The sequence below is a fragment of the Podarcis vaucheri genome, assembly GCF_965113315.1.
Source record: "Podarcis vaucheri genome assembly, chromosome: 13".
Taxonomy (NCBI): domain Eukaryota; kingdom Metazoa; phylum Chordata; class Lepidosauria; order Squamata; family Lacertidae; genus Podarcis; species Podarcis vaucheri.
In genome coordinates this window covers 2615005-2756705 of record NC_138751.1, presented here as the reverse complement: position 1 = coordinate 2756705, position 141701 = coordinate 2615005, and the positions used below count along the sequence as shown (strand labels likewise).

The 141701-nt window shown below is 48.5% G+C and overlaps 6 protein-coding genes across 12 annotated transcripts in view; 3 read left to right on the top strand and 3 right to left on the bottom strand.

The window, feature by feature from the left end:
* The window catches only part of TFR2 (transferrin receptor 2), a 51287-nt gene extending 36983 nt beyond the window's left edge, over window positions 1–14304 (bottom strand). For 2 of the 6 annotated variants that reach the window (XM_082197590.1, XM_082197588.1), the window contains exons 1-4: window positions 14170–14304; window positions 13181–13322; window positions 11225–11290; window positions 2345–2420 (exon numbers count right to left, since the gene is read on the bottom strand). Coding sequence is in view for 2 of the 6 variants with exons in the window: in XM_082197585.1 (XP_082053711.1) it covers window positions 11225–11395 (171 nt within the window). In the remaining 4 variants the exon portion in view is untranslated. Of the gene's footprint in view, window positions 1–2344; window positions 2494–11224; window positions 11460–13180; window positions 13323–14169 lie in introns of those variants that run through there. The other 4 variants (XM_082197587.1, XM_082197589.1, XM_082197585.1 and 1 more) reach the window with 4 other exon arrangements.
* On the top strand, window positions 14094–22999 carry EPO (erythropoietin). The gene is given in 5 exon segments (XM_082197928.1): window positions 14094–14160; window positions 14163–14311; window positions 16130–16219; window positions 16969–17136; window positions 22215–22999. Coding segments are annotated over 5 exon segments (588 nt in total). The 5' UTR covers window positions 14094–14108; the 3' UTR covers window positions 22344–22999.
* Window positions 23000–34596: 11597 nt separating this feature from the next.
* On the bottom strand, window positions 34597–38610 carry POP7 (POP7 homolog, ribonuclease P/MRP subunit). The gene is made up of 2 exons (XM_082197963.1): window positions 38528–38610; window positions 34597–35606 (listed from the first exon to the last, which is right to left on the bottom strand). The coding sequence occupies exon 2, from the start codon at window positions 35598–35600 to the stop codon at window positions 35214–35216; it is 387 nt and encodes a 128-aa protein (XP_082054089.1). The 5' UTR covers window positions 35601–35606; window positions 38528–38610; the 3' UTR covers window positions 34597–35213.
* Window positions 38611–61103: 22493 nt separating this feature from the next.
* Window positions 61104–63902, top strand: LOC309516640 (inositol 1,4,5-trisphosphate receptor-interacting protein-like 1). The gene is made up of 2 exons (XM_082195400.1): window positions 61104–61254; window positions 61961–63902. The coding sequence occupies exon 2, from the start codon at window positions 61978–61980 to the stop codon at window positions 63544–63546; it is 1569 nt and encodes a 522-aa protein (XP_082051526.1). The 5' UTR covers window positions 61104–61254; window positions 61961–61977; the 3' UTR covers window positions 63547–63902.
* A 6229-nt stretch (window positions 63903–70131) lies between these two features.
* Window positions 70132–108679, top strand: LOC309517933 (chloride channel protein ClC-Kb-like). 2 transcript variants are annotated; one of them, XM_082197597.1, is made up of 21 exons: window positions 70132–71321; window positions 73311–73439; window positions 75084–75212; window positions 78254–78393; window positions 79072–79149; window positions 81864–81942; window positions 84138–84263; window positions 86176–86260; window positions 86485–86586; window positions 89405–89489; window positions 91452–91634; window positions 93828–93897; window positions 95388–95498; window positions 95601–95814; window positions 98641–98774; window positions 99607–99741; window positions 101007–101098; window positions 102155–102226; window positions 104154–104258; window positions 106229–106315; window positions 108055–108679. In XM_082197597.1, exons 1-21 carry the CDS (start codon window positions 71141–71143, stop codon window positions 108193–108195), a joined length of 2478 nt encoding a protein of 825 aa, XP_082053723.1. In that variant the 5' UTR covers window positions 70132–71140; the 3' UTR covers window positions 108196–108679. The 2 variants fall into 2 exon arrangements, with proteins under 2 accessions (XP_082053723.1, XP_082053724.1); XM_082197598.1 differs by lacking the exon at window positions 79072–79149.
* Window positions 108680–109084: 405 nt separating this feature from the next.
* Window positions 109085–141025, bottom strand: ACTL6B (actin like 6B). The gene is made up of 14 exons (XM_082197774.1): window positions 140804–141025; window positions 136346–136422; window positions 135940–136105; window positions 134611–134711; window positions 134325–134422; window positions 132497–132591; window positions 131408–131514; window positions 128224–128313; window positions 127867–127928; window positions 122822–122936; window positions 114740–114820; window positions 113104–113199; window positions 110759–110845; window positions 109085–109418 (listed from the first exon to the last, which is right to left on the bottom strand). The coding sequence occupies exons 1-14, from the start codon at window positions 140826–140828 to the stop codon at window positions 109338–109340; spliced, it is 1281 nt and encodes a 426-aa protein (XP_082053900.1). The 5' UTR covers window positions 140829–141025; the 3' UTR covers window positions 109085–109337.
* Between the last annotated feature and the right edge of the window lie 676 nt (window positions 141026–141701).

Genomic DNA, 141701 nt, shown 5'->3' with positions numbered 1-141701 from the left:
GACTCTGGGGTTGTGGCACTCATCTCGCTTTACTGGCCAAGGGAGCCAGCGTACAGCTTCTGGGTCACGTGGCCAGCAGGACTAAGCCGCTTCTGGCGAACCAGAGCAGCGCACGGAAATGCCGTTTACCTTCCCGCCAGAGTGGTACCTATTTATCTACTTGCACTTTGACGTGCTTTCAAACTGCTAGGTGGGCAGGAGCAGGGACCGAGCGACGGGAGCTCACCCTGTCACGGGGATTCGAACCGCCAACCTTCTGATTGGCAAGTCCTAGGCTCTGTGGTTTAACCCACAGTGCCACCCGCGTCCCTTAAGTTTGGTAATAAGTTGCAATTCAGCAACTTCTCTTTCCAGTCTATTTCTGAAATTCTTTTGTAGTAAGACAGCTACTTTGAGATCTTGTATAGGACGTCCTGGGAGACTGAAGTGTTCTCCTACTGGTTTCTCTGTCTTGTGGTTCCTGATATGGAGGCAGTGGTGGCCACCAAGCTTTCAAGATAGGACAAACTACTGGAGAAGAGGGCCTTCAATGGTGAATATCCATCATGGCTCAGGCAGCGAGGCCTCCAGATGTTAGTTGCTGGAAACCGCAGAGGGGGAGAAGGCTCTTGTTCAACGCTGGAAACAGCGCTGTCAGATTTGCTACGCAGTTGCTGGAGCTGATGCAAGACCTGGCTGGTTTCCGAGAGCAAGCAGCGTGCCAGGCAGGATCCCAGAATAGGCTGGCAAACGCGGCGCGCCCCCTAGCGCTGCCCCGATGAGGGCACTGGGGTCACAGAAGCTGTTTGCATTGCACAAGAAGCAGGAAGAGATAAGGAACTACCAGGGCTAAGCTGTCAGACTTTGCGGCATCCAGGAAGGCGTGGCCAAAGAAGGGCACGCCCCCTTGGGTTGGTAAGCCCAACCCTCTTTTAACTCTTCACTCCCTCCCACTCCATCTCTGGGTATATATTTACAGCCTATTATATCACTTGTTATATCTCCCAAGTCTGGAGAGGGAGATGCTCAGAGCCCATAAAGTCGTTGTTTAAAAGAGGTTAATTTGAAACTAGGTTTATCGCAGGCAAAATTATCCCTGTTTATTTCATCGAGCCGAGTTAGGCTGGTGTATGCCAGCCTTTGAGCTCCACAGAACTCTTCATCCAGGGGCAATGTTGACAAAGAGTTCTGTGAAAGTCAAAAGACTGCAGGGTGCTTTACTGATCTAAGCCAGCCCAAGGTGTGTTTTCTTAAGATAAGGGGAGGATTTAAGGAAGGGAATTTCAAAGACAGAGCTGAAGCCAGGTCTGAAGCATTCTGGTCAGTGAGGAGGGAAATGGCCGCTGGACTGAATGCCTGGCTTTCATAGGATTGTAGAGTTCGAAGGGACCACCAAGGGTCATCTAATCCAACCCCCTGCGGTGCAGAGATCACAGCTAAATCATAGCTTTGAGCCATTTAATTCTGTCTTCCCCAACCAGGTGCCCTCCATATGTTTTAGACTACAACTCCTACAAGCTCCAAGCCAGCATAGCCATATTATTCCACAACTGGGGGCAACTGCTGAGAAGGCCCTGTTTTCGTACAGCCACTGCCTGTTAGATTTTATTTATTTTACGTAGGCCATCTTTTAGCGTGAGGCCCTCCCAGGGCAGCTCAGATCTAAGGAGTAATTTCAACAGAATGCAGTCAATATCACTGCATTTCAAAAGTCGGCACTATAACTCAAATAGGATTAGTTTAGAGACCAAAAAATACCTAGATGTTTGTAGGTGGGCAGTGGTTAGTCAGCTCCGATTCCTGCATTGCAGAAAGTTGGGACTGGCTGGACCTCAGAGTCCTCCAGAATTCTGTTATTCTACTGGTAAGAGAAAGGAACTCTGTGCATGCTTAGAAACCCTTGGCTGTTGCTGCAGCTAGCCCAGAGAGGTCCTCTGAGCACCAGCAAGGCCTGCTTTAGGTGGAGGCAGGGACTTCCCACCAGGCCTGGCTGCTCCAGAATTCTGTGTGCCATTTCCCAGATCCATCTCCTTGCAACACCCCTGCCGGGATCTATTTGTGTGTTATCCCTGACACATGATAACCCACCTTCCCATTTTCCTAGATTTCCAGGAGGTTTTCTCAGAAGTCACGTGACTGACAATGTCTCAGGGCTTGCTGGCGTAAGCCGCATTTCTGGGTCCTGAATGCGGAGCAGGACGTACAGGCTGGAATTCCTGCTGTGCAATTTATTTTTCAATTTCTTTTACACCCTGGGCTGCGACCCCAGCACTGTGAGAGCCACAGTGTGGTGCAGTGGTTAGAGTATCGGTCAGGAAGCTCACTGGACGGCCCTAGGCCAGTCACTGCCTCTCTCTGGGCTGACCTCACAGGGCTGTTGTGGGAATTAAATGCGCCAGTCCTCTTCTGAAGCCATCTAAGTCGGTTGCCATCACAGACTCCTGTGGGAGGGAGTTCCATAGTTTAGCTCTGCGCTGCACGAAGAAGGACTTCCTTTTCAGCGGCCTGAATCTTCTATACACACACAGAATATCAAAGTTAAACTAAGCTACGCCACCCCCCCGGAGGTTGTGAGCTCCTGCGTGAACATTTTGCAACCCTCAGCTCCCTGAGAACGCATATGCAATGCGTTGTGTTCAACAGTTCTTCTCATAATCATTAAGAACAAGATGCTGTATAGTACATGGGTAGGCAAATTAAGGCCCGGGGGCCAGATCCGGCCCAATTGCCTTCTCAATCCGGCCCGCGGACGGTCAAGGAAACAGCATGTTTTTACATGAGTAGAATGTGTGCTTTTATTTAAAATGCATCTCTGGGTTATTTGTGGGGCATAGGAATTTATTCATCCCCCCCAAAAAAAATATAGTCCGGCCCCCCACAAGGTCTGAGGGACAATGGACCGGCCCCCTGCTGACAAAGTTTGCTGACCCCTGGTATAGTGCTTTAGCGTATACTGTGCTTACAGTTTATTTTGTTCCCACAACAGCCTTGTAATGTTGGCGTTGTGACTATCCCCATGTAGCAGGTGGAAGAGCTGAAGAGAGGAGTCGTGCGCCTCTCCTTCAGTGTTACCCAACCCCATTCATTCAGGGAGCTTGTCCAGGAGAAGCAATAATGGTGGAATCATAGAGTTGCAAGGGACCCAAAGAGATCATCCAGCCCAACCCCCTGAAACGTAGGAATCACAGCTCAGAAAACCCTCAGTGGACAGTGGACGCCCGCGCTGCCGCCAAAGGGAGAGATGCCTGCAATTTAGGATGGGCTGAGCATTTTATTTGTAGTACAGTGGTACCTCGGGTTACATACGCTTCAGGTTACAGACTCAGAAACAGTGCTTCAGGTTAAGAACTTTGCTTCAGGATGATAGCAGAAATTGTGCTCCAGCAGTGCGGCAGCAGCAGGAGGCCCCGTTAGCTAAAGTGGTGCTTCAGGTTAAGAACAGTTTCAGGTTAAGTACGGACCTCCGGAACGAATTAAGTACTTAACCCGAGGTACCACTGTAATTCCATCTCTCATGGGGTGTGAGGCCTAACAGCGACCCCCACTCCTTACCCGCATCACAGGACCATAGCAAATGTCCTTTCAAAACCTCCTTCCAAACTGAGAAAAGCAAGACTGAAAATCAAGCTGGATAAACATGGGTTTTCCTTCATCACGAGCGCCTGCTTCTTAGGGCTTTAGACCTGGGTTTTGTTTTTGCTTTTTTATCCAATTGCCTTGAGACAGGAGGCAATTAATAAACTGATAATAGTAATAAAAAGCCATAAGTCGGGAGGAAGAAGGCGGGAGTTGGCAACAGAGGGAGGCCAAAGACTCTGGCAGGAAGAGGCTCCCCACACCTGCCGTGACCACTGGTCCCCGCTCCCATTCTCTGGAGGCTCCTCTGGGAAGGCCGATGGCCAAAGGTCAGAGGTCTCCCTTCCCGCCTGGACTGGTTGATCTGTCACCGTCGCTGGCGCCGCCAGGCCTCATCCCCTGTTTGGAGACGCGGCCAGGATCGATGGAGCCGCCCGCCTGGGTCGGCGGATCAAGGCTTCCTCGGCGTGTGCAGGCCGGCACGTATGAGGAGCCGGGAGCCACTGGGAGCTCTGGCCGGGGGCCCAGCAGCGCCACACACAGGGTGGGGAGGGCAGCGGAGGAGCAAGTGGGGGGATGGGGGTGGCCAGGACTCCTGGGTCCCATTCAGAGCCTGGAAGAGAGGGGAGGGAGGGGCCCGGACACCTGGGTCCTCCTGGGCACCTACTGCAAGGAAAAGAAACCGAATGTGGGGTGGGGGAGATCAGGGATAGCTGCTCTGCAGGCAGGAATTCAACCAATGCAGCTTTTTCCCCTAGAGAGGAAGGAAGCTGTACCTCTTTGATTTCTGCCTGTTCTGCAGCTGTTTAAAAGTCTGGAGGGGGGAGCTGGGGGAGCGGCAAACCAAACTTGGGCAGAATGGATGTGAGGTAGGACTCCTGGGTTCTCTGGGGAGAGAGGGGCTTCCTGCTAGCAGTCAGGACACCTGGGTCCCCTGAGGCAGGAAGTTCGTTCTGGCTTCAGAGCAGTGACAGGGCGGATCCAGAATTCCTGATTTCTTCCCCTTGTCTGCTGGCAAATGGATGTATCTGAAGAAGCGTGCATGCACATGAAAGCTCATACCTATAACAAACTTAGCCGGTCTCTAAGGTGCTACTGGAAGGATTTTTTTTTATTTTATTTTGTGAGAGCTAGTGGTTTGGCCCAGCCTTGAATATGGGAGCAGAGGAGGGCTCTGAGTTCAAAAGCTCCTCTGACAGATATGGCCAGACCTGCACTGGCTGGGCAGACTTTGCCAGCAAACACTCGGCACCAGTTCTCCACCTGCAATGTTGCCCGTGAACATTCGGCCTCAGTTTGCTATCTGTGAAATGGGCCCAACCAAGACGTAATTGAAACCGTAACACTATTTCCTCCGTGAGGGCTACGTGAAGCCTTAACGGCAGGAAGCATGTGAGAGGGACAGTCTCTTGGCTTCTCTAGAAAACTAGTAAATGGTATAACAGAACGGGAGGCGGACAGGGTAAGAGGCTCCAGCTCTGGGCAATTTGAGTTCAGTCAAGAGGAGCCTGGGAAAAAATGGGAGCCAGGACTCCTGGGTTGTCAAAGTGGGAGAGAGTGGGAAGGGAGTTAGACAGGGATATGGGGCTGGGAGCCAGGACTTCCGAGTCCCCCTTGGTTCACGGCTCTGCCCCACCTCCCCTGCAACCAGCCCCCCTTCCTCGGTGGCGTGTGTGATGTGAAGCGACCCCACGGAGCGTTGGACTCGTTGCACGTACGCACACCAGGCAAGGTGGCCCAGGCACGGACCGTCGCATCTGCAGCCGTCAGAAAGTGGTCCCTGGGGGCCCCATAAATCGGCACGGCGGCATCTTGTCGCCAAGTAAATGAAAGCGGCTTTCCCACCACTTCTTAGTGGGAGGAAGCCTCATAACAATGGGGATGTGCGATCAGACAGTCTGGCTGGCTGTGGCCTGTTTCTCTTGGTGTGTGTATGAAAGAGAATTTTTTTTAACCACATCACATGCGCCTGTGACCCGCTTTCGGAAAAGCAGAGGCTATTTACCTTAGAGTCGGAATGGATCACAGCTCAAGAATCCCTTTTCCTAGTTGTGGAGGGGAGTCTTGTTTCACTCACCAGATAGAAGTGGTTTTGCATATAGAGAAGGCCAGGGAAGGGCTTCACAGCCTCTCCTCACAAACACACATTCGTCGCTTTCTCGCTGTATAACACCAGTGGAACTCACTGCTTCATGATTACGAGATGGCCACTAGCAGTGGCTGGTGGCTACGATTAGGGAATGGTGGTGGTGGGGTGTTTGATTTTGTTTGCGTCTTAATAAGAAACTAAATACTTTGCGTTTTCTGAAGCAGAACCACAACTATCCTTTGAAAGCCATGCTTCTCTGAATTTTGCGATGGTGTTCGCCAACCAAACAGTGTGTGTGAACATGCATATGCTGGGGAAACGTATAGAGTCCTGAAAATAACGTACAAAAATGCATTGTGGCAGGGGACAGGCATCTGTTGCTCAAAACAGCATACAAGAATGTGTATTCTAGGAGAAATTGGCACCAAAATGCTGATGAATCTATATGAGGATTTAGAAAAGTTAATAAACCATCATTTGCTACCGAAACACACAGAGAACCGGATCTAGGATTGGGAAGATGAGAAACTGAAACCGACCTAGTCATAGATTCCCTAGTCCTGACACCTGAAATCTGAAGGCTGCGTGTCTCGGGGGAGTGCCCTGTGCGGATCCTGCAACCGTGCTGTGCAAACACAGAGCTGGGCAGAACGTCCTGTCCTGAGGACCTCAGGATTCTCTCTCGCTACCTTCCGAAATGCAAGGCTTCGCATCAGCAGTGCTGAGAGACCATGTTTGGAAGATCCAGGACAGGCAAAATGAAGCCCTTCTGTCCCAGGAGGCTGGGACAAACAGAGGACTGGACAGATTCACCGGCGGTCAGGCTAGCCAGGGCTGCTAGCTACAATGGCTCTGCAGAGGCGGCTTGAGAGTAGTGTGACCATTTCGGCCGCCCTGGCCCCTGGGAGACGAGGTGGGCCCCCTTTGGCCTGATCCAGAACGCTCTTCTTACGCCCTTTGGTTCCAAAGTACTGGGCAAGGCAGACCAGCAGCCTGGCCCCTCTGTAGCTCTCTGCCTGCATCCCGTGCTCTGCATCCCATGACTCAGCAGAGAGAGAAAGCGTCTCGCTCCTCTGCTCTGCTCAGGAATGTGAACTTCCCCCTGGAGGAAAGGAGCCGCTGGTTACCCATAAGGGCAGCTGGATTGCTGTAGTCAGTGGCGTAGCGTGGGGGGTGCAGGGGGGCCCGGCCACACTGGGCGCAACATCTGGGGGTTAGGGTTAGGGGGCGCAAATCCATGGGTTAGGGGGCGCAAATTACTTGCCTTGCCCCGGGTGCTGACAACCCACGCTACGCCACTGACTACAACTCATGTCAGCTGTGCTGCCTGGGGCTGAGGGCAATTTTAGGCCCAAACATGGGGGAGGCTGAACCAGAGGACGACCCTTCTCCTCCCCCCCCTGACGCCCCTTTGCCCCCTTTCTGCTTAAGAGCTCAGTCAGTAGAGCACAAGACTCTTACTCTCAGGGTAGTGCTTGCTAAGAATTGGAAAACGCAAGAAGTTCCAACAGTGGAAGATTGGCAGGTGAAGCTGATGGGCTTTTCGGAGCTAGCTGACCTGACTGGAAGAATCCGCGGCCGGAAAGAAGAGGAGTTTCAAGAGGACTGGAGGAAATTTAAGGACTGTTTGAATAAATATTGTAATATAAAAAAATTAGAAATTACTTGAAAGAAAAAAATAGGCCTAGGATTAAACGAAGTTATAATTAAATAAATGGGATTTAGAATATTAAGAAATGTGAATAAGATGGACTATAATTGGAGATTGTTTTAGTTTAATAATGATATTAGAAAGCTGTTACTTTCAACTACAAGGAAACTCAGAAGGGAGGGACTAGGGGAAGTCAACCCAAGATGTTTAAAAGGTTGGATTTGTAAAGAATTAAGTTTGTTGTTATTGTTTATCTGTTTATTGTTCCTTTTTTCTTCTTTTATTCATTGCTGTATTTTTCTTTGTTTTTGTGTGTCATTCTGCTTTGTGGTTTTTGTTATTATTGTGGAAAATCTAATACATTTTTATTAAAATAAAAATAATAAATCTCAGGGTTGTGGGTTGAAGCCCCACATTGGGCAAAAGGTTCTTGCCTTCCAGGGGGTTGGACTAGATGACTCTCGTGGGTCCCTTCCAACTCTACAATTCTATGATTCTACGTGGGTTGGGGGTTCCAGAAAAAGGGATGCCAGGCCGCTCTTGGCAGCTTTGGGGTTTGCTCAGTGATAGCAGGGAACACGGAGCGCCTGCAGCTGAGCCGAGGGCGAGAGGCTTGGCCGACATTTCGGCTTAGATAGCGCCAGGCGTCATCCAGGGGTGAGCCAAAAGCAGCTGCGCGCTGCCCATGCCAAGATGGAAGGGGGCTTCTTCTGGGGCAGAGGTGAGGCGGCTAGGAGAGGAGGCAGGATTCAGCCCCAGAGACCTATGTCCAGAGCATTGGCTCCAGTGCCACAAGGGCACACCTGGGATTCTTTAGCTGCAGTTCCTGCGTTGCAGGAGGGGGTGGGCTAGATGACCCCCTGGTCCCCTTCCAGCTCCACAATTCCATGTCCCATCAGTAGCAAGAAGCCACATCTGGGGAAGGGACGCTGTTGCACCTGATTGGCATGCAGAATGTCCCAGGTTAAATCCCCAGCAGCATCTAGTATAAGGTTCCTGCCTGAGACCCTGGAGAGCCACTGCTGCCAGCCAGTGCAAGCAATATGGGGCTGGATGGGCCAAGGGTGTGACTCTGTGCAAGGCAGCTCCCCACACGTCTGTGATTGGAGGGCAGGGATTCCAAACATGGAAGTGGAAGCAAGAGAGGAAGATGCCATACAGCGAGTCAGGCCTTTGGTCTATTGTATTGTCTACACTGACTGGCAGCAGCTCTTCAAGGTTGTAGCCCGTTCTGTTGAAAGATACCATTGGAGGCTGAACCGGGACTCTTCCGCAGAGCAGCAGTCCTTGTTCACAGGGACAGGATCCTGCGCCCTTAACAGCTGCAATCAGGTGAAGCAGAACGGGACAGAACAGACAACTCTTTAATAAGAATGTTGGATCTGATGGGGGAGAGGTGTCTGTGCTTGCTCTGCAGCTCTACTGCCTCTGCTTATGGAGATTCCATTGGGATGCGGGTGGCGCTGTGGGTTAAACCACAGAGCCTAGGGCTTGCCGATCAAAAGGTCGGCAGTTCGAATCCCCGCCACAGGGTGAGCTCCCGTTGCTCGGTCCCTGCTCCTGCTACCTAGCAGTTCGAAAGCACGTCAAAGTGCAAGTAGATAAATAGGTACCGCTCCAGCGGGAAGGTAAACGGCGTTTCCATGCGCTGCTCTGGTTCGCCAGAAGCGGCATAGTCATGCTGGCCACATGACCCGGAAGCTGTACGCCGGCTCCCTCGGCCAATAAAGTGAGATGAGTGCCGCAACCCCAGAGTCGGCCACGACTGGACCTAATGGTCAGGGGTCCCTTTACCTTTAATAGCCACTGACAGACAACCCACCCCCTCCTCAATGGATTTGTCTAATCCTCTTGTAAAGCCATTCAAGTTGGCAGCCATCGCTTCCTCCTGTGGGAGTGAGTTCCACAGGTTAACAGAGCACACCACATGACAAAGTCCTTCCTTTTCCCCCTGTCCTGAATCTTCCAACATTCAGCTTCACTAGAAGCCCCTCCCCTGAATGGTTTTGGACGCCCTTTTCTGAACCTTTCCCAGCTCTGAAGAGGCAACCAGAAACTGTACTCAGTACAGTATTTCAATCCTGAGCATGGAATGTGCCCTTATCACATAACACCCTCCTCCCGCAAATAAAACGTTGGTATCTGAAGCTCCCGCAATAATGAACGTTCTAACAATAATATAGCATGGAAAGCTAATGCAGCCTGATTTTTTTTAAAAAAAGAGAACGAGAGAACAATATTGGGGGCAAGCTTTACCTGTTGCATTACTGCCTGCCATGCAGGTCTTTTTTGGCGGGCGCAGGAGAACTGGTGGCAAGCCTTAAGCTGCAAGGTGGATGTGGGGGCTTTGGAGCCAGGAGAAAATACCCAGAACTCAGCTATGGGGCATTTGGGGTCTGATATTCGTTCTGGCGGTCAAATCCTGCTTGGGGCTTTCCCATAATAGGCATCTGGCCCCTGTGAGGACAGGACGTGCTGGACTAGTTGCTCTAGGGTCTCTGCCTAAAAGGCTTTTGGGGGCCTGAGGGGGAGCTGTTTCTAAAGAGCCAGATTTGAAGCATCCGAGTTCCAAGAGGTTAAGTGGGACAATGCGCTAACTCTGCATAAAGTGCATCTTTTATAGGAACAGAGTTGGCTCGATTGAAAGCAGTGAATTGTGTAAGCAAGGACGCCTGGGCTGTTTGCACCCTCGTGGGCAAAGGGTTATTATGCCTATAAGTTCAGGCCCGAAGCTTGGAGTCTCTAGGAGAGGGAGCTAGGTCTCTTTAGCTTGGAGAAGAGAAGACTTGAGACGCGATAAGATAGTCAGCTTCACACATCTGAAGGCTTCTCACATAGAAGAATTTTTAAGGCTCCGGAGGGCAGGACGAGAACCAACGAATTCAAACCACAAGAAAGGAGGTTCTGTCTAAACATCGGGAAGAACTTTCTGGCGGCAAGAGGCGTTCGACAGAGAAACGGACTCCCTTGGAAGGTGGTGGGCTCTCTCCTTCCTTGGAGGTTTCTAAACAGAGGTCATACCTGCCAGCTGTGATTCCTGCCTTGCAGGGGGTTGGGATAGATGGCCCTTGGGGGTCCCAGGCAACTCTATGATTTTAGGGGAGGGGGCAGCTGAAAGTCAGGTGCCAGGGTGCCTTGGAGCAGGAGGAGAGCCACGGATGCTGGGATCCAGCAGGACACCCGGGTGCATCATCGGTGGAGGAGAAGGCGTCACCAGCCGAGGAGCGTCACTCTGGCCAGACGTGAGTCGGGGGTGCTCCTCCTCACGCCTTTTTTTTGGCACACCAAGGCTCCCTGGATGGCGGCCTGCCAAGGCAGTGACCTTATCCACCTTGACGCCTTAACCTGTGTCTGGCCTGCGGCCAGGGGCAGACGTGTCTGGTCCTGCATGGGCCTTCCTCCTTGAAGGGAAAAAAGCCCCCTTTGGCTTCCGGCCGGCAGAGGGAAATTGTCCATCTCCCTCCTGGCCTGTCCAGTGACATTCTTGCACTCAGGGAAGGAAGGGAGCGTGGTGGAGGTCGGGGTGGGGGGGAGAGACAGAGCGGGAGAAAAGCCACATCGGGCAGAGAGCAGAGGGATCAGGCGGATGAAACATTAACTGCGCCTCGTGCGTCCGGTGGCACAGCTTTCGCGAGATCTGGGGTCTGCAGAGGAAGGGGAAAGGGGGTCGCTTTCCCCCACTCCTCCGAGCAAACATCAGTGGGGAATTTGTGTGTGTGTGTGCAAAAATGCAAGCCGGTGACCGGCGCTGCTAGGAGCAGATCCTCCAAAAAGAGAAGAAATCAGGTTCTTCAGGTGGCAATTGGGATCCAGAGAGAGAAAGAGAGCAGGGCACTGGAGCAGCCGACCACATTCTTGAGACGTTAGGCTTCTCGGTCAAAAGGTGAAGAGGGCGCCACCGTTTCGGACGAGGTCCTTTGCAAACTCACCTTGCCGTGTGCGGATTGTGACCTCTTCCTCTTCGCCGGGCCAAACCAGCCGGACTTTTGCGTGATCTGGAGAGAGAAAGGAGGGAAATATAAGCTGCTGGACGTCCCTCGCGTGGAGCTGCCACGGTCGACCTGCTCAGCCGCCGCCCCCACCCCGGAATGACGGTCCATGGCTAGCCATGGGGCAGAAGGGGTCCGCTAGTCTCTAGGACCATGAAGTTTTGGCTATGGGGATACCTGGTGAGTAGCGTCCGTCCGCTCCGGCGGTTGCCAAGGGGGAGGTCAGGGGGACGGTGCCAGCTGCGGCAATCGATTGAGTTGGGCCCCTGCCAAAGGGAATTGGCTGAGCACAGCAAGGTGGCTAGAGGAAGCTGCTGGAGGCCAGGCCATTTGCCTCTCACAGCCCAGCCCTGACTGGCAGCAGCGACAGCAGCAGTAGCTGCCCTCCCTCTGGAGTAGTCTCAGGTAGAGAGAGGGGCTCCTTTCCTCCATGGCCTGCTCCTTGATGCTGGGGTGCCTGGGAGGACTGAAGCAGGGACCTTCTGCACACCAAGCTTGCTGCTGGGTGACTTTACACCCAGTGGCGTAGCGTGGGGGGTGCAGGGGGGCCGGTCGCACCGGGCGCAACACCTGGGGGTTAGGGTTAGGGGGCGCAAATCCACGGGTTAGGGGGCACAAATTACTTGCCTTGCCCCGGGTGCTGGCAACCCACGCTACGCCACTGTTTACACCCACCCTCTCCCTTGACTCTCTCAAAGTTTGGGAAACGGAGGTTGTAAAATTAGTCAAGGCAGGGGTCCGCTGAGGTTATGAAATCCTCCTCCGGCAGGCTGTTAGATAATAGGCAGGAGGTGGCAGCAGGCAGGTGCCTTGCGGGGGTGGAGTGGGGGCTCTGGAAACCCAAATGCCCTAGGCTAGGTAGCCCTGGGCCTCTTTATTGTCAAGAAGGGCAATTTGGAAGCCACTCAGCTGTGTTCTTATGGGGGCATAGGCGACTTGATGCCTGATAAGGAGGGGATACTGGGATTGCAGCCCTAAGGTTTCGTTCTATTTGGTCGGTTGCAAATGGAGTCTCTAGGATTTGTGCAGCAGCCTTGAGAGACACCTGGATTCTCTGGAAGAGAGGAGCCCAAGGGGAAGGGGACTTCTCAGCAGTGGGGAAACCAGAGCATTTTCTCAGGCCAAAGGTCACCCCAGGCAGGCCAGTCTTTGCATCCCCTTTTGGCACTGGGGAGCTTAGGGGGCAGGTGAGGCTTGTCAAAAGCCAATGAATCAGTTTGCGGCAGAGAACTGAGAGTTTTGAACTGAGGGTCCACCCACGCAGTGCACTCTGAGCTGTTTGGCCGCACCAGGTAGAAGATCGGGGCTATGTGGGTTTCCTTCTGAACAGCCACATTTCTGGGGACTCGGAGGTCTCTGGGAATTTCTCTCTGTTTTGTGTGTCAGGAGAATGTAGGGGAAATCTCATGCATATTCCCAGGCTGGACTGTGGTGTGTGTGTGTGTGTGTGTGTGTGTGTGTGTGTGCGAGAGAGAGAAACTGTATGAGTTGAAGCACGGAGAAGTGGAAGGTGCTGATAAGGGCTCTGTCGACGCCACGAGCTGATAAAAGGGAGCTTGAAGTGGAATCTGCAGTGCCGAATTTGGAGTTTCGAATTGCAACATTGCAAACATCACTAAGCAACTTGCCTAAAATGCAAAACGCTGATGGAAGGAAACCGTGCGCGCACCCCCAGCCCGGATCGATGGTCTTGAAAACTATACTGTGGACACGAGGAGGCAGCTGGGGAGGAATGAGAGAGGAGGGGGCATTTCATATTCCTGCCTGCCCGGCGGTTATTGAAGGACAGGAACCCTGACAGAAGGGGGTGGGGAAGATGGGGACCCAAAGAATGTCTCTTCCCTCCCTGAGATTTACAGCTGGATTTGGAGCTGGTTAAACCTCTAAAAGCCATACCTGAAATTTCCTGCATTCCATCCTGCTTGTAGGATTCCGGAGGCAGGCAAGATTAAATGTCTGGCGCTTGTGGTTTCTGCAGTGGAGAGGGTTGGGCTGGATGACCCCCTGGGGTCTCTTCCAACTCTGCAATTCTATGATTCTGTGTAAGGAAGGTTGTGATAAGTCACTTTGGGTTGCATTGGCTTAAAAAAAAAAGCCACTAATAAAATAATAATAATAATAATAATAATAATAATAATAATAATAATAATAATGGATTACATTCATATCTTTTGGAACTGATGTAAATATTTTGGAAATCAGGATAATATTTCTGATAAGTTAGGATATCATATACTCTTAGAACCTAAAATATTTCTGCCTGGTTATCTGAAGGATGTTATCAGTCAGATGGGCAGCATATAAATTATAAATTATTATTATTATCATCCCAGAAAAGTGATCGAGAATTAAATGTTCAATCTTATAACTGCTGCTAAGTTTATGGGGAGAAGATACATCTCCTACTGTACATGAACGGATTGGAAAAAACCAAAAGATTAAGTTAATTAATTATACATATAAATCGGCCTAATGGGTTTCTGGGGAAATGGGTATTTTGGAAATAGTTTTGTTTTTGTTTACTTCGTTGAATTTTAATATTTGATATGGTGATGGGGGGGTGGATGGGCTGGTGGACAGACAAAACCACCACTAGGCTACAGTTGTACCTTGGGTCGCGAATGCCCTAGAACTCGTACGTTTTGGCTCTCAAACGTTCTTTTGAACGTCTGACGGGGCTTCTGCAGCTTCTGATTGGCGACAGGAGCTTCTTGCAGCCAACCTGAAACCGCGATTTAGTTTTTGAACGTTTTGGAAGCTAAACGGACTTCTGGAACGGATTCCATTCATCCTTCCAAGGTATGACTGTAGTTGTGATGGGCAGATGGATGACGTGCGCATGACGATGCAAAGCAGCTCTGCCAAAGATCTAAGGGGGACCTCACCTTTTATTCTCCAGGGCTGACTCCTCTCCTGTTAATGTTGGGATTCCTGGCCCCGGTGCTCCTTACGACCCCCGAACCCATGTGCGACCAGCGTGTAATGAACAAGTACATCCAAGATGTCAGCAAGGCTGAGAGTGAAATCGTACGTCTGCTTGCCCTCTTTTCTCGCTCTGCTCCCTTCCCATTCTTTATTTCCTTCCTGTACACACACACACAGGGCATAAGGTTTAGTCATTCGCTTATTCAAATGCATTTTTACCCCCACCTTTTTCTCCAAGGACCTCAAGGTGGCGCGTTCATGGTTTTCTCCACAACAACAACCCTGTGAGGTGAGGCTGAGAGAAGGCAACAACTGGCCCCCCAAAGTCACACCTGGGGAGCTTCATGGCCGCTGAGTGGGGATTCGAACCCTGATCTCTCCCAAGCCCTAGCCCGACACTCTTAAGCACTAGTTAAAACTATGGCATTTGCTCTGACAAGCTGCAGTGGTGGACACCGGCCTGGATGGCTTTCAAAGGGCTTTTGGAAAATAAATGAAGATGTGTCCCTCTCAGAGGAGACCCACTGAAATGAACAGGCCCTAGTCACCATGTCCACGTCTGACATCATGTCCACTCTGCTTGGGTCATCTGTTTGACCACTGTGAGAACAGGATGCTGGACTAGACAGGGCCCCATTGGCCTGGCCCAGCAGGGATCTCATATCATCAGGAAAAGCTTTATGCCAAAAAAAGGGGGGGGGGTTTATTTCAACAAGCATACAGTGCTCTGAAGCATTTTGCTGGTTTTTATCTGGGTAGCACTATTGTTTTGTGTACATTGCTCAGAGGGCTGTTGTTGTTTATAAATATTTTCTTAATAAGCAAGTATATGACAAAATATACGCTGCGTTCGACTCTCCTTCCTTGTAGGTTCTTAGCAGAAATTGGACGGCCACCTGTCATGGGTGCTTTAGCTGAGATTGTGGGGGGTTGGACTAGATGACATTCAGGGTCCCTCCCAACTCTACAATTCTATGAATCTATGATTCTATATCTACCGGGCCAAGCTCAAGGTTTTGCTTTTGGTATGCAAAACCCTTACAACAACCTGGGACCAATTTACCTGTGAGATCACCTTACTCCAATGTGCCTCCTTGACTGCTTAGATCTGCAGAACTGGCACTGCTACAGGTGCCACATTATATAAGGTTGCCATGCGTCTGGAATTTCCCGGACATAGCTGGAATACTGCAGTCGGAATCAGTGTCCAGGTGGAAATTGCTAAAAATGTCCAGGAAACTCCGGATGTACGGTGACCCATGTTGGCAGTGTCGTTTTTGACAATTTTGACAAATATGGCAAATAATACCCATTTTGCATTTGTAAGAACTGGGTATTTTACACGATGGAACTCCCTGCCTATTGATACCAGGTAGTCACCCTCATCCGGCAGGCATCCTGCTAAAAGCATTTTTATTTAGACAAACCCACCCAGATTTTTTAGAAAGCCAGTGCAGATTTTAATCTGTTTTTACTGTTATTTTAACTTTTTGAAAGTCTTAAATGATCGTTGTTCATTCTTCTTATTGATAATTTTATTGCTTTATCCTTTTTGTAAACCACTTTGAGGTGGGTTTTTTGTGCGTTACAATCCAACGGTGTATGAATTTTACGAAGTAAATAAATATCCTATTGGCCTATAACTTCCCTGCAGGAAGGACCCCTCTGGATACCAGTCACTGGGGAAGCAAGCCCCAAAGTGCCAGGCATCTTGTGGGCTTCTTGTTGGCAATTGTTTGAGCTGGGCCAATGTGGGAACAGGATGCAGGATGAGGCAGACCTTTGGTCTGATCCAGCTGCAGGGGCTCACCTAAGGGTCTTAAAACTACAGCTCCCAGAATTCCTTGTGCCAACTAAGCCACATCTCAAAGCAGTTTAGATCTGTAGCATAGATGTGAATGGACTCTGATTTCTTTACAGGTAGAACTTTGTAGAACTTCCTGCAACCTGCCTGAACCTGTCATGGTGCTGGACACCGGAGTCAACATACGTAGCTGGAGAAAAATGAATGTAAGTTTCATCTGGGGTAGGGAAGGGGGTTGCTGAGAGTAGGGTGGGGGACTGATGCAATTCACTGTGGGGCCTGCTCAGCACCGGGGCTGGGGGAGAAATTAAATTCTGTCTGCATTTTAATGAGAAATAAACCAATAGGAGAACTGAAACAAAGGCTTTCTCCTAACATCACACTTCTCTGAATTTTGCAATGCAATTCTCCAACCAATGAGTGTAAAAATAAAAAAAACTTATCTGCTACGGGAAAGCAGGCATAAGAATGCACATATTGGTGAAACCCTCTCACAAAAAATGCATTATTACTATTTATTTGCTACCTGCCCTTTAGCCTCACATTATTATTATTATTATTATTATTATTATTATTATTATTATTATTTTGCGAGCTGTCCAGAGTGGCTGGGGAAACCCAACCAGATGGGTGGGGCAATAATAATAATAATAATAATAATAATAATAATAATAATTTGTTGTTGTTTTGTTGTTCTTGTTGTTGTTACTACTACTACTAAGGCCCCTATTAGGGGAAATTCATTGCAAAAATGTGTCTGTTAGGAAGAAATTTGCCCTTAATTACCGATGAACTTTCACGGGGATTTGTCTTTTAAATGAAAATTGCTGCAGAAACGTAGAGAAGAGAGTTTAAGACGGGGGAAATTGAGAAACTGAGAGTAACTGGAACGGACGTATATGCCCACCCCTGTAACTTCCCTAATGGACTTATTCTCCCCACCCCGCTCTGCTAGAGGACGAGGCAGGCGTCCGAGGTGTGGAGAGGCCAGACCCTCCTTTCGAGGGCCATCCGCCAAGTCCAAAGGCATCATTCGGCCATGCAGCCTTTTGTCCGCCAGCTGGAAGTGATGGAGAGCTGCCTGCGGAGCATCAGAAACATCTTGCGCGGCCACGGAGCCCAGGTGAGAGCGAAGCGCCAGATTTGTGGGGAGGGAGTGCTGGTTGGCGAGGAGGCCGGAGTTCCTTGCTCAGAAGGACAGAATTGGAAAGGGACCCTCAGTGGTCATCTAGTCCAACCCGCTCTATTGCTGGCATCACGGCAAATCACAGCCCTGCTCCTGAACTCCAGGTGGCTTCGAGGATGAGAGAAACGCCTTTGCACACGTGCTCAGCAGCGCTTTGTTGTAACGGAGACGTCTCGGGAGCATGCACATTGGCACTTTGCACGTGCGCAGAGGAAGTCTTCCACTCCTGCTGGCCAGTATGTGCAGAGAGAGAGAGAGAGAAACAGTTTCCTCGGAGCGCATGGACGAAGCGCGGTAGAGGCGGTTCGACTCTTCTTAGTAACAAAGCGGGAGAAGGAAGACAGAATCGCCAAAGCAGCCGTTCTGCAAATTCGGATTTGCCTGCAAAGTTTTCAAAAAAAAAAAAAGCAGAATTTCCCTGATTTGAAATAGCATTAGACTGGAACAGCAGAGAGTTGGTCTCCTCTACAGGAGAGCAAAATACCCAATATTTCTGTTAGCGTGGCGGTGCAAATATTGCTACCTCTTTGCAGGCTGTGTGGAAATAATAATAATAATAATAATAATAATAATAATAATAATAATTTATTTATACCCCGCCCATCTGGCAGGGTTTCCCCAGCCACTCTGGGCGGCTTCCAACAAAACACTAAAATACAATAACCTATTAAACATGAAAAGCTTCCCTAAACTGAATAGGAGAGCGAACCCTGACTCTCCTGGGCCAGTTTCCTTTCCGGCGGCAACCAGAACCAGCTAGTAATTTTGCAGGCCTCCTTTCCCCACCCTTCTGCCTCCTCCTGAGGCAGCTTTTGCAAATCCCAAGGGCTCCCCTCCACACCCTGGGAATATGGCCCGAGTTAAGCCCCTCGGATCGCCCTCACGGAGTGGGAATGCGCAGCAAAGGCCTGGATCACCCGTGGCCTTGTAAAGAGGGAGGGAAAGGTGGAGGGAAGAGAGTTTCATTTGGAAAAAAAAAGGCTAGCCTTAATGGCAGAGCAGGGCGCCGAGAGTTGTGAGGGGAGACCTCCTTATTCCCCTCATGGAGTGCACTTTGAGACCACCGTGAACAGTCATGGCTTCCCCCCAGAGGATTCTGGGAGCTGTGGCTTGTTATGGGTGCTGAGATTTCTGAGGAGACCCGTATTCCCCTTAGAGAAAGGACTATGGTGCCCCTTTGAACAGTCATGGCTTCCCCCCAGAGGATTCTGGGAGCTGTGGCTTGTTATGGGTGCTGAGATTTCTGAGGAGACCCCTTTATTCCCCTCACAGAGAACACTATGGTGCCCCTTTGAACAATCATGGCTTCCCCCAGAGGATTCTGGGAGCTGTGGCTTGTTATGGGTGCTGAGATTTCCGAGTAGACCCCTATTCCCCTTAGAGAAAGGACTATGGTGCCCCTTTGAACAATCATGGCTTCCCCCAGAGGATTCTGGGAGCTGTGGCTTGTTATGGGTGCTGAGATTTCCGAGTAGACCCCTATTCCCCTTAGAGAAAGGACTATGGTGCCCCTTTGAACAATCATGGCTTCCCCCAAAGGATTCTGGGAGCTGTGGCTTGTTATGGGTGCTGAGATTTCCGAGTAGACCCCTATTCCCCTTAGAGAAAGGACTATGGTGCCCCTTTGAACAGTCATGGCTTCCCCCAAAGGATTCTGGGAGCTGTAGCTTGTTATGGGTGCTGAGATTTCTGAGGAGACCCCTTTATTCTCCTCACAGAGAGCACTATGGTGTCCTTTGAACAGTCATGGCTTCCCCCAAAGGATTCTGGGAGCTGTGGCTTGTTATGGGTGCTGAGATTTCTGAGGAGACCCCTATTCCCCTTAGAGAAAGGACTATGGTGCCCCTTTGAACAGTCATAAAGGTAAAGGTAAAGGTACCCCTGCCCGAACGGGCCAGTCTTGACAGACTCTGGGGTTTGTGCGCCCATCTCACATCTATTGGCCGGGGGCCAGCGCTGTCCAGAGACACTTCCGGGTCACGTGGCCAGCGTGACAAAGCTGCATCTGGCGAGCCAGTGCAGCACACGGAACGCCGTTTACCTTCCCGCTGGTAAGCGGTACCTATTTATCTACTTGCACCCGGGGGTGCTTTCGAACTGCTAGGTTGGCAGGCGCTGGGACCGAGCAGCGGGAGCGCACCCCGCCGCGGGGATTCGAACCGCCGACCTTTCGATCGGCAAGCCCTAGGCGCTGAGGCTTTAGCCCACAGCGCCACCCGCGTCCCCTTTTGAACAGTCATGGCTTCCCCCAAAGGATTCTGGGAGCTGTGGCTTCTTATGGGTGCTGAGATTTCTGAGGAGACCCCTTTATTCTCCTCACAGAGAGCACTATGGTGTCCTTTGAACAGTCATGGCTTCCCCCAAAGGATTCTGGGAGCTGTAGCTTGTCAAGAGTTCTGAGATTTCTGAGGAGAGACCCCTATTCGCCTCACAGAAAGCACTACGATACCACCTTGAACCGTCATGGCTTCCCTCAAAGTATTCTGGGAGCTGTGGCTTGTTCAGAGTTCTGAGATTTCTAGGAGAGAGCACTATATAGTGCTGTTTTTCTAGAAAAAAAGAGGCGCTGGAACTCGCCAAGAACACCTCCCTTGTTCTCTCAAGGATGGCAATGGCGCCTACATGAGAGGGGCCAGAACTGATTTCCAGCAAGTTCCGTGTGAAAAAGAAGCCCTGGATATATCTAGGCAGTCACTGCTTCCCCCAAAGGATTCTGGGAGCTGTGGCTTGTTCAGAGCATAGCTGTCAACTTTTCCCTTTTCTTGCAAGGAATCCCATTCAGAATAAGGGAATTTCCCTTAAAAAAAGCAAAACGTTGACAGCTATGTTTCAGAGTGCTGAGATTTCTGAGGAGAGACCCCTTTATTCCCCTCACAGAGAACACTATGGTGCCCCTTTGAACAACCATGGCTTCCCCCAAAGGATTCTGGGAGCTGTGGCTTTTTACAGGCGCTGAGATTTCTGAGGAGACCCCTATTCCCCTCACAGAGAGCACTATGATGCCCCGTTTGAACAGTCATGGCTTCTTCTGAAGGAAGAGACCCCTAGTCCCATCACAGAGCTCACTGTGATACCACTTTCAACGGTCCTGGCGTCCCACAAAGTATTTTGGGAGCTGTACTTTGTTAAAGATGCTGAACGTTGTGAGGAGACCCGCTATTCCCCTCACAAAAGCGTACTACAGTATACCACTTTAAACAGTCATGGCTTCCCCCAAAGGATTCTGGGAGCTGTGACTTGTTCTGATTGCTGAGATTTCTGAGGAGATCCCTATATTCCCCTCACAGAGAGCACTATGATGCTCCTTTGAACAGTCATGGCTTCTTCTGAAGGAAGAGACCCCTAGTCCCATCACAGAGCTCACTGTGATACCACTTTCAATGGTCATGGCGTCCCACAAAGTATTCTGGGAGCTGTACTTTGTTAAAGATGCTGAACGTTGTGAGGAGACCCGCTATTCCCCTCACAAAAGCGTACTACAGTATACCACTTTAAACAGTCATGGCTTCCCCCCAAAGGATTCTGGGAGCTGAAGTTTGTGAAGGGAGCCGAGAGTTGTGAGGAGACCCCCTTCTTCCCCTCACAGAGAACACTATAATACTAGTTTGAACAGTCATGGCTTCCCCCAAAGGATTCTGGGAGCTGAAGTTTGTGAAGGGAGCCGAGAGTTGTGAGGAGACCCCCTTCTTCCCCTCACAGAGAACACTATGGTGCCCCATTGAACAGTCATGGCTTCCCCCAAAGGATTCTGGGAGCTGTGACTTGTTCAGATTGCTGAGATTTCTGAGGAGATCCCTATATTCCCCTCACAGAGAGCACTATGATGCCCGTTTGAACAGTCATGGCTTCTTCTGAAGGAAGAGACCCCTAGTCCCATCACAGAGCTCACTGTGATACCACTTTCAATGGTCATGGCGTCCCCCAAAGGATTCTGGGAGCTGTGGCTTTTTCTTTCAAGGATGGCAATGAGAGGTGCCAGAACTGATTTCCGGCGAGTTCCGTGTGGGGAAAAAAGAGATTTCTGGGAGCTATGGCTTGTTCAGGGTGCTGAGGGTTGTTAGGGCTACAATTCCCAGAGTTCCCTTGCGAAGGGGGGTGATTAAACCGTTCTGTGAATAGTAGCTCTATGAGGGGAATGGAGGGAGCGTTTCAACTCTCAGCACCCCTAACAAACTACAACTCCCAGAATCCTTTGGGGCAAGCCATGGCTGTTTAAAGCAGCATCATAGTTGAAATATATGGTCTGAATGCGGCCTATGGCTGCCATCTGACCCAACTGATGCTAATGGGAGTGGTAGTCCAGGACACCCGGGGAGGCTGACTTGGCCAGAGGCCTTTTTTATGATGCTTATGGCACCCCGGCTGGCTGGGAGTTGTAGTCCAAAACACCCAGTGGGCGCCAGCTCGGGGACACTGTTCCAGTGAAAGATACCCCTTAATACACTTTCCCAAAGAAACCAGAAGCATTTTTGCTAGGGATAACAGGGGATGAATTAAAAAAGAAAGATTACAAACTATTCACGTACGCAACGGCCGCCGCTAGAATCTTAGTGGCTCAGAAATGAAAATCCCAAGAAATCCCAACTTTAATGGAGTGGCAGACAAAAACGTTTGAATACATAGAATTGGCGAAATTTGATTCGGAACCGAAAAGAAGCAAAGTTCGAAAAGGATTGGAGTAAATTTGTTGAATGTATACGGAGCAATTGTAAGAATTTAAAAACTGTAGCAGGATCAATGCAAATCTTGTGATGTGGGTGGAGTGTAAATAAGAAACTGTAAGAAAAGATTTGAGATATGAAAACGGTTGAAGGGATGGAAGGAAGTCCGGGCGCAATAAGGCGCAGGGTAAATAAGAAAACATACAATTTTTTGAATGTAAGAGTATTTATTTGTTGTTGTTACAAAAAAGCAATAAAAAGTATTTGGGGGGAAAATAAAAAATAAAACCTGAAAGGCAAGAAAAGAAAGGAAAAGAAAGATACCCGTTAAGTAAACAGACACCTCTCTTGCAGGAAGCCCCCCAAGATGACGTCTCGACCCGAACCCTGAGCGTCCAGACCATGAAAAAGCTGTTCAGCGTTTACTCGAGTTTCATCCGGGGAAAAGTCAGCCTGTATATTACAGAGGCCTGTGCCAGGTGACGGAGGGAGACCGGCGCCACCAACACATACCACTCCGCATGCTGCTGCCCCCCCCCAACCGCCCACTGCTGGAGGGGGTGGGTGCCCCTGCGTTGCCCGCTGAGTGACAGCTTGATTTGATTGGCAGGTGTCAACCACACGCACACACGCATGTGCACACCCGGGTTCCGTGCGGACTGCCTTTCTCAGCCGGGGGGGGGGACTTTTGACTCGCTTGCCCAGGAGCCGGTGACACTCATCCCTGCACATTCACACACACACACACTGCCCTCTGTGGTTCCTGACCCTGCCCGAAAGAGAATACAAGAGCTGGGTTTATGGAAGGTCTGGTGCGTTGTCTGCAAACGGGTAGCAAGGCCGCTCCCTGGGTTTTCGAAGGAAGCAGTGGTGGTCCACCTTGGAGGAGGATGGTTCTGTCGTCAGGAAAGTGGAGCTTTTTCAGCCATCGACTTTGGAGGAGAAAAGAAAAAGAGAGGGAATGAGAGGAACGGAGGAGAGGAAGTCTGCAAAGCCAAGATGGGAAGGATTTCGAACCCAAGACACTGAGTTTTCCCAAAGGGGCCCGAGCTGAGCGGCGCAAGGCCCACGATCCCTCTGTTGTGGGGCAAAGGAGGTGGGGGGCGGCAGAAAAATCTCAGACAAGGTGGTCTCCGCGGTGCCCCCTCCCAGGGACGGACAGTGTTTGGGCTGTAAAGATGTGCGTTTTTGTGGGGGCTGGTTAGGAGGGGCGAGAGAAATGTCGCACGGAGAAGAGGCAGAGCTTTGATGGGGAAGGAATGGAAAGGAGGTTTGGCGGGCAGCAAAATGAAAGGATTTGGTGGGGAACTGATATCACCTTCAGCAAAGGAAGATCCACGGCCACCAGGAAACCATCAGGAGCGGCCTTATATTGAGCTAGGGCCCAAGGCTAATACTGGTGCCCTTCCAGAGCTGGTTTCTGGGGGCCGGCACATTAGCAAGTCAGAAAGCATGCAAGTTTTGGGGTTCCACTTCCATCATTTTCACAGTCCGGTCTGGGTATTTGCGGGGCTCTCTCTGCTGTGAATGTGGAAAGCGGGAGTCGAAAGTCGTTTCTCGAAAGCCACAGCTTGGGAGTGAAGAACGCCTTGAATTTAGTGGGGTTTACTTCTGAGTAAACATACGTAAGTTAGGGCTGCATGGTTTCAAAGCATCACTTGTAGGGAGCATGTGAGAAGGGAACAGATGCTCCGAAGAGGTGAGGGTGACTGACAGGTGTCCTTCAAAGCATACCTAACTTGGGAAATAAAGAACTGCGAAAATGTTTGTTGCGCCTGGAGGGGAGCGAGATCTATCTACCCTGTACCACTGGAGGCCATAAAGACTTGATTGGCAGGTGTCAATCTTTTCAGGGCCACCTTCAGATGCTGTTTTATTTTTGCAAGTGTCTTCTGTAATCTTGACACAATAGCAGTGCATTAGTAATGGATTTATTCAGCTTTATTAGTTGTTCTGTGCAGTGGCGTAGCGTGGGTTCTCAGCACCCGGGGCAAGGCAAGTAATTTGCGCCCCCTAACCCGTGGATTTTAGCACTCGAGTCTCTTCCACACCCCCCCCCGATGTTGCGCCAGGTGCGGCAGGCCCCCCCTGCACCCCCCACGCTACGCCACTGCTCCCACCACAAGTCTTCAGGACAGCCATCCGAAGGCTGGCGCGGGGAGAAGGTCTCTCTGCCCCACCGCCAGGCTTCGGAGGAGGTCCGAGGACAGTGGGGAAGACGCGCTGCGCTTCCCTGCTGTCCCGGAGATTTCCCTATGGACTTTTGTCTTGCGAAGGGCCGGCCAAACGCGCCCCCCCCCAATGTTGCGCCCGGTGCGGCCGGCACCCCTGGCACCCCCCACGCTACGCCACTGGTTCTGTGATGCTTCCCACATTATTGATTGGGGGTGGCTATGTAGCGCCACCAAAGGCCCTCCCCTCATTTGTGGTATGTAAAACGTTACGGGATTTCAGCAGGAAGGACAGGATATTGAAAGGATTGGGAACGAAAGAGTGTGTCTATCCCAAAACATTTACAGGCACAAAGAATATCGAAGGCAGGGCAGAAATATAATCATGGGCGCAAATCATTGCCAATTCTCAATGAAAAGGGCATTTCTGAAGGGGCTCGTAGTCTTAGAATCACAGACCTGCAAGGAGACCCAGGGGTCATCTAGTCAAACCCCCCTTCTTGTCAAGAAAGAAGCCGATTTATCAAAATGCCTGCTGTTATAACCGTTGAGACAATCTCCATGGATGCGAGTCCCTTCGCTCTCCTCTCCAAAGCGTTAAAAGTTGCTGCTTCCGCTATTTCTGTAAAGCGAAGGTGACGATTTGACGGCTCCAGGTTCGACTCCTTGCAAGGAGAGGGATAAAGGGCTTCGGCGCCACAAAGGATATACACCTATGTAAAGTTTTTGTTCTAAGGGACTTTATGAGAGTTTATATTTGATACTAAGTTAAACATGTACAGTTTTCCTGTATATTTATCTTGTTGACTTCAGAGAGCAGCTGGTTTGTATACTGGGTTTGGGAAAGGAAGATTTCCTGGTGGACCGGAATTTTTTTTTTTTTAAAGTAGTTCTGTTTTATCTTTATTAAAGGTTGTCGTGCTTCCCAGAATATCCAGAGTTTCAATTTCTAAACCAGAGCATTCAGGCTTGCAAGGGCGTCTTGAATAACCTTCCCACCGCATAGTCTCTCAGTTATGTGTGAGAATCAGCTGTGGATCTGCAATGGCAAGGGAAAGGCACTCTGCATATGCCCAGTGGCACACCTTTCTCTGTCACCATTGACTTCAAATTTTCCAGAGACGGGCCTGGACAGTAGAAGCAAATTATTAAGCACCTAGAGGTCATCCAGTCCAACCCCACCCTGCTCAGGGCAGAAAAATCCAGCGCTTAACCACTACGCCAAAAGAGACTTCAAGAAGTCTGCTTGAAGACTTCTATACCAGAGGAGACCACCACCCTTTACAGCCATTTTAACCCATTGTCCCGGCAGCTCTTACCATCAAAACCTCTCTCCTAACGTCCACCTAAAACCTACCCTCTTGTGACTGAAACCCTTGTCCTCTTCTCTCTGTTGACGTTTTGATGGAAGAGAAGCTCTCAATGGCTACTAGCCGCAATGGCTACATTCCACCTCCACAATTGGGAGGCAGTAATGTTTCTGACGGATGTGGGTGGCACTGTGGGTTAAACCACCGAGCCTAGGACTTGCCAATCAGAAGGTTGGCGGTTCGAATCCCCGTGACGGAGTGAGCTCCCATTGCTCGGTCCCTGCTCCTGCCAACCTAGCAGTTCGAAAGCACGTCAAAGTGCAAGTAGATCAATAGGTACCACTCTGGCGGGAAGGTAAATGGTGTTTCCGTGCTCTGCTCTGGTTCACCAGAAACGGCTTGGTCATGCTGGCCACATGACCCGGAAGCTGTACGCCGGCTCCCTCGGCCAGTAAAGCGAGATGAGCGCGCAACCCCAGAGTCGGTCACGACTGGACCTAATGGTCAGGGGTCCCTTTAGCTTTACATTTCTGAGTGCCAGCTGCTGGAAACCACAGGACGGGAGAGCGGCTCTCATGCTCGGATCCTGCAAGTGGATTTCTCATTGGGGCAATTGTTTGGCCCCGTGAGAACAGGACTCTGGACTAGGTGGGGCATTGGCATAATCCAGAAGGGATTTGAAGACTGGTTTCGTACCCACTTCCCCCATCATTCTTTTCCTCTCCAGGTTAAACATTCCCAGTTCGTAATTGAATTGTAGAAGGGGCCACGGGGGTCATCAATAATAATAATAATTTATTATTTGTACCCCGCCCATCTGGCTGGGCTTCCCCAGCCACTCTGGGCGGCTTCCAACAAATATTAAAATACATTATAATGGCACACATTAAAAACTTCCCTGAATGGGGCTGCCTTCACATGTCTTCTAAATGTTAGGTAGTTTATCTCTTTGACATCTGATGGGAGGGCATTCCACAGGGCGGGCGCCACTACCGAGAAGGCCCTCTGCCTGGTTCCCTGTAGCTTTGCTTCTCACAGCGAGGGAACTGCCAGAAGGCCCTTGGCGCTGGACCTCAGCGTCCGGGCTAAACGATGGGGGTGGAGATGCTCCTTCAAGGATACTGGGTCTTTGAGGCCGTTTAGGGCTTTCAAGGTCAACACCAACGCTTTGAATTGTGCTCGGAAACGTCCTGGGAGCCAATCCAGTTCAACTCCCTGCAATGCAGGGCTCGAACTCACAGCCCTGAGATTAAGAGTCTCATGCTCCACCGACTTTTCCCACAAGGCTAGCTTTCCTTGCCACGGACTACCTCAGTTGCCCCTCTCCCAAATCCTTTTCCAGTGGGTCGACGTCCTCCTTACACTGCAGCCCCCAGAACCGGACGCACAACTCGCAGGCAAGGTCCGACTGGTCCCGAACCAAGCGGAACAGTGACTTCCTGTCACTTGGAAGCAATCGAGAAGCTACGTGCCCATGCTCTTGTTGCCATCCCAGATTGCCAGCCTTGACCTTCCCGCGGAGCCAGCGAGGTCACTGACTGCACACAGACACACACGGCTTGCAAAGTGGAGGTGGCTGAAAGGGGCTGGCTCCTTCCCCAGTCCCCAATTCACGTGGCTCCCCCGCTGCCAAGCAAAACAGAAAACAGAACTCGCCTCCGGAGTTGCCAGGCTGCTCTTTTGGGCTCTGTCATCTGCAAGAGTCAGGACTTTGCAAACTGTTGGGAGGGCCGCCCGAGAATTTGGACAAAATCATGGAGGAGGGGGCTGACTACGGCTCCAGTGGAGAATATGTTCTGCCTCCAGAGCCCTCTCCTCCTCCATGAGCTTGTTCAATCCTCTTTTAAAATTCGGTGGCCATCGCTGCGCCCTCTTGGCACACAGTTTCATAGTTTAACTCTGCCCTATACGGCCTAGGAAGGACACGGGTGGCACTGTGGGTTAAACCACAGAGCCTAGGACTTGCCGATCAGAAGGTCGGCAGTTCAAATCCCCGCGACGGGGTGAGCTCCTGTTGCTCGGTCCCTGCTCCTGCCCACCTAGCAGTTCAAAAGCACGTCAAAGTGCAAGTAGATAAATAGGTACCGCTCCAGTGGGAAGGTAAACGGCGTTTCCGTGCGCTGCTCTGGTTCGCGAGAAGCGGCTTAGTCCTGCTGGCCACATGACCCGGAAGCTGTACGCTGGCTCCCTCGGCCAGTAAAGCGAGATGAGCGCCGCAACCCCAGAGTCGGTCACGACTAGACCTAATGGTCAGGGGTCCATTTACCTTTATACGGCCTAGGACCCCTGTACCTACGGGACCGCCTCTCCTGATATGTCCCACAGAGGACCTTACGGTCTTCAAACAAAAACATCTTGGAGGTCCCAGGCCACAGAGAGGTTAGGCTGGCCTCAACCAGAGCTAGAGCTTTTTCGGCTGTGGCTCCGATATGGTGGAACGCTCTGTCACAAGAGACTAGGGCCCTGCGGGATTTGACATCTTTCTGCAGGGCCTGCAAGACAGAGCTGTTCCACCAAGCCTTTGGCAAGGGCACAGCCTGACTCCCTCCTTTGGTAATCCTCACAGAACCGTAGCCCAATTGGCTGCCATTAATCTGATTTGAATTAATTTGATTTTAGAATGTGTATCATATTATTGTTGTTAGCCGCTCTGAGCCCGGCTTCGGCTAGGGAGGGCGGGATATAAATAATAATAATGACAAGGACTTGATTTTTCTCTTTCCTGAATCTTCCCACATGCAGCTTCATGTTCAGAATCCAGTTCGAGAACGAATTGCGGGTACGGTCTAAAATAAAGTGTTATCGGTGTATGTCTGGGTTTCACATCTTCAAGAAGCTGCAGAAGGAATCAGGTCAAAATAAAAAAATTCCTTCCAGTAGCACCTTAAAGACCAACTAAGTTAGTTCTTGGTATGAGCTGTCGTGTGCATGCACACTTCTTCAGATACACAGGAATCAGGTGTTTGGCTAGAGCTGAGTTCCCCAACCTGGTGCTCTCTGGATCTCGCTGGGGATGACAAGAGCTGGGAGCCCCACAGCCTCGCAGGGGTGCCAGCCCTGTCTCATCAGCAGCTTGCGTCCGGGGTTAACGCAGGCGCCCTGACTCTTGTTGAGCAGCGTGAGAATGCCAGCATGGTGGTGGTGGAAAAAGAGTTATTTCCGACCTGGTCCTGATAAGCCGTCTCCCAACACACAGCTGCGACGACAGGACAGCAGAGACTCTCTCTGGGTGGAAGGGGGGAGGCTGGAGGGCTCCAAAGATAGATCTCTTGCCCCCTGTGCCCCCACCCCCCAAATCAAGAAAAGAACAGCAGCGACTGAGAGAATCCCCATTTTGCAAAATTCATTGCCCTTTGGACAACTCAGGAACATCCAGGCTAGCAGACAAGAAAGAGGCGTCATGATAACCAAACACAGCTTCACCATCGCTTGACATCAGGGGGGATAAATAGGATATTCTCTCCCCCTGTCCATTTTCTGCAGCTATTTAGAGCTGGAAGGGGCAATTCTGATCACTGAAGCAGAGATGGTGAGACTCCCCTACGAAGGAGGGTTGGGTTTTTTTAATAATAATAATAATAATAATAATAATAATAATAATAATAATTATTATTATTATTAATTTATACCCTGCCCATCTGGCTGGGTCTCCCCAGCCACTCTGGGCAGCTTCCACCCAAATATCAAAAACAATACAGTGTCAGACATTAAGAACTTCCCTAAACAGGTGTTTTTTAAAAGTAAAATACAGTGGTACCTCTGGTTACGTACTTAATTCGTTCCGGAGGTCCGTTCTTAACCTGAAACTGTTCTCATCCTAGAGCCAAGTTCTTAACCCGAGGTACTATTTCTGGGTTAGTGGAGTCTGCAACCTGAAGCATATGTAACCCGAGGTACCACTGTAGGTTTTTTTGCCTTGACATCTGCTGGGAGGGCGTTCCACAGGGCAGGCGCCACCACCGAGAAGGCCCTCTGCCTGGTTCCCTGTAACCTTGCTTCTCACAGGGAGGGAACCGCCAGAAGGCTCTCAGAGCTGGACCTCAGTGTCTGGGTTGGACAGTGGGGGTGGAGACGCTCCGTCAGGTCTACTGGGCCTATGAGGCCGTTTGTGTGAGTGCCTGGAGGTGGTTGGCAGCTAACAGATTGAGGTTGAATCCTGACAAGACAGAAGTACTGTTTTTGGGGGACAGGAGGTGGGCAGGTGTGGAGGACTCCCTGGTCCTGAATGGGGTAACTGTGTCCCTGAAGGACCAAGTGTGCAGCCTGGGAGCTCCATCTGGTACGCAGGATGAGACCCTCCCTGCCCGCAGGCTGTCTGGCCAGAGTGGTGCATGCTCTGGTTATCTCCCGCTTGGACTACTGCCATGCGCTCTACGTGGGGCTACCTTTGAAGGTGACCCAGAAACTACAACTAATCCAGAGGGCCTTCTGGCAGTTCCCTCCCTGCGAGAAGTGAGTTTACAGGGAAGCAGGCAGAGGGCCTTCTCGGTGGTGGCTCCCGCCCTGTGGAACGCCCTCCCACCAGATGTCAAAGAGAACAAGAACTACCAGACGTTTAGAAGACATCTGAAGGCAGCCCTGTTCAGGGAAAATTTGAATGTTTGATGTATTACAGTATTTTAATATTTTTTGGGAAGCCGCCCGGAGTGGCTGGGGAAGCCCAGCCAGATGGGCGGGGTATAAATAATAAATTATTATTATTATTATTATTATTATTATTATTATTATTATTAGGGCTTTAAAGGTCAGCACCAACACTTTGAATTGTGCTTGGAAACGTACTGGGAGCCATAATAGGAATAGGAGAGTGAGGGGGAACAATGATAAAAGACAGTGGATGGAACGTTTTTCTACCTCTTGTGGACGTCCAGTGGAACTGGGTGTCAGAAGATAAAGGGCACAGACATGATGGGTGACACCTGGCTTGAGAGCAGTACATGTGAAAAGGATCTAGGAGTCTTGGTTGACCACAAACTTGACATGAGCCAACAGTGTGACGCGGCAGCTAAAAAAGCCAATGCAATTCTGGGCTGCATCAATAGGAGTATAGCATCTAGATGAAGGGAAGTAATAGTGCCACTGTATTCTGCTCTGGTCAGACCTCACCTGGAGTACTGTGTCCAGTTCTGGGCACCACAGTTCAAGAAGGACACTGACAAACTGGAACGTGTCCAGAGGAGGGCAACCAAAATGGTCCAAGGCCTGGAAACGATGCCTTATGAGGAACGGCTAAGGGAGCTGGGCATGTTTAGCCTGGAGAAGAGGAGGTTAAGGGGTGATATGATAGCCATGTTCAAAGATATAAAAGGATGTCACATAGAGGAGGGAGAAAGGTTGTTTTCTGCTGCTCCAGAGAAGCGGACACGGAGCAATGGATCCAAACTACAAGAAAGAAGATTCCACCTAAACATGAGGAAGAACTTCCTGACAGTAAGAGCTGTTTGACAGTGGAATTTGCTGCCTGGGAGTGTGGTGGAGTCTCCTACTTTGGAGGTCTTTAAGCAGAGGCTTGACAACCATATGTCAGGAGTGCTCTGATGGTGTTTCCTGCTTGGCAGGGGGTTGGACTCGATGGCCCTTGTGGTCTCTTCCAACTCTAGGATTCTATGATTCTATGATTCAGACAGCGCCAGGCAGCCCTGCTGCCCTCCCTGAGCCCCACGCTGTGGTCCAAAGCTCCTGGAAGGCACCGGGTTGGGGAACCAAACAAGGGGGCGTTGCAATGAGACCTCCATGGGGCTCTGCAAAACCTAACACACACAAAATCAGCGATGTCCCCATCTCTTTAAAGCTGAACCTTTTCGCAGCTGTAGCCTCAAGCGCAGGTCAATATGGGTGGCAAGGATCCAAGCTGCTTGCTAAAGACAACAAACCCTCGTTTTTGGCCCGTGGGTTGTGCTGTGTTGATCTTCCTGGAGGCCTGCTGGACGCAAACAATGAGGAGGACTCCATCCCAGAAGCCCTTCCTGTCACGGCCGCCTCACCAAGAGATCGGCACAGGCTGTTTACCGGGACCTCCCTGGAGCGGTGCCAGCTGCCATTGTTGTCTGTGAGGTTACGTAACAACCTCTGGGCTCAAGTCGAGGGAGGCGAGGCTGATTTGCATGGAGATCTGACGTCACGCCACCTTTAAGAGGTCTCCCTGCACAGAGAGAGAGAGAATATCTCCAGAGCAGAATGGAGCTGAAACAGCGCTAATAATAATAATAATAATAATAATAATAATAATAATTTGGCTGGGTTTCCCCAGCCACTCTGGGCGGCTTCCAACCGAATACAGTGGTGCCCCGCAAGACGAATGCCTCGTCTTGCGGGGCACCACTGTACTAAATACAATACAGCATCAGACATTAAAAACTTCCACAAGCAGGGCCACCTTCAGTTGTCTTTTAAAAGCAAAATACAGTGGTACCTCGGGTTACAGACGCTTCAGGTTACAGACTCCGCTAACCCAGAAATAGTACCTTGGGTTAAGAACTTTGCTTCAGGATGAGAACAGAAATCGTGCTCCCGCGGCGCGGCAGCAACAGGAGGCCCCATTAGCTAAAGTGGTGTCTCAGGTTAAGAACAGTTTCAGGTTAAGAGCGGACCTCCGGAACGAATGAAGTACTTAACCCGAGGTACCACTGTAGTTGTTTATTGCCTTGACATCTGGTGGGAGGGCGTTCCACAGGGCAGGCGCCACCACCGAGAAGACCCTCTGCCTGGTTCCCTGTAACCTCACTTCTCGCAGGGAGGGAACCGCCAGAAGGCCCTCGGAGCTGGACCTCAGTGTCAGGGCAGAACGATGGGGGTGGAGACGCTCCTTCAGGTATACAGGATCAAGGCTGTTTAGGGCTTTCAAGGAAACGTAGTGGGAGCCAATGCAGATCTCTCAGGAACGGTGTTATGTGGTCTCAGTGGCTGCTCCCAGTCACCAGTCCAGCTGCCGCATTCTGGATTAGTTGCAGTTTCCGGGTCCCCTTCAAAGGTAGCCCCACGTAGAGCGCATTGCAGTAGTCCAAGCGATACATAACCAGAGCATGCGCCACTCTGGCCAGACAGTCTGTGGGCAGGGAGGGTCTCATCCTGCGTACCAGATGGAGCTGCCCTGGACACAGAATTGACCTGCGCCTCCATAGACAGGCAAAATGCAAAATGCCAAAGCCGCTACAGAATCTTTTACAAAACCGTAACCACAAGTCAGAGGGAGGATGAAAAGCCCCGGCTGGTCAGTCGGGTTCATGAGAGCAGAGGTATGGGAATACACCTTCCATATCAGCCCCTTCACGATGGGTGTAGTGGATGGAAAGGCACCTTATGGAGGAAAGATTGCACCATTTGGGACCTTTTAGTTTAGAGAGTCCCATGGAGTGCAAGAAGATCCAACCTCTCCATTCTGAAGGAAATCAGCCCTGAGTCTGCGCGGCCACCCTGCTCGGGACAAGAGGGCGAGGGCACAGCCGGATTTACATATAAGCTAAACGAGCTATGCAATGACAAACCTAGACAGCATCTTAAAAAGCAGAGACATCACCTTGCCAACAAAGGTCTGTATAGTTAAAGCTCTGGTTTTCCCAGTAGTGATGTATGGAAGTGAGAGCTGGACCATCAAGAAGGCTGATCACCGAAGAATGGATGCTTTTGAATTCTGGTGCTGGAGGAGACTCTGGAGAGTCCCATGGACTGCAAGAAGATCAGACCTCTCCATTCTGAAGGAAATCAGCCCTGAGTGCTCACTGGAAGGACAGATCCTGAAGCTGAGGCTCCAAGACTTTGGCCACCTCAGGAGAAGAGAAGACTCCCTGGAAAAGACCCTGATGTTGGGAAAGATGGAGGGCAGAAGGAGAAGAGGATGACGGAGGACAAGATGGTGGGACAGTGTTCTCGAAGCGACCAGCATGAGTCCGACCAAACTGCGGGAGGCAGTGGAAGACAGGAGGGCCTGGCGTGCTCTGGTCCAGGGGGTCACGAAGAGGTGGACACCACTAAACAACAAGTAGTTTAGAGAGGAGGTGAGCAGTAGGCGACACGATGGAAATTTATAACATCGTGCTTGGCATGGAGAAATTGGACAGAGAAAAGTCTTCCTCCCCTTGTCACAGTGCAACTTGTGGAAGTCCAATGAAGTTGAATGTCGGGAGATTCAGCACAATTCAAAGCGTTGGTGCTGAGCTTGAAAGCCCTAAACGGCCTCAAAGGTCCAGTATGCCTGAAGGAGCGTCTCCACGCCCATCGTCCAGCCCGGACACTGAGGTCCAGCTCCGAGGGCCTTCTGGCGGTTCCCTCCCTGCGAGAAGCAAAGCTACAGGGAACCAGGCAGAGGGCCTTCTCGGTGGTGGCGCCCGCCCTGCGGAACGCCCTCCCAGCAGATGTCAAAGAGATAAACTACCTGACTTTTAGAAGACATCTGAAAGCAGCCCTGTTCAGGGAAGTTTTTAATGGGTGACATTTTAATGTATTTTTCATCTTTGTTGGAAGCCGCCCAGAGTGGCTGGGGAAACCCAGCCAGATGGGCGGGGTACAAATAATAAATTATTATTATTATTATTATTATTATTATTATTATTATTATGGATGGGAAGTCCTTCTTCCCGCAGCATGTAGTTAAAGCTACAGAACTCCTTTCTGTAGGAGTCAGTGATGGCCACCGATTTGTACCGATTTGTCTATCAGCATAGGGCTGCCGTATTTCAAACAGTGAAAATCTGGACAGAAAGGGTTTGGGTTTTTTTAGTTTTGCCCAAAGCTCTTTTGGGCAACATCACACACAAAAATGCCGTTTTTGAGCTATTTTAAGGGGAAATCAGCAAAATCGGCACTGCTGTCATAGGCTGCCATATCGTCCGGATTTCCCCAGACATTTGGCTAATTTCCACCCAGATGCTTCTGCTGAAAACAGTATTCCAGATATGTCCAGGAAATTCCAGGCATATGGCAACCCTATTATCAGCAGCTACTAGCCACAATGGCTATACTCTGATGCTTCTGAATGCTGTTTGCTGGACTGGGAATCACAGGAGGGGAGAATGTTGCTCTTGTGTTCGAATCCTACCGGCTGGTTTCCCACAGGTTGGCTACTGTGAGAACATCGTGCTGGACCAGATGTTGCCGTTTTTCAATCTTGCTGATTTTGGGGGGGTTTGTCTGTTCTTATAAGCATTTTACGCAAAACACTCAAGCGATCTTTCTGCTTCGATTGAGGCCTCTTCGTTTTGCTAAATAATGCAATCTTACCTTGCCCAGTGCCCCTTGAAAAAGTGAGAAAAGGCTCTCTTCTCTCCCTCCTGGTAAAACAAGGGTTTATTCCCCAAATCCAAGCAAAAAATACACTCCAAAACGCCACAAGACACACATACACACTGAAACGTTTGGAAGCAACACCCTGCAGACGTCACAGCATTAAGGAAGTCAGCCTGCAATGCCAGGCCTCTAAGGATCTTTCTTGCGAACAAGTGAAAATGCAAGTCCCACTTTGGTAACAATTTGGTTTTCAGGCCAGGTGGAAAACCGTCTGTGTCCACTGCAGGTCCCTCTTCTCCTGTAGGGTGGTTCCGATTCCCACAGAGAGAAGTCCACACTCGGCCAAGGCCAGCAACAGCGTCCTGCAAAATGGTGTTCCAATTTAGCCAGAAAAGGGGGAGAAACGAGCCTCTAATTCAGCGCTGGCGTTTTGTCACGCGAGATGGGAGAATTGTGCATTCCGTGTACAGAGAAACTTCAAACCTCGTGCCCAGTCCAGCCAGCAAAGACAAAACCAGTTTGGGAAGGCGGAGATCCCCCACTCGCCCAGTCACTCCTACACAACACAGGATCCCGGGATTCGAGCGAGTCGTTTCGTGGAAGCGAAGACGCTCCTCCTCACCCGGGGACACCGAGGTTTCCAACGGCGGCTACTCCGGGGCGACGCGACAGACCCGGATGTGGATGGCAGAGTTGTTCCGGGTCCTGGCCAGCGGCTCGTCGCTGTCCCCTTCCGGCTCGGCCACGTCGGCCAGCTCCACGGTGGACGTGTTGGCAGCCAGGCACAGGGACCCGCTGCCGGTGGCCTCTAACTGCAGGGCAATGTTGATGGCGCGGTTGATGGCCAGCCCCAGTCCGTGGATGCAGATTTCAGGACAGCCGCTGCCGGGCGCAAGCAGCTTCTGGCAGCGGCTTAGCTGCGCTTTGAAATCCGTCTTCATGTTGATGTAGATGTCGCTGCGTCGGCGAGGGAGGCGGCGCGGCAAGCGCCGGCGCAGGGCGTACTCCGTCTGCGTGGGGGGGCCCGGCTCAGACATGCGGTCCTGGGGAAGAGAGAGGCGATGGGTGGGAGGTATAGTGGTTAGGATATAATATACAACCGAGTGACTGGGTGAAATTATGGAAAGAAGGTTTAAAGTTTACTGCATGTAATGCATTAAAAGAAAATGTGATGGAAATGATGTATAGATGGTATATCACTCCTGTTAAGTTAGCGAAAATGTATAAAACTAGCAATAAATGTTGGAAATGTAAAGAAAAAGTGGGAACATTCTATCATATGTGGTGGGAATGTAAAAAGGTGAAATATTTTTGGGAGATGATATGTAACGAGTTGAAAAAAATGTTGAAACATACATTTACAAAGAAACCAGAAGCATTTCTATTGGGAATGGTGGGAAGTGATATAAATAGAAAAGAATGTAAGCTTTTTTTATATGCAGTAACAGCAGCCAGAATACTATTAGCCCTGAAATGGAAGCAAGAAGAATTGCCAACAATTGAAGGATGGAGGATGAAGTTGATGGACTATGCAGAATTAGACAAATTAGCAGGAAGGATACGAAACCAGCGGGACCAGAAATTTACCGAAGACTGGAGTAAATTTACGAACTATATGAAAAGAATTTGTGATGATCAGACGACCTTTTCAGGTTTGCAAGAAGTTCTGTGAGGAGTATTGTTGGAAATATTGTAAAAACGGAGAAGGGGTGATGATAAGTTAAGAGAGGTAAAGACAATATAAAATTAATTAATGCATAAAAAGAGGTTAAGATGGAAGGTCATTGGAGGTGCTGATGGAAGTCCAAAAAAAGTGTATTTGTAATAATTTGTGTGGTACGTTTTATAATTTGTATGTTAAAATTAATAAAAATGTATTTTTTTTAAAAAAAGGAGGTATAGTGGTTAGCGTTGGACTAGGACGGGGGTCTCAAACTTTTTTTTTCTGAGCCACACTTTCAGAATAAAAATCGCAGAGGTGTTTTTTAAATGGATAAGGAATATATGGAGAAATAAACAAGTCCCATCTGTGCTTGATTTATCACACAGAACACAACTGCTTTATAATATTATTGTGGAACATCCAGAAAGTATAAGACAATGCAGCTATACAAGAACAAAATACATGTGGAATGATAATTTTTTAAACCAGCAACTGTAGAAATAATTTTTTATTTGATTATATTACTAATGGACGTAGTTGGGGTTGGTTTTTTTTTTGGGGGGGGGGAACTGTATTTGATTGCTTGTGTTTGATTATATATTGTTCTTATATTCAACTAATAAAGTATTTTTTTTAAAAAAAGAACAAAATATAATTATACACGAGCTTCTTACATATGTATGCATGCAAACTCGATGAGAGGTATGAGCTTGCTTTTGCCAGGTAATCTCATTTATATTGGGTCTAATTTGAGACAAGCAAATTCTCATCTCCTCATCAACACTAAGAAGCCTTGCTATCATTTTGAAAACTTATCTACCCATTATGCAAATAATAATAATAATAATTTTATTATTTATTTATACCCTGTCCATCTGGCTGGGTTTCCCCAGCCACTCTGGGAGGCTTACAGCACTTATAAAAAGCCACGCGCAAAACCCTTTGAGAACCACTGGACCTGGGAGGGACCCGTGTTCGAATCCAGCGTTCGAAAGATCACTGGGTGTGACGTTTGTGGCCAGTCCTGCCTCCTCTCCGCCTACCCTGCCTCAAAGGGTCAAAGGGATGTTGCAGAGATTAATGGAGGAGGTGGAGACCCACGTACACACCACCCCAAACTCCCTGGAGAGAGAAAAAGGGGAGGGAATAAGCACACAATAAAGATATGCATGCAAGTAGTAGACTGCGTGTACATGAAATGACTGGCAGAATCCGAGACCAGGGGAAAGAGACGGCGGAAGAAGATTGGAAGAAATTTAAAATTTATCTTAAGAAATACTGTAAAATTAATGAGGGCTAAAATGTTGAAGTTACAGAAAATAGGGGATTACAGCTGTGGAAGATTAAGTAAAAGAAAAGAACAAGGGAAAATTAGATAAAATTAAGGGGGAGGATTTGCTGAAATAAATTTGGGAATTGGGATGCAGAAAGGGGAGGTACGGGGAAGTCGGCGAAGTAAGGTTTAAGAAAAAAGGATTCGAAATTATACATGTTTGTTTATGTCTTTGTATGTTTGTATTGTGTATTGTTTGTGTTTATATAAATTGTGAAAAACCAATAAAAAAATTTATATAAAAAAAAGACTGCGTGTACAAGACTGAACACAAGTCTCGAAGCAGAAATAAACTTCCCCTTAACCACACTTTCCTATTATTTTCCCCTGACATTATTTATTACCACAATTAATAATAATAATAATAAATTTTTATTTATATCCCGCCCTCCCTAGCCGAAGCCGGGCTCAGAGCAGCTAACAACGGTAAAAATAACACAGTTTACACAAAATCGCAATCAATTAATTGAAATACATTCTAAAATCAAATTAATGGCAACCATTTACTCAGAAGTAAGCCTCGCTGTGTCTAAGGGAGCTTTCAGCATAAGGCTGTTAAATGGGGATAAAATGGGGAGGGGGGGGGCAGGAGAATCAGGCATGCCGTCTTGAGTTCTTTGAAGGGAAAAGCTGGGTTATAAACCTAATAATAAATAAAAACAATCAAATATAAAAGGTTTGGGCGGGCACCTTAGTCAGCAGCAGGGTGAAGGGGCCTGCCTAAAAAAAACCAGTGGCAGGGAGTTCCGAAGGACACCGGTTCCTTGCAAGCACGCTAATGAGCAATGCATGTTGAAAATGTGATGAGGTCCCTTGCTGCACCCCCAGTTATTCCTTCTGCACCCGCACCCAGAAACCTCCCCTGCCCCACATCTCTGCGCGCACCCCTCTTTTTGCACCCCACCCTGCGCCCCCTTCTTTCCTTGCTTCCTTCCCTCCCTCCCTTCCTCCTTGCACCCTTTCCCCACCTTTGCAAGCGGGTCTCCCCAACAAGGCAGCTGCAGGAGGGAACAGAGCAAGCGCGGGAACGCGCTCAAGCACGCGCACGCTCTCGCTTTCTCCGCGCGCTTCCGGTTTCCGCTTGGAACGCTCGCGTGGAACGTTCATACAGCAATGGAACGTCCCGGGGACGCGCCTGGGAAAAGATTCGCACTTAGACTTTCGGATAGATAGATACGCGGGGCGCGCGACTCGCGGGGGGGGGGGAAATCCAACCCCAAACTAAGATTTTTTTTTTTTGCCCTTTGCAAAGATCCGTCGCTGCGCTCGGGGAACAAAAGGAGTTCATGCAAAAAGAAGAGAGGCCTTGCCTTATTTTATGGCGCATTTCCCAACATATATATATATATATTTATCAGGAGTGCCTGGCGTGCTCTGGTCCAGGGGGTCACGAAGAGTCGGACAACACTAAACGACTAAATAACAACAAATATATATAAATATATATAAATTAATTTTTATATATTTATTTATATATAATTTAGATATATTTCTATATAAATTATAAATATATAAATATGTTGTTGTTTAGTTCAGTCGTGTCCACCTACATTTTACATTTAAGGGCCATGGGAGCTAGAGTTTCCACCAGGTGGGCATCGTCAGATCCTATCTCCTGCCAAACCCACAAACCTACCCCAAAGGAGGTTAGAAGGATTAGAATTGAACCTAGCCAGCAAAAAGGCCTTCTTTCTTGCGCGTTAAACAAAGATTGTAAATTGTTGTCGTTTAGTCGTGTCCGCCTCTTCGTGACCCCCTGGACCAGAGCACGCCAGGCCCTCCTGTCTTCCACTGCCTCCCGCAGTTTGGTCAGACTCATGCTGGCGGCTTCGAGAACACTGTCCCATCATCTCGTCCTCCATCGTCCCCTTCTCCTTCTGCCCTCCATCTTTCCCAACATCAGGGTCTTTTCCAGGGAGTCTTCTCTTCTCATGAGGTGGCCAAAGTCTTGGAGCCTCAGCTTCAGGATCTGTCCTTCCAGTGAGCACTCAGGCCTGATTTCCTTCTGAATGGAGAGGTTTGATCTTCTTGTGTAGCACCCTGCTTGTGGTTAACGCTTAGCTGGAATGAAATATTCAACGCAGCAATAGAGAAATTAAAATAATAATTTATTTGTCAGACAATTAAATGAGAGGCACAGTGGTATATGGTTACCAAGCTCTGGCCTGGCCTCCTGCCATTATGGCCAGCACTTATATTCCCTTAATCCAGCCCCCTTTGCTCCTCCTGTGGCTACCTCTGTCCAATCAGCCTGGTTGAATTTCCTATTGGCTGATTGCTAGAACCAATCCTAGAAGATACACCCATATCCTCCTGTCCTTATATGGAACACAAAGAGCTATATATTGTTACATCTATAAATGACAAATAAGTAGTAATATATCTTACATGTGTCTCAACAAGGCATCTTAATTACCAGCTCACCTCTTGCCCTCCTTGCCCTATTGCCTTCTAAAACAAATGGTTAATCTTAAATTTTTATCTTAAACATATGTCAAGGATCTTGAGTTTCACATCAACATTGAAAGATCTCCTTCATTTGAAGGTTTCTAAACAAATGTCTGACAACTAATATATCAGAACTGCTCGGATGGCGTCTTCCTGTCTGGCAGGGCTAGGCTGGTGGCTGACTTAATTTAACTCTTACAACTATATGAAATCTAGCATTTCTTAAATCCTTTGCATAATTACATTTAAGACAATATATTTAATACATAACATAGGTAGCCTTTTAAAAGGAATAAGGCCTTTTGTAAAGTAGAAAAGGAACTCAGTAAAAAGGAACACAGTAAAAAACCGCTTTAAAAGAAGCCTCTTCCCCTGTTTACATTCCCCCCCCTTCTCCAGCCAGCTGCTTTTCCCATTAGCTCTTCCCAACATTTATTGCCCTTTAACTCTCTTCAGTTTAAGAAAGAAACAGCTTTAAAAAAAGACTTGCCAGCTAGATGCTTCTCCATTTGGTCTTTAACCTTGGAAAGAAGATCTGGCTCATTTTACTGGGAGGCACATTGGCATTATTTTACTATTTACTCATTCCTAATTATTTATTTCTGCCTTTTTTATCTTCTGTAACATATAGGGTCAGTGTCCTCACTCAGTCTGTAATTCCAGCTTTTACGACTTTGAGAATTGTTTTCTGCTATCAATCAAAGGGGCCCTTGTCTAGGAGGATAAACATTACCAAGGTTGTAAACTGCTGGTCTTCTGCCTGGCTTGAAACTTTTGAAAATTTAAGCTCTCTCTTTAATATACAAGTCCTGATCAAACATTAATAAAATGCAGGCTTATGCCTGATGCCTCACTTGCAGTCCATGGGACTCTCAAGAGTCTCCTCCAGCACCAGAATTCAAAAGCATCCATTCTTTGGCCATCAGCCTTCTTTATGGTCCAGCTCTCACTTCCATACATCACTACCGGGAAAACCAGAGCTTTCACTATACGGACCTTTGTTGGCAAGGTGATGTCTCTACTTTTTAAGAATGATCCATGAACGGGAAATGTTCATAACTTCTTATATAAACAACATGTCTGAAACCCCACAGAAAAAGTCCTGAAACCATTTTGTCCCTCCCAAATTGACCTCAAATATATGTCTGCAAGGTCAAAGAAAAATGGAAAATCCTCCCCATTGTCTTTTCGCTCACAAATCCTGTTTTTGTTTTGCAATGTATTTCTTAACAATAAAAAATTCAGTGTGGTGCTAGCAAATTTTTATTCTCAAACTATGCCCCAGAGGAAGACGTTTGAGAACCACCGACTTGGGCTGTCATCTCACCAGGAAGCTAGTCTGGGCAGTGGCGTAGCGTGGGGGGTGCCAGGGGTGCCGGCCGCACCGGGCGCAACATCTGGGGGGGGCGCGAGTCCAGAGGGAAGGGACAAGTTCCTTCCTCCGCCGGGCTCCCCGCCGCCACCGCCAGCCTTGCGCCCAGCGCGCGCGCCCCCCGCCGTCGCTGTGGCTGCACTCCGCTCACTGCTCGCAGGAGGAGCAGCCGCTGCAGGCAGAGACCTCTGCTTGAACGCTGAGAAACAACAAATGCAGCATGAAACTAAAGCAATTCTTCGAGTCTCTGGATCGTGCGGGAAACACTTACTGCTTGAATGAAAAATGTGTTTGGGCTCCTTTAATATCTTTGGAAAGCTGCATTTTAGTGCCCCCCCCCCTAATATCTTAATTTCGACGCATTCTGATCTCAGAAAGTCCCTTATTGGGGGTGAGCTTTGAAGCCTTCTTGAACTGGCCAGCAGAGGGCGATATGGAATTTCGTTGCTGGGTGGGGGCGGAGGGGTGGGGAGGGAAGAGTGAAAGGATCACAGGGAATTATTCCGGCTTGCTACTTTGCAGCAGATGGCTCTGAAAGCACTTTGCAGCAAGCACTTCACCTTCATTAAAACAAAAGGGGGCAAATTAAAAAAGAATCCGCAGAGGTGCATTTGGAGCCACCGGGAAAACAGTTCCACGTGCCATCGTGTTCCTCGTCTTTGTTGTCCTCAGTTGAGAGAAACCTCTCTTACTCTGGAGGAAGAGGAAGCAAACACGCATTTGGTGTAAAAGGCGACAAAATGTATGGGGAAAGCCTCAGCCTCCATCAAAGTCCATTTTTGCAACATCAGGAACTTCTACCCAGCAGTGGCGTAGCGTGGGGGGTGCAGGGGGGGCGGCCGCATCAGGCGCAACATCTGGGGGTTAGGGTTAGGGTGCGCAAATCCACGGGTTAGGGGGCGCAAATCCACGGGTTAGGGGGCGCAAATTACTTGCCTTGCCCCGGGTGCTGACAACCCACGCTACGCCACTGAGTCTGGCTGTTTGAATCCTCACATATTTTATAAGGGTTAGAAGGGTTTCGGCGCCCATCCTACTCCCATCCCCCCAAGTTATAACAATCCCAATAGGTGCAGAGGCCTTGCAAGCAGTTTGAGGGTGGGCTACCAAAGCCAGCCAAGAATTGTGGAGCCCTGTTCAATTTGTGGACCCCTGTCTTTTTGTAAACTGCTTTGAGATTTATTATTATTATTTACAATCAAGCAGTGGGTGCATTTTATGAAATAGATAAAAATACGTTAAAAGTGGCAACTCCATTTCAAATTAAAAGTGCAGATTAAAAACAACACAATCCAAAACAAATTACTGCTAATTCTTTCCTTGTTATGAATGCACACAAGAAGGAATGACTTTTTTAAAATAGTGCTTGCTGCTATGCTACACATCCATCACCTTTCTGCTTCAGAACTATTGTGCCACTCAGATATGCCAAATTAGGTATTTATGCATTTATGTCCCATCTTTCCTCCAAGGAACTGAAGTTCTCCCAACAAACCTATCAGGGAGGTTATTAAGGCTGAGATGCGACTGGCTCACAATTACCAGTGAGTTTCATGGCAGAGCAGGGATTTGAACCCGGGTCCCCCAGGACCTAGCCCCAAATTCTAATCATTTATGCACTCTGGCCAAAGCCGTCTTTCCCATAGGGCTTAGTGGTTCGTTGCGCCAGGGCGCCGGCCTCTCAGGGGTGCCCCAGCGAGTGGGGGAGCTGCGCGGATTTGCCGACGGCCTCCCCTTCCCCTGCAAGTCCGCCAGCTACACCCTGCCAACCATATGGCTGCCGGACGTGCAGCTTCCCTCCCAAGCCTCTGTGGGGAATGCTCTCCCACAGCAGCATGGGGGAGAGTTGCACCCCCTCCCCCGACGGCTGGCAGTGCACAGCTTCGCCCCCCACTATCCGTGGTAATTTGGGGGTGCTGGGTGGATATTTGCACCCCAGCGTCGCATCTGCTAAAGACGGCCCTGACTCTGGCTTAACTGATTCATTAATGTCTTAATTGGCTATGGCCCTAGAAGTGCAAGGAGCAAAAAGCATAGGGTAAGAAAAAGGAAATAATTTTTTGATCCATTGTTTTTAAAACTACTCCCGACCTTTATCAAGGAAATCTACGATTTAAAAATATTTATAATCACAAAATGGAATATATTGTTGTTATAAGAATTCTAAGGTCTCAAATATAAATTTAATGTTCTTAAATGTACAAGGCAAACACATACATAAGTATATAAACCACGTATCTGAAATAGTACAGGAGAGCAATCCTGAAACCATTTTGACTCTCCCAAATGGACCTCTAATATTTCTCTGCAAGGAGGAAGGAAATGGGAAAGCCTCCCCATTGTCTTGCTTACCTGTCTTTTGGGCATATTTGTGCATGAACAGGGTGAACCTGTAACCTCGATTTAGGAACTAAAGTATTACCCATCACAAAAGAATGTCCAGGCTGCCCAGGTAATGCAATGTGACCATAATAATAATAATAATAATAATAATAATAATAATAATAATTTATTATTTATACCCCGCCCATCTGGCTGGGCCTCCCCAGCCACTCTGGGCGGCTTCCATAAAAACCAAAAATACAATAAAATATCACACGTTAAAAACTTCCCTGAACAGGGCTGCCTTAAGATGTCTCCTGAATGTCAGGTAGTTGTTTATCGCCTTGACATCTGCTGGAAGGGTGTTCCACAGGGCGGGCGCCACTACCAAAAAGGCCCTCTGCCTGGTTCCCTGTAGCTTTGCTTCTCGCAGTGAGGGAACCGCCAGAAGGCCCTCGGCGCTGGACCTCAGCGTCCGGGCAGAATGATGGGGGTGGAGACGCTCCTTCAGGTTTACTGGACCGAGGCCGTTTAGGGCTTTAAAGGTCAGCACCAACACTTTGAATTGTGCTCGGAAACGTACTGGGAGCCAATGCAGGTCTTTCAAGACCGGTGTTATATTGTCAGGCATCCTGGTAGGCAGGAGTTCTGCGGTAGATCGCCTCCTTCTGAGAAGCATGTATGATGTTTTAGGCGGGTGGTCTTGGGTGGGCAATTTCAAAAGTCTATATAAGGGCTTGCACACCATTGTTCAGGGTTCTCCTCCCTCCTGCGTGAGCACCCTGTTGCTTACTAAGATCAGGCTTACTAGCTGCTTTGCTTCTCCATATTGGAAAAAGGTAAAAGGCGGATCTACACGGATCCTCGTGAATTCATATGATTTTTTCATCCAAATTAAATAAAACCACCATGATATTGTAGACCATGTCTTACTCTGTAGAAAGCATCAAAAAAATCACGCATCCACTGTTTCGGGGGGGCGCAGGGGCGCAAAAACATGGTTAAAAAACACGGATCCTCATGGATCCTCATGATTTTTCCACTAGATCAGCCCAAAGTCACCATCAGATCAAAGATCATGGCCATGGGCACAGCATCCACCACAAAAATCACGGATCCACGGCTGCCTGGCGAAACCGTGGCCCAAAAACGTGGTTTTCAAGAACGGATCTTCATGGATCCACACGCTTTCTGCATCGGGCCAACCCAAACTCACCGTCAAATCACATATCATAGTAAGGGGCACAGCGTACACCACAAAAAACTCGGATCCACACCTGCCTGGCCACGCCCTGGCCCAAAAACGTGGTTCCGAAGCACGGATCCTCATGGATCCTCACGCTTTTTGCACTAGATCAGCCCAAAGTCTTCATCAGATCAAACTTCATGGCCAGGGGCACAGCATCCACCACAAAAATCACGGGTCCACGGCTTCCTGGCCATACCGTGGCCCAAAAACGTGGTTCCGAACCACGGATCCTCATGGATCTTCACGCTTTTTGCATTGGGCCAACCCAAACTCACTGTCAAATCATACATCATAGCCAGGGGCACAGCCTGCATCACAGAAAACTCGGATCCACGGCTTCCTGGCCACTCCAAGGCCCAAAAACGTGGTTTTGAAGCACGGATCCTCATGGATCCTCATGATTTTTGCACTAGATCAGCCCAAAGTCACCGTCAAATCACACATCATTCCCAGGGGCACAGCCTGCACCACAAAAAACTCGGATCCACAGCTTCCTGGCCACTCTATGGCCCAAAAACGTGGTTCCGAAGCACGGATCCTCGTGGATCCTCACACTTTTTGCATTGGGCCACCCCAACCTCACCGTCAAATCACACATCATTCCCAGGGGCACAGCCTGCACCACAGAAAACTCAGATCCACGGCTTCCTGGCCACTCCATGGCCCAAAAACGTGGTTTTGAAGCACGGATCCTCATGGATCCTCACGCTTTTTGCATTGGGCCAACCCAAACTCACTGTCAAATCACACATCATAGCCAGGGGCACAGCCTGCACCACAGAAAACTCGGATCCACGGCTTCCTGGCCACTCCAAGGCCCAAAAACGTGGTTTTGAAGCACGGATCCTCATGGATCCTCATGATTTTTGCACTAGATCAGCCCAAAGTCACCGTCAAATCACACATCATTCCCAGGGGCACAGCCTGCACCACAAAAAACTCGGATCCACAGCTTCCTGGCCACTCTATGGCCCAAAAACTTGGTTCCGAACCACGGATCCTCATGGATCTTCACGCTTTTTGCATTGGGCCAACCCAAACTCACTGTCAAATCACACATCATAGCCAGGGGCACAGCCTGCACCACAAAAAACTCGGATCCACGGCTTCCTGGCCACTCCAAGGCCCAAAGAGGTGGTTTTGAAGCACGGATCCTCATGGATCCTCAAGCTTTTTGCACTAGATCAGCCCAAAGTCTTCATCAGATCAAACTTCATGGCCAGGGGCACAGCATCCACCACAAAAATCACGGGTCCACGGCTTCCTGACCATACCGTGGCCCAAAAACGTGGTTTTGAAGCACGGATCCTCATGGATCCTCACGCTTTTTGCACTAGATCAGCCCAAATTCACCGTCAAATCACACATCATGGCCAGGGGCACAGCCTGCACCACAAAAACCGAGATCCACGGCTTCCTGACCATACCGTGGCCCAAAAACATGGTTTTGAAGCACGGATCCTCATGGATCCTCACGCTTTTTGCACTAGATCAGCCCAAATTCACCGTCAAATCACACATCATGGCCAGGGGCACAGCCTGCACCACAAAAACCGAGATCCACGGCTTCCTGGCAACACCATGGCCCCAAAACGTGGTTTTGAAGCACGGATCCTCATGGATCATCACACTTTTTGCATTGGGGAGCCCCAAATTCACCCTTTATTCACATATCTTGTACATAACCACAGATCTGACCACAAACATCATGGATCTACTGCCAGATGCTACCCTGGATATATTGGCCAATTTTTAGGTGGGTGTGCGGGGATGGAGGAAACTGAGTCGGCTGAATCTCAATCCATTAAAGATGGGCATCCAATGGTTGGCCAGAATAATTTCTGTTTGGTTTGCCAGCTCCCAGCTCTTCATGGGGCGCAATAGTCACCTGTAGCCGCTATCAGGAGTCCCGGTGTGATCCTGGATGCTTCTGTCTCTATGGAGGCATTGGTCACAAATGTAGCCAAACTGGAATTTTTGAATCTATGTTAGGTTAGGAGATCGGTACCGTACCTGTCCCTTTCCAACCTAGCCCTGGTGATCCATGCAGCAGTCACCTGCAGACTAGACTACTTTAACTTGCTGTACACCTGAGCCGGGGAGTGCAGGGTATAAATGTGATAGAGAGAGAGAGAGTGAGAGAGATAGATATGCAGGGCTACCCTTGAGACTGCTCCAGAAACTCCAAATGGTCTAAAATGCAGATGCACGAGTTCTTACTTGGACTTTGTGGAGAGCCCACATTCAGTTGGTTGTTCATCAGCTGGATTGGCTCCAGGCGGAGTATCGAATCAGGTTCAATGTTTTGGTGCTAATCTTTAAAGCCCTAAACAGTCTGTGACCTTTCTTATCTGTGGGAATTATCTTCCAATACACCCCCCCCCCGAGTGTGACGCTCATCTAACAGCAACCTACTGGTGGTCCCTGGCCCAAAACATATCCAGCTGTCCTCAACCAGAGCCAGAGCCTTTTTGGTGGAACGCTTTGTCTAATGAGAACCAGGGCTCAGTGCAATCTATCTCAGTTCTCTCACTTGTCATGGTGAGTGGGCTTGCACATTCCTATGACCCTTGTGAGTGAAGCCATTGGGAATCTCGTATACTCCCAGCAGGGTCACCCAAGGTGGTAAGGTCAAAGAAAATTAAATATGCTCAGAGTCCTGTAGTGATTTCATGCTCTTTATTGCAGCTTGTAAAACAGTGATTGAATTTCCCCCCAAACCTCAGGCTTTTATATACATTATTTACACAATGAGTCCCATCTGACTAGCTGATTCTGCTTCCCTCCTGGAGCCTGGTTGGTCTTTTCCTGCAAGCCAATAAGTTCTTGCATTCTAGGATCCTACTTGCCTATTGTTCTAGGATCCAAGCTTAGTACATAACAGGGAAGGAGTTAGACAAAGAATGATCCAAAAAGTCCTCAACGGCAGAACAGGTGGGTGATAACAAGCAGTGTGTTACAACGGCTCTGAAGGCGGATGAAGGCTGCAGCAGATAGGATCCACCAGTTTGTCGTGACTACTCATGCCATCAGAACAGAGCTCTACTGCGAAGACTGTGTGTTGGTCAGCGTGCACTAATCTACACACATAAAACAAATTCACGCACAGGCGTCTTCCAAAAACCAAACCCAACCCCCCCAACCCTCCCCCCATGGCCATCACTAAATGGCTACGGAGGCAGGAATGTGAAGCCCCTAGTCATGAACCGACACATGGGCGGTCAGTCGTTCTGACTCAAGGAATGAGGCCGTTGAGCAGCTCAGCAGCTGTATCCATGACTGAGCAGCCCTTTTTAGGATCCACTATGCTCACCCCGAAAAGGGGAAGGGGCTGGAAATGGTGCCCTAAACATAGTATGCCTCCCTTTTCCCCTGACTGGATTACCACGCCCAGGTGGAATCTCTTTTCCCATATTTTGAATCCATTATTCTGTATCCTAGTCTCTAGAACAGCAGAAAACAAGCTTGCTCCCTCTTCAACATGACATCCCTTCAAATATTTAAACATGGCTATCATGTCACTCCTTAATCTTCTCTTCTCTAGATTAAACAAATCCAGCTCCCTAAGTCTCTCTTCATAGGGCTTGAATTCCAGACCTTTTACATTTTGGTCACCCTCCTCTGGACATGCTCCAACTTGACAATATCCTTCTTCAACTGGACACAGTATTTCAGGTGTGGTCTGACCAACCAACCAGAATAGTGTGGTAGCATTCATTCACTTGATCTAGACACTATACTCCTATTGATGCAGCCCAGAATTGCATTGGCATTCTTAGCTGCCACATCACACTGTTGACTCATATTCAGCTTGTGGTCGACTAAGACTCCCAGATCCCTTTCACAGGTACTGTTGTCAAGCCAAGTGTCCCCCACCTGTGCATTTCATTTTTTCTATCCAGGTGCAGTACCTTACATTTATCCCTATTGAACTCCATATTGTTGGTTTTGGCCCAGCTCTCTAGGCTATTCAGGTCATTTTGAATTCTGACCCTGTCCTCTGGTGTATTAGCAACCCCTCCCAGTTTGCAGTCATTTGCAAATTTGATTAGCACACCCTCTATTCCATCATCCAAATCATTTATAAAAATATTGAATAGCACCAGGCCCAGGACAGAACCTTGTGGAACCCCAGTAGTCATTTTTTTCCAGGATGAAGGTGAGTCACTGATGAGCACTCTTTGGGTTCAGCCCATCAACCAATTACAAATCCACCTAACAGTAACTTTGTCTAGCCCACATTTTACTAGTTGTTTTGCAATAATATCATGGGGGACCTTTTCAAAGGCCTTACTGAAGTCAAGGTAAGCTGGTACAAGGGAAAGCAGGATTGTAATTACTGTAAAAATTACTGATTACTTTGGATCAGCAGTCTCAACCTAACCCGCTATGTGGGGAGAGCCACGTGTTCCTTTGGAAGGCAAGTGGAATACAGTGTGATATACTGACAGCTGTTTTAAAAGATGTAACTGTATCTTAAAATCCAGTATCAGGAAGAAAAAAAACAAAATTAGATGGTCCCTGTGTGGATAGTCATGTTTGCATGATGGGGCCACCTCCTGATATAAGAGGGTTCTAAAATCAGTCCTGAAAGTAGACTGATTGAGAATGACACACGCATAGCTTTTGCTCTGCCATTAACAAGGTGAGCTGAAGCAAATTCTTGCCTCCCTTTGGGCTTAGCAATATTTCCTACAGCATTCTTGTTGAAGGGCATTGGAGAGTTAGGTGAGGGTCACTTTTCTGTTTTTCCATCAAGCCCCCAGACAAGAATGCTACAGCATCAGCCCCAAACACTCAGTCTCATAACAAAAAATACTCAACGGAATGTTTATAAAGGCACTTAGCCAATTTCTGCCACGGAAATTCTGAACAGAAACACTCTGCAGGTTCAGCCCCCAAAAGAAACTGCTCTATGGTCTCTGTGTTGGGAAATGGGAACAGATCTTGCTCATCACCAACCTTCCCTCCACAAATCAGTATCACTATGAGGCTGAACTGAACAGCTTGCTCCAGAGTTTTAAGAGATACGTTTCTGTGGTGTGGTAGTTAAGAGCGGTGGACTCTAATCTGGTGAGCTGGGTTCGCTTCACCGCTCCTCCACATGCAGCTGCTGGGTGACCTTGGGCCAGTCACACTTCTCTCTGAACTCTCTCAGCCCCACTCACCTCACAAGGTGTCTGTTGTGGGGGTGGAAGGGAAAGGAGATTTTTAGCCACTTTGAGGCTCCTTCAAGTAGAGAAAAGCAGGATATAAAAACTAACTCCATAAATAAGAATTCTATGGAAAAGGACCATCCCTGCCATGATGATGAAAACTATATGTTTGGATTTTGCTGTATTATACCAACCTGTGGAATATGACAGTTCGCAGTTTCAAAATCTATTTGGCCACAGTGGTTTGACAGTCGGGACACACGAAAACCTCTGGAAGATCTTTTGAATCAATGCCTATGCGAAAGCAGTGGTACCAGTCCTTGCAGTTTCCTTCACAGTAAGCCATAGTTAGGTCACCACTGGGCCTCCTGCACCCTTCCTTCAAGAAACATAGTGACCAGCAGCCTTCAAACAAGGATATCTGAGCAATAGGTTAGTGTATCCTTCCATCCCTCTGGGCATGATCGAGACACAGTAATGTAACTCTCGTTCAAGATTTGTCTCTTCTTGGGAGGAACAGCATCAATTTCCACTTGAAAATATTTGTCTTGTCCTTCAAAATAGGTTTTCCCACAGTACTGTATTATTTCTTTTGCAATCCAGGGTCTAATGGCAGCCATATCCTTTTGTATGAACTGTAATTGGGCAGCAGACGCAATCAGATGGGCAATGGTACATGTGAAAGGACCGTAGTCACTGGAATTACGGTACCTTGCCTGGGTATATCAGTTGGTGCAAAAAATGATCAGCCGCAAAACTATAGGGATATTTTGAATCCATCTTATACAAACATGCTAAGAAGGATGTTATTGCATCAATCACAGAGTGGTTCAATCCATGTTTGGAATCTAGATAGAGCATGGTCTTCCTTTTAAAAATGATTACTATCAGTTTCCAGTGGACTTCTCTGTCATTTACTGGAATAATCAAAACACTTTTCTTTAGCACTCCAAATCTCAAACAGTTCTTCAGAGCTTGCACTGGCAATCTTTGACATATCTGCATGAAGTGGCAAGTACGGTAAGTGGGAAAATTGTTCCATTGTGACCTAGCTCTTTGGCCATGATCACCCTGGAGGCAAGAAAGGCATCTATTATGCTCCTTCAGGTATACTGCATCGAGGCCGTTTAGGGCTTTAAAGGCCAGCACCAACACTTTGAATTGTGCTCAGAAATGTACTGGGAGCCAATGTAAGTCTTTCAGGACATGTGTTATATGGTCTTGGTGGCCACTCCCAGTCACCAGACTAGCTGCTGCGTTCTGGATTAGTTGTAGTTTCTGGGTCACCTTCAAAGGTAGCCCCAAGTAGAGCACATTGCAGTAGTCCAAGCGGAAGATAACAAGAGCATGCACCACTCTAGTGAGGCAGTCTCCGGGCAGGTAGGGTCTCAGCCTGCGTACCAGATGGAGCTGGTAGACAGCTGCCCTGGATACATAATTGACCTGTGCGTCCATGGACAGCTGTGAGTCCAAAATGACTCCCAGGCTGTGCACCTGGTCCTTCAGGGGACAGTTAGCCCATTCTGGACCAGGGAGTGCTTCACACCAGCCCACCCCCTGTCCCCCAAGAACAGAACTTCATTATTGGATTCTCCTCCAGCTTCATTGAAGGGGCGCTGCGCAGAGAGGAAACATTGTGCAGTGCCTCTCAAGCGAAGCAAAGCCTGGAGAGCAAGAGGGATCGGTGTGCACCGACCCCTCTCGTTCTCCAGGCTTCAGGCAGCTTACCACAAGCCTTCGGAGATCAGCAGGAACTTGCGCTGTGCTCCAAAGGCTTCAGGTGGCTATCCCTGAAGCCTGGACAGCGAGAGGGGTCGGTGCGCACCGACCCCTCTCGCTCTCCAGGCTTCAGCGAAAGCAACGCGTAGCCTCTGGAGTGTGGAGGGAGTGCTCCCTCTGCGCTTCGGAGGCTTCGTGTTGCTATCGCTGAAGCCAAGGAGCCTGCATTCACTCCATAGGACGCACACACATTTCCCCTTAATTTTTGGAGGGTAAAAAGTGTGTCCTATAGAGCGAAAAATACGGTAGTCATATATTCTCCTATCGGCTCTAATAATAATATTGCAGTGGTGACATTAACAGTGCAGGTAAGGGGATTTTTGTGATTTTTGTAGAGCAACTCATGATTTTTGTGGTGCAGGCTGTGCCCGTGGCTATGATGTGTGATTTGATGGTGAGTTTGGGGAGCCCCAATGCGAAAAGAGTGAGGATCCTTGTGGATCTGTGCTTCAAAACTATGTTTTTGGGCCATGGCGTTGCCAGGAAGCCGTGGATCCATAATTTTTATGGTGCAGGCTCTGCTCCTGGCTATGACGTGTGATTTGACAGTGAGTTTGGGTTGGCCCAATGCAAAAAGCATGAGGATCCATGAGGATCCGTGCTTCAAAACCACGATTTTGGGCCATGGCATTGCCAGGAAGCAGTGGATCCGAGTTTTTTGTGGTGCAGGCTGTGCCCCTGGACATGATGTGTGATTTGACGGTGAGTTTGGGCTGATCTAGTGCAAAAAGCGTGAGGATCCATGAGGATCCGTGCTTCAAAACCACGTTTTTGGGCCTTGGAGTGGCCAGGAAGCCGTGGATCCGAGTTTTTTGTGGTGCAGGCAGTGCCCCTGGACATGATGTGTGATTTGATGGTGAGTTTGGGTTGGCCCAATGCAAAAAGCATGAGGATCCACGAGGATCCGTGCTTCAAAACCACGTTTTTGGGCCTTGCAGTGGCCAGGAAGCCGTGGATCCGAGTTTTTTGTGGTGCAGGCAGTGCCCCTGGACATGATGTGTGATTTGATGGTGAGTTTGGGATGGCCCAATGCAAAAAGCGTGAGGATCCATGAGGATCCGTGCTTCAAAACCACGTTTTCAGGCCATGGATTTTCCAGGAAGTCGTGGATCCGAGTTTTTTGTGGTGCAGGCTGTGCTCCTGGCTATGATGTGTGATTTGACAGTGAGTTTGGGGTGGCCCAATGCAAAAAGCGTGAAGATCCATGAGGATCCGTGGTTCGGAACCACGTTTTTCGGCCATGGTATGGCCAGGAAGCCATGGATCTGTGATTTTTGTGCTGGATGCTGTGCTCATGGCCATGATGTTAGATCTGACGGTGACTTTGGGCTGGTCTTGTGCAAAAATCATGAGGATCCATGAGGATCCGTGCTTCAAAACCACGTTTTCGGGCCATGGATTTGCCAGGAAGTCGTGGGTCCGTGATTTTTGTGGTGGATGCTGTGCCCCTGGCCATGATATGTGATTTGACAGTGAATTTGGGTTGGCCCTATAAAAAAAGCGTGAGGTTCCATGAGGATCCGTGCTTCAAAACCACGTTTTCGGGCCATGGATTTGCCAGGAAGCCGTGGATCCATGATTTTTGTGGTGGATGCTGTGCCCCTGGCCATGATATGTGATTTGACAGTGAATTTGGGTTGGCCCTATAAAAAAAGCGTGAGGATCCATGAGGATCCGTGCTTCAAAACCACCTTTTTGGGCCACGGAGTGGTCAGGTAGCCGTAGATCCGTGATTTTTGTGGTGGATGCTGTGCCCCTGGCCATGATGTTTGATCTAATGGTGACTTTGGGCTGATCTAGTGCAAAAATCATGAGGATTCATGAGGATCCGTGCTTCGGAACCACGTTTTTGGGCCAGGGCGTGGCCAGGCAGGCGTGGATCCGAGTTTTTTGTGGTGTAGGCTGTGCCCCTGGCTATGATGTGTGATTTGACGGTGAGTTTGGGTTGGCCCAATGCAAAAAGTGTGAGGATCCATGAGGATCCGTTCTTGAAAACCACGTTTTTGGGCCATGGTGTGGCCGGGAAGCCATGGATCCATGATTTCTGTGGTGGATGCTGTGCCCCTGGACATGATGTGTAATTTGAAAGTGAGTTTGGGCTGATCTAGTTCAAAAATCATGAGGATTCATGAGGATCCGTGTTTTTTAACCATGGTTTTGCGCCACTGCAGCACCACGAAATCGTGGATGCGTGATTTTTTTGGTTCTGCCTACAGTCTAAGATGTGGTCTACAGTATCATGATGTTTTTATTTTGTTTCAATATAAAAATCATATGAATTCATGAGGATCCGTGCCTCGGATCCATGTTTTTATGGTGCTGCAGCGCGGCAAAGTGTTGGATCCACGTTTTTTATAGTCCAGATTGTAGGCGTGCCTTCTAGGTGTGATTTGACACTGCATTTGTTGGAATTATTTTTTTAAAAGTGGAGGATCCATGAGGATCCGTGTAGATCCGCCTTTTATGCAGACCCCTCAATATTCTCTGGTTGGCCTCTGTTATTTTCTCCTATCGATAGGGAACCCACCCAAGGATTCTACACGGGCTCTTGGAGACCCCAATAGGGAAAGGGAGCAGTTTTTTCTTATAACTTTGTATAAAGCATTTACTCATAAACAATATATAAAAATCAGCTCTTATATATTATGATCATGAAAACAGGCATATACAACAACAAATATAGGTTGCTTATTTATTTATATCTTTAAAACTATGCATTAACAAAATGAAGATACACCTGCTGGTACGCTCTCTCTCTTCCCCATCCCAACATATTTTCCAACTTTTATCATCTTTCTGGTGCTATGCATTTTAATATAAATTTTTTGCTGGTGACTTCTCCTAATAATCCTGGAAATTGTAGCTTTTGGGTGCTCTACAATTCAAATGATTTTTTTGGGGAAATTTAAATATTTGATGCGTATACAGCCTACCTGTTTGTTACACTTTTGTTATTTTTAATTATCTGCAATGTCTTTCATTTATCAAAAAAGGAATACCTACTGTAATCTGCATTTACTGTATTAAGAACAGTCCTGTTTTTAAGATCACAATTGAGAGAAGTACGCATGAAACTCGGAAATTCCAGGAACAGACTCTCTGTCCTTTTCATAACTCTGTTCTCTCTCGCTCCTCACACGTGGTACGCGCTTAGCCTCGCGCCGCCCGTTCCCTGCGCGCTGACGTCACGCCGCGCCGCGCCTGCGCACTGTGTCGGCGCGGGTAAATTAAAAGCGAAGCGGCGCTTGTGAGGGGGGAAAATGGTTGCCGGCTGGGAAGTGTGAGTCGGTGGCTGACTCCGCGCGGCAGGGGGGGGGGGAAGGTGAGTTAAGGGCGGCGAAGCGGGTAATAAAAGGTCTCCGTAAGGCAAAGCAGGCCGCGGCCGCCTCAAGCCTTGCTCGCCCCACATTCGGAGGCGCCTTCGCGGGCGGGAAAGAGACCCTGTAAGAAGCTGATCGCTGATTGGCCGACGTTGGAAAGGCTTGGCCAATGGGGAGCGGAGAAGGTCTTTTGAAAGGAGCGACGTTGATTGGCGGGCGCAAGCGTCGCCCGAAGGCCGCTCATTGGGTCGCCCTGGAGCGGCGGGAGAAGAGATGGGTGGAGGCGCGGAGCTGCGCCTTGGCCTGGCGGGGACGCGCACGGGCCTGGCGCCGGCGGAATCGTGGCTGCTGGCGCGCAATGAAGGGAGGCTGCCTGCTGCCCGTGATTTAATGCTCTTCTCCAGGCTAAACATGCCCAGCTCCCTTAGCCGTTCCTCATAAGGCATCGTTTCCAGGCCTTGGACCATTTTGGTTGCCCTCCTCTGGACACAGTCCAGTTGGTCAGTGTCCTTCTTGAACTGTGGTGCCCAGAACTGGACACTGTACTCCAGGTGAGGTCTGACCAGAGCAGAATACAGTGGCACTATTACTTCCCTTGATCTAGATGCTATACTCCGATTGATGCAGCCCAGAATTGCATTGGCTTTTTTAGCTGCCGCGTCACACTGTTGGCTCATGTCAAGTTTGTGGTCAACCAAGACTCCTAGATCCTTTTCACATGTACTGCTCTCAAGCCAGGTGTCACCCATCTTGTATTTGTGCCTCTCATTTTTTTTGCCCAAGTGCAATACTTTACATTTCTCCCTGTTATAGTTCATCTTGTTTGTTTTGGCCCAGTTGGGCAGGAACTGGGAAAGCACAGACCTGTGCCTGGAAAGTGTGGGACAAACAGTAAGTGTGCCTAAGTCCTCAGTTAGCTACCGCCGTATGGCTGGCAGGCAGCAAAACAAAATAAATAGAACAACAGGTGGATCAAATGACAAGAAAATAAGGCGGAATGCAGGAAAAGAGCAGTGGAGGGGAGAGGGAAACAGCAGCTCCTTAGGACCCCAGGGATTTCTATTGCCTGCTGCCCAAACAGGGTGCCTAGCAGTCACAGCTCAATCTTCACACATTGTCCAGAAATACCGACAGGATGGGAGCAGCCCAGCTGGCCAATTGCAAATGTTAATTTTTATTAAGTTTCCAAAATTTCTCAAATTATATAATTACATAACAACTTTGTTTCATAGATTAACTTCCTACCCACATGTCCACAGTGCTTTTCTTCAAACCCTTTTCTACTGCATTATATGGCAAACTCTTATCTATTACAAGAAAAAGCCCTTTAATACAATTATTTTATCATTGTTCTTCCACTGCTCCTATGTTGAATCCTGCCCATGATTTCATTTGGCTATAATGTTTTCCAAATAGTCCAAAAAAGGCCTCTTTTGTGTGTGTGTGTGTGTGAGAGAGAGAGAGAGAGAGATATTTATTGCTATACTAGACTGCTTTGCTTATTTCTTTGTTTTAGGCAAGCAGAAACATCATTGCCAGCAATTCCACAATTGTCAAATGCCCAAATTGCAGATCATTATTCCACATGTATCAAACTTTCAACAGAAAATGTAAGTAAGTCTAGCATCTGTTCATTAACTTCAAAGACACACCCTTATCAAGAGCTGCTCTGGCTACTACAGGCAGAACTGCTTGCATTCCATGATTTCACATAAATGTAAAAATGCTTCTGAATCTAGATTTATACCTTCAGAATACTGACCATCTTTCCTCCTGCATAGCTTATTGTACTTATACATGTTAACTAGAAGGAGAATTAATGATACATATTTATATATTTGAACATGGCTATCATATCACCCCTTAACCTCCTCTTCTCCAGGCCTCTAGTCTACTGTAAAAAGTTCCATCATTTTGGTCTCTTAATTTTGTTGTCTGCTTTGCCATTTCCACATAGTCCATTACGTCTTTCCATTTCTGTGCATATAGTATTCCAGCTGCTGTTGTCACGTACATAAATAATTTGGTCATCGTCTTCAGAATATGTGTCCCTATTAACCCTATAAGAAAGGCTTCAAGTCTTTTGGGAATAACCCACTTAAACATCTTCATTTCATTATATATCATTTCCCAAAAGCCTTTAGCCTTTTGCATGTCCACCACATATGAAAGAATGACCCTCTGTTTATACTTCCAACATTTACTTGACACATTTTTACACGTTTTGGCCATTTGTTTGACATTAGGTACCACCCACACATCATTTTCAAATAGGTTTTTTTTTTTTTTTAAGAATAACAGGCAGTAAATTTCATGTCCTTTTCCGATAACTTCTCCCATGAAACCATATCAATATTATGATCTAAATCTTTATCCCATTGTATCATTGTTGACGTCTCTAATTCATCTTTGTTTTCCAGTCTAATAACATTTTATATATTTTTGAAACCAGTGTTTCTTTACTCTCAAGCAGCCCCATTTCAAAGTCAGTTTCGTTCCACAAAACCATTTATCAAATCCTTCTTAAATAGCTCGTTTACTTGATGATACTGGCTGGCTCATTTCAAAGAAATTGCTTAGAAGGGCATTTTCTAACAGTGATTCTTGGAGGACTAGAGACTTATTTATTAAAAAACAGCAACAACTCAGAGGCACCAATGAAGGCCTTCACAGATAGCATGGCATCACGGTCACAAGGTTGGGGACCCCCACTTCAAGGGCATTGGGAGCAGAGTGTGTCTCTTCTGAACAGTATTGATGCACTGGGCGCTTCCAGACTGCGGCTATTTGTGGGGCATGATTCCATCGAGTTTCCAGTTCGTACGTTTACTGTTCTAACTGGGATTCAGTTACATACAGGCAAATACAGCTTGTGCGCTTAAAGGTGGTCCGGAGCTCTTGCACAACAACCAACCAGCTAAAGAAAAGGAGTCTGCATTTGACATCTTGTGCTTTGGCAAACTTTATTCATTTAATTAATTTATGAATTGCTTCCTATGCAGAAGGGATTTCACAATATAATAAAGACATGTCTAAAGCATTTGCATATACAGTATACAAATCATTAAAAACCTATATAAAAACAGTCTATGTGAATATATACCATATATTCAGTGTTGTTGAATGAGGAAAGTCTCCAACAGATGCTGAGAAGACACTAGAGATGGTGTCTCTTCGATATGTAACAGAAGGGGGTTCCAAAAAGTAGCCGCTGCCATACCAAAGGCAGTATTCCAACACTGAGCAGAACAGACCTCCCGGTAAAACAGTGTCTGCAGGATGCCATCTCCTGCAGAGAGCAGCGATTGGTTAGGTGTATAAGGGAAGAGACTATCTTTTGGGTATTTTGGTCCCATCCTGGTCCCAGGGCTTTTTACATCAGTAGCTGCCTGAGCTTAACCTTTGCATATCCATCATACTAAAAACTGAATTAGAAGATGGCACTTGCTGCAACAGAACGGTGTCTTCTGGATATCTCTTAGAATAATACTACCTGATAAAGCACTGGTGTAACCCACCAGAAAAGGTGGGATATAATATCCACAGGGAGCTGCAGACCCTTCTGCCACAGAGGAGAGCAGCACTAAGCCGGGAAATGGGGTGGGGGTCATTTTTTCAGCCTGGGGGCTGCATATTCTCCTGGGTAACCTTTGGGAAGTCACATGCAAGTGTTGAGTGGGACTAGAGAAAAAATGGGAAAAGGTAGTAAAATTGACCTTAACCATTATCATAATTTTCTATAATTTAATATAGGAAAATGCCTTATACTGAAAGTGGGCCAAATGTTTCTCCCCACTGTGACAGGTTGGCGGGGGGGGGGGGATATTGATTACTTGAAAAGACTTGGGTGGGGATGAGTTTACCTTTAAAGATGAGATGACTGAGATTTTTTCTCTTTAAACTGGAGAGTTTTGCTACTACTTCAGGCAGCTTTTTATCTGCCCTCAACAGCTAGGCTGAATTCCCAAGGAGTGTGGTGGAGTCTCCTACTTTGGAGGTCTTTAAGCAGAGGCTTGACAACCATATGTCAGGAGTGCTCTGATGGTGTTTCCTGCTTGGCAGGGGGTTGGACTCGATGGCCCTTGTGGTCTCTTCCAACTCTAGGATTCTATGATTCTATGATTCTTTCAAATTTGGGGCAGTACGACTCACTTATTTAACACTCCCACATGACATAGTGTCTCCTGGGGCATTTGACAAGGCTATGTCATGATGTAGAAGCAGAAAAGTTTTCTTTCAAAAAAAATTCTGTTTTTCAACATACATAACTTTCTTTATAAATACACTAAAATTAAGAGCCTCACTCATGTTACATTATTAAGCGATCCATTCTTTTCTGTGCTGTATTTCACTATTAACAGTTTTCCTTTCTTTTCCATTATATTCACTAGAGTCTTTCCATAGAAGTCCATGGCTAGATGAACATTGCCACTTATGTTCCTTTCATGCTACGTATGTAATGAAACTGAACCATGTTGCCTGGAATTTGTCCTTCGTTTCTCCAGAAAAGCTATGGTTAAGCTGGTGGGTGACCAATCTTTAAATGAAAGACAATCCTCACCTGAAAGTGCAATTTCTCCTGCTCCTGTTCCTATTCTGGGGGGTGGGAGTGAGGGTGTTTCACTCCAGCTTCCCCCTGAGAAGTACTGAAAAGTCATATACCAGGTGATAATAGGTCCATATTCTCTACTCTGGTCTTCGCCAACTTATTGCCCTCCAAGTGTTTTGGCTTACAACGAGGGATGTTGGAAAATTCTGGCAAAAACAAAAAACCAAACAGAAATTGCTGCAGTTCACATGCTCATCTCTGGTCAGGGGAAAGATTTATACGATCTGAGGTGAAACCAGAGCATCTCTGGTCAGAGCATCTCTGGTCAGGGACACAAACAAGTAAGCAAATCCTCTTTGTATTTGTTCCCATCATTGTTCTTGTTTTTCAAGTTTGCAAATGAGGCATAATTAATGGATTTTAAAAAACATTCTTTTGCTGTTTTATTCATATCCCACTGAAGGTGAGAAGCATAACTCTATGACTGAGCTAGAATGTAGCCTGCTCTGGAATAAGGCAGCTTCACATCTAGCTCAGTATTGTCTATTATTCTAACTTAGGGTTGCCATATTTCATAAAACCAGGACACCCCAAAATTATTGAGCTTCTTTTAAGGAAACCACCAAAATTGTTGAGCCCAATGTTGTTTCAATTGACTTGCCTAAGATCCAGGAGAAAGCACTGCCTTTCGGAAATCCCCCCCCCCAGAAGTCAATTCCGCCCTTGAAATCCCAGTAACGTCCGGGAAGATCCAGACCTATGGCAGCCCTGTTCTAACTGGCAGCAGCAGTCCAGGGCCTTCTGCTGAGGGCCTTTTTTAAGCAGGAGATGCCAGAGACTGACCCTGGAACCCTTGCCTGGGCTCTGCTGCTGCTGAGCTCTCAACCCTTCAGCTGTGGTCCCTCTGCTGCAGCTTGGTACATGCCTTTGGGCCTATCCACCAGAGGCAGAGATGGCCATAGCTGTCAACTTTTCCTTTTTTCTTGCAAGGAATCCTATTCGGAATAAGGGAATTTCCCTTTTAAAAAAAAAAAGGGAAACGTTGACAGCTATGGAGATGGCGCAGAGATGGCCATACCAGCTGGGGCAGATAGGAGTTGTAGTCCAAAACAGGTGAAGGCCACCAGGCTGGCCTAAACTCTCCCTGGTGCTTTGTCTTCTTGCCAGAGGTGAGCAGGAGCAGTCCTGGTGGCCAAGGGACCCATACAGGGCAGTGCAAGGGAAGCTGGACCTGCCTCCCTCTCCTTTTAAGGGCAGCTGTGACTGCTGGGGCAGCTGTGACTTCACAGTCAGCCAAGTAATAATGGGGGTGAGCTACCAGTGCAGCAGGCAGCAGCCAAGAGGGCTGCACAAAGGCAGTGGGAGAGCTGGAGAAGGCCCAGGCTTTAAAGAACAAGAGTGACTTGAGTATGTTGTGCTGTGCCTGCAGAGAGGAGGAGAGGCACGGAGCAGCCCTGGCTTAAGGTGCTCTGCCCCTTTAAGAGCTCTGCGCCTCCAGAGGTAGGAATGGAAGTGATGGAGAGGGGTGGGATTGGCCTATGTGACAGGCAGCGGGAGGCAAGCTACAAGGGTGGGCGGATGTGTAGAAACCTCTGGTGTTTGTGAAGCTGCAAGGCAGTCTGCTGTGCTTTCTTTCTGGGGGGATGCCAGGGCACGCATATCCCTAAACATTTTGTGAATCTAAGTTTGGCCTCGTTGAGCGGCAGTTTTTCAATATGAGTGGGAAAATGAGAGTACCCCTAAACATTTTTTTTTAGAAAAAAAGCACTGGTTGCCATGGGCAAAAAGGACAATGGGAAAGCTACCTATTGCCACATTCTGAGCTGACTGACATGTGTTCTGGTATTGTTTGGGGGGGGACTGCTTGGCTCAGTGGTGCCCCTTTGGCTAACACCTCTGTGCAAGCAGGTATCAGGTAATAAGTACCTGAAGGGTGGGAAGAGCAGAAACATCCCAGGTGTTTCCTATCCAGCTCTACCCCACCAACCCCACTTCCTTCCCACTCCCCCCAGTTACCAATACCAGGAGGGGGAAATGTACAAAATGGTAATCACTTAGCCAATAAGCTATGTTTACAATTTAATTGATATGATTTCTACTGATTGCAGGATTCAGTCTTTTCTCCAGGGCAGAATTCATGCAGCCTGGCTGAGAAATCTTTCTTGTCAACAGTTTGGATGCTTTTCTCTCTCATGTTTTTCTCCAGGGACATCTGCTTTAGAGATGGCCTTGGGCCGCCTAATCTTCCTGGCTGTGCTAGCTCTATTTCATCGCCCCCTGATGGTCAGTGACCACACAGACTCGGCCACACTGGACCGGCTCCAGGAGCATGAGAAGCTGATGAAAACAGAAATGGGACGCCTGCAGACAGAATTTGACCAAAAGGGCTGGAGCTGGGACCCAAGACAGAGCCGGGAGGATTGGGTGACAACCGATCCGGCAGCAGAGGATGGAACCTGGGATGGGTGGCACTACGTAGGGCTGGTCATTCTCCTCCTGTTTGGGTGCTGCAGACACACCATAGAGAAGGAACCCAGTTATGACTGCAGCACAGACAGCTCCAGCACCACCACCAATGAAGAAGACTATGACGACACTGACACGGAATCCGAATGCGACGAATCCAAGCAAAACATGCTGGAGACCTTCTATGAGCAGCACGCTGACCTGGAAATCAGTGATCTGACCAGCATGTGTGATTTTGTGGAGACCTTTGTGAATGACTTGCTGGAGGCTTGTCGCGGAGCCCTTCCCTACCAGAACACCCTCCCTGTGCTGGAGAATTGCATCGGGGTGGACAGTGCCTTTGAAGGATGGCACACACAAAAGCCTTCCAACGCTTTCCGCGTTCTCGTGCCCATACAACCACCCAAGGGGCACTCTTTCCACATTGAAACTAGTAAATCTGAGGGTGCCCTAAGCACACATGGACACATCTTGGTGGAGAGAGAATGTGTGTGCAAGAGAGAGAGGTTCCTGGGGGATGTGGTGTGTTTCCTTCACCATCCAGAGAAAGAACTGAGCAGTGACAAGCAAGGAATCTCCCTTATCCACGTTTTGTGCACCAGCTTCCACTTGAATGTGGAGAAAACCATCCACTGGTTCCAAGGCCTGGTGGGCAAGGCCTGGCCCAGTATCCAGCCCAGGTACAACATTGACCTTGAGCCTCAGCCTTCTAGTTCAACATGTCGACTGAAATTGGCATTCCGGCCAGGCAAGTCGATTTCTGTTGACATCATACTCGGGGTGCAGCAAGGAGACTCCTTGGTCTTCCTGGCCACCCAACCTGCTGAGATGGATCGTTTGACTGGCACTGTCTGGCAGAAGTCCTTTGCTGTCCAGGAGCTGCTCTTTTTTAAGTGGGTGAGCCAGCGAGTCCCAGAGGAGAGCTGCCACCTGAAATGTCTCCAGATCATAATCTATTTCAAAGAGTCCAGCCCATCAGAGGGGAAGAACATGGTGCTCACCAACTATCACTACAACACTTGCCTGATGCATCTCTTGCTCTTTCAGCCCCCGTTGGACTGGGGCCCTGAGAGCTCTGCACGAAGACTTCAGGACATCCTCTTGTATATGCACACCGCCCTGCAGGAGATATATCTTCAGCATTTCCTTATTGGTAACATCTCCTTGCCTATCCAGATCCCTATGCCCAGGGTCCTCCGGAGTGCAAGACCCGTAAATCTTTTCAGGCACTTGGCAGAGGACCCAAACCTTCATGCCAAGGCAATGAAGGAGTTTGCAGAGGTTGTACAACCAGTGAGGGCTCTGTTGACAGGGTACCGACAGTAGCCAAAGTCAGCTCTGCTAGAAAGACCAGCCTTTGGTGGCTCTTCCTAGACCCACATACCCTAACAGGGTTGGAAAGGCAGAGGGCGGTGGCCAGCAATGAAACAAAGCTGGCTTAGATGTGTAGGAGCATCTCTGATCCTGCTGGGATGGTGCCATGTGGGTATCTTCACAATGTTCCCATGCTCCAGATTGATCTGGTAAAAGGCAGGCGAGGCTGCAAAAGGACCCATCAAACCATGCTGGTTTACATTCTTAGTGCCAACTACTCTTCTGTATTTCTATATGCTCCAGTTCCAAAAGAATTTGCTATATTAAACTTGAAATAAAGGTTCCAGCAAACTGTGTTCTTAAATGCCTGCCAGGCCTCCAACGAAGCCACTGTGTTTCACTGCTTCTCTAGGTCAGTGTTTCCCAACCGGTGTTCCGCGGCACACTAGTGTGCCGCCAGACGTTGCCTGGTGTGCCGTGGGAGGGAGGTGGGCGAGTCGGGCGGCGAGAGGCGGGGCGGCGGCGGCGAGGAGAGGCCGCCCAGCGCGGGGCTCTCGCCGTCTGCCTGCCTGGCTGCCTGCCTGACGCGCAAACCCCCGGCGCAGGCGCCCCGCTTGTTGACACGGGAGGAGAGGGGGGAGAGGAAACGCTGCTGGTGCCGCTGCTCCTCGGCGGCGGCTCCTCCTCTCAGCCTGCCCTGCCTATATTTGCGCCAATCCCCGCCCACTAAAGCATTCGCGCCTCCCAATGGGAAGCCTTGCCGGGCGGCGGGAGCTGCTGCCTGAGAGTTCTGAAGCCATGGCCACTTTCCCAGAGACTGGCGGTTCTGAGGGATCCAGGGCAGGGCCGGCGCGCGCGCGCGCTTCTTGCTGCCCGGGCGCTTGCTCTAATCCCGCCTTCCCTGGGAGGGAGGGACAGCGGTGGCCGCGAGCGTCCGGGGTGGGGCGCGCGCTGGCTCTCCCTGGCGGCCCCCGTGCCTGGCGTTCTATCAGTGCGCCTCCTCTCTCTTTCCCCACCCATCCTCCACGCGCTGCGTGCTAACCCGGAGTTAGAAGCGAATTAGAACACGCCCCCCATGTGTGGTGTGTTTTTTTTGCTGCTCCTCTTTTTTTAGGGCTTTTTGGTGACTTTTGGGACGGCATCGAGGGGTGGCGCCCATGCTCCTTGTGCGCCCGCCCCGGAGGCTCGCCCGCGCGGTAGTGCTAGAGGAGGAGAGAGGTGGGCATGGCGGCTGTTTTGGAGCTGTTGCTGCAGGACGAAGTGGCAGCCAGCGCTGTCGTGCGGTGGCTGAAGGCGAGCCAGAGCCCCTGCGCCGTGGAGGTAAAACGCGCAGCGCCGCCCTTGCTTCACCCAGCCCTCGGTTCGAGCGGGAAGTATCCGGGAAAACGGAGTTGATGCCGGCCTTCAAAACTCTGCGCTCCAAAAGGGAGGCGGGAGGGGGAAAAAACAGGTCGACCACTTGAGGTTTCCTCCTCTGGCGGGATGCTAAGTGGGAAGCTGCAGCCTTCAGGCCTGCGCTATGTGAACTCCTGAAGGGCTCTTGCGGTAGCTTTTCGGGAGCCCAGGTGTATATATGTGCCCCCCTGAGGGAGCACTTCACTGAACCTGAGAACCCTGCTGTGGAGTTGGTGGGACTGAGTTGCTGTGCGCCCTTACGAATCCTTCCCAAATACAGCTTTAATCATTAAGAAACAAGACCTACAGAATTCGTTGGAAGTTACTATTTTTTTATTTTTTTTTACATAAGTAAAAAGTGACCTTTCCCCATCTGGCATGGTGGTGTGCCTCGAGATTTTTTTCATGAAACAAGTGTGCCTTTGCCCAAAAAAGGTTGGGAAACACTGCTCTAGGTCTACCTTTAGAAAACCCATAAACTAACCACAGGCATCTGATGGCCACAGGGCTGCATTTGCAACTTCCCCAGCTGTTTTTTCAATGGAACATGAGATGGAAGGAGGGGTCACTAATCTGTCTTGGTCTGAAAACAAAAGAAGTGTGTCGCTCCCTAACTATGGCAGCACTGTCACACTGTGTGCAGGGGCCGTACCCAACACTCGTGGTGCCTGTGGCAGAAAATCCAAAGAAATGAATTAACATGGGGCACAGCAAGCTGTTTGAACAGGGGTGGGTCGCTTCTGACCATCCATATACTGTTGGGCTCTCATCAGCCCCAAACCAGCATGGCCAAGGGCTGATGGGAGTTGTAGTCTGGCAACACCTGGGGGACCACAGTCTTCCTACCACTGAGTTGGAAAGCTGTCCTGCACATGCCTCATTCAAATGAATGGGAACCACCAGAGCATTTTTTTATTCTCTTCAAAATAAGAACTGCACAATGTGTCCCTGCAAAGGTTTCTGAGGACAGCAGTCTACCATGGATTCAAGGCTGGTTATGCATGCCATTTTTGAACAGCAGCCACACAATGCCCTCTTCAGAATGCCATCCTATATTATTTTCCCTTTGAGTTTCTGTGGAAAATCTAGCAAGTTAAAAAACAAAGAGCTGTGGAAATGGTAGATGTGGATATGGGGTGTGGTGGATACGAGGTGGCATTTGGATGAGGATGTGTAAAAGCTTGCATGCAGGGAGAGCAGGGATTCCTAAATAAACTGTGCAGGAGCAGCCAGGCATTTGTCCAGGCTTCATGTTTCCTTCAGAATGAGGCACAGGGGGCGCAGGGATATGCATACCCCCAAACACTTTGTGAAGCTAAGAATGGCCTCATTGCGGGGCAGCATTTCAATAAAAGGTAAAGGTAAAGGTACCCCTGCCCGTACGGGCCAGTCTTGACAGACTCTGGGGTTTGTGCGCCCATCTCACATCTATAGGCCGGGGGCCAGCGCTGTCCGGAGACACTTCCGGGTCACGTGGCCAGCGTGACAAAGCTGCATCTGGCGAGCCAGCGCAGCACACGGAACGCCGTTTACCTTCCCGCTGGTAAGCGGTACCTATTTATCTACTTGCACCCGGGGGTGCTTTCGAACTGCTAGGTTGGCAGGCGCTGGGACCTAACAACGGGAGCGCACCCCGCCGCGGGGATTCGAACCGCGACCTTTCGATTGGCAAGCCCTAGGCGCTGAGGCTTTTACCCACAGCGCCACCCGCGTCCCTAAGCATTTCAATATGAGTTGGTAAATGAGAGTACCCCCCAAAAAATACAGAAAAAAACCACTGGGCCCAGCAAAGGCTGAGGTGTCTTTAGGATTTATGGTTTATTTACAAATATATACCACCTAAGCCTACAACGGAGGAGTTCACAGCATTCGCACTCCAAGAGACCTTGCTTCTCCCATAGTTGCAATCTTCAAACAGAAATCAAGCATCGCTCTGTCTCTCTGGCTTCCCAGCCTGCCCCTTCCACTTCCAGCTTCTACCTCACATCACTCCACTTCACTCTCTGCTCTTGTCTTTGCCTTTCTAAGTACCAGCGAGTTGGAGGGAGGCCAAACCCATTTTCTGTCTGATCCACTTCCTTTGTTCCTATGATGGCCCCTTACCTAGGACAGAGTTTCAAAGGGTGCGGCAGGAGAGGATGTCAAGTGTGGTGGGAAGATTGAAGGACAACCAAAGAAACATTTACACATTTCAGTATGGAATACAGTGGTGCCCCGCAAGACCAATGCCTCGCAAGACGGAAAACTCACTAGACGAAAGAGTTTTCCGTTTTGGAGGTGCTTTGCAAAACAAATCTCCTATGGGCTTGCTTCGCAAGACGAAAATGTCTTGCGAGTTCCTGCGGGGTTTTTTTCCTCCCCCCCCCCCCCAATTTTTCTAAGCCGCTAACCCGCTTATCAGCTGATAAGCCGCTAATAGCTCTAATCCTTCAATGGTCTAAGGGAGCTTTCAGCATAAGGCTGTTAAATGGGGATAAAATGGGGGTGGGGGCGGAGGAGAATCAGGCATGCCGTCTTGAGTTCTTTGAAGGGAAAAGCTGGGTTATAAACCTAATAATAAATAAAAACAATCAAATATAAAAGGTTTGGGCGGGCACCTTAGTCAGCAGCAGGGTGAAGGCGCCTGCCTAAAAAAACCAGTGGCAGGGAGTTCCGAAGGACACCGGTTCCTTGCAAGCACGCTAATGAGCCATGCATGTTGAAAATGTGATGAGGTCCCTTGCTGCACCCCCAGTTATTCCTTCTGCACCCGCACCCAGAAACCTCCCCTGCCCCACATCTCTGCGCGCGCCCCTCTTTTTGCGCCCCACCCTGCGCCCCCTTCCTTCCTTCCCTCCCTCCCTTCCTCCTTGCACCCTTTCCCCACCTTTGCAAGCGGGTCTCCCCAACAAGGCAGCTGCAGGAGGGAACAGAGCAAGCGCGGGAACGCGCTCAAGCACGCGCACGCTCTTGCTTTCTCCGCGCGCTTCCGGTTTCCGCTTGGAACGCTCGCGTGGAACGTTCATACAGCAATGGAACGTCCCGGGGACGCGCCTGGGAAAACATTCGCACTTAGACTTTCGGATAGATAGATACGCGGGGCGCGCGACCCACGGACGGGGGGAAAAGCCAACCCCAAACTAAGACATTTTTTCCCCCCTTTTGGAAAGATCCGTCGCTGCGCTCGAGGAATAAAAGGAGTTCATGCAAAAAGAAAAGAGGCCTTGCCTTATTTTATGGCGCATTTCCCACCATATATATATATATATATATATGTATGTATATATGTATATGTAGTGCCTGGCGTGCTCTGGTCCATGGGGTCACGAAGAGTCGTTCACGAGTAAACGACTAAACAACAACATATATATAACAACATATAAATATATATATAAACGACTAAACAACATCATATATATATATACACACACACGGTCTATTCCAACTCTATGATTATATATATATATATACACACACACACACACACTATATATATATATATATAAATACGTTGTTGTTTAGTTGTTTAGTGGTGTCCGCCTCTTCGTGACGCCCTGGACCAGAGCACGCCAGGCCCTCCTGTCTTCCACTGCCTCCCGCAGTTTGGTCAAACTCATGCTGGTCACTTCGAGAACACTGTCCCACCATCTCGTCCTCCGTCGTCCCCTTCCCCTTGTGCCCTCCATCTTTCCCAACATCAGGGTCTTTTCCAGGGAGTCTTCTCTTCTCATGAGGTGGCCAAAGTCTTGGAGCCTCAGCTTCAGGATCTGTCCTTCCAGTGAGCACTCAGGGCTGATTTCCTTCAGAATGGAGAGGTTGGATCTTCTTGCAGTCCATGGGACTCTCAAGAGTCTCCTCCAGCACCAGAATTCAAAAGCATCCATTCTTCGGCCATCAGCCTTCTTGATGGTCCAGCTCTCACTTCCATACATCACTACTGGGAAAACCAGAGCTTTAACTATACGGACCTTTGTTGGCAAGGTGATGTCTCTGCTTTTTAAGAGTGATCCATGAACGGGAAATGTTCATAACTGCTTATATAAACAACATGTCTGAAACCCCACAGAAAAAGTCCTGAAACCATTTTGTCCCTCCCAAATTGACCTCAAATATATGTCTGCAAGGTCAAAGAAAAATGGAAAATCCTCCCCATTGTCTTTTCCTTCACAAATCCTGTCTTATGGGTATGTCTGTGTTTGAATAGGGTGTGAGCCTGTGACCTGGCTCAGGAACTAAGTATTTGTCATTACAAAAGACTGGCCAGGCTCCCCAGGGTATCCAGTCAAGTGACCATTAACAGGTAACCTGCCAGACAGGAGGTAAACACAGACAGGAGACAAACAATGCGCTCAGATTTCTGTTGTAGACCACCCCTTTCTGTGATGTAGGTATGATGTTTCTGGGGGTGGTCTTGGACTCCAGGGCGGGCAATTTAAAATGTCTATATGAGGGCGGGCACACCTGGGTTCGGGGTCCTCCTCCTCCTGCATGTGAAGGGGGCACCCTGTTGCAACAGATCAATAAAGATCAGGATTACTAGCTGCTTTGCTTCTCAATATTCTCTGCTTGGCCTCTGTTATTTCTCCTACCGATGGAGAACCTGCAAAGGAGACTATAAGGGCTCTTGTGTCCCCCATAAGGGAATACGGGCAGACTTTTGTTTATTACTAGTGCCCAAAGGGATTATCTTGCTGGGTGGAAAAGTCATCTCTCCATAGACAGGTCCAGGCGGGTGTGTGCTGTGAGATTTTTCCATGGAAAATTCGGGTGTCTCCCCCACCCAGCTCAATACGCTCTGTTCCTCAACTCACAGTGGAAGGAATGCCCTATCTTCAGTCTGTTCACACCCTAGTTTGGGGGACTTTCCACCAGGAGAGAACAAGCAACTTGCAAGTCTGGTTGGGAACCACTGCTCTAAGCACTACACCACACTGTCCCGCGGCTTTTTCTCTCTCACACACAGAAGAAGAGCCTTAGAGCTGGATCAGGTCAAGCTCAGCATCCTGTCCTTACAGGGGCCAGCCATATGCCCCAATGGGAAACCAGCAAGCGGGATTCGAACCCGTGCCCGCTCCCTTCCTGTGGTTTCCAACAGCTGAGATTCAGAGGCATTGCAGCCTGCCAACTGTGGAGGGCAGAGCACAGCCGCCATGCCTTCATCCTGCGTAAATTGCCTTCTCTTCCCTCCTCTTCCATGGATTTGCCCGGTCCTCCTTTTAAAGCCATCCGAGTTGGTGGCTGTCGCCTCCTGTGGCAGGGAGTTCCGCAGTTTATGTGCTGCATGAAGAAGGATGTGGTGGGATTGCAGAGGAAATTTTTTAAAAATTGGGAAATGATATGTAATGAGTTGAAGAAAATGTTCAAATGAACACTTGTAAAAAACCCTGAAGCATTTTTGTTAGGGATTGTAGGAAAAGACCTGCCAAGGAAAATGAAGAACATGTTTCTGTATGCAACAACAGTCTTAATAGCACAAGGATGGAAGAATGAAGAAACCCCGACAAAAGAACAGTGGCAAGGGATATTGATGGACTACGCGGAACCGTCAAAATTGACGAACAAACTATGCGATAAAGGACAACTGTGACTTCAAAGAAGAACGGGAACCTTTTACAAAGTACCTAAAGAAACAACAAAACGAATTGGGACTCCTTGGCAGAATAAACAGACACAAATTTGTCTTTAATATAATAGACGGATAACTTAGAGATTTTTACATTTTTATAATAGGCAGAGAACAATATGTGTTAATAAATCAGAAAGAGGAACTGAGGGAAGTTGTAGGGGGGTGGGAGGGGGGAAATACAATTGTTGGAATAATTTGTTATGTGAAAATAGCCAATGAATAAATAAAAAAAGGACTGCTGTTTTATCTGTCCTGAATTTGCGGGATTTCCGCAAGTTACGGGGGAGCCTATCAATTTCGCCTGTCCACTCCAGAAATCTTTTTTCATAAACTTCTTACCATTTCTCTAAGCTAAAAAACAGTACCAAACCTTGTTGCTTTCCTTCGTCGCTCCATCCCTTTGATCCATGCTGGCTGTCCCCCCCCCTCTGTTTCCACCTGTCCGTCTCTGCTCACCTGTCCTCCCCGCCCCAGAGCAGATCCGACCAGCCTTACAGGTGGGTCGTTGTCTGACTCGCCCCACCCAGCCCTGACCCAGCCCCTCTCCCCCCCCCCCTGGTTGGTGCTTTATAACCAGGGGGGCAGGGAGAGAGCCCCGCTTGCACCATGGGGCTCTGGAACTGCAGGAAGACGTGCCCTAAGGACAAGGACCCCGAATTCGGACCCCAAGGGCAGACCCCCACGGGGGAAGCTGAGAAGGAGCCCTTGGAGGAGTCGTTGGAGAAGGTCTGGAAGGAACGGGAGCCTGGAAAGCGATGTTCCCAGAGGATTCGGGGGGCTTTGAAACGTAAGAGGAGCCACGGGCAAGGGTTGCGGCGTTGGGGGGGGGGCAGAAATGACCAGCTGAGGGGGGGGGACTTTGGGGGTGAAAGGAAAGCTGAGCCACGCCTTTGGAGTTTCAATCTGGTACTCTCCAGACTGTTTTTGGACTACCATTCCCATAATCCCTGACCACTGGTCCTGCTGGCTAGGGGTGATGGGAGTTGTAGTCCCAAAACAGCTGGAGACCCAAGACGATTTGGACACAACAGCCAGGCGCGCTGGCTGAGGCTGATGTGAAAAGGATCTAGGGGTCTTGTTTAGTGGTGTCCGCCTCTTCGTGACCCCCTGGACCAGAGCACGCCAGGCCCTCCTGTCTTCCACTGCCTCCCGCAGTTTGGTCAAACTCATGCTGGTAGCTTCGAGAACACTGTCCCACCATCTCGTCCTCTGTCGTCCCCTTCTCCTTGGGCCCTCCATCTTTCCCTACATCAGGGTCTTTTCCAGGGAGTCTTCTCTTCTCATGAGGTGGCCAAAGTCTTGGAGCCTCGGCTTCAGGATCTGTCCTTCCAGTGAGCACTCAGGGCTGATTTCCTCCAGAATGGAGAGGTTGGATCTTCCTGCAGTCCATGGGACTCTCCAGAGTCTCCTCCAGCACCAGAATTCAAAAGCATCAATTCTTCAGCCATCAGCCTTCTGGAGATGGTGGGACAGTGTTCTCGAAGCTACCAGCATGAGTTTGACCAAACTGTGGGAGGCCGTGGAAGACAGGAGGGCCTGGCGTGCTCTGGTCCATGGGGCCACAAAGAGGCGGACACCACTAAGGGACTAAACAACAACAAGGATGGCTACCTGCCAGGGATTCTTCACCTGTGATTCCTGCATCACAGGGGGTCAGAATAGATGGCCTTTGGGGGTCCCTTCCACCTCTGCAATTCTACCATTCCCAGCTGCAACTCCGAGCTTCACCAGCTGAGGTTGTGCAAAAATATCTGGAGAGTGCCATGTGGGGGGGGGGGGAAGGTTGGTGCGGTGGGTTAAATCCTTGGCAGGGCTTTATCCAGCGTGGGAGGGAAAGTGGGGTGTCCACGTTGGGGGTGTTGTGCTTGAGGGGGGACCCCAGGAACTCTTGTCGGTTGGAGGATGGGTGGCGGCTAACAGATTGAGGTTGAATCCTGACAAGACAGAAGTACTGTTTTTGGGGGACGGGGGGCGGGCAGGTGTGGAGGATTCCCTGGTCCTGAATGGGGCAACTGTGCCCCTGATGGACCAGGTGCGCAGCCTGGGAGTCATTTTGGACTCACTGCTGTCCATGGAGGCACAGGTCAGTTCTGTGTCCAGGGCAGCTGTTTACCAGCTCCATCTGGTACGCAGGATGAGACCCTCCCTGCCCACAAACTGTCTGGCCAGAGTGGTGCATGCTCTGCTTATCTCCCTCTTGGACTACTGCAACGTGCTCTACGTGGGGCTACCTTTGAAGGTGACCCGGAAACTGCAATTAATCCAGAATGCGGAAGCTAGACTGGGGACTGGGAGCGGCCGCCGGGACCACATAACACCAGTTCTGAGAGATCTGCATTGGCTCCCAGTACGTTTCTGAGCACAATTCAAAGTGTCGGTGCTGACCTTGAAAGCCCTAAACAGCCTCAAAGGCCCAGTACCTGAAGGAGCGTCTCCACCCCCATCGTTCTGCCCGGACACTGAGGTCCAGCTCCGAGGGCCTTCTGGTGGTTCCCTCCCTGCGAGAAACCAAGTTACAGGGAACCAGGCATAGGGCCTTCTCGGTGGTGGCGTCCGCCCTGTGGAATGCCCTCTCTCAGTAGATGTCAAGGAAGCAAGCAGCTATCCTATCTTTAAAAGACAACTGAAGGCAGCCCTCTCTAGGGAAGTTTGTAATATTTAATGCTGTACTGTTTTTAACACTTGATTGGGAGCCGCCCAGAGCGGCTGGGGAAACTCAGTCAGATGGGCGGGGTATAAATAATAAATTGTTGTTGGTGGTGTTGTCTCCTTCCAGCTCTCGGGCTCTGCATCTGCTCTCAGATCCTCAAGTTCGGCGAAGACTGGCTCTTCCTCTTCCTCCTCGGTATCTGCATGGCGACGGTCAGCTTTGGCCTGGATGTCACCGTCTCGAAATTCCAGCAAGGTGAGCTTCTCCGCCTTCTGCCCTCCCCGCTGCTGTGTCCCTCCTGCCGTCCGATCCTCCGCTGGATTGAAAAACCCTGCTAAGTCCTTGTTTTCCAGTTAATTTTGCCCTTTCAGCGTATTCCCTCAATTTTTCTTGCTATTCTTCTTTCGTTGGTATCTTCTTGTCTTTCCATTTTGGGCTGGTAATATCCTAGCCGGGATGCGAGTGGCGCTGTGGGTTAAACCACAGAGCCTAGGACTTGCCGATCGGAAGGTCGGCGGTTCAAATCCCCATGACGGGGTGAGCTCCCATTGCTCGGTCCCTTCTCCTGCCAACCTAGCAGTTCAAAAGCACGCCAATGCAAGTAGATCAATAGGTACCACTCCAGCGGGAAAGTAAACGGTGTTTCCGTGCGCTGCTCTGGTGCGCCAGAAGCGGCTTAGTCCTGCTGGCCACATGACCCGGAAGCTGTACGCCGGCTCCCTCGGCCAATAAAGCGAGATGAGCGCCGCAACCCCAGGGTCGGTCACGACTGGACCTAATGGTCAGGGGTCCCTTTGCCTTTACCTTTAATATCCTAGCCGCTGTTGTAGTGCACATAAATACAGTCATACCTCGGGTAACAGACTCTTCAGGTTGTGTTTTTTTGGGTTACGGACCTGCCAAAACCAGGAAGCACTGGAATGGTTTACTTCTGGGAATTATAAGGGTAAAGCTACCTAAACAGTACAGAAATCTATTCATATATGTGACTACAGTGGCAAGAATGTTACTTGCCCAAAAATGGAAAGAAGCAGAAGTCCCAGCAAAGGGAGAATGGATACAAAAACTTATGGGATATGCAGAAATGGCGAAACTTACCGGAAGAGTAAGAAATCAAGACAACAGACTTTTTATAAAAGAGTGGAAATGGTTTATAGAATATTTACAGATAAATTGCCAACGGATAAAAAACATTGGTGGGATTATTGCGATAACCTGCCGTTTCATAAGAGTATATATTTAAAGCAAACGAATAAACGAGCAAAAGGCAATAAATCTGCATATGCAGAAGAGATTAAAAAAACAAATTTAAGGAGCCGCAGAGGGAGGGGGAAGGGAGTCAGACTTTGAAATGTTAAATTGACTGTGAAACTAATGAAATGTATAAAGTGTAAATAAAAACTTTTAAGTAGATAAAAAGACAATAGTGAGCCAGGCCCAAGGGTTCTGATTCGGTACAGTGGTGCCCCGCAAGACGAATGCCTCGCAAGACGGAAAACTCGCTAGACGAAAGAGTTTTCCGTTTTGGAGGTGCTTCGCAAAACGAATTTCCTATGGGCTTGCTTCGCAAGACGAAAATGTCTTGCGAGTTCCTGCGGGTTTTTTCCCCTCCCCCCCTTTTTCTAAACCACTAAGCCGCTTATCAGCTGATCCAATCAGCAGATAAGCCGCTAAAAGCTAGCTAATAGCGCTAATCTGTCAATGGCTTGCTTCGCAAGACGAAAAAAACGCTAGACGAAGAGAATCACAGAACGGATTATTTTCGTCTTGCGAGGCACCACTGTACAAGGCAGATTCCTGTGTTCCTAAATAGGGCTGTGGGAGTTGTAGTTCAAAGCAGCTGCCGGGCGCCTAAACGAGATGTTGAACCACTGATGTTTGGCTCCTGCCTCCACGCAGCTCACCTGTGGGTTTACGACGGGCTGGCGGACTCTGGTTACCTGCAGTTCTTCTCCTGGACTTCCTACCACGTGGTTCTGATGATGGTCTCTGCCGCCGCGGCCAAGTACATATCTCCCCAAGCTGCGGGTGAGTGAGGCTTGCCTTGGTTGGTGGAGGGACCTAAAGAGACAGATTTGTGGCACAGTTACTTATCATGGAATTGTTGTTGTTTTTTTAGTTTCTTTTATTCAAAATTATAACAAGACATATTATCCAAAAACATATCATCCTTGTTTCCCCCCCCCCATTTTCCCTCCCTCCCCCCCCCCACAAACCCCCCCACCCCCACCCCCCCGAATTCCCTCAATTCCATTCTTTGGTTTCTCTAAGAATGCTGTTTTCTGCATGTTACAAAGTTGTAAAGGTAAAGGGACCCCTGACCATTAGGTCCAGTCGTGGCCGACTCTGGGGTTGCGGCGTTCATCTCGCCTTACTGGCCGAGGGAGCCGGAATACAGCTTCCGGGTCATGTGGCCAGCATGACTAAGCCGCTTCTGGCGAACCAGAGCAGTGCACGGAAACGCTGTTTACCTTCCCGCCGGAGCGGTACCTATTTTTCTACTTGCACTTTGACGTGCTTTTGAACTGCTAGGTTGGCAGGAGCAGGGACCGAGCAACAGGAACTCACCCCGTCGCGGGGATTCGAACCGCCGACCTTATGATCGGCAAGTCCTAGACTCTGTGGTTTAACCCACAGTGCCACCCACGTCCTATACAAAGTTGTATAGATCCTCAAACTATTTAGCTGATTATTATCAGTAAAAAGTTTGTGAATGTTTATTCAAAACCTGCCAAGGAGTCCAGTTCGCTTTGTTGCGTCTTCAAATGCTTTGTAAAGGGTTCCCATTCATCCTTAAAATCACAGTTATCCTTGTCCCGTAGCTTATATGTCAGTTTTGCCAGTTCTGCATAGTCCATCAATTTTTCTGGCCATGATTCTTTAGTTGGGGTTTCTTCAGTCTTCCATCCTTGTGCTACCAGAACTCTTGCGGCCGTTGGCGCATACATGAAGATGTTTTTCAACTTTTTTGGCAGATCTTTTCCAACAATCCCCAACAAAATGCCTCGGGGTTTTTTTAAAACAAATGTTAAATGGAACATTTTCTTCAAACTTATCATGGAATTGTAGTGTTGGTGCTGACCTTGAAAGCCTTAAACAGCCTCAGCCCAGTATACATTGTTAACGGAGAAATCTGAGGGCTCCCTTGGACAAAAAACAAGGACACCAGCCAGGAATCCCAGAGCAAAACAGCAGCCAGTAGGCTTGGTCTTGATTGAAGACTGTCGCCACAGGACTCCCAGCTGCCACAAGGTGGTACAAGATGGAAACCCCGAACAAAAGGGAACCCAAACTTTTATTAGCTGCTAATCCCCATGTTGGTGGGACGCGGGTAGCGCTGTGGGTTAAACCACAGAGCCTAGGACTTGCCGATCGGAAGGTCGGTGGTTCGAATCCCCGCAATGACGGGGTGAGCTCCCGTTGCTCCGTCCCTGCTCCTGCCCACCTAGAAGTTTGAAAGCACGTCAAAGTGCAAGTAGATAAATAGGTATCGCTCCGGCGGAAAGGTAAACGGCGTTTCCGTGTGCTGCTCTGGTTCGCCAGAAGCGGCTTCGTCCTGCTGGCCACATGACCCGGAAGCTGTACGCCGGCTCCCTCGGCCAGTAAAGCGAGATGAGCGCCGCAACCCCAGAGTCGGCCACGACTGGACCTAATGGTCAGGGGTCCCTTTACCTTTAATCCCCATGTTACATCCCCCAAATTACATCACTGATACATCACTCATACATCATGAAAGGGGAGGTCTGGTGGCCATAATCTGAGCATCCTGGACCCTGCCCCATGGTTCTCCTTGCCCTCCACCAAACACCCATCAAGTGTAACAAAAGAGATATTTACCGTACATTTCCCTGTTTCCCAGCCCCATTAATCCCACCCTTTTGTCTTCATCTGGGTTTGTTATTTCTGGAATGGCCACCTGTCTGGCACTCAGGTATCAGGATGTCAGGGATTATCACTCAGGCAGAGGGGCTGCTGAGGAGCTGAGCTCACATGTCTATATGAATTTCTATATGAAGTTTTCCCAGTGAGCCAGTACATAGATCCATTGATCAGTGAATTCTTACATTTAGTATCGTGCAGCAAAGGCCCTTTGAATAGATAGGAAGAAACTGTTTTGTGGGGACAAATCACAAAAGTCACAAAAGCGATTGTGCTGATTTTGGTAGTGGGCTGCAGGTGCATGATATCTGCTGCAGGGGCAACCCCCCCCCCCAACCTATGCATAAATTCCTGCAACAACCTGAAGGAGCATCTCCACCCCCATCTTTCAGCCCAGACACTGAGGTCCAGCTCCGAGGGCCTTCTGGCGGTTCCCTCCCTGCGAGAAGTGAGGTTACAGCTGGGCATGTTTAGCCTGGAGAAGAGGAGGTTAAGGGGTGCTATGATAGCCATGTTCCAATATATAAAAGGATGCCACATAGAGGAGGGAGAAAGGTTGTTTTCTGCTGCTCCAGAGAAGCGGACACGGAGCAATGGATCCAAACTACATGAAAGAAGATTCCACCTGAACATTAGGAAGAACTTCCTGACAGTAAGAGCTGTTTGACAGTGGAATTTGCTGCCAAGGAGTGTGGTGGAGTCTCCTACCTTGGAGGTCTTTAAGCAGAGGCTTGACAACCATATGTCAGGAGTGCTCTGATGGTGTTTCCTGCTTGGCAGGGGGTTGGACTCCATGGCCCTTGGGGTCTCTTCCAACTCTTGGATTCTATGATTCTATGATACAGGGAGCCAGGCAGAGGGCCTTCTCAGTGGTGGTGCCCACCCTGTGGAACGCCCTCCCATCAGCTGTCAATAAAAAACTACCAGACTTTTAGAAGTCATCTGAAGGCAGCTCTGTTTAGGGACGCTTTTAATATCTGATGAATTATTGTATTTTAATGTTTTGTTGGAAGCCGCCCAGAGTGGAAACCCAGCCAGATGGGCGGGGTATAAATAAAAAATAATAATTATAATATTATTATTGATCATATTCTTGCGTTGCAGGGGGTTGGACTGGATGACTCTCAGGTCCCTTCCCGTTCTATGATTTCGTGGTTCTGATTGGCGTTTTCTGGACTCTTTCCCCACAGGCTCTGGGATCCCTGAGCTGAAGGTGGCTCTCCGTGGGGTCGTGCTGCGTGAATTCTTCACCTTTCGGACGCTGGTGGCCAAGTTGGTGGGGGTGCTTTGCACCTTAGCGGCTGGGAGCACCATCTTTCTCGGGAAAGTGGTGAGTTCGAATGGCGCGGGTGCCTCTGGTTCAGGAGGGTGGGAATTGTGTGCATGACAGAGGAGGAAGTCTTAGGGAGGTTGCTGGATATGTCTGGTGCTGTGTGCTATTTTCCACCCAGTACTGCACATATACAAGAGCCTTTAAAAATTGGGCCTCATGAGGACTAGAGCCTAACCCTTTAAACAAACAAACAAACAAACATTTGGTCTAATTTTTTAATGCCACATATGGATTGGGATCTGTATACAGTGGCACCTTGGTTCTCAAACTTAATCCGTTCCAAAAGCAAAGCGTTCCAAAACCAAGGCGCGCTTTCCCATAGAAAGCAATGCAAAACGGATTAATCCGTTCCAGACTTTTAAAAACAACCCCGAAAACACCCATTTAACATGGATTTTACTATCCAATGAGATAGTGGGATAAAAAATATATATATTCATTCCCCCCCCCCAAAAAAGGAGGTGCGTCCTATGGGCCAGTGCGTCCTATAGGGCGAAAAATACGGTATTTCATCAATTTTAAGATACGTCAGTGTTGCGTCTTGCTTTCCCGGGGCCTGAGGTCGCGAGAGAGATAATTTGAGCATTAAAACATGACGAGGTTGCTGCTGCGCTGTTGCCACACGTCTTCCTGCCCCCCATTGACCCCATAACCTTGACCTTCCTCTTCTCACAGGGCCCTTTTGTCCACATGGCCTCCATTCTGGCTTCCATGCTGGGCAAAGTCATGGTCAGATTTGCAGGTTCTGCTGAGGTAAGTGCCACTGAGCCGCCCCATCCCAAAGCAGACAAAAGGGGATAATGCGCTGATAATGCACACATAGAATCATAGAATCATAGAGTTGGAAGAGACCACAAGGGCCATCAAGTCCAACCCCCTGCCAAGCAGGAAACACCATCAGAGCACTCCTGACATATGGTTGTCAAGCCTCTGCTTAAAGACCTCCAAAGTAGGAGACTCCACCACACTCCTTGGCAGCAAATTCCACTGTCGAACAGCTCTTACTGTCAGGAAGTTCTTCCTAATGTTTAGGTGGAATCTTCTTTCTTGTAGTCTGGATCCATTGCTCCGTGTCCGCTTCTCTGGAGCAGCAGAAAACAACCTTTCTCCCTCCTCTATGTGACATCCTTTTATATCTTTGAACATGGCTATCCTATCACCCCTTAACCTCCTCTTCTCCAGGCTAAACATGCCCAGCTCCCTTAGCCGTTCCTCATAAGGCATCGTTTCCAGGCCTTTGACCATTTTGGTTGCCCTCCTCTGGACACGTTCCAGTTGGTCAGTGTCCTTCTTGAACTGTGGTGCCCAGAACTGGACACAGTACTCCAGGTGAGGTCTGACCAGAGCAGAATACAGTGGTACTATTACTTCCCTTGATGGAACAACACAATACGGCGCGGGCGTCCAGTAGGGCCCCTTTTCCTGAGATTGTGACGATAGGTAGGAGGTTGCCAGGAGGGATAGCCCAGGAGGAATTGGTCGGGATTTGGCAGAGTGGAAAGGAACCCCAAGATTTGGAATAGGAAATAAGGAAAGGAAATAAGAAGATTCCACCTAAACATGAGGAAGAACTTCCTGACAGTAAGAGCTGTTCGACAGTGGAATTTGCTGCCAAGGAGTGTGGTGGAGTCTCCTCTTTTGGAGGTCTTTAAGCAGAGGCTTGACAACCATATGTCAGGAGTGCTCTGATGGTGTTTCCTGCTTGGCAGGCTGTTGGACTCGATGGCCCTTGTGGTCTCTTCCAACTCTAGGATTCTATGAGATTCTATAGCATTGTATGGTTGGAAGGGACCTATGGGTCATCTAGTCCAACCCCCGAAAATCCAGGAATCTCAGCTAAAGCCTCCAGGAAAGATGGCCACCAAGTCTCTGCTTTATTTTATTTTTTTATTTTTTTATTCAAAATTAAAACAAAACATATTATCCAGAAACATATCATCCTTATTCCCCCCCATTTTCCCTCCCTCCCTCCCCCCCACCCTCCCACACAACCCCACCCCACCCCCCACCCTGGCTTCCCTCTCTTCCAGTCTTTGATTTCTCTGAGAATGCAGTTTTCGGCATGTTGCATAGATCCTCAAACTATTTAGCTGATTCTTATCAATAAAAAGTTTGTGAATGTTTAAAAAAAAAAAAATGTTTAATCACATCAGTTAACAAACACGGATACATATGCTATAACGTTATTGCTTCAGTTAAATAAGTTGTTTAAATTGTTATAAAGAAAATGATTATTTTTCTCCTTCCGATAAAGTACAGCAGAAACGTTGTCCAAATAGAAACAGTTAACTTCACAATAATTTCATCGTTATCTGTCTATGTATTTCCAAACAGTATAACCAAATACTAAGTAAATTTTTGTATATAACTGTAAAAACTACTCTGAGAATTTACTATTCCTAAAATGAAACCTTCATCTGGTTGTAAATACTAAGATTATACCAGCAATAATTTTATAATTAAGTGCTTTAAAGTGATTTAAATTTGTTGTTAGCTGCCCTGAGCCCGGTTTTTGAACTGGGAAGGGCGGGGTATAAATAAAAATCTATTATTATTATTATTATTATTATTATTATTATTATTATTATTAGAACGAGTCTTTCTGTAGGAAAAAAGTTACAGATAGGTAGCCATGTTGGTCTGCCATAGTCAAAATAAAAAATTCCTTCCAGTAGCACCTTAAAGACCAACTAAGTTAGTTCTTGGTATGAGCTTTCGTGTGCATGCACACTTCTTCAGATACACTGAAACAGAAGTTGCCAGATCCTTCTATATAGTGAGAAGGTGGGGAGGGTGCCAACAGTGTCCTTCAGCTCTCTATATTGGACAAACAGGCCAAACCTTACGCCAAAGAATAAACGGACATAAATCTGACATCAAGAATCACAAAACAGAGAAACCAGTAGGAGAACACTTCAATCTCCCAGGACATTCTATACAAGATCTCAAAGTAGCTGTTTTACTACAAAGGAATTTCAGAAATAGACTGGAAAGAGAAGCTGCTGAATTGCAACTCATTACCAAACTTAAAACCATGGAGAGACCTGGTCTGAACAAAGACATTGGATTCTTATCCCATTATACATGACTAAGCCATTTCTCACCTTCTCACCCCTTGCCTTTTCCTGTAAGACCTATTACAGTCGTTAAGAGTCGTCAACAGGCTCATCTCAGCTATCTGGCAATCTCCCATTCCCACCACCCTTCTGAGTAATACCCCTCTCCACCTTCTCACTATATAGAAGGATCTGGCAACTTCTGTTTCAGTGTATCTGAAGAAGTGTGCATGCACACGAAAGCTCATACCAAGAACTAACTTAGTTGGTCTTTAAGGTGCTACTGGAAGGAATTTTTTATTTTGTAGGAAAAAAGAGAGATTTAAATCAGGTCTTACTAACTAGTGATTTAAATCGTGATCTAAATCGTGGTTTGCACGGCACCTCACATCCTCCGTTGCTTCTCTGCAGAACCCGGGGCGCAAATATGAGCTGCTGGTGGCTGGGACGGCTGCAGGAGTCGCTTGCTGTTTCGTGGCTCCCGTGGGAGGTAACTAAGGGCATTACTCAATAAACACCCAAGACGTAACCGGCTGTACTTTTGAATAAATAAGGTATACTATTCACTGTATCAAATTGTAGATTTCAATGGAAGTCTCATAAAGCTCAACGAAGACCCAGTGGATCTGTTCGTTCTCTAATCAGTTCATGCATACGGTCCGTGACCTGTATAAGTGTCTATTCCTAGACTCCATCAGTAGAATAGGATCTAGGTAATGCAAATAAATACAATATCGTAATCTCACACATTTTTACAGCAAAATTAATATAAAAAACCATAAACAACTGTACATACCATATGTAATATTACAGGATAGTAGATCTTATAGCATAGTAGTGATTGCAGTAAGCAGCGACTGTTACAAAGCAAGATTATATGGACGAACACAATAAATAGATTTCCGCTGAAATCTACAGTTTGATGCAATGAATAGTATACCTTATTTATTCAAAAGTACAGCCAGTTACGTCTTGTATATTAATGGACTGGTTGCGTGGCAACATGGGCAAATGGCTTCAGATACCTATGAGGTCCATAAATTACCATATAGCATATGTTGTTGTTGTTTAGTCATGTCCGACTCTTCGCCTGCTCACCTGCTCCTTAAAATATCCCTGGTTTGCTCCTTTCTATATATAGCAGTACCTCGGGTTAAGTACTTAATTCGTTCTGGAGGTCCGTACTTAACCTGAAGCTGTTCTTAACCTGAAGCACCACTTTAGCTAATGGGGCCTCCTGCTGCCGCCGCACGATTTCTGTTCTCATCCTGAAGCAAAGTTCTTAACCTGAAGCACTATTTCTGGGTTAGCGGAGTGTCTAACCTGAAGCGCATGTAACCCGAGGTACCACTGTATAGGGTGCCTACATTCTGCATGGACTACTTGCGTGGCAACATGGGCAAATGGCTTGAGATACCTATGAGGTCCATAAATTACCATATAGCATATATTCAACCCAAAAAACAGTGACAAATTGTTGTTGACAAAGGACAGCTGGACATAGAAAGGGCCCCATTACCTTCAGTAGCTCAGGGCCTCATCGAACCTAATGTGATGGCCTGGGAATCCGATTCTGAGGCTGAACCGGAGGAACTCCAGCCTGCACAGGAGTCCCCACCTCCAGGGCCAGCTGAGCTGGGGCAGGGCCTTGACTCTGAAGTGCGTGCACCTGTGCCAGATCCTCAGGAGCAGGCACCAGGTGAATCTACTCTGGCTCCGGAGGGGATTTAGGACACATTGCCTACAGGTACGCCTCTCCCAGCCCTGTCAGGGGAAGGTGAGCCTCCCCCTGGGTCCAGTAACCCTCCAGCCTCTCCTGAGCTGCAGAGGCTCAGGGCAGAGAGGCGGAGGGAACTGGTTTCTCCCAGGAGGAGTGCTCGCCTTAAGGCCAGGAGAGGCGGGTCTCCTGGGGGCCAGGACCGCCCCTGGCCTCAGAGAAGATAAAGGCCAGTCAGCCCGGTCCCAGGTTGCGGGAGCAACGTCATTGAAGAGCTGTTTCAGCCAGCACCCAGACCTGTTCCTCCAGAGTTCCCGTCCTTGCCCGGCTCCTCGCTTCGGACCCTGCCTCGCCCGTGGAGGACAGTCTACAGACCTGCGACCCAGGTCCTGGACCTCACCCCATGGTAATCTCCCCCTGGGACCAGCACACCTAAATCCATAGCTGTCAACTTACAGATTTGAAAATAAGGGACCAGCAGCCTCGAAAATAAGGGATCAGCAGCCAAAATAAGGGCTTTTAGTCAACCAGCAGCCAAAGGAAGCCTCAAGCGGTGGTTCCCACAGCGCAGCAACCCGGCAAAGGGGATGCAGCAAGGAAAACCACCGTCCCCTCTCTGCTGGGAAGCGCTGAGCAAAGGCGAGTCCCCAGGCAACGCAGCCGATTTGATTGGCACAAGGCATGCAAGCTCCACCCCCCAGTCGTTCCCAGACTCCTTATTGGGTGAGCAACGCAGCCAAGCAACACAGCTGGAGCCTCCCTCCTCCCTGGCCGGCAGGGAGGGAGGGAGAGGAGCTGCTTCCTTTGAAACCCGGAAAATTTAAGGGACATCATCCATAAGGGACAGCAGCGGGACGCGGCGCTGGGATAAGGGAGTTTCCCGCCAAATAAGGGACGGTTGACAGCTATGCCTAAATCCGGCCCCGCATCCCACCCCCCCTTTTCACAATAGCTCTCTCTCCCCGCAGGAGTGCTGTTTGGGGTGGAGGCCACGGGCACCCACTTTGCCGTCCGCGATTACTGGCGGGGATTCTTCGCTGCGACCTGCGCGGCCCTCACTTTCCGCTTGCTAGCTGTGCTCAACAACACAAGAGGTAAATGTGGAAGACATGGCGGGAGGCGAAAGGAGGGAGAGTCAATTTTGGGGGGGGCGTGTTCCTGATGGGGTAATGTGCCTTTAACAGCTGTATGTTGTTGCCAATGGAGTGAAATCAAATCACTGCATTAAGAGTGACCTCCCAAGGCAATAACATATTATTATTATTATTATTATTATTATTATTATTATTATTATTATTATTAATACTGCAAATCTGGAAGATGTGTGTACAGCTACTAACCAAACGAAAAACAACAAAGCCAGCGGACCTGATGGGATACCTGCCAAAGTCTTCAAAGTGGTAGAAAAAAGACAGTCAAGGAACCAAGAAATTACACACAAAAAATTAAATACTGTGAAAATCCCTGAAATGAGAAGTAATCGACTAGATATATTATCTTATAAAAATAAACCAAATAATAAAAATCAAAATGTTTAAGGCGAAAAATGAGGAAAACCTAGAATTGTACAAAGCCTTAACGGGACGCCGGCTACAAACCTCGTTTCACTGAACTATTCAGTTTCCTCAGAAGGAAATAGGAAAATCATAAACCTTAAATGACCAAAATTCAAAAAAGGGGGTAAAAACTCCCAAAAATTCTGAAGTGTTATAATCCTAGCTCAACCTAGGTGAAGCAAAGCGCAGTAATAAAGGATTCAAAGGTACAGTTTCTAATACTAAGTTTACAAAAAAGGTTTGAAAACCTAAATGGCAAGTTTTAGACACAGCCTAACAAGTCTTCAAAGTGGGCAGAATTGAACTTCACAAGCTCATCGGAAAAATCTGGGAGAGAGGGGAGATCCCAGCAGAATTTAGGGGTGCCAAAATTATCAATCTCTTTTTTAAAAGGTGATAGAACGGATTGCGGAAACTATCAAGACATCAGAGGTGTCTCTGGAAAAATTTTACACATCACTTGGGAAGAGAGGCGAACTAATATCAGTGTACTGGAAGAAGCAAAGATCACCAGTGTCAAAGCAGTGATTCTTCAACATCCACTTCGTTGGACTGGTCATGTTGTGCGATGCCCGATGATCGTCTTCCAAAGCAACTACTTTATTCTGAACTTAAAAATAGAAAGTGTAATGCTGGTGGTCAACAAAGGAGGTTTAAAGACTGTCTCAAGGCAAATCTTTAAAAATGGAGTATAAACACTGACAACTGGGAAACACTGGCCTGCGAGCGCTCCAGTTGGAGAACAGCCTTTGCCAAAGGTGTTGTGGGCTTTGAAGACACTCGAACTCAGGACACAAGGGAGAAGCGTGCTAAGAGGAAGGCACGCTTGGCAAATCCACGCCGTGATCAACTCCCGCTGATTCTTCCCCACTGTGGAAGGACGTGTGGGTCTAGAATTGGCCTCCACAGTCACTTACGGACTCGCTGTTAAGACCGTGTTCATGGAAGACAATCTTACTCAGCTACAAGTGATCGCCAAAAAGAAGATATAAAGAAACGTTGAGGTGTAGACATGTATGAAGCAATCCAGAAGTTTACATATGAGGAGGTGGCAAAGGAGATTCAGTATGGGAAAAACGCAGAATAATAATAATAATAATAATATTAGCCAGTGAGACTTCCTGCAAAGATTCGCAGAGCTTGCTGCCTCCCCATGTAGGATGCCAGTGAATGCGCCATTCCCGGCTTAATCCCGAAAGTCTGCCAAGGGAAGAGTGTTTTCATTGGTCTCTGCCATGAGAGCACAGGCAGTTGGGGGAGCCACCACTCTGGAGCCACCACCGACAAGGCCCCGCTTTTGGTTGGAGCTGCTTGGCTCTTGCTTCTTGAATTTCCTCACCTGTCCACAACTGGGTTAGAGGTGCTGGCAGGGGCTGTTGGGTGGGAAACCGAGGCCCATTTTAACCACTGGCTGTCCACCCTCTTCTCTCCCCAACCCGATACCCTCCAGAAACCGTGGCCATTCTGTTCCAGACCAGTTGGCGCGTTGAGTTCCCCTACGACCTCCCGGAACTTCTCTCCTATGCCATCTTGGGGTGAGTACCAGAATATCGAGAATGTACATAGTAAAAGTATAACGATACTAAATGGTGTTTGTGGTGTGTTTCTGTTGCGTATGGTGTGTATTGTCTAAGGTAAATTGTTGCATAACAAAGGTTATATTTAAAAAAGGAAATTGAGTGGACGTCGCTAGGTTTTGCCTCTGCTTCCCCCCACCCCGGACACCTGGGTCCCTTGTGTTTCTGCTTCCCTCCCCCAGAGTCCTCTGTGGCGGCATCTCCTGCCTCTTCCTCTTCTGCCACCGGAACATTCTCGACCTTCTCCAGAACCGGCTGAGAATCAAACGTTTTATGGCGAACAAGTAAGGCTCTCCCCACACCCTCGCCCCGAATCCTTGTTTGCTGTTTGGGGCGGAGAGGGGTGGGTGGGCGAAGTCAGAGAAGAGGAAAGCCTTGCGCTGCGCAGAACGGTTCGGAGCTCAAGGAGTGGGGAGAAAACTTCATTCCTCCCCTATAGGACATAGGAAAAGGGCTCCCCCAGTATTACACTTTTCGGCAACCAGGGGGTGGAGTTTTGTGGGGTCAGAAGAAGCACGGCTGAGGAAGTGGGTGTTCGTTTCCAAGGTTGTTCCGAAGGATCAACACTGTACCTATGTACAGAAACTGGGTTTGCACCGAGATTGCACTGACACGCTGCCCAGTGGTGTTCACAGAAAGGGGGAGGATGTTAGTTTCTGTTTTGCCACTGTGCAGCTGCTTGGAGTCACAGGACTCTGTTTACATTCCAGACACATTCCATAGTGTTGGAAGTCTCATGGGAGACGAGAGACGGATGTGACGTTACTGGTTTCCTGTTCCATTGTTCCTTTCTTGTTCAGTTACTCTCTGCTTTCATAGAGAGAGGAAGTATTTCTGAGAGCCAGTGTGATGTAGTGGTTAAGAGCGGTGGACTCGTAATCTGGGGAACCGGGTTCGCTTCTCCGCTCCTCCACCTGCAGCTGCTGGGTGACCTTGGGCCAGTCACACTTCTCTGAAGTCTCTCAGCCCCACTCACCTCACAGTGTGTTTGTTGTGGGGCAGGAAGGGAAAGGAGAGTGTTAGCCACTTTGAGACTCCTTAAAGGGAGTGAAAGGCGGGATATCAAATCCAAACTCTTCTTCTTCTTCTATTTTTCTTTGCTGTCTGCATAGGAGATAATAAAATTCTTTAGCCATGTAGCTCATACTACAGTGGTACCTTGGGTTACATACACTTCAGGTTACATACGCTTCAGGTTACAGACTCCGCTAGCCCCGAAATAGTGCTTCAGGTTAAGAACTTTGCTTCAGGGTGAGAACAGAAATCGTGCTCTGGCGGCGTGGCAACAGCAGGAGGCCCCATTAGCTAAAGTGGTGCTTCAGGTTAAGAACGGTTTCAGCTTAAGTACAGACCTCCGAAATAAATTAAGTACTTAACCGAGGTACCACTGTATCTCATCCTTCTGCATGCTGCTGGAAACTCTGTTGAATGGCGGAACGTGGCTTGGAGCCTCATCAAAGGCTCAGGTCGTTAATTATTCGTCGGGAGGGTGATTCCGAAAGATGAACTTTATCAGCTTGGCCGAGCGGAGATCCAGACAGTGGGGTCAGGGAAACTGGCGTAATATACAGTTAAATGTTCTGGAAAGGGGTCAGTTTGGATGGTATCGGTGGGTCCCTTCCAGGCCTGTGGTTCTGTATGCAGTGAGATTTAGCATCTATTAGAAGAAGCTGCTAAACCGATCAAACCAGGTTTTCTTTCTGCAAGATACAGTCGTACCTCCCGTTACAGAATCTTCAGGTTGCGTTTTTTCGGGTTACGGACGCCGCAAAACCCGGAAAGGGTTACTTCCAGGTTTCGGCGGTTGCAGAACCACCAAATCGCAACCAGCACGTGCGCAGACGCGGGGCTGCAGGCTGCGAACGCCGCGGGTTGTGAATGTGCCTCCCGCATGGATCACATTTGCAACCCGAGCGTCAACTGTACTTAAGGTAAAGGTAAAGGGACCCCTGACCATTAGGTCCAGTCGTGGCCGACTCTGGGGTTGCAGCGCTCATCTCGCTTTACTGGCCGAGGGAGCCGGCGTACAGCTTCCGGGTCATGTGGCCAGCAGGACTAAGCCGCTTCTGGCAAACCAGAGCAGCGCACGGAAACGCCGTTTACCTTCCTGCCGGAGTGGTACCTACTTATCTACTTGCACTGGTGTGCTTTCGAACTGCTAGGTTGGCAGGAGCAGGGGCCGAGCAATGGGAGCTCACCCCGTCACGGGGATTCAAACCGCCGACCTTCTGATCGGCAAGTCCTAGGCTCTGTGGTTTAACCCACAGCGCCACCAAATATCTTAAAGACCTTCATTCCAAGGAAACGGAACTCTGAGTCTGTATTGGGACCCCTGGAGTCTCTCACCACTCAGAGATGGGGAGAGGGGAGTTCACACTAGGGATCACAGCCATCTGCATATATATATATTTCCTGGGGGATGGGTGGGCAGCATAAAACACTGAAAGGGGGAGCAGGCAGAATTTGGATTCTGGGAAATTCAGGGCTGGTAAAAGAAAATCCTTCAAGCAGCACGTGGTAGTCTGCGGAACTCTCTGCCACAAGAGACAGTGAATACCAGTTATTTGAAACCACAGTGGCTCTTGTGTTCAACTCCTGCTTGCTGGGTTTGGCCACTGTGAAAACAGGATGCTGGACCTACAGTTTAATATTAAAAAAAACCAAGAACAGTGCCTCTGTTAATAGATTCCTGCATTGCAATGGGGTCAGACTAGATGAGTCTTGTGGTTCCTTCTAGGTCTACAGTTCTATGTACATTTCCCCTCATATCCCATGCTCTACAAATTCTAGATGTTTAAAACGAAAGCAGAGAATCTGGAGATAATGGGTTATTTGGGGGTGCCTCCTTCACCCTTTTAATGTCTGGTGTTTTATTATATTTTTAATATTTTGTTGGAAGCTGCCCAGAGTGGCTGGGGAAACCCAACCACCAGATGAGTGGAGTATTAATAATAATAATAATAATAATAATAATAATAATAATAATTATTATTATTATTATTATTATTATTATTATTATTATTCCTCTGTGGACCCCCTTGCCCCCCCCCAAAGACAACATCTAAACAAAACCAACCCACACAGTGTCTCTTCTCTCTGCAGCAAAATTTTGTACGCTGGGTTCGTCTCCCTGCTGCTATCGAGTATCACATTCCCCCATGGTTCGGGGCAGTATATTGGCTCAAAAGTAAGTGTGCAAACTCTTGGGACAGAGGGATTGTACCCTCCCCTCTTTGTTCAGCTGTCTGGTTTTATTTTATTATTTTTATTAGAGTTATCTAAGAATTATAATAAAAGGAACTCAAAGCAGTTCGGAAGATTGAAATGCAAGATTAAAAGCACAATGTTGTTGATGTTGAGTCATTTAGTCGTGTCCGCCTCTTCGTGACCCCCTGGACCAGAGCACGCCAGGCACTGCTGTCTTCCACTGCCTCCCGCAGTTTGGTCAAACTCATGCTGGTAGCTTCAAGAACACCGTCCCACCATCTCGTCCTCCGTCCTCCCCTTCTCCTTGCGCCCTCCACCTTTCCCAACATCAGGGTCTTTTCCAGGGAGCCTTCTCTTCTCATGAGGTGGCCAAAGTCTTGGAGCCTCAGCTTCAGGATCTGTCCTCCCAGTGAGCACTCAGGGCTGATTTCCTTCAGAATGGAGAGGTTGGATCTTCTTGCAGTTCATGGGACTCTCAAGAGTCTCCTCCAGCACCAGAATTCAAAAGCATCCATTCTTCAGCCATCAGCCTTCTTTATGGTCCAGCTCTCACCTCCATACATCACTACTGGGAAAACCAGAGCTTTTACTATATGGACCTTTGTTGGCAAGGTGATGTCTCTGCTTTTTAAGATGCTGTCTAGGTTTGCCATTGCCTTTCTCCCAAGAAGCAGGCGTCTTTTAATCTCGTGGCTGCTGTCACCATCTGCGGTGATCATGGAGCCCAAGAAAGTAAAATCTCTCACTGCCTCCATTTCTTCCCCTTCTATTTGCCAGGAGGTGATGGGACCAGTGGCCATGATCTTCCTTTTTTTTATGTTGAGCTTCAGATCATATTTTGCGCTCTCCTCTTTCACCCTCATTCAAAGGTTCTTGAATTAAAAGCACAATAGTAATAACCAATTGAGGGTTGGGGGACTAGATTAGTGTTTGCGGTTCCAGTTCTCAGCGCCTTTTGGATGACGCCCTTCCAGCCATCTTTGAAATTCCCTGCCTATTGACACAAGGGAAGAGCCTCAACTGTGCTCTTTTCGGTGCCTGCTAACAACACCTTGGAAGGGTTTTTCAATCATTGGAGGCTTTCTAAGCAGGCGCTGGTCAGGGATTCTTCAGCCGCGACTCCTTCATTGCAGGGGGTCAGTCTGGATGACCCTTGGGAACCCCTCTGCACCGAGTTTTCTGCTCTTCTGCCTTGGCGAAGATTAGACGTCAAATCAAAGTTTTTGATTTGAGTTTCTACTGAAATGAGGCTGCATTTTAATGTTGTATTTTAATCTTGTTTTTAAGTCGTATTTTAATCAATCGTTTTATACCTTGTGTTAGCCGCCCTGAGCCCGGTCTTGGCTGGGGAGGGCGGGGTATAAATAAAATGATTATTCAGCTGCAAGAATTCTCATTGCAAAGTATTGGAAGACACAAGATCTACCCACTTTGGAAGAATGGCAGATGAAGGTGATAGACTATATGGAATTGGCAGAAATGACTGGCAGAATCCGGGACCAGGAAGAAGAGTCGTTGGAAGAAGATTGGAAGAAATTTAAAGATTATTTACAGAAATATTGTAAAATTAATGAATGTTAGAATGATGTTGGATAGAAATTAAGTGGTTTCTAGCTGTAATGCTTTAAGAGAATATGAAAAAAAGGCTTAAAAATGGGTAAAAGCTTAATGGTAAGGATTTGCTGAACTAATAAATTTAAGTGGAATACAAAAAAGGGAGATATGAGGAGGTCCGGGGAAATAAGCTTAAGGAAAATAAGAAACGGAAAATTAATGTGTTTTTAACTGTTTTTCTTTTGTATTTTTCTTTTTCTTTTTCCATTTTTATTGTAATATGTTAAAAAATCTTAATAAATAGCTTATAAAAAAACAAAATAAAATTATTATTATTATTATTATTATTATTATTATTATTATTATTATTTATTTTTCCTTTCTCAAGCTCTCCATGAAGCAACTTCTGGAGACCTTCTTCAACAACCTGACCTGGGGCCTGGAGGAGGCCACCCTGGGCAGCAACAGCACCCGCCCGCCCCCCAACCAGACCCACGATTTCAGCTGGCTCCAGTGGACCCACCCAGCTCTCTCCTCCCTAGAGATGCTCTCCTTCTTTCTCATTGCTAAGGTGGGGGTCTTGCCTGGGGGTGGCAGGAGGGGGTGGACTGTGGGGGTGGGGAGCTGGCCCCCTTGGCAGAATCCCCTTTGCACATGCCATTCTGGAAGGGGGTTTTCGCCTACGAACACTTAAGCTGTGGGGAATGTGTGCGTGCCAGTGTTAAATTATTGTTACAGCGTCGTGAGGGGTCAGTTTGGATGATATCCAGGTGTCCCTTATAGCCCTGTGAGTCTGTATTAAGGACCAGTGGCAGGTTTCAGGCCGTGTGGGCAGTTCCTACGCGTAGGGCACCAAGCTGGGGTAAATAATAATAATAATAACAATAATAATAATACCTATATTTATATGGGTACCTACTAAGATGATAGGGACACGGGTGGCGCTGTTGGTTAAACCATAGAGCCTAGGGCTTGCCGATCAGAAGGTCAGCGGTTCGAATCCTGGCGATGGGGTGAGCTCCCGTTGCTCAGTCCCTGCTCCTGCCAACCTAGCAGTTCGAAAGCACATCAAAGTGCAAGTAGATAAATAGGTACCGCTCCAGCGGGAAGGTAAACGGCGTTTCCGTGCGCTGCTCTGGTTTGCCAGAAGCGGCTTAGTCATGCTGGCCACATGACCCAGAAGCTGTACGCCGGCTCCCTCGGCCAATAAAGTGAGATGAGCGCCGCAACCCCAGAGTCGGCCACGACTGGACCTAACGGTCAGGGGTTCCTTTACCTTTACCTTACTGAGAAGATCCATACAAAAGCAACCATACCAAAAGGAATTACTGCGAATGTAAAAAAATATTGGGGGGGAGGAGAGCCAATTTTTGTGCTAACTCAGGGGGACATATTACCAAAGTCCACCTCTGCAAGGATGCTTAATATAAGGTTACCAGACATCCCCGTTTCCCAGGGACAGTCCCCAGATTTACAAATCAGTCCCCATACAAAACCCATTGAAGTTGTCCCTGGATTCATTGGGGGGGGGGGGGAATCTGGTAACCTTAATATTAAGGACAGGGTGGTCCATTCCATGGCCTGCATGCGGCCCACCAGAACCCTTTCGGTGGCCCTCGGCAACGTTCAAGAAAAAAAACTTAAAGCCTTAACAAATTACCTTTTGTGTCATGCGTGGTTAATGAAAGCGCACGCATTTGTCCGTGCGTTAAATTTGTTTATTAATAAATCGATTGCGTGTTAAGTCGTATATACCGTATTTTTTGCTCTATAAGACTCACCAGACCACAAGACGCACCTACTTTTTGGAGGATGAAAACAAGAAAAAAAATATTCTGAATCTCAGAAGCCAGAACAGCAAGAGGGATCTCTGCGCAGTGAAAGCAGCAATCCCTCTTGCCGTTCTGGCTTCTGGGATAGCCGCGCAGCCTGCATTCGCCCCATAAGACGCACACACATTTCCCCTTACTTTTAAGGAGGGAAAAAGTGAGTCTTATAGAGCAAAAAATACGGTATTTCGTTAAATCTATTAATTGTGTGTTCAGGTGTATATATTAAATAAAATCCGTCAATTGTGTGTATTGCACAGTATGAAAAACACAGCAAACGCTTTAATTTCCGATATGGAAATTTAACTCGAGGTGTGGCCCGCGGGTTCTGTGTTCAAGGATTCCCGCGCTCCGCTCAGTACAAAACATAGCTATCAACTTTCCCCTTTTCTTGCGAGGAATCCTATTCGGAATAATGCAATTTCCCTTAAAAAAAGGGAAACGTTGACAGCTATGGTGCAAAACGTTGTGCCGCCCTGACCTAGTGGAAGAGGCCGCCGAACCGTTCAGACCAAGATAACAAACGGCCTTAGCTGGCCCGTTTTGTACTGCCATTTACATGTCCAAAGAGGTGGCTCTGTTGCCATGGAGACCTGGAGGTCTTTAAGCAGAGGCTTGACAGCCATATGTCAGGAGTGCTCTGATGGTGTTTCCTGCTTGGCAGGGGGTTGGACTCAATGGCCCTTGTGGTCTCTTCCAATTCTATGATTCTATGATTCTATGAGACAAATGGGTGAGTCTTTTCCTAACCCACCTGGCTGAAGGCCACGTTGTGATGCAGAGCTTTGCGGCTGATGATGGACACAATCCCAGGTGTGCCTTCCTTCCTGATGCAGCAACTCAGACCTCACTCTTCCTCCTTGACCAGCTCCCTCCTTCCTTGCCCAAACATCGCTCTGATGACCCTCTCACTGCTGCCCCCTCTTCCTCAACAGTTCTTCATGGTGCTTTTGGCTACGACCATGATCATCCCAGCGGGATTTTTCCTCCCTGTCTTCGTTTATGGTAAGAACTTCAGCCACCGCCCCTTGCCGCAGAGGTCAGGTGGTACCCGGTGAAAAAAAAATCTTGTTAACCCCCCCCACATTGATATATATATATATATTGCCTGCAAAAATTGTTATAGTTTAGTTGTTTAGTCGTGTCCGCCTCTTCGTGACCCCCTGGGCCAGAGCACGCCAGGCCCTCCTGTCTTCCACTGCCTCCCGCAATTTGGTCAAACTCATGCTGGTAGCTTTGAAAACACTGTCCAACCATCTTGTCCTCTGTTGTCCTCTTCTCCTTGTGCCCTCCATCTTTCCCAACATCAGGGTCTTTTCCAGGGAGTCTTCTCTTCTCCTGAGGTGGCCAAAGTCTTGGAGCCTCAGCTTCAGGATCTGTCCTTCCAGTGAGCACTCAGGGCTGATTTCCTTCAGAATGGAGAGGTTTGATCTTCTTGCAGTCCATGGGACTCTCAAGAGTCTCCTCCAGCACCAGAATTCAAAAGCATCCATTCTTCGGCGACCAGCCTTCTTTATAGTCCAGCTCTCACTTCCATACATCACTAAAATAGTTTTATGCTATTTCATATTTTCTTAGAAAGGAATGTGGATTATGGGCCTCTGATAACAAGGAGGCTGCTGTGGACAAAATACTTAAATCTACAGGATGGATTGTGTTTCGGCTCCACTGAATTGAAATTTCAGCCTTCACGACATATGAAAACGGCCAAGTACAGTGGATGCGCGGGTTGCAATTCAGTGCCTCTGCACATGCGCAAAGCGTGATTTGGTGTTTCAGCGCATGCACGACCGCCGAAACCCGGAAGTAACCCATTCCGGTACTTTCAGGTTTTGGCAGTCCGTAACCTGAAAAAACACAACCTGAAGCGTCTGTAACCTGAGGTATGACTTTAAACAGTTATTTTTGTGGAGGAGGGTCAAGATATTAACCGATATGTATGAAATTTCTGATGTAGCTATACAGTCATACCTCAGGTTAAAGTCGCTTTAGGTTGAGCGTTTTCAGGTTTCCTTCTGCGGTGACCCGGAAGTAACGGAACGGGTTACTTCCGGGTTTCGCCTCTTGCGCATGCACAGATGCTCAAAATGACGTCACACGCATGTGCAGAAGCGGCGAATTGCGACCCGTGCACGCGCAGAGGCACAGACACGGGGTGCGTTCTGTTCAGGATGCGAACGGGGCTCCGGAACGGATCCTGTTCGCATCCAGAGGTACCACTGTATAATCCCTAGTGTCGTAAGATAAGATCTTTGGAGCAGGCAATTTTTTAAAAAAAGTTTTTTATGAACCACCCTAGTAGGGCAGTAATTGTTCCTTTTTGACACCCCCCTCCGTGATGGAAACCAGGGCGGAGCATCCTCCTTCCTACGCCCCTGCCTCCCCGATCCCTTACCAGGGAACCCAGGCGTCCGGGCTGGAGAGCTGAGACCCCTTTGGCCTAATGGCCTCCGCTATGTTCCAGCAGTGATCCTGTCCGCCTCTTCTGCCAACAGGAGCTGCCCTCGGCCGACTGTATGGCGAAGTCATGGCCAAGATTTTCCCGGACGGCATCGTCTCCGAAGGGATCCACATGCGGATCGTGCCCGCTGGCTACGCCCTGGCAGGTGAGGCTCCACCTGCTCACCCACCGGCCCGTTCTGTCCTCTGCCAAGCTAGTGGCGGGCAGTTCCGCCGGCCGCACGCTAAGAAATGTCTCCCCCTTGCAGGCGCAGCGGCGTACTCCGGGGCCGTGACCCAGACCCTCTCGACTGCCCTGCTGACCTTTGAGCTGACCGGCCAGATGTCCCACATCCTGCCGGTCTTGGTGGCTGTGCTGAGCGCCAACGCCATCAGCCAGCGCTCGCAGCCTTCCTTCTTCGATGGCATCATCAGCGTCAAGAAGCTGCCTTTCCTGCCCAAGCTGGCTGTGGGCAAGAGTGGGTAAGGACAGAAATAGACCATGCTGGATCAGACCAGCATTCTAGTCCATGTGAGAGTCTGGAGGCGGTTGGAGGATGGATGGCGGCTAACAGATCGAGGTGGAATCCTGACAAGACAGAAGGACTGTTTTGGGGGGACAGGAGGCGGGCAGGTGTGGAGGACTCCCTGGTCCTGAATGGGGCAACTGCGTCCCTGAAGGACCAGGTGCGCAGCCTGGGAGTCGTTTTGGACTCACCGCTGTCCATGGAGGCGCAGGTCAGTTCTGTGTCCAGGGCAGCTGTCTGCCAGCTCCATCTGGTACGCAGGATGAGACCTTCCCTGCCCGCAGACTGTCTGGCCAGAGTGGCGCATGCTCTGGTTATCTCCCGCTTGGACTACTGCAATGCGCTCTACGTGGGGCTACCTTTGAAGGTGACCCGGAAACTACAACTAATCCAGAATGCGGCAGCCAGACTGGGACTGGGAACGGCCGCCAAGACCACATAACACCGGTCTTGAAAGACCCACATTGGCTCCCAGTACGTTTCCGAGCACAATTCACAAGTGTTGGTGTTGATCTTTCAAGCCCTAAACGGCCTCGGTCCAGTATACCTGAAGGAGCGTCTCCACCCCCATCGTTCAGCCCGGACACTGAGGTCCAGCTCCGAGGGCCTTCTGGCGGTTCCCTCATTGCAAGAAGTGAGGTTACAGGGAACCAGGCAGAGGGCCTTCTCGGTGGTGGCGCCCGCCCTGTGGAACTCCCTCCCATTAGATGTGAAGGAAATAAGCAGCTATCTTATCTTTAAGACACATCTGAAGGCAGCCCTGTTTAGGGAAGTTTATAATATTTAATGCTGTATTATTTTTTAACACTTGATTGGGAGCCGCCCAGAGTGGCTGGGGAAACTCAGCCAGATGGACAGGGTATAAATAAATTATTATTATTATTATTATTATTATTATTATTATTATTATTATTATTATCCCAGTGGCCAACCAGATGCCCATTATGGGAAGCCCGTGATCAGGATTCGAACTCGCGCAGCCTTCTCCCTTCTTACGGTTTTCAGCAACAGGCATTCTGAAGTCTGGTTGCCTTACTTGCGGCCAGTAGCCATTGCTAGCTTTGTCACAGAATCCTAGAGTTGAAAGGGACCCCTAAAGTAATCTAGTCCAACCCCCTGCAATGTGGGAATATTTTGCCCACCGTGAGACTCGAACCCACAACCTTGAGATTCTCGTGCTCAACTGCAGTGTTTCTCAAACTTTTTTGTTTTGTTCTGAGCCGCACTTTCAGAATAAAAATTTGCTTGCTCCTGGACTATGCGGAATTGGACAAATTAACTGGAAGGATTCGAAACCCGCGGGATCAGAGATTCTTAGAAGACTGGAGTAAATATATGAACTATTTGAAAAGTAATGGTAATGAGCAGATTACGCTAGTAGGACCGCAAGAAGTTTTGTAAGGAGAATGATATGAAATATCGCAAGAAAGACTGTGAGAGAATTATTAGTTGGCGATAATTAAGAGTAACAGATATATTAAGAAATGCGGAATAAGTGATAAAAGATGGAAAATAATCAGAGGTGTTGACGGAAGTCAAAAGCAATGTATAAGATAAGAAGATATGTTATGTGATTGTTGGAAATGATATGTTTTTTAAAAAACTAATTTTATATATATATATATATATATATATGCTTTCGTAGATTTTCACGGGTACAGGAATGCAGGTTTTGGTGTCTTCGGGTGTCTTCCCGTGTAAGAGTCGGGGTGTCTGTGCGACGTTTCGACGAGGTCTCACTCGTCATCTTCAGGCTGGTGCTTTCGGCTTCTTGTTACTGGAACAGAGCTCTGTTCCAGTAACAAGAAGCCGAAAGCACCAGCCTGAAGATGACGAGTGAGACCTCGTCGAAACGTCGCACAGACACCCCGACTCTTACACGGGAAGACACCCGAAGACACCAAAACCTGCATTCCTGTACCCGTGAAAATCTACGAAAGCATATATATATATATATATATATATACCCGGCATATAAGACGACCCCTGACTTTTTAGAGGATTTTCCGGGGTTAAAAAGTCGTCTTATACGCCAGAATCAACAGTATATAAAAAGAGGCAAAACTAAAAAAGAAAATTTGCTTGCGCCGCACCAAATATATACGGTATATTTTTGGATAAGAAGTGCATTGGAAAACAAAAAGACTCAGCTCCAATAAGTGCTTGATTTATAACGTAGTAGAACATGATCGTGCTTTATAATACAATCCTGGGACTATCCCTAAAGTATTAAGTATTGCAGCTGCATAAGAACACTTTGTCTTGGAATCTTCCAGCCAAACCCTTTGAGAACCACTGGCCTGTTGACTGAGCCATCCCAGCTGTCCTCTGTGAATTTGTCCAATCCTCTTTTAAAAGCCGTCCAGCTTGGTGGCTGTGGCAGCCTCCTGCAGCAGGGAGTTCCACCGTTTAAACTATGAGCCGCTTTTTAAACTTTTCATTAAATGAAATAAACCAAAAATAAAGAGCAGAAAGAAATGCCGTTACGGCAGGTTGAAATCAGATGGAACGTGACCTCTGAGCCCGTCGTTCCGAAACATCGCAAACAAAACACCCATTTTTCGGGGTAGAACGTAGGCACGGACAGGGCCTGCTGACTCCAGTGGCGGAGAGTTCCGCAGGGCACTAAAGGCTCGGAGCTTCGGAACCAGACCCACATAGAGCGCATTGCAGTAGTCCAGCTTTGAGGAGCCTTGGAGAAGCAGAATGTGGATGGAGGGGGGTTTTCCTTCACCCCCGAACCCTCCAACCCACCTTTCCACTCCCTCCTTTTCTCCCCCAGAGGCCACGACATCTACGCCGAAGACTTTATGGTGACCGATCTCAAATACCTGTCCCGGGAGAGTAAATACAAAGACCTGCGCGGGCTGCTCAGAATCTCCACCCTCAAGCAGTTCCCCTTAGTGGACTCTCAAGGTAAACCGTCTCTCGTTCTTCAGTGTCAGCTTTCCTTCAACAACAATCTGCGGAACTCCCCGCCACTTGACTCTTCGCTCGTACGCTTTCCGGCTCCAGCGAAAAACATTTTTTGTTTAGACAAGTGTTTCGATTTGTTTTAGTTTCTTTTCTGATTTTTTAATTTTTCGAGTATTTTGCATTTGTGCTTTTTTTTTTACTGTTTTATTCTCCTTGTAAGAGAATTCTCTTCGTAAGAGAATAAAGGGCAGAGGGCCTTCTCGATGGTGGTGCCCACCCTTCTATCAGATGTCAAAGAAATAAACAACTATATGACATTTAGAAGACACCTGAAGGCAATTTTTAATGAGTGATGTTTTATTGTGTTTTTAACCTTCTGTTGGAAGCTGCCCAGAGTGGCTAGGGAAACCCAGCCAAATGGGCAGGGTAGAAATTATTATTATTATTATTATTATTATTATTATTATTATTATTATTGCTACTACCACTACCACTATTACTATTATTATTATTATTATTAATGGCTTTGAGGCTTTCCCTACTTGCTTTCTTGCAGAACATTTTCCAGAACAAAATTAAGTACTTTTAATTTTACGTCATAAAATTTACACACACCGCTGGATTGGGGTTTCTGTTTTTGTTTGAAATCCCCCCGATAAACAAGAAAATGGGACGTTCAGCTGCTTCGAACTAGAACTCCCATGGGAGTTGTAGCGCAGAACAGCTAGCCAGGCTAGAGGGGGCGAGTCCTTTGTTGTGGGGCCAGATCCCCTAACTGGGAGAAGAGGCCCCAACCCCCCCTTTCTCTCTTTCTCTCCCCTCCTCCTCAAAGAGTCTCGCGTCTTGTTGGGGTCCGTTCGGAGGAAGCATCTCTCCAAACTTCTGTCGGCCCACCTTGGCCCAGAGAAGAGGTTCCAGTACATTCTCAGCCAGTCGGACCAGGCGGCCCCAAACCTAGACGAACCGGGTAAGAGCGTCCGCCGGCTTGCGTTAGGGAGGAGGGCAGGAGAGGGCATTGCAAGGGATTGGCTCCTGGTGGTCACCAAAGTGTTGGGGCTGACCTTTAAAGCCCTAAATGGCCTCGGTCTAGTATATCTGAAGGAGCATCTCCACCCCCATCGTTCAGCCTGGACACTGAGGTCCAGCGCCAAGGACCTTCTGGCGGTTCCCTCCCTGCGAGAAGCCAAGTTACAGGGAACCAGGCAGAGGGCCTTCTTGGTGGTGGCCCCTACCCTGTGGAACTCCCTCCCACCAGATGTCAAAGAGAACAACAACTACCAGACTTTTAGAAGACATCTGAAGGCAGCCCTGTTCAGGGAAGCTTTTGATGACCACAAACTTGTTGACCACAAACTTGACATGAGCCAACAGTGTGACGCGGCAGCTAAAAAAGCCAATGCAATTCTGGGCTGCATCAATAGGAGTATAGCATATAGATCAAGGGAAGTAATAGTGCCACTGTATTCTGCTCTGGTCAGACCTCACCTGGAGTACTGTGTCCAGTTCTGGGCACCACAGTTCAAGAAGGACACTGACCAACTGGAACGTGTCCAGAGGAGGGCAACCAAAATGGTCCAAGGCCTGGAAACGATGCCTTATGAGGAACGGCTAAGGGAGCTGGGCATGTTTAGCCTGGAGAAGAGGAGGTTAAGGGGTGATATGATAGCCATGTTCCAATATATAAAAGGATGTCACATAGAGGAGGGAGAAAGGTTGTTTTCTGCTGCTCTAGAGAAGCGGACACGGAGCAATGGATCCAAACTACAAGAAAGAAGATTCCACCTAAACATTAGGAAGAACTTCCTGACAGTAAGAGCTGTTCGACAGTGGAATTTGCTGCCCAGGAGTGTGGTGGAGTCTCCTCCTTTGGAGGTCTTTAAGCAGAGGCTTGACAACCATATGTCAGGAGTGCTCTGATGGTGTTTCCTGCTTGGCAGGGGGTTGGACTCGATGGTCCTTGTGGTCTCTTCCAACTCTAGGATTCTAGGATTCTATGAAATTCAGCAGTGTAAACAAGTTTTGATGGGTGCTATAATGGAATACTGAATGGTGTCGTTTTTGTAAAATAACGCAGGGATGTATGATATGTAAAATGAACTATGGAAAGAGAAAAGAAGGAAGTCATTGATACCTTAAGGATGTAAATTGCAGAACAGAAAATTTAATTATGTAAAAAATTAGGATAAAAAATAAACTTCTCCAGAGTAAACCCCTTCCTTGCTTCTTACGCAGACTCGCCCAAGGAAACGGAGAATGGGCCTTGCGGTGCCCAGGAAAGTTGGGCGGAAGAGATTGTGGAGGGAGAGGAAGAGGAGGAGAAAAAGGTAGGAGGAAGCTGGACCTGTGGAGGCAGAGAGATCCCCCTTCCCCTCTTTAGCCTTGGCTTTGAATCATAGTCATAGAACTCTATGGAAGGGACCCCAGGGGTCATCCATAGTGCCTGGAGGCGGTTGGAGGATGGATGGCGGCTAACAGATTGAGGTTGAATCCTGACAAGACAGAAGGACTGTTTTTGGGGGGACAGGGGGCGGGCAGGTGTGGGGGACTCCCTGGTCCTGAATGGGGCACCTGTGCCCCTGAAGGACCAGGTGTGCAGCCTGGGAGTCATTTTGGAGTCACCGCTGTCCATGGAGGCACATGTCAAATCTGTGTTCAGGGCGGCTGTCTACCAGCTCCATCTGGTGCGCAGGATGAGACCCTCCCTGCCCGCGGACTGTCTGGCCAAAGTGGTGCATGCTCTGGTTATCTCCCGCTTGGACTACTGCCATGCGCTCTACGTGGGGCTACCTTTGAAGGTGACCCGGAAACTACAACTAATCCAGAATGCGGCAGCTAGACTGGTGACTGGGAGACCATATAACACCGGTCCTGAAAGACCTACATTGGCTCCCAGTACGTTTCCGAGCACAATTCAAAGTGTTGATGCTGACCTTTAAAGTCCTAAACGGCCTCGGTCCAGTATATCTGAAGGAGCGTCTCCACCCCCATCGTTCTGCCCGGACGCTGAGGTCCAGCGCCGAGGGCCTTCTGGCAGTTCCCTCCCTGCGAGAAGTGAGGTTACAGGGAATCTGGCACAGGGCCTTCTCGGTGGTGGCGCCCACCCTGTGCAACACCCTCCCTTCAGATGTGAAGGAAATAAGCAGCTATCCTATCTTTAAGAGACACCTGAAGGCAGCCCTGTTCAGGGAAGTTTTTAATATTTAATGCTGTATTGTTTTTAACACTTGATTGGGGAAACTCAGCCAGATGGGCGGGGTACAAATAATAAGTTATTATTATATTATTATATTATTATATTATTATATTATTATATTATTATATTATTATATTTATTATTATATCCAGCCCAACCCACCGCAATGGCTTTTTTCTGATTTCAGCCCTCCAAGGCCGTTCCAACGAGCACCGATTCTCTCGCCCCGCGAGAAGAGCATGGGCAACATCGCCACATGGTACGTTATGCGCTGAGACGCCAGGGTGCTTGAGGCGGGGAGAGGGGGTCACAAGGAGGGTCTGGGAGGAGGCTGGGGGTCCAGGACTCCTGGGTCCCTTGAGCAGAGAGGTTCGTTCCTTGGGGTTGATAGGAGCTGTGGTTTATACCCTTTTAAAATGATTATTTGGGGGTGGCTATTGGGTTCTTAATTTTATTTTTACAGTGTTAGGTATTTTGCCATTTTATATCTTGGTTTTATTCTGAGACCCCCGGGTACAGGGCAGTCTATAAATTCAATAGAGAGGCGAATTTAATGGACTATGCATAATTAGACAAGATGACAGGAAGGATTCGAAACCTGCGGTATCAGAGATTCTCAGAGGACTGGAGTAAATATGTGAACTATTTGAAAAGCAATTGTAATCCACAGATTACGCTGGTAGGATTGGAAGAAGTTTTGTAAGGAGGACTGTGTGAAATATTTCAGAGAAAAGTATGAAGTGAACTATTAGTGAAGGACTATTAAAAGTAATAGTGAAATTAATGAAATGCAGATGAAGTGATAAACATTGAAAAATCTTCAGATGTGGTTGGTGGAAGTCCAAAATGCTGAGTAAGATGAGAAAATATGTTCATAGAATCCTAGAATCCTAGAGTTGGAAGAGACCACAAGGGCCATCGAGTCCAACCCCCTGCCAAGCAGGAAACACCATCAGAGCACTCCTGACATATGGTTGTCAAGCCTCTGCTTAAAGACCTCCAAAGGAGGAGACTCCACCACACTCCTTGGCAGCAAATTCCACTGTCAAACAGCTCTTACTGTCAGGAAGTTCTTCCTCATGTTTAGGTGGAATCTTCTTTCTTGTAGTTTGGATCCATTGCTCCGTGTCCGCTTCTCTGGAGCAGCAGAAAACAACCTTTCTCCCTCCTCTATGTGACATCCTTTTATATCTTTGAACATGGCTATCATATCACCCCTTGACCTCCTCTTCTCCAGGCTAAACATGCCCAGCTCCCTTAGCCGTTCCTCATAAGGCATCGTTTCCAGGCCTTGGACCATTTTGGTTGCCCTCCTCTGGACACGTTCCAGTTGGTCAGTGTCCTCCTTGAACTGTGGTGCCCAGAACTGGACACAGTATGTTGTATGTTGTTGTTTTTTGGAAATTTCATGTAAATGTGTGTGTGTGTGTGTGTGTGTGTGTGTGTGTATTCAATAGAGAGGAGGAGGAAGAAGAAGAAGAGGAGGAGGAGATAGTTCTGCGTGCCTAGATCCTGGGTCTAACTATTTATTTACTTGTTAATATTTGTATACCAGCATCGCAGAGAAAATATCAAAGCGCTTTACAGCAATAAAACCATAACCAGGCCCTTAAAAGAGTTGCAAACCGGTGTCAGTTAAACCATTGCAGAAGTATTTACTTATATACTTCCTTGCTTGGCAGAATTTATTTAGCGCTTGACCGTCGAAACCCTCAAAGCAGTTTGCAACAGGAACAAACGAGAGGGTTGTTAATAATAATAATAATAACAATTAACGAAACAATTGAAAACACCAGCAGTCCGCTCTGAGCACGGCAGCGTTTCAAATATCTGGGCAGGCTGCAGTCTTAACGGCCTACCTAAGGGCCAGCGGGAAATGCAAAAGTATTCAGCAGGCACTGAAGGCGCCTCCGGCCGAATCTCCAGTGGCGGAGAGTTCCACCGGGCTGGGCCAGAAAAAAAAAGCTTGTTGTTGCACAACACGAAGGTGTTGGCCTGCGGAACTCCCTGCCATATGGTGGCCGCTGTCTCGGAGGGCTTTTGGAAGTGGGACCCCAGATTTATTGCCTTTTACAGTCTATGGGGGGCTTCCGAGAATGAGCCAGTTGGGGGAAACGGGAATCTGGGCAAGATGGAGCCGCACTCAGTCCAGTCCCTGCCTCTTTTTATCCCCATGGCCGACGCAGGTTGAGGAATGGGAATGCCGGCAGCTCCAGGAAACCCTCCATCTGGCCGATGTGCCCATCAACCCGGCTCCTTATCGCCTCTTGGAGAAGGAAACCCTCTACCAGGTCAGTCCTCCGAGGCCCCTTCATCCCTCATTCCTTCAGGAAGTGAAGAAACAGGACCTTCCAGCCCACAAACTCACTGATCTCCCCCGGCCATATTCTTATTTCGCTGGGAAATGGGGTGCATTGCAGAATGTCTGCTTTATATACATTATTTACACACCGGGCCCCACGTGATTGGCTAATTCCGGGATTCACCTGTAGGCCAATCAGGTTGTGGATTCACTTCCACCTGGAGCTGGATTGGGTGGCTCCTGTGCACCAATCAGACAGCTGCATTCTGAATCCTATTGTTCTAGGGCCAATCAGACTGCTGCATTCTGGAGCCTATTGTTCTAGGGCCAATCAGACTGCTGCATTCTGAATCCTATTGTTCTAGGGCCAATCAGACTGCTGCATTCTGGATCCTATTGTTCTAGGACCAATCAGACAGCATCATTCTGGGTCCTATTGTTCTAGGGCCAATCAGACTGCTGCATTCTGAATCCTATTGTTCTAGGGCCAATCAGACTGCTGCATTCTGGAGCCTATTGTTCTAGGGCCAATCAGACTGCTGCATTCTGAATCCTATCGTTCTAGGACCAATTGCTGCTGTGGACCAATCAGACAGCTGCATTCTGGGTCCTATTGTTCTAGGGCCAATCAGACTGCTGCATTCTGAATCCTATTGTTCTAGGGCCAATCAGACTACTGCATTCTGGGTCCTATTGTTCTAGGGCCAATCAGACTGCTGCATTCTGGGTCCTATTGTTCTAGGGCCAATCAGACTGCTGCATTCTGAATCCTATTGTTCTAGGACCAATTGCTGCTGTGGACCAATCAGACAGCTGCATTCTGGGTCCTATTGTTCTAGGACCAATCAAACTGCTGCATTCTGAATCCTATTATTCTAGGACCAATCAGACTGCTGCATTTTAGATCCTATTGAACTCAGTACATAACACCTCAGGTTGAGCGAGGAAAATTCTCAGGGATGATTCACACCCTGGTCGGCACTTTCCTGATCCCCTGCCCTCAGGCAGAAGATATAGAAGCATGATTAGTCGCACCAACAGGGTAAAGAACGGCTTCTATCCGTGGGCTGTTAGGCTGCTGAATGAAAAGATAACAACAGGGCAACTGACATTCGGGTTTGGTGGGTGGGTGTCAGTAAATGAGGCGAATTAAGACTAAGAGAGCTGAGTGGCGGGTGCTCGTGTAATCTCACTGTATACCAGTTGTAAAGAAAAGGTAAAGGGACCCCTGACCATTAGGTCCAGTCGTGGCGGACTCTGGGGTTGCGGCGCTCATCTCGCTTTACTGGCCGAGGGAGCCAGCGTACAGCTTCCGGGTCATGTGGCCAGCAGGACTAAGCCGTTTCTGGTGAACCAGAGCAGCGCACGGAAACGCCGTTTACCTTCCCGCCAGAGTGGTACCTATTGATCTACAGTGGTGCCCCGCAAGACGAATGCCTCGCAAGACGGAAAACCCGCTAGACGAAAGGGTTTTCCGTTTTTGAGCTGCTTCGCAAGATGAATTTCCCTATGGGCTTGCTTCGCAAGACGAAAACGTCTTGCGAGTGTTCCGATTTTTCCCCGCTTCCCCCCTTTTTCTAAGCCATTAATAGCCTTTTAGCCGCTAAGTCGCTAAGCCTTTAATAGCCGCTAATCCGCTAAACCGCTAATAGCGCTAAGCCGCTAATAGGGTTGCTTCGCAAGACGAAAAAACCGCTAGACGAAGAGACTCGCGGAACGGATTATTTTCGTCTTGCGAGGCACCACTGTACTTGCACTTTGATGTGCTTTCGAACTGCTAGGTTGGCAGGAGCAGAGAACGAGCAACGGGAGTTCACCATTGCGGGGATTCAAACCGCCGACCTTCTGATTGGCAAGTCCTAGGCTCTGTGGTTTAACCCACAGCGCCACCCGCGTCCCTGTACAAGCGACAATAAAAGTATTTCCATTTCAATATTTTTCCTGCCCACCCCCCTCCAGTGCTACGACCTCTTCAACCTTTTGGGTCTCCGCACGGCTTACGTGACCAACATGGGGCGCTTGGTTGGAGTGGTGAGTCTCAAGGAGGTAAGTGTCTGTCCGGGTTGGAGGGTTCGCAGATAGAGCAGGGGTCCCTAAACTAAGGCCCGCGGGCTGGATAAGGCCCAAGGGACTCGTTTATCCGGCCCGCGGCGATGCCCGCTGCCGCCGCCTGCTCTTAACGGCACTGCCCACTTCCGGGTCGGAGGAGCACCGGAAATAGCTTGTGCACATGTGCATTATTTCAGAGCAGGTGAAAGATAGTCCCGTCAACATCTCTCCGGTGAAAACAGGGACGTCGTATTCTGCAATAATATTTTTAAATATTATTACCCCACGCACTCGACTGGGTTTCCCCGGCCGCTCTGGGTGGCTTCCAACATACCGTATTTTTCGCTCTATAAGATGCACTTTTTCCCTCCTCAAAAGTAAGGGGAAATGTGTGTGCGTCTTATGGAGCGAATGCAGGCTGCGCAGCTATCTCAGAAGCCAGAACAGCAAGAGGGATTGCTGCTTTCGCTGCGCAGTGATCCCTCTTGCTGTTCTGGCTTCTGGGATTCAGAATATTTTTTTCTTGTTTTTCTCCTCCAAAAACTAGGTGCATCTTATGGTCTGGTGCGCCTTATAGAGCGAAAAATATGGTATATAAAAATGTAATGATCAAACATTTTTTTTAAAACCACCTTCAGATTTCTCTGGGGTCGGATCACTCCATACTCCAACATTTCTCTGATTTAAACAGGGACCTGCTAAGGCAAGCATAGGCAAACTCATCCCTCCAGATATTTTGGGACTACATCTCCCATCATCCCTAGCTAAGAGGGTCAGTGGTTATGGTTTTGATCTATGGGCTACTTTTAAAATGAGGCTGCATTTTAAATTGCATTTTAACCTGTATTTAAAAAAATAAAAATCCTATTATGTTTTTACTGTAATTTTACTGGCATTAGCCACCCTGAGCCCGGCTCTGGTCGGGTATGAATACAATTTATTATTATTATTATTAATGGGAGTTGTAGTCTCGAAACATCTGGGGGGCCGATTTTCCTATGCCTGCTCTAAGGAAAAACAGGGCGTTCCAGGGTCAGATTGGAAAGTGGGACGCATAGCTGTCAACCGTCCCTTATTTGGCGGGACAGTCCCTTATCCCAGCGCCGTGTCCCGTTGCTGTCCCTTATTGATGATGTCCCTTAAATTTCCCAGGTTTCAAAGGAAGCAGCTCCTCTCCCTCCCTCCCTCCCTGCCGGCCAGGGAGGGAGGGAGGCTCCAATTGTGTTGCTTGGCTGCGTTGCTCACCCAATAAGGAGTCTGAGAACCACTGGGGGGTGGAGCTTGCATGCCTTGTGCCAATCAAATCGGCCGCGTTGCCTGGGGACTCGTCTTTGCTCAGCGCTTCCCAGCGGAGAGGTGACGGTGGTTTTCCTTGCTGCATCCCCTTTGCCGGGTTGCTGCGCTGTGGGAACCACCGCTTGAGGCTTCGTTTGGCTGCTGGCTGGGCTTTCTGCCTTTGGCTCGGAGGGGCTCAGAAGTTGAACATACCTGTGCTCGGAAAATCCCTTATTTTGGCCGCAGATCCCTTATTTTCGAGGCTGGACAGATGAAACCAGTGCAGGGTGGAACTGCGGAACTCCCTGCCACAGGATTGGCCACTAACCTGAATGGCTTCAAAAGGGCAAATACATGGAGGAGGCTATCTATTGATCTGGGGGAAGCCTCCCTTTCTGAAGCCCTCAGGTGCTGAGTTTTTTGGGGGGTCTTCTTGACATCCTCTCTCACTCTTTCCACAGCTCAAGGCCGCAGTCGAAGGGTGTGTCAAAGGCACCTTTGCGGGCCAGGCCACCCGCCGCCAACGCCGGGATCTGTGCAGGCCTGACGACCAGGAGCAAAAACCATCAGGAGAGGATGAACCCAAGAGCCCCATGGCATAGGGCCATTTCTTGAGGGTGCCAGTGTGGACCCGTCTCACCCCAGGCGCCATTTATTTAACTCTGCAAGCAGACAACAGATTTATTTCTGTTGTAAAAGCTATATATTCGCTTGCTTGCGAGAAGAGGCCCTGTCGGTGTACGCCGTGGTTTCGTGGGGTTTTCAACCGCCCCGGCGGAAGGATCCTGGGAGTTGTAGTTCGGAAAGGTTTTTATTTTTACGTCGGAGATCCCTTAATCCCCTTCGGAAGAGGGAACAGCTGTTTTAAGCTCGTGTGCGGCTAAGATGTGACCCCACCGAATTCTCTGGGACGAAATGAATCGTTCACAGCCGGCCGCTCTGGGCTGCGTTGCTGGAGACACAATGCGATACCTGCATTTTTTGTGTTCAGTGGGTCTTACTGTCAGTTTGCGGGGGGAAACCACCCCACAAAACTTTCCCAGGCACAATCTGAATACAGGATCATGTCCCACCCTCCTGAACCAGAGTGAAAAATATCATAAACACTACTGTGACAGGCAAGAGAATAACAGGGTTTTGGTTTTTTTTTTTTACAAAAACACAACCTCACACGTTTATTGTTTTTCCGACACCGAAATAAAAAGAAAAGAAAAGAAAAGAAGAATAATCAATGTCAATCCATGTTAGTCCATCGAATAAATAGATCCACCCAGGTTTACATATAAAACAGCAACAGGGGAGGTGAAGAGGGAGAGGCACGGCACGCGCCCAGGACGACTTCCAAACCCCTCTTGACAAAGAGAACTCTAGCTTTGGGAGGGACCCCCAAAGGTCATCCATCCCAACCCCCTGTGATGCAGGAGAAGGAGAGACCATCCTTCAGGACCAGAAACCTTCCCGTCTCTCCAGCGATCCAGCTGGAGTTCTCCTGGGTTCTTCGGTGTTGGAGCAAGCGTTGATGGGCACAGGACTCCTGGGTTCTTCTCAGGAGCGGGGGGCAAACGGGGGGTTCGGAAGGACACCCGGGTTCTTTGGAGAGGGGAGAAGGTGCCTCGGTTGCAGAGGGGCAAGTCCGGGGTGCGTTTCGAAGGGAGGGGGTCGCCGGGAGGGGTTGCGGGATCCACGAGGCGGGGGTCTCCTGGGGGTGGGGAGGGCAAAAGGGGAGGTGGGCTGCCCGCCCGCTTCAGGGGCATTTCCTCTCCACGCACTGTTTGCCCCCTTCCTCGTATTCCTGTTTGGAGATCCACATCTGCTGGAAGGTGCCCTGCGGACGAGAAGGAGAGGAAGGAGACGAAGAAACAAAGCCAGGCGTCCAGGTCTTCCCACCCAGGCCCCCAACCCAAAACTCAGAGACCCCTGAGCTACACACACCAGCATCTAGTCCACGTCTGGGATCCCGGTTCCCTAGGCTGGATTAGACACTGATAATAATAATAATAATAATAATAATAATAATAATAATAATAATAAAAAATTTTTATTTATACCCCGCCCTCAGGGCGCTAACACCAATAAAATCACAGTAAAAACATAATAGGGGGGAACCAATTTAAAATACAGGTTAAAATGCAATTTAAAATGCAGCCCCTGTTTGGGGTATCAAAGGAAGGGGGTGTTATGTATTCAGTGGGTCTGTGTTTGCCTGAGCTTGATTCTCTGGACTAAGGATTCTGAGCTCCTGATTCGATACACATCATCCAATCACAGAACATTTCAGGATTTGGGCCTCTGCCATTGGCCCTTGAACTCTTGAGTCGTGATTCGCAGTTTGGAAGTTTAGACAGCCAATCGCATTGGGAGTGGGAGTGGCCCAGGCTTTCGGAAATGTCCATGGACCATATCATGGGCGTAGGGTTTGGGGCAGCTGCCCCCTAACCTTAACCCTAAGCCATGGACCATATGGAGCAGCTGAATCACGTTCTCCCCCCCCCCAACAAAGGTCCCACAATAGATGAAATGAGGGGGAGAGAGAGAGAGAGAGAGAGGAAGGGAGGGAGGGAAGGAAAGGAAGGAAGGAAGGAAGGAAGGAAGGAAGGAAGGAAGGGAAAGGAAGGAAGGAAGGAAGGAAGGAAGGAAGGAAGGAAGGAAAGAAAGGAAGGGAAAGGAAAGAAGGAAGGAAGGAAGGAAGGAAGGAAGGAAGGAAGGAAGAAAGGGAGGGAGGGAGGGAGGAAGGGAAAGAAAGAAAAAGAAAGGAAGGGGAAGGAAGGAAGGAAGGGAAAGAAAGAAAGAAAAAGAAAGGAAGGGAAAGGAAGGGAGGGAGGGAGGGAAAGGGAAAAAAAAGAAAAACAAAGGAAGGGAGGGAGGGAGGGAGGGAAAGAAAGGAAGGAAGGAATAGAAAGGAAGGAAGGAAGGAAGAATAATAGTGATTAATGATATACAAAACTGTCAGTTTTGTTTCATCTTGAAAAATAAAATTTTATTCTACAGTCCATTGTTGTTTATATTCTGAATTAAATATATACGGGGGCACCAAAATCTTTTCAGTGCTTAGGGCCTCTGAAGGTCCTCCGGAGAACCCCGGAGCCCTGGCTCCCAGCCTCCCTCCCCCTTTCCCCACCCTCCTCTTCCTCTGACCCACGGCAGCCTCCAGGGCCCCAGACTCACGAGAGAGGCCAGGATGGAGCCCCCAATCCATGGACTGAACCTCCTTTCCATGGTGCTGTTGCTGGCGATCAGCTTCAAGCGCATGCTCTACACAATGCGGAGAGAGAAAAGAGGGGTTTGCATTATTATTATTATTATTATTATTATTATTATTATTATTATTATTATTTATACCCCGCTCATCTGGCTGGGCAGGTGTTAAAACAGGCTTGTCCTGCCCTCTGCAAACTAACCGGTGTTATAACAGTTCTAAGGTGCGCACACATAGCAGGCCACAGGCAGCCGATCCTTCAAAATTAGGAAATATTCAGTGAAAAAAACAGGCAATCCTGAAGCCATCTTGGCTCTCTTAAGGACCCCAAATATTTCTCTCTCTCTCTCTCTCTCTCTCTCTCTCTCTCTCTCTAATTTTTATTAGATTTTCTGTTTTACAATTTAGAATGCTCATTTAAACATCCTGAAAATATCAACTTTAGGATAGCTTTGGAAGTGGATATAGGCTGTAGCGTTAGAAGTAGAAGATTTTACTTTCTTGGGCTCCATGATCACTGCAGATGGTGAGAGCAGTCACGAAATTAAAAGATGCCTGCTTCTTGGGAGAAAAGCAATGACAAACCTAGACAGCGTCTTAAAAAGCAGAGACATCACCTTGCCGACAAAGGCCCGTGTAGTTAAAGCTCTGGTTTTCCCAGTAGTGATGTATGGAAGTGAGAGCTGGACCCTAAAGAAGGCTGATCGCCGAAGAATGGATGCTTTTGAATTCTGGTGCTGGAGGAGACTCTTGAGAGTCCCATGGACTGCAAGAAGATCAAACCTATCCATTCTGAAGGAAATCAGCCCTGAGTGCTCACTGGAAGGACGGATCCTGAAGCTGAGGCTCCAAGACTTTGGCCACCTCATGAGAAGACTCCCTGGAAAAGACCCTGATGTTGGGAAAGATGGAGGGCACAAGGAGAAGGGGACGACGGAGGACGAGATGGTGGGACAGTGTTCTCGAAGCGACCAGCATGAGTTTGACCAAACTGCGGGAGGCAGTGGAAGACAGGAGGGCCTGGCGTGCTCTGGTCCAGGGGGTCACAAAGAGTTGGACAACAACAACAGTTTAACAAGAAGGTACAGCAACTCGGGCTGTCAGTGGAACTTTTGCGATCAATGTCCCTACCATCTGCCAAGGCTATAATAAACACTAGGTTGTGGGATACTGAACGCCAAGAACTAACAGTAGCAGCAGAGAAAACATGGTCCCCTCTTTATTTTCAACTTTCTTGGGCACATGAAACTAACCACAATTACCTTGAATTTCTGCTTAACCCTCAAGAAAGAAGGGCATTTTCGCTGGCCAGGTTTAATTCAAATCCATCCAACCTCCTTTGGGAAGGTTCTCAGGCAGGGTGGAAGGAGAAAGAACTTGCCCAGGTGAAGACCACCTGGTGGAAACCCTTACACATATGGTTCTTAATTGTAAACTATATGCTGATCTCCGCCAGCAATTTCTAGATCGACTCTGTATCCCCAAATGGAAACCAGAGTCCGAGGTCATACATTTTCTATTACTGGGGAATGATCAAGAGCTCACCAAGTTAGTGGCTAAATATCTCTATTTGGTTTTTTGTTGTCGGAATACACCACAGACGTCTGACTTCCCTGGAGACCAAGAGATGTGACGATAGACTGCTCTGCCTCCTTTTTACTTTTAGCAAATGTTTTGTGCCACTGGGGAAGTGGTAATTCTGTATTGATTTGTTTTGGATGTGATGCAATTAAAGGTTTTACGATACGATACAAGGTGAGATCTCCGAGCAAAAAGCAATCGACACCATGGAGTCTCCCCTCTTAGCCGAATGGGCCAGGACATTCCCCGCTCCCCGAACTTGGTTTAGGCTGGATGACCCTTTGGGTCTGTTATGTACTGAGTTGAATAGGATTCAGAATGCAGCAGTCTGATTGGTCCTAGAACAAAAGGATTCAGAATGCAGCAGTCTGATTGGTCCTAGAACAATAGGGTCCAGAATGCAGCAGCCTGATTGGTCCACAGGAGCCACTCAATCCAGCTCCAGGTGGAAGTGAATCCGCAACCTGATTAGCCTACAGGAGAATCCCAGAATTAGCCAATCACGTGGGGCCCACTGTGTAAATAACGTCTATAAAGCAGACATTCTGGGGGAACTTCCATTCCTCCTCACCACTACGAGCTGAATAAAGAGCATGAAATCCACTCTCGACTCTGAGTATATTTCAGGGTCTCACCAGACTCTGCGGTTCTGTGACTCCATGTTGCCTGCTGAAGAGCCCTGTGTGACCCCAAAGTCCCTCATTCTCTCTCTCTCTTAGGCACAGAAACTCACCGGTGGCGTTTTCTGAGAGAGTTCCCGGTTGAGGCGGTCCGTGAAGCCTTGCAGCAAAGTGTTTCCCCCTGTGACGATGACACTCCCATAGAGACCCTTCGGAGAAAGGATAGGTGTTATATTAGCAGCCGTTTTGGTGGGGATGGTTCCACCTTCGAGTTCCTTTAACTGGGAGGAATCTGCCCTTTTGCAACCATCCTGTTGTGGGTCTCCGGTCAACAACTCCCCTGCCATTTTCCCCACATTAACCCCCTAGAGCAGGGGGTCCCAAAGTGGGTCAAATCACCCCCTGGGGGGGCCAGTGGGATGACCTAGGGGGGTGCCAAGAGGCAAAAGGGACTGGCAGGGGTATTATTACAGGTGTAAAAGGCTGTCACTGGAGGCAGCCAGCCCATTCTGTTGAATCAACTTAAAGAGTTGTAATTGGGTTTTGAATAAATGCGCAATTCATTCTTGCTGTTTTGAATTTTATTGCTTTATTATTTTTCTTTGGGGGTCGTGCAAAGCACTTTTTTTTTTTAACTTACTAAACGTCTTTTTCCATGCTAAGGGGAGAGGGGATATCTGAAAGGTCTGACAGCCTATATTTCCATGCTTCGCTTTGATTCAGCATGTTTTGTGACTATAAATATCTACTCGGGTTCCCTCACGGAAAAGTACATGCCCTAAACTTGAATCTCGGCACCCAGGAATTCTCCTTTCTATGTTTTCGGTTGGGACGCGGGTGGCGCTGTGGGTTAAACCACAGAGCCTAGGACTTGCCGATCAGAAGGTCGGCGGTTTGAATCCCCACGACGGGGTGAGCTCCCGTTGCTCGGTCCCTGCTCCTGCCAACCTAGCAGCTCTAAAGCACGTCAAAGTGCAAGTAGATAAATAGGTACCGCTCCGGCGGGAAGGTAAACGGCGTTTCCGTGCGCTGCTCTGGTTTGCCAGAAGCGGCTTAGTCCTGCTGGCCACATGACCCGGAAGCTGTACGCCGGCTCCCTCAGCCACTAAAGCGAGATGAACGCCGCAACCCCAGAGTCGTCCACGACTGGACCTAACGGTCAGGAGTCCCTTTACCTATGTTTTCGGTTTGGTTTTGCTTTTGCAATGGCGGAATATACCGGAAGCGTTCTGAACCGAAGCAAAAATAACGGTGGTGGGCTGGTTTTGTGCATTCCCTGGCCAGCTCCCCTTGCCTCAGAAACCCACAACTACCTGGCCCCAGACCGGAAACCAGAGCAGGGGGCAAGGTAAAGGTAAAGGACCCCTCAACAGTTAAGTCCAGTCAAAGGCGACTATGGGGTGGCGGTGCTCATCTCCTTTCAGGCCAAGGGAGCCGGCGTTTGTCCACAGACAGCTTTCCGGGTCATGTGGCCAGCAGGACTAAACCACTAGTGGCGCAACGGGACTCCGTGATGGAAACCAGACGCACGGAAACACTGTTTACCTTCCTGCCACAGTGGTACCTATTGATCTACTTGCACCGGTGTGCTTTCGAACTGCTAGGTTGGCAGGAGCAGGGACCGAGCGACTGGAGCTCACCCTGTCGCGGGGATTCGAACCGCCGACCTTCCGATGTGGTTCAGACCACAGCGCCACCCGCGTCCCCTACTAGGAGGGGGCAGAGTTAAGGCGAGGGGACACAACTCACTGGCCGGATATCGATGTCACACATCCCGATGCTGGTCGTGACCACGTGGCCAACCCCCAACATTGTGTTCCCAGACAGGCCCTAGAGAGAGAGAGAGAGGCAGAGATTGAGAGAGTTTGGGGTGTTTAACTTGGAGGAGACTGAGAGGGGGGTAGGATAGCCCCCCCCCCAATGTAGGAGTGCAGATATCCAGAGTGTGGGGGTCAGATGAGATTCCTATGAGGAATTATAAAATATGCATCAAGCCATTGTGTCCACGATGAAAGCATGGCGTTGACTGGGTTCGATTCATTGACAATAATTTCTGATCAAATCCCACAAGCCCCTCCACCTCTGGCAATTGCTTTCTCTTTTTTTATAATATTTTATTAGCTTTTATCAATAGAAAAGTTAGAAAAAACAAAAAATACAAATACAAAATACAAAAATACAAAATACAAAAATACAAACATTAAACACAAAAAAGAAAAAGAAAAAACACATATAAAAGAAAAAGAAAAATTCCCTCTTTCTTATCTCCACTTTGGTTAACTTATTTTCCTGACTTCCTCACGTCTCCCATTTCTGTATCCCTTTTTGAATTTAGTTCAGCAAATTCATATTCTATTAATTTATCTATTATTAATCCCCTCCTACTTTTAGCCTTGTTGCTAGAGCCCCTTCAATTCATTTCAATGTCATCAGCATTCAAAAATTTTACAGTGTTTCTGCAAATAAATTTTAAATTTCCTCCAGTCTTCTTCCACCGACTCCTCTCCCTGGTCTCTGATTCTGCCAGTCATTTCCGCCATCTCCATGTAGTCCATTAATTGCTTTCTCTACGCCTGACAGGCACGTATAAGCATTCTGAAAGACAGGCCAATTGCTTCACCAGACATCCTGGGTCATGAAGATAGAGGGTAGCTTTGATGTAGTTTGCTAATCGTTCACAAGGAGATGGTAAATACCATATTTTTCGCTCCACAACACACACTTTTTTCCTCCTAGAAAGTCAGGGGAAATGTCTGTGCGTGTTATGGAGCGAATGTCTACGGATGGTGAGGGGATCTGCTGCAGTCGTGAGCAGAGGATCCATTGTTCCCCTTACTTCCCTCCTCCGTGGCTCGCTTTGAAACAGCAAAGCGGGAGAGGAGCCACTTACACAGGTGTAAGCAGCTCCTGTCTGGTTGGCTGCTTTAAAGTGAGCGTGCTCTCTGTCCTTCTCTCCTCCCCACTCAGCTCGCTAAATAGCAGCAAAGTTTTTCAGCTCGCTAAGCCGGGGATGAGCGGGGAGGAGGGAGAAAAGCAGAGCCTGCTTGCTTTAAAGGAGCAAAGCGGGAGAGGAGCCTTCTCCCCTTATACCCCTCTTCTTCATTATTAGCAGCATCCTTCTCCACCCACCCCACGCGTGCTCCTTGTCCCTTGAGTGCTTTTCCTTCCCTCCCCACTTAAAATGTGGTTACAAAGCACGGATCCACATGGATCCTCAGGATTTTTGCATTGGGCTACCCCAAACTCACCGTCAGATCACATGTCTGTGGCCACAGCATGAACCACAAAAATCATACTTCCACTGTTTCGTTTAGAATATTTTTTTCCTTGTTTCCCTCCTCTAAAAACTACGTGCGTGTTATGGTCAGGTGTGTGTTATAGAGCGGAAAATACGGTACTACTTATCCTTCTTCTCCTGTTTATTGCTGTTTATGACCTCCAGAGTTTCCTAAAAGCATTCCTCCTTGCTTACTCTTTTATTTACTCTGAATTACGTATGCATGCTCAAGTAGGAATTAGCTCTTTGTAGTTTTAACTTTTAACTTTGTCCCGTTTTTTGAAATGCTCAGAGGAAATCTGATTGGTTCTTACGAACACTGTGTAAAACGTTCTTTTGTGAATAAAACGACCTGGGCCGGGGGGTGGAGAGGGAATTATTATACGCACTCCTCCCAGAGTCTTGCTGGTCAAGCCTCTGTGTATTTTATTAATCAGAGTCCAATCCTTCCTTGCTTTGGGAATGCCACCTCCGAATATCTGAAGGGATGTCCCAGGGTAGATGGAGCAAGCTTGTTATCTCCTGCTCCGGAGGGTAGGACTCGAACTCATGGCTTCAAGTGACAAGAAAGGAGATTCTGACTGTTAAGTTGTGGGTTGACATAGCAGCCGGCACAGCGATTTCTTCAAGTAGCTCTTTTATTCTGGTAAGCTGGAAATAAACTGACTGTGAACAGCTCAGCCGGCCTGTATTTATAGTCAGCCGGCTGTCAACATTGTAACCATAACAGCTCAGAGTTCCCGCCTAAAATAACGGACGCGGACCTGAGTGAAAACTATCTACAGACCTGAGTGAAAACTATATACAATATCCCCCTGTTGGCCCAGGGTGAACTACACTACATAGCACCAGACCTGAGTGAAAACTATATACAATATCCCCCTGTTGGCCCAGGGTGAAACTACACTACATAACACCCCTCCCCACCGAGATAAGGCGTTAGTTACAATCGTAATGGTTTCCTTATATACAGCACTACGCGTAATGGTTCAATTAGGCACAAAAGCATATCGGTTACATTTCCCCTACTTAGACCAACAGTGATACCTGTCTAACAACATAGTCCTTTAAATAAGTTGGGCGCTTGGAAACTCTGCCAGACCGCCGGGGACTGGTAGCCAAGTCCGGAGGGCCACACAGTTCTCGCTAAGGCTGTGGTGCGACCCTAGGTGGCGTTGGAACCAACTCCCCTGGATCCGCTGCTGTGGGTGGAGCCTCCGCAAGTGGAGTGGTCTGAGTCTGTTCTGAAACGGCTTGGTTCGGCTCCACGCTGGCAGTTTGCGAGGGAGGTGTAGGTGGGGCCTCGCCATCTGTACGTGTCTCTTCCGGAGCCGCAAGCGCAGTTGGGGGCACCTCGATAGTGTCCAAGTCCCCAACCCTGCGCCTAAGCTGGTCTATGTGCCGTCGCCACAAGCGTCCGTCTTCGAGTGCCACCTGGTATGAGCGAGGTCCAGTGACTCCCACTACTGTGGCTGGCACCCAAGGGATGTCCCCCACATAGTTCCGGGCAAAGACCTGGTTTCCTGGGACAAATGACCGTGGTGCGTTGGCAAAGCCTGGGGGTTCAGCCACGGCAAAGTCTGGGTGTAGCCGGTCGAGCGGTGACCTGAGGCGGCGGCCCATAAGCAGTTCAGCAGGGCTCCTCCCTGTGGCCGCATGAGGGGTGATGTGTTGCACGAACAAGTATTCGGCGACCCGCTCATGCCAGTCTCCCCGGTCCAGGCGCGCCAGTGCCTCTTTTGTCGAGCGCACCATTCTTTCTGCTTGCCCGTTGCTGGATGGATGAAAAGGTGCCGTTAGGGCATGGCGGATGCCCAGTCCCAAAAGATACCGCTCAAACGTGCCTGACGTGAACTGCGGTCCGTTGTCAGAGACCAGGACATCAGGACACCCATGCGTTGCAAACAGGCCTCGCAGCACCCGGATGACAGCTTCGGTAGTGGTGGAGGGCATCAGGGCGACCTCCAGCCATTTGGAATAGGCGTCCACCACTACCATAAAGGTCCGGCCGTGAAAGGGGCCAGCCAGATCGATGTGCACCCTCGACCAGGGTGTCTTTGGCGTCTCCCAGGTGTGTCCCTTAGCTGCCGGTGGTGCAGGCCTCGACTCTTGGCACGCTTGGCAGGCGGACACCCAGGCAGTGATGGCATCGTCCATATTAGGCCACCAGACGTAACACCGAGCCAACGCCTTCATTTTGACAATTCCCGGGTGGCCAACGTGCAGAGCCTCCAGGACGCGCTGACGGAGTCCCTGGGGAATCACGACGCGGTCTCCCCATAGCAGACAGCCGCGATGAGCTGAGAGTTCATGTTGTCTGGTTGCGAAGGGCTGGAACTCCGATGCAAAAGGCCCTTGTGGCCACCCCCTCCACACCCAGTTGAGCACCCGGCTGATGGTGCGATCCTGGGCAGACGCGGAGGCCACAGTGGCAGCCGATACGGGCGCTGTCGGAAGATCCTCAATCAGAAGGAGCGATGAAGCTGGAGCCGGGTCTTCCACAAATGCTGGAAGAGGGCAACGGCTGAGGGCGTCGGCATGGCCCATCGATTTCCCCGGGCAATGGATGAGCCGGTAGTGGTAGGCAGCCAGGAAAACAGTCCATCGCAGCATGCGTGGTGAGAGGACCGGTGGAGTTGGACGATCACCGGCGAGGAGGCCCAGGAGTGGCTTGTGGTCAGTGATGAGGTCAAAAGTCCTGCCATAGAGGTATTCATGGAACCTCTTCACTCCAGCCACAAGTGCCAATGCCTCCTTGTCGAGCTGGCTGTAATTCCGTTCCGTCGGAGATAGTGTCCTGGAAAAGTAGGCGAGCGGTGCTTCTCTTCCATCTGGAAAACGGTGACTAAGGACAGCACCGATGCCAAAAGGTGAGGCGTCGCAGGCAAGGACCAGCGGCCTGGATTCACTGTACTGTACCAGCACACTGTCTGAAGAAAGGAGGGCCTTGACCGCGTTGAAGGCTGCCGTCTCCCGATGACCCCAGGCCCAAGGCGTCTTAGTGCTAAGGAGTCGGTGAAGAGGCTCAGCCACTGTGGCTTTGTGGGGCAGGAACATGTTATAAAAGTTCAGCAGCCCCAGGAATGCCTGCAACTCCGTTTTGTTTTTTGGGGTGGGGGCCTGCTGGATAGCGCGGATCTTGGATGTGGTTGGATGAAGGCCGGAGGCATCGATAAGATAGCCCAGGAACTCTACCTGTGAAACGGCAATCTGGCACTTCTCCCTCTTTACCTTAAGCCCGGCCTCCTGGAACCTGGTCAGCACGGCACGGAGGCGCTCGAACAGCTGCTGGTGTGAGTCTGCAGACACCAAGACGTCATCAAAATATGGTACCACGCCCGGAAGCCCTTGCAGGAGACGCTCCATAAGGCTTTGGAAGATGCCAGGAGCCACACTCACCCCGAACTGCAACCGGCGGCAACGGAATGCCCCCCGGTGGGTGACGATCGTCTGGGCCTCAGCAGTGGCATCATCGACAGGCAGTTGTTGATAGGCTTGGGCAAGGTCCAGCTTAGCGAAGACCTTACCCTCACCCAGGGAATGCAGCAGGTGGTGGACAACAGGAACCAGATAAGCGTGCTGCTGAAGTGCCTTGTTAATCGTGCACTTGTAGTCAGCGCAGATTCTCACCGACCCATCTGGCTTGACAGGCGTGACGATGGGGGTTTCCCACTTTGCGTGGTCAACCGGCTCCAAAACTCCTTGGGCGATCAGTTTGTCCAGTTGTTCGTCCACCTTAGCCTTGAGAGCAAAGGGAACCCGGCGTGGCTTTAGCTTGATGGGGGCGACTTGTGGGTCAAGGCTAAAGGAGATGGGCGTACCTGTATATTGCCCCAAGGTGCCGTCAAAAACCTCGGCAAAGTCTTTGACCAGACCCTCAGTCTCTGCGTTAGAGATGCAGTTGATGCCGGTGATTTCCAGGCCGAGGGCATCAAACCAGTCTAGCCCTAGGAGGCTTGGCCGCTGACCTTCGACCACCACCAACCAGAGCAGGCCCGAAAAATCCTTGAAGGCGATCCGGAACCGGCCAACGCCTACCACGGGAATGTCGTTTCCCTGGTAGTCTCTCAGGTGTACGCGGTGAGAGTCGAGTTGCCTTTTGGACACTCTGGGTACCAGTCTTTTGAGGGTGCTCCATGACACGATGGACAGGGCAGACCCGGTGTCGATCTCCATGTCACATGGAGCTCCTTCAATGAGCACCGTGACGTTCAGCTTGCGTCGCGTCGACGAGTCGGTTTGGCCAATCGTGGTTCCAGACGGGCAGCGGCAGTTGGTGAGAGCGAAACAACTTTCCTTGGCAGACTGGAGTGAAGACTTGGACTTGCGAGTCGATGAAGGGGGGGTGTCAGACGGAGCCGATCGGCAGACCTTAGCGATGTGGCCCCTTCTGGAACACTTCCTACAGACGGCGTCTCTGAATCGACACTTGGCACGGGAATGGTTGCCTCCGCAGCCAGCACATTCCGGTTGGCCCTTGGAGTTCTGTTGGAACTTCCTGCGCTCCCGCTTTGTCTGGTGCACATCATCGTCTTCACTGGAGGATGCCTCATCACTGCTGGCCTCTTCATGATGCACCGGAACTGGCTCCCTAGCAAGACGCGGGCTGCTGGACTTGCGGATCTCCTGAGCGGAGCGTTCAGCAGCTTCTGAGGCCACAGCCTCTTCAATGGCTTTCTGTAGCGTGAGGTCTGGCTTGGCTAGGAGACGCCGTTGCAGATGGATGTCCCGGACCCCGCAGACGATTCGATCCATCAGGGCATCGTCTAAGTCTCGGAACTCACAGTGCATTGCAGCCTGTCGCAGGGCGGTGGTGTAGTTGTTGATTGACTCCCCCTCTGCCTGGTTCCGGTGGTAGAACGCATGGCGGGCAGCAATCTTGGACGGCTTTGGTGCGTAGTGGCTGCGGAGCTTCTCTTGGATCGTGTTCCATGGTGTTTCCTGGACTGCTTCAGGCGCAACCAATGCTCGGGCCGTCTCAAACACCTCAGGCCCACAGAGGCTGAGGAATAGGCCCCGCTTCCGATCCTTTGATACTGCTGTCAGCTCGTTGGCTTGGAGGTAGCAGTCGAACCGAGCGAGGTAGGAGTCCCATGATTCAGATGCTGGCGCAAACGGCGGTAGAGGCACAAGTGAAGCCATGATTCTGATGCCGGCGTGAAGGGCGATGGATGGAACACAGTGCTCCAGCCAGAACAGTCAGCTCTGAATTGGTTCTGCCCAGTGATTTCGCTCAGTGATTTCGCTCTGTGATTCAGCTCAGTTCAGAGGCTGGCCGCATCTGGCTGTGCTCTGATGTCCATCCATCCCATCCTCGTCGCCAGAGTTAAGTTGTGGGTTGACATAGCAGCCGGCACAGCGATTTCTTCAAGTAGCTCTTTTATTCTGGTAAGCTGGAAATAAACTGACTGCGAACAGCTCAGCCGGCCTGTATTTATAGTCAGCCGGCTGTCAACATTGTAACCATAACAGCTCAGAGTTCCCGCCTAAAATAACGGACGCGGACCTGAGTGAAAACTATCTACAGACCTGAGTGAAAACTATATACAGTATCCCCCTGTTGGCCCAGGGTGAAACTACACTACATAACACTGACTAAACATAAGAACTTTCTGACCATAAGAACCGTTTGACAGTGAAACAGATTTCTTCGGAAGGTGGCAGACTCCCCTTCCTTGGAGGCCTTTAAGCAGAGTTTGGGTGGTCATCTGTCAGGGATTCTTCAGCACTGCAGGGGGTTGGACTAGATGGCCCTTGGGTGTCCCTTTCAACCCTACTAGCATTAGTGCCTACTGAAAACATATTTGTTTAGGCGAGGCCGTCTGGATGTTTAGGAAGCCAACGCGGTTTTTAATCTATTTTAACTTTCCAAAAGTCCTATATTATCGTTGTTAGTTCTGACTACAGATAATCCTAGTGCAAAGTATCAGCTTGCTTTTTCGCTTTTCTGCAAACCGCTCTGATTTCCAGCACACACACCCCACAAATAAATTTAATTCTGAATAAGCAATAAATGTTTTCTGAGGCTACAGGATACCAGGCAGAGGGCCTTCTCGGTAGTGGCGCCCGCCCTGTGGAACGCCCTCCCACCAGATGTCAAAGAGATAAACAACTACCTGACATTCAGAAGACATCTGAAGGCAGCCCTGTTCAGGGAAGTTTTTAATATGTAACGCTGTACTGTTTTTAACACTGATTGGGAGCCGCCCAGAGTGGCTGAAGAAACTCAGCCAGATGGGCGGGGTATAAATAATAATAATTATTATTATTATTATTATTATTATTACACCCCTCCCTGCGCCCCCTTACCTGGCAGAAACACCCCCCCCTTGATTTCAACGGTAATCGCTTCCGAGTCACTGTGTTTGGGATTGCGCCGTTCATCAGTCAGAACTCTGCGCATGCTCCAAGGCTCTGTGTACATTGAGGAGGTTTTTGTTTTGCAATCAAGCGATGTGCCGATTTTTCGAAACAAATCAATCAGTAGAAGCGGGCGCAAACTCCCCACACTTGCCTTGATCTTTATTTCATCTTCTGGCCCCCTGTCCACTCACCTTCACATTGGAGGGGTCGAAAAGCCCCTCGGGAATACGAAGCCTCTCCGCCCCGTAGTCTGTGTTGTAGCCGTTGGGCATTTCGTAGTGGACGGTGGGCATCTGCGCGGCCACCCTGCTCGGGACAAGAGGGCGAGGGCACAGACAGATTTACGTATAAGCTAAACAAGCTATGCAATGACAAACGTAGACAGCATCTTAAAAAGCAGAGACATCACCTTGCCAACAAAGGTCCGTATAGTTAAAGCTCTGGTTTTCCCAGTAGTGATGTATGGAAGTCAGAGCTGGACCCTAAAGAAGGCTGATGGCCGAAGAATGGATGCTTTTGAATTCTGGTGCTGGAGGAGACTCTTGAGAGTCCCATGGACTGCAAGAAGATCAAACCTCTCCATTCTGAAGGAGATCAGCCCTGAGTGCTCACTGGAAGGGCAGATCCTGAAGCTGAGGCTCCAAGACTTTGGCCACCTCAGGAGAAGAGAAGACTCCCTGGAAAAGACCCTGATGTTGGGAAAGATGGAGGGCCCAAGGAGAAGGGGACGACGGAGGATGAGATGGTGGGACAGTGTTCTTGAAGCTACCAGCATGAGTTTGACCCAACTGCGGGAGGCAGTGGAAGACAGGAGTGCCTGGCGTGCTCTGGTCCAGGGGGTCACAAAGAGTCGGACACGACTAAACAACAACAAACAAGCTATAGCTTAGGGCCCCACTCTCTTGGGGCCCCCAAAAAAACTTAAAGGAAAATAAACTGGATGTACATTTCCAAAATATAAGACAAAAAACAAATAAAATAAGACCGACATACAGCGACAGTGTTTTCTGTTGTGTAGGCTCCTATTTGTTAGGTGCAAATGGCTTTAGATACCGTATCTTTCGCTCTATAAGACTCACTTTTTCCCTCCCCAAAAGTAAGGGGGAATGTGTGTGCGTCTTATGGAGCGAATGCAGGCTGCGCAGCTATCCCAGAAGCCAGAACAGCAAGAGGGATGGCTGCTTTCACTGCGCACCGTGATCCCTCTTGCTGTTCTGGCTTCTGAGATTCAGAATATTTTTTTTTTCTTGTTTTCCTCCTCCAAAAACTAGGTGCGTCTTGTGGTCTGGTGCGTCTTACAGAGCGAAAAATACGGTACCTATTAGGTCCATAAATGACCATATAGCATATATTCAACGTGGAAAAACAGCAACAATTTGTTGTTGACAAAGGACAGCTGGACATATAAAGGGCCCCATTACCTTCAGTAGCTTAAAGGTAAAGGGACCCCTGACCATTAGGTCCAGTTGTGACCGACTCTGGGGTTGGGGCGCTCACCTCGCTTTACTGGCCGAGGGAGCCGGCGTCCAGCTTCCGGGTCATGTGGCCAGCAGGACTAAGCCGCTTCTGGCGAACCAGAGCAGCGCACGGAAACGCCGTTTACCTTCCCGCCAGAGCGGTACCTATTTATCTACTTGCACTTGGCAGGAGCAGGGACTGAGCAACGGGAGCTCACCCCGTCGCAGGGATTAGGGCCTCATCTAACCTAAATCCGGCCCTGTGCACAGCATGCTTGGATAGAGAGAATTTTTCTTCCCTCTCTCCTAACACTGGACATCCAACGAAGATGAATGTTGGAAGATTATTTTTTTTAAAGAAAGTCATTCATAACAGAGCACAGATGGACTGTGGAACTCCTCGCCTCAGTATGCAGTGACAGCCACCCACTCAGATGGCTTTAAAAGGGGAATGGGACAAATTCATGGAGGAGGAGATGGCTATGACAGCTACTAGCCATGGCGGTTCTCTTCTGCTTTCACATCAACGCTCCTGGATGTGGGATGAATCAGCTTGCTTAACTCTCATGCGCTCATGAAGGGGTTAAAACCATAGAGCAAGCCACGCTATTTCAGCGCCTTCTGGAAACATTATTGTTTAGACAGGCCTGTCCAGATCTTGAGCATCACAGAAATGCAGAGCTGAAAGGGACCCAAGGGTCATCTAGCCCAACCCGCTTTTGCCCAATGCGGGACTCGAACCCACGACCTTGAGGTTAAGAGTCTCGTGAGTCTCTTGGTCTACCAACTGAGCTGGCACAAGTTTCAATCTGTTGGGATTTCTTTTTGCCTATTGTTCTTTTAACTTTTTCAAAAGTCTTATATTATTACGTTGTTAATTTTTCTCACTGTTGAATTCCATTGGGGTTTTTTTGGGGGGGGGAGTTCCCCATAAGCCACCCTCCCCTAACCTGGCCACTTCCAGCTGCTTCGGACTACAACTCCCATGAGCCTCAGCCATGGAGGTCACCTTGTTAAGGATGGCTGGCATGATCTTTCCTGGACCCGAGTTCAAATTCTTTAGCTGAGGTTCGAGGGTTGGACTGGATGACCCTTGGGTACCCCTTCCAATTCTACGAGTCTGTGACTCATGAGATCTGGAAAACTGGGTGCTTAGTCCCAGAAAGATGCTGCTGTGTCAGTCTCCCAAGTAGCACGGGACGCTCTGTCGCTCTTGACACCTGGCTTCCCGTTTTGACTTTCGCTGAGTTTCCACAGGAGAAACATGACTCCCCATCGTGATGCAAATCTATTCCTGTCCTGTAGCGTCTGCACTGAAGGGTCACCTCCACTTTGTCCCCCAAATTGCCGTCCTTTTGCCTCCCTCAAATCTAAACCTTCCCCTGACACGAGCGAGTCAGCTGTATTCTGACTTTCTATGCAGTGGTACCTTGGCTCTCAAAATTAATCCGTTCCGGAAGTCCGCTCCTAAACCAAAGCGTTCCAAAACCGAGGTGCGCTTTCCCATAGAAAGCAATGCAAAACGGATTAATACCAGACTTTGGAAAACAACCCCTGAAACAGCCATTTAACATAAATTTTACTATCTAAGGAGACCATTGATCCATAAAATGAAAGCAATAAACAATGTACTGCAGTCACACAATCAATCCATCAGTAGCTGAACTGGGTTCCGCACGGTCACAAAACAAAAACAAAAAAGAGCCGCAAAAGCAAAAACGCAAAATAAATAGCAAAAACAGGCAGACCTCAGCATAAGACTCAAAACAGAAGCGTAACGCTCAAAACGGAGCACGTTCAGCTTCCGAAAAAGGTTCACAAACCTTCTGGGTTTGCAGTGTTTGGGTTCCAAGTTGTTTGAGTACCAAGGCGTTTGAGAACTAAGGTACCCCTGTATGCCACATTTGTTTTACAGACCTCCTTGCTGCATTGTAAAATCACTCCAGCGTGCTTCACAGGGAGCAATAGCCGGCTAGCTAGGCAGCCAGTCGTATATTCAACTTTATATAAATAATTATTGAACTTCGGAACTCTCTGCCTCTTGATATAAGAGCAGGCATCTCTACTGCACTCCTTTTGGCGCTGGCTAAAAACATTACCGTTTAGACCAGCCTACCCATGGGTTTAGAAATCTGGTGCACGTTTTAATCTATCGTTACTTCCCCCCTCCTGAAAGTTTTATATTGTTCTTGTTGATTCTTCGCCATCCATAATCTCCTTGCTTTGTCTTTTTTTGGAAAAACCACTCTGATGTTCTCTTTTCGCGAAAAGGCGGTGTGTAAATTTTACGGAATAAATCAATAAGTATTCCGAGGCCTCTGAGTCTGGGGAGGAGCCAAAGAGGGTTCCCAAAAGGACGAATGGAGCAGATTATGAAGAGTTTGGCCACCAAGGAAACGGTGTCATTACTGTGCTGCAGGCGTGGGTTGGGCTGGATGATTCTTGGGGGTCCCTTACAACTCTACAACGATTCTACGGAAACTACAACTAATCCAGAACGCGGCAGCCAGACTGGTGACTGGGGGCGGCCGCCGAGACCACATAACACTAGTCTTGAAAGACCTACATTGGCTCCCAGTACGTTTCCAAGCACAATTCAAAGTGTTGGTGCTGACCTTGAAAGCCCTAAACGGCCTCAAAGGCCCAGCAGAGCTGAAGGAGCGTCTCCACCCCCATCGTTCTGCCCGGACACGGAGGTCCAACTCCGAGGGCCTTCTGGCGGTTCCCTCTCTGCAAGAAGCCGAGTTACAGGGAACCAGGCAGAGGGCCTTCTCGGTAGTGGCGCCCGCCCTGTGGAACACCCTCCTTTCAGATGTCAAGGAAATAAACAACTATCTGACTTTTAGAAGACACCTGAAGGCAGCCCTGCTTAGGGAAGTTTTTAATGTTTGATGTTTAATAATAATAATAATTTATTATTTATACCCCGCCCCTCTGGCTGAGTTTCCCCAGCCACTCTGGGCGGCTCCCAATTGCGTGTTAAAAACAATACAGCATTATCGCTTTTTCAAAATTATTAGTAGTAGTATTCTGTTGGGAGCCGCCCAGAGTGGCTGGGGAAACCAAGCCAGATGGGCAGGGTATGAATGAATGAATGAATGAGTGAATGAATGAATGAATGAATGGGTTGCCGACAAAGGTCCGTATAGTTAAAGCTGTGGTTTTCCCAGTAGTGATGTATGGAAGTGAGCGCTGGACCATCAAGAAGGCTGATCGCCGAAGAATGGATGCTTTTGAATTCTGGTGCTGGAGGAGACTCTTGAGAGTCCCATGGACTGCAAGAAGATCAAACCTCTCCATTCTGAAGGAAATCAGCCCTGAGTGCTCACTGGAAGGACAGATCCTGAAGCTGAGGCTCCAAGACTTTGGCCACCTCATGAGAAGACTCCCTGGAAAAGACCCTGATGTTGGGAAAGATGGAGGGCGCAAGGAGAAGGGGACGACGGAGGACGAGATGGTGGGACAGTGTTCTCGAAGCGACCAGCATGAGTTTGACCAAACTGCGGGAGGCAGTGGAAGACAGGAGTGCCTGGCATGCTCTGGTCCAGGGGGTCACGAAGAGGCGGACACAACTAAACGACTAAACAGCAACAAATAAATGGTGGTGGTGATGATGATGATGATGATGATGATGATGATGATGGTGATGAAAGGAAGGAGTCGCCCCAGCCAAGTTGGACAGAGGCAACGGATTCTCCGAGGTGGACACCCAAATTTAAGCCCTCTCTGCCCCACAACACACACAAACCCCGGTCACCAAACCCATTCCAGCTACTCACTGTTCGTCGTAAGGAGAATCTGAAACTTGCAGCACAGAGGCCTGGAAATCTTGGATGACTTCCTGGTGGGGTTGAAGGTTTAGCAAGGGAGTAAAGAAAGATGGCTTATATTATTCATTTGAATCCTGTTCTCCCAGGTCCTAGTCCTAGCTTTCAGACATGCAAGTCCTCTTTTTTTTTGGCAACAGGCTGTCATCACTTAAAACCTCCTGCCGCCCCCAAAACGCACACAAACCCTCAGACGTCCCAGATCCCAGAATCGTGCCCCCTCCCCCTCTCTCTAGGGACCCAGGAGTCCTGACTCCCCAGCTCTCAGTCTTCTCCCAAGGAACCCCGGAGTCCGGCGAGGTCTCTTACATTGCACATGTAATTGTGCCACGATTTGCTGACTTGAGGCAACTTTTCCTTCTTCTTCCAGTTTGGGGGTGCACCTTCGCGGACCGGCTCCTGCAGGGAACCAAATTGGGGAGAGAGAATTAAAAAAGGAGGGAGTTGGCTACCGATGAAAGAAGAACTGCAGAGAAAATTAACGGACTGCGCAGAACTGGATAAAATGACAGGAAGGATTCGACACCTGCGGGACCAGAGATTTACAGAGGATTGGGAGGAAGATACGAATTATTTGAAGAGCAACTGTACTCAACAAGTTACGCTAGTAGGACTACAGGAAGTTTTGTAAGGAGAAATATATGAAATATTGCAAAGAGGAGAAAGAAAAGAGGTATTATAGTTACGAGATTTAAAAGTTATAGTGAAAATAAGAAATGTAAATTAAGTGAATAGATTGGAAAATTTTCAGATGTGATTGATGGAAGTCAAAAATTGTATAAGATGTAAAGTACATTTAATTATTGTTGAAAATGATATGTTGAATATATATATATATATATATATATATATATATATATATATGGGAGTTGGCAGACTCCCATCTTAAGGGCTGCCCCATGGAAGACAGGGCAAGCTTGTGAAATAAAAATGTAAGGTCTTTTATATATATAATAAATATTCATAAATGTACCAATCAAACACGTACATAAATATATAAACCACATGTCTGAAGCAGCACAGGAAAACAGCCCTGGAACCATTTTGACTCTCAAACTGACCAGATGTTTTCTCTGCAAGGTTGAACGAAATGGAAAAGCCTCCCCATTGTCTTTTCCTTCACAAATCCTGTTTTTAAGGGTATGTCTGTGTATGAATATGGTGAGCCTGTGACCTGGCTCAGGAACGAAGCATTTGTCATTACAAAAGATTGGCCAGGCTCCCCCAGGGTATCCAATCAAGTGAGCATTAACAGGTAACCTGCCAGACAGGAGGTAAACAATGCACTCAGATTTCTGCTGTAGACCACCCCTTTCTGTGATGTAGGTATGTTTCTGGGGGTGGTCTTGGACTCCAGGGCGGGCAATTTAAAATGTCTATATTTAAGGGCGGGCACACCTTTGTTCGGGGTCCTCCTCCTTTCCTGCATGTGAAGGGGGCACCCTGTTGCAACAGTTCAATAAAGATCAGGCTTACTAGCTGCTTTGCTTCTCAATATTCTCTGGTTGGCCTCTGCTATTTTTCTCCGACCGATGGAGAACCTACAAAGGACTCTATAAGGGCTCTTGTGTCCCCCATAAGGGAATACGGGCAGATTTTCGTTTATTACACTTGTTTTCTGCTGCTCCCAGAGAGGAAGCCTGGAACCAATAGATTCAAACGACAAGGAAAGATATTCTGACTAAACGTTGGTAAGAACTTTTTGAGGGTCAGAGCCATTTGACAGAGGAAATGGGTTTATTAAGCAGAGGTCGGGTAACGATCTGTCAGGAATTTATTTATTTTTTAAGAAGATATTTATTAAGAGTTTTTAAGCTATAACAAAAAAATGAAAAATAAAAAAACCATACAAAATAAAAGTAGTTAAAAACACATTAATTTTCCATAGCATAACTTCCTTACACTTATTTCCCCGGACCTCCTAATACCTCCCTTCTTTGTATTCCAGTTCAATTTGTTGGTTCAGCAAATCCTTACCATTAAACTTTTACCCATTTGTGAGACCCTTTTTTTTCATAACTCTTAAAGCATTACAGCTGGAAACCGCTTAGTTTCTTTCCAACATCCTTCTAACATTCATTAATTTTACAATATTCTTCCAATCTTCTTTCACCGACTCTTCTCCCTGATCTCGGATTCTGCCAGTCATTTCTGCCACATCAGGGATTTCTTAGCTGTGATTCTTGTGTTGAAGGGGGTTGGGATAGATGACCTTTGGGCGGTCCCTTCCAACTCGACATTTCAATGACTGTATGTGTTAGATGAGCACTTCCATGAGCCTTGACCCTAGGTCTGATTTTACCTGCATAAGCCAAGTGGAAGGTCTTGCAGAAATTTATGTATAGGCTGGGAGGGGGGTTGCCCCTCCCGCAGATAGCATGCACCTGTAGCCCACTACCAAAATCAGCACAATCACTTGTGATTTGTCCCCACAAAACACTTCATCACAGTTTCTTCCTGCCTATTCAAAGGGCCTTTGCTGCACGATACCAAATGTAAGAATTCACTGATCAATGGATCTCTGTACTGGCTCACTGGGAAAACTTCAGAAATCCATATAGACCTGTGAGCTCAGCTCCTCAGCAGCCCCTCTGCCTGACTGATAATCCCTGGCCTCCTGATACCTGAGTGCCAGACCGGTAGCCATTCCAGAAAGAACAAACCCAGATGAAGACAAAAGGGTGGGATTAACTTGGCTGGGAAACAGGGAAATGTGAATATCTCTTTTCTTACACTTGATGGGTGTTTGGTGGAGGGCAAGGAGAACCATGGGGCAGGGTCCAGGATGCTCAGATTCCTGCCACCAGACCTCCCCTTTCATGATGTAACAGTGATGTACGAGTGATGTAGTTTGGGGGGGGTGTAACATGGGGATGAGCAGCTAATCAAAGTTTGGGTTCTCTTTTGTTTGGGGCTTCCCTCTTGCTTCACCTGGTGGCAGGTGGGAGTCCTGTCTCGAGGGTCTTCAATCAAGACCAAGCCGACTGGCTGCTGTTTTGCTCTGGGATTCCTGGCCGGGGTCCTTGTTTTTTGTCCAAGGGAGCCCTCAGATTTCTCCGTTAACAAAGGAGGAACTCTTTTAACTGGACAAATTTGGATAGGTGCAAGCTTCAAAGATACACAGAGCTCCTCATCGGAGAGGCTGGTTTGTTCTTAGCGAGAGAGCAAGCAAAATTGATTTCTAAGGCAGGATTCTTTCCTCTGGTGTAGATCAGGGCCCAAAGTTTCACTCCAGGATGCACATGGTTTGTAACCCGTATACTTATAAATTTATAAGCCAGGCTTCCTCAAGTTGGTGCCTTGTTTAGGACTACTTGGTCTCTGCCCCCGTCACCTCGCCAATGCCTCCATTTCCTGCTCTCCTGCGTCATGGGGACACTGACAGGAATTGTGCATAAGGAGCCTTCTCAAAGCCAAGTGGATGCTGCAGCTAAGCCCTGGGTCCCCGTCCCCGACTCTGGTTAGTGACGGAACAGGAAGGGGGCAATACCACCTTGGCAGCGATCATGTAGGGAGGGACGATCTCGATGTTCATCTCCTGGAAAAGTTCCCGGCACTGCATGGAGATGAAGTCTCCGGCCAGAGGGGATTTCACGATTCCTGAAAGGGGAAGGGAGGGAGGGAAAGAAGGAAGGAATGAAGCGAGGAGGAGAGCTGTGAGCTTCCTGTCCCTGTGGATCACGACCCTTGGCTCCTCTTCCATCCCCTCCTCTCTGCATCCTCTTCCCAGACCACAGAACCACCTCGCTGTTTCTCCAGACCCAAGAGGTCTGGACTTCCGCCTCCCAGAATCCTTTGCGCTCATGCATCACTCCTTCTCAACCCACCCTTATTAATATCCTTACTCTTATTAATAGTAACAGGTCTACTGCCATGCGCTCTACGTGGGGCTACCTTTGAAGGTGACCCGGAAACTACAACTAATCTAGAATGCGGCAGCCAGACTGGGGACTGGGGGCGGCCGCCGAGACTACATAACACTGGTCCTGAAAGACCTACATTGGCTCCCAGGACGTTTCCGAGCACAATTCACAGTGTTGGTGCTGACCTTGAAAGCCCTAAACAGCCCCAAAGGCCCAGTAGACCTGAAAGAGTGTCTCCACCTCCATCGTTCGGCCTGGACACGGAGGTCCAGCTCCGAGGGCCTTCTGGCAGTTCCCTCCCTGCGAGAAGTGATGTTATAGGGAACCAGGCACAGGGCCTTCTCGGTAGTGGCGCCCTCCCATCAGATGTCAAGGAAATAAACAACTATCTGACTTTTAGAAGACACCTGAAGGCAGCCCTGCTTAGGGAAGCTTTTAATGCTTGATGTCTTACTGTGTTTTTATACTTTGTGGCTCGGGAAACCCAGTACGGATAAGGCCCTTTACACAGGTAAACTGGTTCCAAGTTGTTAAGGGCTTTGCATAACAATAACAACAACCTGAACTTGTCTGGTAGCAAACAGGCAAGCAGTGCAGATCTCTGAGCACAGGTGTCATATGCCGACAAATGCAACTTTTAAAAAGCTTTTCCTAAAAGACGTACAGCTACAAAAATAAAAAAGGCAATCACAAAAAAAAATAGATATCCCTTCTCCGACCTTGTTGCAGGATGTAACCGTCATGAACTGGGATGGCGGTCGTGTGTGTGGCTCCACTGTCCAGAACGAGTCCAGTGCTCCGTCCGTTTGCAAAACTGGGGGTTCGGGAGTCAAGGCTTCAGCAAGTCAAACTGTGTGGGTGTGGGGTTTTTTGGGGGGGAGGAGAGCTAATTTGCATGCAGAAGGTTGCAGGTTCAATTCCCAATGGTATCTCCAAGTAGCAGTAAGAAAGATTCCTTGCCTGGAATCTTGGACAGCTGCTACTGCACGAATTTTTGCACCCTTGATTTCAGGAAGGGGGATAATAATAATAATAATAATAATAATAATAATAATAATAATAGGTAAAGGTAAAGGACCCCTGACAGTTAAATCCAGTTGCCAACGACTCTGGGGTTGCGGCGCTCACCTCACTTTATTGGCCGAGGGAGCCGGCGTACAGCTTCCGGGTCATGTGGCCAGCATGACTAAGCCGCTTCTGGCGAACCAGAGCAGCGCACGAAAACACCGTTTACCTTCCCACCGGAGTGGTACCTATTTATCTACTTGCACTTTGACGTGCTTTCGAACTGCTAGGTTGGCAGGAGCAGGGACCGAGCAACGGGAGCTCACCCCTTCGCGGGGATTCGAACCGCCGACCTTCTGATCGCCAAGCCCAAGAGGCTCAGTGGTTTAGACCACAGCGCCACATGCGTCCCTTTTAATAATACAGTGGACGCTCGGGTTGCGAACATGATCTGTGTGGGAAGCACGTTCGCAACCCGCAGCGTTGCGTCTGCACATGCGCGGGTTGCGATTCGGTGCTTTTGCGCATGCGCAAAGCACAATTTAGCGCTTCTGTGCATGCGCAACCGCCAAAGTAATCCGTTCTGGTACTTCCGGGTTTTGGTGCATCCGTAACCTGAAAAAATGCAACCTGAAGCATCTGTAACCCGAGGTATGACTGGAAGAAGAAGAAGAAGAAGAAGAAGAAGAAGAAGAAGAAGAGTAGTAGTAGTAGTAGTTAACTGTTGGAACTGCCCGCCACTGGATATTTTGGAGTAGCAGAGAGGGGCTGGAAGAGTACTGTATTTTTCGCTCGATAACACGCACCTGACCATAACACGCACATAGTTTTTAGAGGAGGAAAACAAGGGGGGGGAATTCTGAACGAAACAGTGGATGTATCATTTTTGTGCTTCATGGTGCGGCCACAGACATGTGATTTGACGGTGAGTTTGGGGTAGCCCAATGCAAAAATCCTGAGAATCCATGTGGATCTGTGCTTTGTAACCAAGTTTTAAGTGGGGAGGGAAGGAAAAACACAGAAGGGACAAGGAGCACGAGAGGGTTGTGCGGAGAAGCAGCTGGCTCACAATGCAGGAGAGGGATTTAATGGGAGAGAGGAAAGGAAGGCAAAAGTTTTCCCCCACCCACCAGCCTGCGCGCAGTGTGACTAGGAAGGAATTAGAAGGAAGGACGCGATCCTTTCCTTTCCCCTCTGCTTGCCAGGAGGGCAGGGGATTTCCCTGCTCTTTGTTGCCTTTGAGCAAACACAGCAACCGAAAACAGAAGCGGGTGGGCAGTAAGATCCTGAGGCAGAATGCAAGAAAGCAGCAACCTCCTCTCTTTAGCCTTCCCTCCTCCACGGGATCTGATTTTTGCCCCTGTACTCAGGCCAGTCGGCTCCAGGGACCACACATTCACTCAATAACACACACAGACATTTCCCCTTACTTTTTAGGAGAAAAAATGTGAGTGTTATAGTGAGAAAAATACGGTAATCTGTTTTGTTGTTAGGCTCAGGCGGGGAGGTAAAGCGACCGAGCCTCGCTCCCCGTTAGGATACGCGGTGAGGACGGCCGTCTTGCAGAGGAAGAACGCCGGGATGCTATAATGCTCAAACATCAGTTCCGTCAGCTTCTCACGCTTGGCCCTCGTGTTCCACTGCAAGAGAGGGGAGGGGGCAAAACATGAGGGAAACAGAGGCAGGCGGCTTCACGTTGCACAAGAGCAGGGGATTTATGCAGCTGGGATTCCTGCAATCCAGGGGGATGGTCTAGATGACTTTGGGGGGTCCCTTCCAACTCTACGATTCTTTGATTTGGGGGAGCGGTGCATTGCAGAATACGTACCGGGGCTTCGGACATAAGCACCGGGTGGAGGTTCGGCTCCGATTTGATGTGTTTGTTGTAGGTGTGGTCCAGAATGGCTTGAAAGCAGTCCCAGTCTTCAACTGGGGTAGAAAGGAGAATTCGGACAGTGTCAGGAATGGACCCGCCAACAACAGCCTTTTCAACAGTTCTCCATCGTTTCAGGGACTTCCCACTAGAGGGCGCCGTCCACTGAATCAGACGTTACAGTGCAGTTTAGTGGGGGAATAGTGACACCTGTGGCTGTTAAAGGAATAGCCAGGCAATGCGCTTCAATGCACATTAGCGGTTTCCAAGTAACTCCAATGCACTGGGGTGCACCTCATCTGAAGCTGCCTGCCTGGCGACGTCTTGATGTTTATGGGGAAGGTGGGCTTTTATGGGGGGGGGATCTTCACGGCTAAGAGGGACAGATTCTGCAGTGCAGAAGAGCAAAAGTGGGGACAAACTGTTGCGCACTTAAACCAGTTTCACCCCTGTTTCAGCGACTCCCAAACAGGGGTAGAAAGATCGGCCAGTCTCCACACTCTCAGTTTCTCATTTCTACCAACCTTAAATTCAGCCGCCCAGATTTTCTACTTCAATTTGCAACTGTTCAAAGGAAAATGTGCTCAGGAAAATTCGCCCGGAATTCAGGGCAAATTTCTCCTAACAAACCCATTCGCCGTATTTGTATGCGGTTTGGAGTAACGTACGCATTTTCTGAAACAATTTCCCCTAACATAACAAATATCTGCAGGTGGTTTTTCACTAATATAGTCCTTTCCCCTAAGCTATGCATTTCTGTAACCGCTGGCCGGTTGGAGAAGCAGATTGCAAAATACAGGGACTTGCATATTCCAAAGGCTAGTTTTATTTATTTTTAGAGTGAGATGATAGATTTGCCTTTAAACATGAGCTGAATTGAAACCCTTCCCCCATTCCTATAAATTATCCCAATTAAACATAAGACCATAAGAAAAGATGGCTGAATCAGGCCAGCAGCCTATCTGTTCCAGCACCTCACAGAAGCCAATTCTGCGAAACTAGCGAGCAGAATTCGAACCCAAGAGCAACAGACACCCCTTCCTGTGGCTTCCAACAACTGGTACTCAGAAGCATTACTTCTATTGATAGCCCTCTCCCCTGCCACAAATTTCTCTTTCAAAGCCAGCCAGGTTGGTGGCCTCCAGTGGCGGGGAGTTCCAAAGATTAACCTGCAGGAAGAGGGACTTTCCTCGCTCTGTCCTGAACTCTGGGAATTGTAGAGCATCCAGGCCAAGGACCCCTCCCCAAACCCTTCGCCCTCCCCATAGCTGCCATGTCCCATACTCATTCCGTTCTTGAGGGGCGAGATGACCTCCGTGTTCTCCCGGGGGACGTGCAAGGAGTTGGTGTCGATATAATAGACCTTCCCGGATTTTTTCTCCTTGTCTCCATCCAGCTCCATCGCCGATTCGTCGTGAGAGAGTAGCCCCACAGTGGTGGGGAAATCTGCCTACAAAGAGAGAGGTGGGGTGGTTTGGGGACCGAGCAACGGGAACTCACCCCGTTACGGGGATTCGAACCACCGACCTTCCGATTGGCAAGCCCTAGGCTCTGTGGTTTAACCCACAGCGCCACCCGCGTCCCTTAAACTGAAACTGACACGGGGAGAAATAGAAGAAGGCAAAAGGTTAAAGGAGGGAGGGGGAGGCTGAAGGGTTGGGGTATTTTGGGGTGCCCCCAGGCATTGTACCTTAGGGCAGTCTTCGCCAGCATAGCCAGCCCGGACTGAGAACGAGCCGATGTCGAAGACCAGAGCTCCAACCTCATCTATGGAGGAATCAAAGGTATATAGGTTAAATTCAGGAATTTGGGGGGGAATTTGTGACATGCCACCCCCCCCCAAGGAGACTTGCAAAGTGCCCAGTTTGCTATCTTTTCTGTGCCCAATGGGGATAATAAACACTGATTAGGATAAATATGGAACTGATTTACCAATAAGAAGGTGAAATATTGAAGGTAAAAAAAGTGATCAAAGAAATGCTAAGAATTTAGTAAGATGTGTGGAAGTCAGAAAGAGGGAGGGGTCGATGCTCTGTTAGAGCAATGTATTCGGATATGGAATTATGTAACAAAATGTGAATATTTTAAAAATGGAAAACTTAATAAAAATTATTATGGGGGGGGATAGGATAAATGGAACAATTTATGCACTGTAGAAATCTCTGCCAGCAACTACAGTGGTACCTTGGCTCTCAAACTTAATCCGTTCCAGAAGTCCATTCTGAAACCAAAGCGCGTTCTAAAACCAAGGCACGCTTTCCCATAGAAAGTAATGCAAAACGGATTGATCCGTTCCAGACTTTTAACAACCCCTAAAATAGCCATTAAATTAATCTAATGAGACCACTGATCTATAAAATGGAAGCAATAATCAATGCACTGTACTATAAAATAAATAAGACAGTATTGTAGATGATAAAAATGAAAATTTAATTTTATTCTTCCCTACACTGATGATAGTCACTGTTTGGATGGGGGGCTTTTATCCATTTCCGCAGTCACACATCAATCAATCAATCAATCAATCAGTAGTTGAACTGGGTTCCACACAGTCGCAAAAACAAATTAACCAAAAAAGCCTCAAAAACAAACATGCAAAATAAATAGCAAAAACAAAAGAGCCAAACTTAAGTCCGTTTGACTTCCGAAATGTTCGAAAACCAAGGCGCAGCTTCTGATTGGTGCAGGCGCTCCAGAAACAATAGCCGACAGCAGCATTGGACGTTCGGCTTCCGAAAAACGTTTGAAAACCGGAACACTCACTTCCGGGTTTTCGGAGTTTGAGAACCAAAGTGTTTGAAAACCAAGGTACCACTGTACTAGGGAACGTTCACTAAAAGCTGTGCATGGATGGTGTTTAACACTGAGGTGCCTATCATATATGAAGCCTGATGCTGTCTTGTTATGTTGGGAAAGGATGCAAAATTATAGGTACATACGAACATATGTGGTGGGAATGCCCGCAAATAGAACAATTTCGGAAGCCTGTTTTTTAAAGAGATATCTCTGCTTACAGCTCAGACAATCCCAATAACCCTAACATTAGCCTTATATATATATACTTCAGATATGGACCGATTAAGAAGGAATTAGTAACACATTGATTAACAGCTGCTAGAAAAGGAATAGCAATTGGTGAATATTGATCACTGGTATAATATTGTCTAGCAAATAGCCATACTGGAAATGTTGTCACAATAATTTAGGGTGGCAAGGCGAGAGAGCAAAACGTGTTACATTTTACATTTTATGGTGTGAGTTTATTAAATATGCAAATGAAACAGCGCACTGATGAAAAAGACCTACAATATATATCGCAATATGACGTGGTTAAGCACGCAATACTCTTTATCTCGCTCCTATTATTCTGCGTTTTCCAAACTGATTTACTGAAGAACTCATTTAAGTGGTTTACTGGAACCATCTCATTATTACGTGATATAAAGTAATATATTTACTATATATATTTACTATTTACAAAGTAATATATTTACTGTTTTGCCCCCCTAGTGACACATATTAACAGTCATGTCATGTTTTATGATTTATGTGTGTACAATTTTGTAACCAGAAAAAAAGAATAATAATTATTATGATTATGTGTCCGTAAAAAAAAAATTTCAAGATTTAAAATCGAGGAAGCTGAGATTCCTGCATTTCAGGGGATTGGGCTAAATGACCTCAGGATCCCTTAAAACTCTACAATTCTATCATTCTAAGCAAAGTTGGATGAGAATACATACATTTTATTTGAGTAGTTTTTAAATATATATATATATATATTGTATATAAAACAGGCAGAACTATTATAGCAACTGATGAAAATTTGAAGATGAAAAACAAAACTAAAATAGCAACTCCCAATAATGACCCTCAGCTTTATCAGATTATCGAGTCTAACTCCAAATTTGCCTGGTTTGTGATGAGAATGCTGATTGATAACCCAAGACAGATCAGAAAACAATTTACCAAAGACTTTCCAGACTTATATCGAGCTGGACCAGAAGATAAAATAGAAATGGGAAGATATATGAGACAAAATAAATTGCCAAGAATTTCAAATGAAAAGTTGAATACTTTAAATGCACCAGTTAATAGATCAGAAATCTCAAATGCCATTAAAAAAGCAAAAACAGGGAAAGCACCAGACCCAGATGGATTAACTGCAAAATATTATAAAAAAAATTAATTCAACCATTACAAAATGTAATGAATGAAATATTAAAGGTATGGGAAATAGTAAGACTTGGAAAGAGGCTTTTATTACTCTAATTCCAAAACAAGAAATGGAAGTTAAAAATTATAGACCTATTTCACTATTAAACAGTGATTATAAATTGTATGCAAACATATTAGCTAATAGAATGAAATATATATTATTAGAAATAATACATCAAGATCAAACAGGATTTTTGCCAGGAAGACATATGAAAGATCATATAAGGAATGTAGTCGATATTGTTGAATATCTGGAAGTAAGGAATGAAAAACAGGCAGCAATGTTTGTACATGCGGAAAAAGCATTTGATAACGTTTCGTGGACCTTTATGTTAAAGGTCCTGGAAGAAATGAACGTCCCTTGTCACCTTCATTGTTTATTTTAGTCTTAGAGGTGCTGGTGAGAGACATAAAAGCAGATGATATTAGAGGAACAACCGTAGGAAATAAGTCATATAAATTAAAGGCATTTGTGGATGATTTAGCGATCACAGTAGAAGACCTGATCAATTCATTAGTAAAAGTATTAGAAAAAAATACAAAAATTTGGACAGGCAACAGGCTTTAAATTAAATAAAAATAAAACAAACATCCCAAAAAAATATTCCAGAACAAAATAAAAAAGAGTTACAGCAGGTGACAGAAATAATTATACATAAAAAGTGAAATATTTGGGAATATGGTTAACAGCCAAAAAACATTAACTTATTTAAAGATAATTATGAAAAAAATGTGGAAATAAATAAAAAGAAATTTGGGGAAGAATGAATTTATCTCTGTTAGGAAGGATAGTGGTAATTAAGATGAATGTATTGCCAAAAATGATATTCCTAACTGAATCAATCCTAACCCTAATCCTAACCCTGCCCCAAAAAGCTTGCAATTTTTATAATCTGATTCAAGGGGGGCAGTGAAGGAAGGGGAGATAAAAGCCTGAAAGCAAGTAGGCCTATCTATAGCAGGTATAGGCACACTCGGCCCTCCAGATGTTTTGAGACTACAATTCCCATCATCCCTGACCACCGGTCCTGTTAGCTAGGGATGATGGGAGTTGTAGTCCCAAAACATCTGGAGGGCTGAGTTTGCCTATATGCCTGATCTATAGCAGCCTTGACAGGCTGACACCCAGCCAGCCAGCTGTTTGGGACTACAACTCCCATCACTGGCTGGGGATGATGGGAGCTGTAGTCCAAAAGAACTGGGGAGCACCAGCACATCAAGGGGTGCCTTGTAAGTGCAACTATCTTCATTCAGCAGAGCAGAAGCAGGAAAACGACCTTTTGGCGCCCCATTAAACCAACGCCCGAGGAATCAGGCGGCTCAAAGAAGCGAGCCAAGTCACATTCAGCAGGGACAATAAAAAAAGAGATGGATCTGACTCAAGTCCGGGTTGGCACCTGAGTTGGACTATGCACAAGGACCCTCGAGGCTGCTGGATCAGGCCGGCGCCCCCCCCCCAGTCCAGCACCCTCTTCTCCCAGTTGCCAACCGGATGCCTCATTGGCCAAACCAGCAAGCAAGGATTTGCGCGCAAGAGCGCATCTCTCCGCTCCTTGCGGCCGGTAGCCGTCGCTAGGCTTCTCCTCCGTGAATTTCCCCCCTCCTCCGGCTTGGTGGTCCCCGCTGCTTCCTGTGGGGGTGAGTTCCGCAGTTTCCCTGCCCTCCTGGCTGGCTGGGAGGAAGCCCCCAGCTGGGAGCGAGGAGCAGGGTGGGCGCGCGGGCGCAACACCTTCTCCAGCCGCCCTAGCCAAGTGCAGGAATGCAGCTGTTGCTGGGGCGCAGGCGGACCGGGATGCTGGCGGCAAAGGGTCTCCTCGGGGTGCCCCGCGACCAGATGCATGCAGGGCCCAGATCTGGGGGGGCTGGGGGCTGCCGGGACCCCCCTCCCCAAGCCAAGCAGCTGCAACGCCGATGGCAACCCAGCCTTTACCTCCTCCGTAGACCCCTCCGCTCATCGCGGCTCCCAGGCAGCGCCAGCGCCCCTTTGCAATGCTCCGGATTGGGTGGGTGGGTGTCTGAGAGCCCCCGGGCTCTGGCTGGCGGGGGGGGGGTCTCGCCACGGACGGGGCAGGGCTGGTTGGGAGATTTCAGCACCCAGGCCAGTGGACAGCGACCCGGGGAGGGGAGGGGGCTGCGGAGGGAGGGAGGGAGAGATCAAGGTGGAAGGGGGGGTGGGGGGAGTAAGGGATGCGTCATAGCCAATCAGAGCTCCGCACCCCCCCCCGACCAGCGGAATCCCTGATTGGCTGCCATTGGAGACAATGAGAAGAGAGAACAGCTGCATTCTTAAAGGAGCCAAGGCGGTGGGGGCAGCTGAAATCCAGGGAGACTGGGGTGGGGGGCTGCCACCCCCTTACAGTGTTGGGAGGGGGGCAAAAGGCAGAGTGAGACCCTTAAGGCACATAGGAAGAAGAAGAAGAAGAGTCCTGTTGGATCAGGCGGCTGGCGCCTTGAGCCCGCCATCATTTGCACATTGGCCAGCCAATTTGTCCCCATAGGAAGTCACCGTCCCCAGCAGGATTCGAACTGGTGTTCGGAAGCATTAGTGCCTCTGACAGTGCAGAGCCATCGTGGCTAGCAGACGCTTATTGCGCTCTCCTTCTCCATGGAGTTGTCCCAGTTTTTTTGTTTTTTTTTTAACTAACATATTCCTTTTTGTTTTACTACAGGTGAAACTCGGAAAATTAGAACATCGTGGGAAAGTTCATTTACAGTGGTACCTCTGGTTACATACGCTTCAGGTTGCATACACTTCAGGTTACAGACTCCACTAACCCAGAAATAGTACCTCGGGTTAAGAACTTTGCTTCAGGATGAGAACAGAAATC

Excerpts from the sequence above, each read along its gene's own strand:
- POP7 (XM_082197963.1), bottom strand. The coding sequence starts at position 35,600 with ATGTCTGAGCCGGGCCCCCCCACGCAGACGGAGTACGCCCTGCGCCGG.
- LOC309516640 (XM_082195400.1), top strand. The coding sequence starts at position 61,978 with ATGGCCTTGGGCCGCCTAATCTTCCTGGCTGTGCTAGCTCTATTTCAT.
- LOC309517933 (XM_082197597.1), top strand. The coding sequence starts at position 71,141 with ATGGGGCTCTGGAACTGCAGGAAGACGTGCCCTAAGGACAAGGACCCC. Across the intron at positions 79,150-81,863 it reads GATTTGCAGGTTCTGCTGAG|AACCCGGGGCGCAAATATGA; the intron begins GTAAGTGCCACT and ends GCTTCTCTGCAG. Across the intron at positions 104,259-106,228 it reads AGAAGGAAACCCTCTACCAG|TGCTACGACCTCTTCAACCT; the intron begins GTCAGTCCTCCG and ends ACCCCCCTCCAG.
- ACTL6B (XM_082197774.1), bottom strand. The coding sequence starts at position 140,828 with ATGAGCGGAGGGGTCTACGGAGGAG. Across the intron at positions 122,937-127,866 it reads GATTCTCCTTACGACGAACA|GGTGGCCGCGCAGATGCCCA; the intron begins GTGAGTAGCTGG and ends TGTCCCGAGCAG. Across the intron at positions 109,419-110,758 it reads GCTCCATCCTGGCCTCTCTC|GGCACCTTCCAGCAGATGTG; the intron begins GTGAGTCTGGGG and ends TCTCGTCCGCAG.